The following is a 144,179-nucleotide window of genomic DNA, read 5'->3' as shown; positions in this document are numbered from 1 at the left end:
TCGGTCAGGATGGGGTGTATTAGGACTCATCATATGACCTAAAACCTTAGAATTTATGGTAAGGAATTGTCTTGTACATTTTTCTCAGTTATATCCCCAACAGTTTTAGTTAACAGACTTTATCTTGTCAAAATTATTAAGATAATGTCTTGGAATGTTAATGGTCTACGAAATAGAGTGACAGATGTACAGTACATTACTTTACCCTTAAAAAATAATATTGACTAATTACCCTTCAAGAGACTGGGGACAGGAAAGGTGACCTGCTTAAACTGTCTGGATATAAGGGATTTCATCTCTATTCGGGTGAAGGTATAAGAGGGGTCTCAACATACATAAAGAATTCCATACCAGCAGAACTTGTTGGAAGCCCGAGTAGAGTACAAGGAATAGAAAGTGTCTGTATGAAGTTATATTTGAAGGAAGGAGAATTGAACATAGGAAATTTTTATATTTCTGGAGGCTGTTTTGACCTCAACTTCTTACCAGATTGCATGTTTTTGGACTCAACTTTGGCTGTAGGAGATTTTAATGCTCGACATCCAAGTTTCGAAACAATGGGGAGAATTAACAGTAATGGTATAAAATTTTGGCAATTTTTACATGATCACCCAGATGCTTACTTGTTAGGAGATGAGGAAGTGACTCATATTAAAGGAGTTAGGTTAGACTAAGCTTGCATGATAAGCAGTCAGGGAGTCCAGGGAGAATGTGAGATAATAAGGGAGCTAGTCAGTGACTATTTTGTTGTGTATGTTCAATTACCATTAGGGAAGAGACAGGCGAGATGTAGGAGGAAGAGATTGAAACTAAACAAGGATGACACAGAAGTGTTTACCCAAAATATAGAGAAATGGTACATAAATTATACACCAGTCTGTATGGATAGCTTTTATAATGACTTAGTTGGGGAGATAGAAAGATATTTAACTAAGTCAACACAGAAAAAGATAAATGATAAGACACATGGGGCTAGGAAACACTGCTATACCAATGACAAAATGTTGAAGGGATGGACACAAATGTTAAGGGCAGCACATAAAGATTGGGTAAAGAATGGAAGAAGAGAAGAAGATAGGGAAATCTTCATGGACATAGCCAAAATATGTGGGCAGGCTAGGAAGGAGGCAAGGGAGAAATATTGGCAAGATTTTGCACAGCACATTGGGGAGAGTAAAAATCTCAAAGAAATATGGCAGGATATTAACAAAATTAGAGGAAAAATTAGTAATTTTATTAGTCATCCTCATCCAGAGGAAGAAGCTAATAAACTGGTTGACAAATGGCCTAAAGCAGCTAGTGTTGCCTCCCTGCCTAACAGGACAATAGAAGCATTAGATGACTGGCAAAATGAAAGAAGAAGATTTATTTCATCAGCTCTAAATATTTGTGAAGTAACATGTGTAGATATTACTCAAGATGAGTTATTAAATGCTGTTAAAAAGGAAAATCTACAGCACCAGGTGAAGATGGTGTGACTTATGAAATTTTGAACTGCTTAGTTGGTATGGAAAATAGTCCATTACAGTACAGTACTGTACTATTATGTAAAAAAAAAAAGTCCTACTTAGGAAAATTAATAATAAAAATTTACTTTGATAAAAGAATGAGCTCTCTCTCTCTCAAAAAAAGTCCTACTTAGGAAAATTAAAAATAAAAATTTACTGATAAAAGAATGAGCTCTCAGAAAAAAAAGAACATAGACCTGTAAAAGAAATTTCCATTTATGGTTTCATTTCACCGCAAACAATAAAATGACACAAAACTACCCATCACATAAAAAATAATAATACAGTAATCTACCACCCAATACTGGGATAAAATTTTTATGATTACACCAAATCCCCCAATCTTGCAAACTGCAGTGAATTTCTGTAGTTCATAAACACTTAAAACTTGAGTGCAGCGGCACACTTGGCATTTTCTTGTTAGCTGAGGGAAGCCCCAGCCCTCTAAAGGGTTTATACCATTAGCAGAAATCCAACCAAATGGGCTATGCTCTTCATATCTTTTATATCTAATTTTGTTGTACTGTATTAGCTTAACAAATCCACAGAAATGTGCCTATATACAGTACTGTACTGCCTTTTGTGGCACCACTGGAAATTGAACATGGTATTTCTTCAATTTACACATTTTTCTGTGTCAACATTATAATAGTGTAATATGGTCTAATATAGAGCTGATACATAGTAACTGTGGAAGACTTTTATCTTTCCACCAATAAACACAAAATGTGTAATTCTCAACTAAATATTGGTTGAAACTGGATGAAAACTAGATAGTTTAGAACACATAAAAAAGACAAATCCAATCAAGAAATTCATGGACAAAACTTTGTTTTTATCATACATGGAGAAAGCAAAAAATTGAAGCATATTTACAAGTTGAGACCTGAGTTGACTCCAAGAACTGGACAAGGTAAAGATTGTTATTTCTTATGATCACTTTTTTTTAAACCCTGAACCATGCTTATTTTATCCATGAATGAAGTTTGCAGGATATTTGGAATCATGTGCTCCACCACATTCACATCCTTGGTCTATCCTTCACATGTATGAGATACTGTAATTGTAATGTAATAGGGATGCAGATTTTTTGTTTGTTTTTTATCTTGGTAGAGGCAATGGCCTCCCCAAGAACTCTAGACAATTTTGACTACTGTATAGGCACGATGCAATCAAAACTGGTGGTTTGGCAACCATTTCCTTTCATGAAATTTCAATAATCAGCTTCAGCATGGTGTACTGTACTACGGTATGTCTTCTGAACTAAAAAGGATGCTCAGACACCCAATACATGTTCAATTTTAGCTGTGGACACAGTGTTTAGTTCTTTCCTAGAATACCACAGAATTACAAAATAAAGAAACAAGACAATTTGCACACCAAAAAAATCAACTGTACTGTATACTGTAATCCATAAATCCACTTCCACAAAAAAAAATATGAAATTTAAACCAAGCAAGTGAAATAAAACATTCATATACAGTACAGTTGTCAAACATGAAAAAACAATATCATAATATTCTAGTCCATCAATCTTCACTTAAAATCAAGTTACTGTGACTGCCTTCCCATTTGCTCATTCCCATTTAATGATGCTCAGCACTTGACTGAATCCTTCATGTTATCATTTACCAACGCAATAATTCCTCAACTCATTCTTTTACAATCCAGTTCCTATACATTCTACCCCAACTGCCTATACTGTACCTTTAACTATAATGTCATAATCCTTCACCATCTTTTGTACACAATATTTAATATTCTCAAACAAGCTCAATCAATACATTCTTTTCCAATATTTTATACCCATCTGCCCTCTTAATACAGGGTATGCTACAATAATCTACATTCTATCTACTAAATAAAACTTTTTGAGCTCCTAAAACTCCCCATCAATACTCTGGAAACATTACTCCCAAATACCTTGTTCATGTACAATAAATACAGTATACAGTATAAATGACTCCTACTCATAAGGTAATCAAACATCTGCTGTATACCCATGCACTGAACACGTCTATCTACTCAACACCTATACTCGAACCCCCGATCATGTACAGATCACATATTTTGCTACAGTATTCCTATAGTATTCATGTACAGTACTGTACTTAAATAACTCTACTTGAGTGCAACTTCCACTCTACCTCTGACGCATATTAAAAAATTGCTCTTACATGCACTCTCATTCAGCATTCTCTTCCCACACAATACAACCATTTGCCATTCAAATTTTTTTTTTACTTTCCATCACCTTGATTTAGCCATGCCACGCTAATAACCAATCTCCCATACTGCCTCACTTGTATAAGCATTAAAGCATGACAACATTACATTAGTAATAATTTCCCATATTTGTCAAATAAATGAGTCATACCACAACTTATTCCTAAACTGGCACAAGTGTCAGGATAAAAGACCACATCATTTTACTTTTCCATCTATACCATGTGCAGCCCACGATTCCAAATACCTGTACCATTTCATATGCAAAGTTAGTATTTTCCAAACCCTTAGACAGTGCACCTTTTTTTTTTTATAACATAGAAATACTGTACAACCTGTATAGGGACAAACTGCTTCTTTACATACCCTCTTCCCTCCCTTCAGCCTCCAAGGCATTTGAAAAAATAAAGCTATAACACTTGCACATCATGACTATACCAAAATATATATACAGTATACTATCTCTTGCTCCTGTGAAAAAACTTACTCCAATGAGAGGAACAGTCAGTTTTATGTAGTTCTAATGGTTAGTAAGAGCTGATACAGCCAAGCTTAGAGAAAGTATACTCCACTGAGGCCATTTCTTAAGTCATATCAACAAAATTTATTCTCTGTAAAACACTTCTACTAACACCCTGTGGTATCCTGAAATCAAATCAAAGCATCACGGATTATGTGGACACCATTACCCCATGTAAATACTATATAATGTGTATGGAAACTGAAGAAGTTGGGACTTTTTTTTCATGCTTGCAAGCCATTTCTTGGTATGGTGCAGGAAATTTCTACTTACTTGTTCAGTCTGTGTGTGTCATTTTCTACACATGCTTTGCACCATCCTCCCCTAACATTCCCCCCCCCCCCTTCTTGTTTATGTATCCCTTGATCCATCCCATACAAAAGGTGTAAGAGGTGTTAAAATAACAATTAGATAGATGAATGGAAAATTAAATGGCAACTGCCTAAATATTAGACTTGTTAAAACATACCTAAATTGCACTACTTTCATAATGGGAATCTAGGGGGGAAAATATAACTTAATTATCCCTCGCCATGCCATTCTGATGAGAATAATAACAACACACTAACAGTACTGTACTGACAAAGCATTTCTCTTCAAAGGCTTTATTGTATACCCATACACCACTGAACAATTTTTAAGTTTCATCCCCTATCTCAATTCACTTAAATGAAAACAAACAAAAAACACCCTCAGTTTAAAGCCTGTAGTGAACACAAACGTCTTTGCAACCATATTGTAAAAATAACTCCAATTACATTCTGAATATCAATTATAAAGTTTTTCTACATATACAGGGTATATTTGGAAAGGAGCTCTACTAACATACCAGTACAGGGCTCACACTGCAAGCTTTATGTATGTAAAGATAATCATAAAAAAAAGTGAAAAATGTCACTTAACCCCTAAACTGTGATCAACGTATATAGACATTTACATGGGTGTTTGCGGCCAATGTATATAAACATGGCAAATTTACGATGGCGTAATCAAATGTTTGCACAGTAAAGAGCACTCTGCTTCCATTTACTGGCCACAAAATGCAACTAAACAGACATTACTCTCTACAGTACACTGTAAGGTAGAGTAGGAATGCTTTTTTTTTTTTTTGTAAATGGTTAGAAATATGCAGTGTACCAGTAATTTTATGTCAGTAAGAAGGTTTGTATACTGTATAAGTAAGTAAATAACTAAGTTACTTTGTGGTAGGCATTTGATAAATCACCTCACCAAGCCAGCTATCGCTACAAATGCCTCTGGTAAGTATAATTTTTGTCACATTCTACAGTACAGTACTCTTCTGTATGTCACTACTACTGTATTTCACACTATTGAAAAAACGATGTTTTTATTTTTGTTTTTGTTTGGGGTGATTGATGAGATATCTGCAGCCACACAGTAGGGGTTAAACAATTTATTCATGTGATTCACTGGTAGCATTCACATATGAGTATACGTAGAACACAAAAACCAGCAAAATATTATAGAATTAATGTCATAAGGGTTGATTCCATTTTAGCTAGTTTATTGGTGTGTGTGTGTGTGTGTGTGTGGAGGGAGGGAGATGGGTCAAATGTGTATCTAAAAATATAGACCAATGACAAAATTTGCAAGTAGCAGCATGAGCCCTATATTATTTATACCGTATGTGCCCTTAAATATTTAACAGGAATGATATTGCATCACACAGTTGAACCAGACAACAGGAGACTGGCTTACAATATGTAATATTTAGTTTAATTGTCCAAAATACAACAATTAACTTCCCTACAAGGGAAGGGGATTTACAACAACAAAGGCAAGACTTTTGCTCTTTCAAGAACATTATTGTTAATAGTCTATCTTGCTACACAGTTCAGCTTAATCACTAAGTATAGATGAATTTCCATTACACCATCTAGGTTCATTTTAAAAACACAACTAAAGACTTGTTATTACACTCAAGAATCAAATCAGTAACACTTCCTTAATGAGCTACTGATAACAACAATCTAGTCACAGTACATATATCTCGATGACTAAGTCTGCATAACTGTTGATAACAATATTATGTTCATACTAAACAATAACAAGTTGTAAGACTTACAATTTCTACATTAATATTAATAACTATCCAAGATATCTTATTATAATTCAAATAAACAGCACTGATTCATTACAGGGCTATTTTCACATATATTAGCTAACTAAAGTCACAACTTGCAAGTAAACTCAATTATACTGCATTCTGCACCTATGAAAAAATCCAACACTCTCTCTCGGAACAATAATAATGAATAACATTGACTATTTTGCTTCAATATGTTGCAGACATCTTGAGTGAATATTCCATGAATTAAATTATAAAGGCAGAAATATTAAAGAGCAAAAGGCTTATGTTACTGTGTCAATATCAATTGATACCATCAACACTAAGATTACCCACAACTCTACATGTGAAAGTGCAATCACTAAGGACCAGTTAACAAGTCTCTGCTGTATCCATTAAAGTGTGTGTGTGTTTTGTCATACAGTACACCTTCAAAATAAATTAACTTGAAAATAAGGTTTTATATACTGTATTATATACAGTATACAAATTCTGTTCAAAACACATATCTGATGAAATGGGTGTAATCCAAGTCTATTATTCAAGTACAGTATATTGATGAAAAACAAAGGGAAATAGCACTAAGAGGATATGACATATTCTAATCTAAGTGTCCTTTCCTGGTTCTAATGTAAGGATGATGCTGGCAATTTCTATACTATCTGTCTCTTCAAAAATGATGTCACACACATACAGTACCTGATAATTTTATTGTCCACATTTCAAAAAGTAATTATTCATATACAGTACAGTATTTTCTACACATGTCTATTGGTTTCAAATGGCAGGTTAATTTTCTTAATTTATGTACCACACAAAAACCTGACTCCATATACTAATGCATTTCTTACACAGTGTTTTACTGTTCAAAATACAATGTACAGTAAACATTACTATTCAACCACAATACTTTAAGCATTTTATTAAGGTTATATATGAAGCTGTTAATGATATCAGAAATGCTAACCAAATTCTTCATATTTTCAGGCTTATTAAAAAGATCATATACTGTACATTTCATTACAGTGAATATCAGTACTCTATTTTTTTAAGTCATACAGCAACAAAATGTGTTTGATCTTCATGCTAAGATAGATGCTCAAGACATTAGCCAAATACATGCCTACATGTAAGGAGGAAAATAATGTGATACAGAGGGGGTATATTTATAATCCCCAAATAACTACTGTACAATACAGTACAAATTAAGAAGATAATGCTTCTGTGTTTAAGTACACTGTATTATGCAAACTGTAACTTGCTATTCAAACAGCAAATATTAACTAATAATCAACTTAGGGTAGGTGAGTTTTGCATACTTGGTTCTGATGCAGTTTCATACATCAGTAAATCAAGAAATGAACCCATTCACTTCATTTGCTCAAAAATTACATACTTCCAGCATTCAAGCTGATTAATTGAAATAAATTTCTATGTTAACACCTATTTCATTAAATATAATCTGACTGACAGGCAGCTTTTTAGTTTCAATAAATCTATGAACAATGCCTCAGGTCTGAGCCTAGTTCATAACCAAGTTCACATCTAAGCAAAAATATATCATTAAGATCTTTTTAAGTTACCTAACATGAACACAAGATGGACCAGATCCCCCTCCCCCCCCAAAAAAAAATATATAAACTTCATAAAGTTCTCTTAAACCCACCAAACAATAACATATTTTACCTTGATAAAATATAACTTTTGAACCCAATAATGATTTAAATCCATTTGTAACTGAATTTAAAAGTACACATATATGTGAAAGTATTTAAACAATGAAATTTATACAAAACTTATTTTTGAATCTGCCAAATCTGAGTAACTTTAAATTCAATTAAATGTTTCCACACACACACTGTTCATTGCATTAAAAATTTATTCAATGCATACTGAATTTTTTTAAATGTTTTGTCTAAATAGATCAATATAACAAACTTATGTCCTATGTACATGGCAAGTATCTGCAATCACTGACACATTCATTTCAAGTACCTAAGAATACTATCTACAGCTGAAAAATCATTCTTCATGTACTGTTTTCCTATGGTACAGTAATTGCAACATAACTTGTCCACGCATACCAGGAGCTTAGAAGGTCACCCAGCCACTTCCGGATCCTCCACTTGGTGGATTACTGCACAGGAAAGTTTAAGAAAAATATTAATTCCTATTACAATAATTCAACAAGCCCCTATATGTAACTGGTGACAGTTCAACATCAATTTTATAGCAGATAAACTTCAGCATTATGCTACTGTACTTATTGTCAGCCACCTACCCTAAGAAGTGGTGTTTATATGTGTACATCAATGTGCAAGATATGTAAACTAACCTAGATGGTGGTGGTGGTTTAACAGCTGCACTGGCAAAATCCCCCCATGATTCACCAGTACCACCTGCAGCTCCTGGTTGAGCTACAGGATTGCCTGATACACCAGATAAATCTTCCAGTATATCTCCACTTGATGAAGATGGGGATGTTGTTGCACCTGGAGGTGGTGCTAGTTTTACTCCACCTGGGGGTGGTGGTAGGAGTCCTAGACCACCAGGTCCTGCTTTGGGCTTCGGTCGGCTAGTGCCTTCTTGGCCCTCCTTCTTCTGGTGGTTGAAGTATTTTATGAATAACATTATTGTAAGATGGTTGATTAGGTTTCTATTTTCCTGTGTCCAAATACAAGAAACTAAATCTCATGATACTTATCTTTCCATTTCTTGAAACCTCTGCAGTATTCTTTCTTAATTATTATGATACCTACTGTCCCTCTCAGCTTTTTATCTCAAATAATGCAATCATATACTCTATCTTCAATAGAAGTCTATTAATGATCCCCATAAATGCATTCTTGAATTTCTTTTAAAATTACTAGCACGTTATGTAAACCTTTATTATATTTTTCCACACTTGTGAGCCTTTTCTACAAGTAAACTAGATGACCAGACAAGTGCTGATCCTGATTCTTCTTATTCGGCAGCTAGTGAGTTCCCACACCTACTTGGTAGGATGCCAATCTACCAAGGGGTTGCTTCATCATCAGCAAGTGCATCCAAATGTGCACTAATTTTTTATTTATACTATTGAGTGTAGAGGGGTTGGTGTTCAAGGAAGGAACCCAATCCTTCTCTTTGACCAAGGAATTGAACACAGCACCATTTGCTTGCAAGCCAAAGGTTCTACCAATGAGATAAGAGTCATATTAGTTTTATAGGTAGTAGGCAGCTACCAAACAGGGAGGTACTACCGCCTGGGAAGATATTGGAAGCATAATGTGTTGTCTAAAGGTAGACCCTGCTGCCATATGGCATCACAAAAATTGTGACCAAGTCCCAGGTTGCTGATCTGACTTTCTGCCTCATTTACACACAATTGCAGGGTCTCAATTGTTTCTCTTACATTGACAACACAACATACATATATCATTTCTCACTACTGATATATACAGTATATATATATATATATATATATATATATATATATATATATATATATATATATATATATATATATATATATATATATATATATATATATATATATATATATATATATATATATACTTCATTTTTAGTCCATATAACACGCGGACATTGGGCTAGCTGGTAAGCGTTCCCTAGTCCCACCCAGTAGGTCGAGGGTTCGATTCCTTGCTGGTGAGGTCGTTGATTTTATATATATATATATACAGTCAACCCTCACTTTACGCGGTCCCACAATCCGCGTTTCCACGTTTACGCGGTGCCCTGCCGGAACCCAGGATGCTCACATTCCGCGGTGCGTGTACCCCTTTACGCGGAGAGCGGCTGGCGAGCCGCGCTATTTTTGGATCCAAACCTCCCGCCATCCGCCATGTTGTGTAAGCGGCGCGAACATGGTGCGCACAACGTCACCCAGTCATCAAAACATTACCAGTTCTTCACCCGCCACCCACCACAGCCGGCCCAAGTCAGTGATAGTGATAATTATGGTGAGGATATGGACTTATATGGACTTTGGGGAGTTTGACAAAGAGGCCCTGCAAGCCTCTGTGGTGGATAGTGATACAATTGATACAAGTGATACAGGTGAGGGCCAATAATCTGCCCTCTGCCTCGGAACCAACCGCCCATCCCCGTGTGCCCAGCCATTTTTTCTACTAATGTAAGTGTTAAAAAACCTAATATTATTGATATTTCTCTTAATTATTAATTGTGTGTGCATACCATCATAAAGTTAAGATAATATTTTTACTACAACATAGTTGTGTGTCGTCAAAAAGTGGAGTTTGGGGATCGGCCCGGACTCCATTTCAATTAATCCCATATGTTATGTAATTCACTTTACGCGTTTCTCACTTTACGCGGGACCCTCCGGGTTACATTAACCGCGTAAAGTGAGGGTTAACTTATATATATATATATATATATATATATATATATATATATATATATATATATATATATATATATATATATATATATATATATATATATATATATATATAAATAAATATAAAGTTATTTATTTATTTTTTATTTATGGCTCTTTATTATTACTATTATTGTTGTTAGTATTATTATTATTATTATTATTATTATTATTATTATTTTATTAAATTTTTGCCCACCAGGCCATGATGTGGGTCATAAAATGACCTGTGCCCGGGTGGGCTAATGCCAGTAAAAACAAAAATTTTAAGTTTTAAATAACTTAGGCTTCACTTACTGTAATTTTCATGTTGATTTTAATAGTCTCACCATCCTTAAAACCCAGATCTAGGCTAGGTTTACCCTCTTCCTTCTCCTTCTCTGCTTCTTCTTCCTTCTTTACCCATTTGAAGTGATCTTGAAGTGCTACATTCAAATCAAAGCTGTCAGACCTATCACCAAACCCTATTCCAATGAATGCTGCTCTTCCTGAGGAAAGAACAATTAAAGGGAATTAAAAAATGCAGCAAAATTACAGATGAACAAATTTAGAGGCACTAGAAATTTTCAACTATTGAACATATAGAAGAAATGCCATGCAACTAACCCTCTCTCTTTAAATCAGGGATGTGTAAACAAAAACACATTTCACCTCTCCTCCAGGTCAACAAGAGTACCAATACAAAAGCTAAACAAAACCATTTATGCAGGTAGTTAATGTCTTGAACACTATTTTATAGACATTCAGGTACTGTTTATTTAATTGGCCTGTGTTAGGTGTTGTTGGACGTTGTTAACTCAAGTGTTGACAGCATAGAGTATTGAAGAGGTACTGTAGCTATTGGAGAAATTTACCAAATGGAAGGATGGAAACGAGTTAAAGGATAAGAGATTGAATGTGGCATGGGTGGATAACCTGTGGTAGAAAATGGCCAAGTGTTGCCTGTAAGAAAGGTTTTTGGCAATAATTCAATAATGGGCAGTGACTGTTGAAAGTCGGTACTGAACACATGAGTTGCAGTGGTGTAAATGGCAGACTGTAGGATGTTGCTGACTTTATGTGCCTCAAGATGGAAAAGCTCATTATTAGGGATATATCCTAGGAATACATCAATTACTTCTGCTACCCAAGTGACATGATCAGTGCTGGAGATGGTGCAGAAGCTACCTCAGTTGCAAGAGTCAGAAGTGGCTGGAAGTTTAGGGAGCTGTTGCTTTTATAGATAGCAAGAGGACTTTCTCTTCACTTGAAAGGAAAGTTGTATGAAGCTTGTATAAATGTATGTTGTTGCATATGGTTAGATGGATATGTAATGTAATGTTGAATGATGGGGAAACATGTGCAATCAAGACTGGGCATTGAGAATATTGACAGGGTAGGCTGATGCGGTTTAGGCATGTGGAGATACTAAGGAAAACAACTACGTCAAGAGATACTGGAGTTTAAATGTGGAGGGGAGGAGAGCTAGGGGCAGACCAAGAGTGATATGTGGAGAGGTTGTGAGAAATTATCTCAGGGATAAGCACCTGAATAGTGAAGGCACAAGAGATCATGCGGCCTGAAGAGCTGCCATCAGGTAATCACAGCTAACCCATACAAAAGTGAAAAATTGCCATAAAAAAAACGTTGATGGTGATGATGATGAGAAAGAGACCACCCCATCCAGTGTTCAAGCCTGAGAATGAATCTCCTCATGCCTGAAACTAGGAGTGGAGTTATTGAAAAGAACCTTAGACTTAACCCTGTATGGGATTGATCCTTAACAGTTAAGGATCAAACAAAATAATCCCATTCAACCCTTAAGATTGTTGTCTGTACCTGGGATGCCTGAGATGTGCATAGTTATGTCATATATATCTTCATCAATACAATTTTGACCTGTAGGTGGAAAAGTTGGGAATATAAAAACCATAAGGTACTAAAACACAGGTTAAGGCAAAAAGGTACAGTACCATAACTCTAAGATAAAGAATAACACAATACTTTTAAATAAAAAACATTACGGTACCTCCTTCATCCTGTATTCTCAGTACAAAATAACGAGAAGAATCTGTCACAGATTCTATGGCCACTCCAGGATATTTGTCAATGGGACACTTAGCAAACAGCTCGCCTGATGATTTGTCTTCTAATTTTATCAGACATTCATTTTTCCTGTTAACAAGTCGCATTCGTCCAGTCCAGTCGGGGGTTCCAAGATTCCAGTCTGCTGCTCTGAAAGGCAATTTTCCTTAGGGTAGAAACACAAGAATATCTATAACAATCGAAGCACTGTTCTTTCAATCCATTTTTTTTCTAGCAGAGCCCTTAACAAGTCTGTTCTTGTAACACACTAACTGTCATTTGGGATATTCACTACTCTCAGACAAACCCCAATTAATCAGCCAATTACTGACCATTTACCCATCACACCCACCCTGTTAGGGGGACAACAGGTGCAACATTAACCCACTAGACTCACAGTATAGTAGTCACATCTCACAAATCAGCACAGTAAGGTTCTGTTATGGTGAAGAGAGGGTATCCAAGCTGCCTGGCTATAAGCATTGCTTGAAAGGGGATGTGATGTTCAATCTCACTGTTTCTTGATTACAACTCTCACCTGGTGAATCCTGTAATCAAAACACAGCTAGGCATGTAAAGGTGCTACAAAAATGCTCCAGGGTCAGTCAGACAGGAAGAATCAGGAATGTCACTTTACCTTACAGTCTCTTGTCCCCATCCTTGCACCTCTAGTCAATGAGAACAGTCAAGTGAAGTTGCTTCTGATGCATTTACCATTCATGAACTATGAAGGGCAGCAAGAAAGGGATAAATCCACCCAGAGCATACTGTGTTCCAATACTGTACCATAAATGAAGTTCTGTACCACTATTACAGTATATCCATACATGAACACTATACAGCTGAGGATGAAGAGAGAATAATGTCTCCCAACACACAAAATACAGAGGCTTTGGACAATGCTCCGGAAAGAGAGAAAACCAATTCTTCATGGGCCAAAATGGACCTTGTGTATTTACCGTTAATGCTTTTTTTTATCTTTACTAGTAGGTTACCGAGATAAAAATTTACACAGTAATGCAAAATACACAATACAGTACTGATACATTGGATATACAGTACAGTACTGTATAAAAATAAGGCAAGTTTCAAAAGCATCATTTGAGTCTCAGGTCACATAAGGTCTGATTATGGTCACATGACCAATACACATTTGACCTGATCTCACCTGAAATATACCCTTCTTGGCACTACCTGGGTGGAGATTCTGACCTGAATGACCTGTGACAATATGTTTTCATGTCGACACTGGTCAGTTATTTCGGTGTCGAAACGACAAACCACGTCACTTGTCATGTCAGGTAGGAAATTGTGCTGCCTTGGATCTGCCACTACAGCATTATGATATACAGTGTCTACAGTATTCAATACGATCTAAATACAATTATAAAAGGTGAAACACAACACCTTAACAAAAATCCTCCCCAGTGTCCACCAGCATCAGAAATGAACCTGAACACTTACTGAACTCTAGAGTGTCGAACCAGCCACAATTTAGATATTGGCTTTCATGTGTTAAAATGAGATTACTAATTTACTATAAAAAGAAAACCAAATGATTTGTCAAATTTTCCTAATTTGATAATCATGCCAAAAACAAAGCAAAACTAAGTGATATCCCCATTAGCCGGAACATTTGGTGCAGAGCTCTTGCAGGAATTTTCCTAGAGATTTCCGGGTACAGAGACGAATTTTTCTCCTTACTGGAATTTTTTCCAAGTACTGTACTGGGGAAGTTTTCAATGTTTAAACCACGCATCACGCACAGACAGACACAGAGCTGTATTTATTTATACAAACACCATTGTACAATGAAAAACAAAAGTCATGTCGTGAAATTTGGTGAAAACATATGCCAAAGGGCTAAACTTTTGGTGCGCTCTGCCTTGTGGTAGGGCTCTCGTAATGTTTCACAAGTTATATTTAATCTTCAGGCAAAACCGCGACACGACTTTCGTCTTTGATTGTACATGTACAATATGTTGTAAATAAACAAAACACAGTATACTACTGAACCATATATGTACTATACTGTACTCACCAGCAGATACTGTTGTCTTGGGCTTGTGATGCAGGCAGACTAAATGGTGATATGATGATACAGGTTGGCTGATGGCCTGCTACTGTCCTGTACCATCTACTGTAGCAGGTGTTACTAACTGTCAACCTTCTCTCCCTCCATGAAAGAGGGGTTGTACACATACTGTACAGTATACTATACATACACCCCTACACACTATTCTACAATAGGCATACACTGTCCACTCTGCTATACACAGTACTATATAGTATGTACAGTACTTTCACACTTACTGAATGTACAGTAAAGCACAATATATGTAACGGTAATCACTTTATACATTTTAACACTGCCTTAACATTGTATTGTTGGCTGATTGTGTCCTGGTACAGTAATGTACAGTACGCTGTACTGCACAACACAAATTGTATGCATAAAACAGCAGCGAGCGAGGGAACAACTTTGTACAATGGCAGCAGATTATGAACTAAGTGTACGAGCCTACAACCTAAGTTCCCCAACCAGCTAGCCCACCCACACACCCGGCACATGGGGATGCATTGGAGCATGATGCAATGCCCCGGAACTCCCAGAAAAATTTTTCCTATGCCCAGAATGGAGAGAGTTTATCCAAAATTTCCTGGAAGGTTCAAAATTCATTCCGGCCATTGGAAAGTTCTGGAGAGGGGACCGGAGATTTCGGCTATCAGAGAGAGTACTGTACTGTACTGTATTGTATTGTAAAAAAAGTTGGTGCCAATTTTTCTTGTATAATTTATCCTACATCCATTTGCTTTAACCCATACAGCGTCAACGGCGTAACAGTTACGCCAATATACTTTCGAGATAAATGAATAAGTATTGTAAAATCTATACAGTACTTATAATGCAAAAGTGAAACCAAATAAAAAATAAATAATTATAAAATCATACAAAAAAAATTAAGTATTGGTGAAAATTATTATGAAAATAAGTGTAAATAATACGAAAAAGGATAAATATATTGATGTTCTGAAATCGAGATAGATGATAAATAAAGAAAAAAAAACAGCAAAAGACAGTGAAAACTTATGGTAATTAGCATAATTCCACTCTCACTCGATGAAAAATGTCAACACCCGTAAGACTCTACGGGTTCTACGCGTAAACTTTCAACGCCGCGACACGTTCACCCATGGGCGTAACTACACCTTCCATGGTCCAGTGAGTTGCTAAATAATGTTTTTCCATCATTATACGATAGTATAAGTCCATTTTAGCCAAAATCTAAAAGTAAAAAAATTGCCGACACCAGCAGAACATAATTATATTAACTTAGTTGACGCCGCACGGGTTAATGCTTATAATACAGGTATGGTGAGGGAAGATGAATAAAATGTTACCTAAAGAAAAAATCATACGTTGAATAGACATGTAAAGTATACAGTCTTGTTGATGATCATTCATTCAAAGAACTGTTAATTAACACCTTTGGCTACTACACTCAATTCAGTGCCCAGTGGTACATACCCATTGAAGACACATTTTTATGATGCATTTCATTTAAATTATTAGAGCACCAAATATAAATAGTCTGTGACACAATAGGAAAACAGGATAGTTAGAGTATCGGTGCATGTGTTTATTAATTAACCTAAATCAATGAAGTATATTTAAAATGTTCCGTTCCTTTAGTAGAATCGGTAATACTAGAGGAGATGGCTAACACCAGGAGGAGTTGATCGATTTAATTCATTTTTCCAAAGATGTTTTTATCATTACAGTAAAGATTTTAAGAGGAGACAACTTTTTATTTTAATAAAAATAATTTTCTTCTCTATCTATGATCATAAATAACCTGTAGTGGGCAGGACATGAAGGATGTCTCTACGTGATTTGTTTACAACTGACTTGCTCGGTCTGATTGTACTCTCACATCCACAAAAACGTAAAATATTACACCATGACGCCCCAACAAAGTTACATTCATTACGGTAGTACCAGATATCACATAATATACTTTCTGGTTAATATGGCGGGGGGTCTGGGAGGCGGAAGTTAGGTAGGTTTCTTTGATTGGTTAGGTCAGGTTCTATTAGGTTCTAATAAATGTTGCCTCTTTTAAAATACTTTCTATAATGATAAAAACATCTGGAAAAAATGAAAAAAATTTTACGCCTTCTGGTGTTAGCCATCTCTTCTAGGATTACCATAGAATCTATTTCACGATGCAGTTTACAAATCCCATCATTCTGAATTTGCTTCATTGAGAAGTGAATTATCTGTGGCGCCCCTATCTTGCAAAGATTGACAAAATCAATCACTGGACTACCGGGTAGGTCTCATTTTAGTGTGAATGAAGTTCTACCGACCATTGTCAAAGTAGAGTTTTTTACCACTCAGTGGTACTCAGTGGTTCATTTCTAATAAAATAAGATTTTGTTCCATTTTGTTCATCAATTAAACAGAGTGAAAAGTCATGGAGGTCACAGCCTACTTGCTACTTCATGAATAAAATAAAATTAAAGGACATATTTATATTGCACCTTTAAATGAAATTCTAATAAGTCATGGAAATATTTTGGTACAAGTTATAATGTTGTAAATGATTATTTATTATCATCATTTCGGTCATCCAGGGAATCTTAGGAATTTAGGTTAGATATATTTCCTGGGTTCTGTGGCTAGGTTAGGTTATGATGGTTAGGTTAGGTTTGGTAAGATCAAAATCATTCAGAACACGTAATAAAAAAGTTTGGAATACATAGGTATGACCGAAACAATAACATTACCAATGACTGAATAAGTGTGCAGTTAAATTTCAAATTAAGAAATAAATTATTACTGTACTGTACTTGTTTGACCCAAATTTATCTTTGCTAACATAATTTGACCCCTAATACAACTCTCAATAATTTCCTTTATGTAAAGTTTCTTATATATATTTGTTAATAAACTGACAGAGCGCTTCTGGGATTTCACCACATAATCTTTGCCTTGGTTGCACGTACACCAAGTTATTTTCATTATTATCAAACACCTGTGTAAAATTTCCTGGATCTATCACTAAGTAGTACCACTATGGTGAAATGAAATCCTGGACAATAAATTACAAGAGTGAGAAAACAGCCACGTACACACTCTTGTTTAGAGTAGATGAGAAACGCCCCCAAGAGGTCAAAACTCTCCGTGTACAACAGTTGGCTATTATGTATTGCTTCACATAACACCCTCATTACCTCCCAACAATATCCTTTAGCTGATGATAGGTGTAATGAATGCGTATTTATTACCTATAGCCTCTGTTAGTAGTTCGGGGAGGTATTCTGTACACGAACACCTCAGACTTGACAAGCAATACACTCTCGTAGTCATCCATTGCTGACACTCACACTGCAGGGCCGCCTATCACATCCAGTTTGTGTATTAACGATCTCCTCAATTGCAATAACCAACCAGAAGCCTAATCAAAATCTTATATCAATATATTTAAAAGTTTTAAATGTAATTCCTATACGTTCTGTAGGAATTTATTAAAATAAAACTGTTTGTAATTATAATCACATCACCAGAAATTTATAAAAGTACCCGGAACTACTGGGGTAAACACGATACAGAATACAACCGGTAAATTCAATTGCCTCAAAGATTTAACGACACTTAAATTCACACAAAGTTTACAGAACAGTTATAAATACGTCTGAGATCATATAAAGATATTTTAAGTGCTATAAATGTATGAAGCCAGGTCTATATTTAGCAGGGCCGGATCCAGCTCGATGCAACCAAAGCACTTGCATCGCTCAAAAAGTCTGACCGATGCAAAGAATCATTATACTGTACATTGGTCAAATAATAACCTATCGGTATTGACCTGCATGGCCACCAACTTCTGACCGTGGCTGTCACTTTCTGTACCCGAGTGGCAAGTTTTCTGATCTTCAACTCCTGATATCTCGGTTATGGGTAAATGCGTCAAAAGAGTAAATTTTTTATCATATTCGCCACTTATCAGCTTACTAGCTTACTTACCATTAGAAAAATAAAATTATCGAATCATGCCCTCTCCAATAAAGTGATCAAAGTAGTGACACTACGGGCCAGAACAGACATACAGTTGCTAGCTGGATACAGTAGTGATACAGTGGGCCAGAACAGGCATACATTATCATTTATGTTAGTTAAACAATAGTTATATATAAAATATATATTTTGCAATGAATTTAGTTAAGAATTATGTTACGTTGGGTTAGATTAATTTAGTGTGGGTTAAAGAGATATAATATTGTATGTATTCTTTTCCAAAACAGTTTATTTAAGTTGTAGTACATTTGTCTTTGTTAGTTTAATCGTATCACTTGAAGATTGGACACCCCAGCTTATTTCATCTGAAGAATAGACGCCCCAGCTTATTTCATCTGATTTTATATTAAACACCCCCACGTGACCTGCGGGGTTAGGTTATATTAGTTTAGATTATATTAGGTTAGGTTAGGTTAGCTTGTTTACTCACCAGGTGAAATAAGCTAGGGTGCCTAATTTTCAGCTGAAATAAGTTGGGTTGTTAATCTTCAGGTGAAATATGCTGAGGTAGCTAGACGGGACGAAGAGCATAACAGACCGAATGTGAAAAGGACCTGGTGTGTATATTGACAAATGAACTGAAGTTCTTGGGCCATTGTGAGCAGATGGTGAATCAAGCAACTAAACTAGTAGGTCTTATAAGAAGATCGTTCAGATATTTAGACAGTCCCTCGTAACGACCTGCGAGAGTGAAGTGGTTCCCCGTCTGGGGTACTGTCACCCCGTCTGGTCCCCGAGATATGCCAGGGACTGTCAGTTGATTAAAAATGTTCAGAGGGCCACCAGATTGGTGCCTGCACTAAGGCACCTCACTACCCAGAGCTTAGAACGCCTGCAACTGCCTAGCTTATAATATAGGCGGGTAAGGGGTGACTTAATTGAAGTTTACAAACATCTCAGAGGACACACCCAGTTGAGTGTCCATACCTGGAGCTGGCGGGCGCCCGCCCCACTAGGGGTCACAGCTCAAGGTTGAAGAAGCCACAAGTCCAGAAAATTGTGAGGGCAAACTTTTTTGGAGTGAGGATTGTGAACTCTTGGAACAATCTGCCAGAGTGTGAGCTGTTTCAAAACCAGACTTGACCAACATTGGTGCAAGTACAGATACATCCTGGAGCCGGTGCATGCCCAGTACTTGCCAACAGTGCATAACAGAGACGTGACCGACCGCTCAAGCCGCTAACGAGTGGCGAAGAGGATAAAAGTAAAAGATAAAAAGTGTAAAAAAGAACTAAGAATACGGCGTTGTGGTATGGTGTGTAAAACGTCCATAGACCTTTTGAAAAAAAATCTACAAAAACTGAAAGATTGCACATACAAAGTTGAGGTCTGGGTCCGGCCCTGTTTAGTGTAATGCAACAATTTTGTCTATGGTTATATAAACAGGTGTTTTCGCTGAATACTGAAAATGAAGTAAAGTTAAATGAATAAATAATTGAAGCAACATTATACGTCAAACAGAACACAAACTGTTATCGTTTATCGTGCTTAAGATAATTACCCAGTTTTCTTTTCATTTATGTGACCCATAATTGCGATATCGGTTAAATTAAAAGAAATAGAAAATAGATTCTCCTGAAAATCAATGCGGCCGACAGCGAACATATCTCGGCCAGATATAGGGAATGTATCGGTACAGAGCTGTGTGGACTGTGGAGCACAAGGTAATGTTGTGGCGCCAGGCTGGAAGTTGCTAAGGGATCTGTGCCGCCACCTACAGTACGATACTTATTCGTGATTTTACTGATAAATAAAACTAGACCATCAGCTTCTCAGTACGTCCTTGTAAGTCACGTATCTTCAGAATATGAGGCAATTTTTGTGCTTCGCAGATATATAAGGAAAATACCTGTGATTCTCTGTATACAAGTAATTAACGGGATGGACATTTTGCATTGGTATGACACATTCCCCGGTCGTCTCTACTTGGCCGCCATAAACTCACCAGTAGGCTACTTGTGAAGGGGAACTTGTTTCTCCGTCTCCGACAGTGAAGGATACTAACTCAGGGTTAATTCTGGACCAAAGCCTCTATACCTTATCAATTATCTTCACCTCTGTACGATACATTAATCAGCACCATTATATGACATCTTTTTGACAGCTTCTAACACCTGGTTTATATTAAAAATGGTCATCATCTAATATATATAAACAAAAGTGTTAATTCTTTAACTAGATCAACTATTCACACTCTTCTACCAGACTTGAAGCAGCAAGCGTGCCCCAAGCAGAAAATACCAGGCTTACGAGCTGCCGAACACCTTCCAGCAGATATCTTCATACAAAGCCCAATCTTACACAACGATCACCTTCCTAGAATGACCAGCTAGCTTCCTATAGTGTTTACATTGTGTTAATATTTGAGGGATGTTAAGTGAGGCGGTGGTGGTGTGTGAGAGTGATGGGGTACAGCCCTAAGAAGGAGAGGAAGCAAGGAGTACTCATGGCGCTCTGGACCAAAGTGTGTCGCCTCATTAACCTCGCCGTAGCCTGCATCATGGGCTTCACCGCCCTCCTCCAGGTGAGTCAGTGACCACACACAGTGTATAGAGAGCCCCCTGGTTAATCTTGGGAGAGAGATATTGAAGAACTACTGGTTAATCTAGGGTGAGAGAGAGATATTGAAGAACTACTGGTTAATCTAGGGGGTGAGGGCCATGAAATAAAGGACTTAACTCTTTAAAACTGCTGAAAAATTTACACTTGGTTCATAGTAATACCCAGACACAGGCAAATATGATCGTGTGCAAATAAACTACTTGATAATAATAATAACAATAATAAAAACAACAACAATAATAATAATAAAAAAATATAATAATAATAATAATAAAGAAAATAATAATAACGACAACAACAATGATAATAATAATAATAATAATAATAATAATAATAATAATAATAATAATAATAAATTTAGGTATCTTCGTCTGTGATCTTCTAGGTCTTAATTCACAGTTAAAACTCACTATTAGGAAACAATTTCATGTATTTCATGTTTTCTGCCTGTTTGTGGGTCTGTCTGTCTGTGAGTCTGTCTTCTTTCATAGCAGTACGGACCCAGATTATCGCCTGAGGTCAATATAATATAATTCTGGCATATTGTTTTGACCCCCCTCAGCTATATAAGAGTGGTTAATGCCATGTTGTACGTTACAGATGGAGAGACCTGACGCCCTCATCTGGGTGGTGAGTATTATAACACAGTTTACTATGATCAACACACACACACACACACACCTGGGGAAACCTAACCAAGATGGCGACTGACGACTTAGCAATAATAAAAATAATAATAATAATAATAATAATAATAATAATAATACTAATACTAATACTAATAATAACAACAACTAATGATACAAGTGTCTTCCCTCAGCCACTCTTCCTGGTTCCTGCCTTTCTGACATTCATTATCTCCGTCCACCTGAGATCTGCAGGTAAGTGATGGTGAGGTGATAGTGAGGTGGTGATAGTGTGGGTGTGAGGTGATAGTGAGAGGTGTTAGTGAGGGTGTGAGGTGATAGTGTGGTGTGGGGTGATAGTGAGAGGTGTGTGGTGATAGTGAGGGTGTGAGATGTTAGTGGGGTGTGGGGTGATAGTGAGAGGTGTTGGCGAGGGTGTGTGGTGATAGTGAGGGTGTGAGGTGATAGTGTGGTGTGGGGTGATAGTGAGAGGTGTTGGCGAGGGTGTGTGGTGATAGTGAGGGTGTAAGGTGATGTGATAGTAAGGTATTAGTGAGAGTGTGAGGTGATTGTGAGGTGATAGTGAGGGTGTGAAGGTGTGATGGTGAGTGTGAGGGAGGTGTGAGGGTGACGGTGTGTGTGAGGGTGAATGAGGGAGGTGTGAGGTGTGTGGTGAGGTGGTGGGAGGGGAGGTGTGAGGGTGTGTGTGATGTGTGGGGAGGGGAGGTGTGGGAGGTGTGTGAGTGTGAGGGAGGGGAGAGGTGAGTGTGTGTGAGGGTGGTGTGAGGGGAGGTGTGAGGGTGTGTGAGGGGTGTGGAGGGAGGTGTGGGTGTGAGGGTGTGAGGTGTGGGAGGGTGGTGTGAGGGAGGTGTGGGTGTGAGGGGTGTGAGGTGTGTGAGGGGGGTGAGGTGTGTGAGGGTGAATGGGGAGGTGTGAGGGAGGTGTGGGTGTGGGGGTGTGAGGGTGGTGTGAGGGTGTGTGGGTGTGGGAAGAGCTAATCAATAGTCTTGGAAGTTTAACTCACCACCACCTAGCGTGTACGAGTGCCCTCACACACACACACACACACACACACACACACACACACACACACACACACACACACACACACACACACACACACACACACACACACATGCACACACACACACACACACACACACACACACACACACACACACACACACACACACACACACTCCATGTTTGCATATCGTTTATTTTTATTTATTCATTTCCAGTTTAGAGTCATCATATTTATTGAGGCAGTTACACACGATCGTTGTTAGGGGCTTTGTTGTGTTGTATGACCATGGTGTGTGTGTGTGTGTGTGTGTGTGTGTGTGTGTGTGTGTGTGTGTGTGTGTGTGTGTGTGTGTGTGTGTGTGTGTGTGTGTTTTATAGAGTGTGTGTGTGTGTGTGCGTGTGTGTGTGTTATAGAGTGTGTACTGTACAGGTGGTAGACCCCTCACTATGTGTTACAGAGAAAGTGGAGGTGCGGGCCGTGACGTCAGTACACATCGGGTGCTGCCTGTGTTACCTGGTGTACTTAGCCACCAGCCTCCTGCGTGCCCTCACCTTCGAGTCGATTAACTTCAGCATGGTGGACCCTCAGGCCGGCAGAGAAACCGGAAGAATTACTAACTTCTTCTCTCACCACGAAACTTGGTGAGTACTCTACCAGGTCCTTGTTGCCTTGTTTCTCCTGTAGGTAATAATGACTCCTTCTGTGTCTCCTACAGGCAACTCTGACCCCTTGTGTGTTCTCCTGCAGGGAATGTATAGCAGTGGGCATGATCGTAGCCTGGCTAAAGTTCCTATCCATCACCTCCAAGGACCACTTAAGGTTAGTACTGCCTCTTAAGTGCCTCTGAATTCCCCATAAATGCATCTGATTTCCTTTTAAGTTCCTCTGATTTCATCTTAAGTGCCTCTAACTTCCTCATAAGTGCCTCTGAATTCTTAAGCGCTTGTAATTTTCTCTTAAGTGCCTCTGACTTCCTCTTTAGTGGCCCTGATTTGCTCTGAAGTGCCTCTGACTTCCTCTTAAGTGCCTCTGACTTCCTCTTTAGTGGCCCTGATTTGCTCTGAAGTGCCTCTGACTTCCTCTTAAGTGCCTCTGATTTCCTCTTAGGGAGATGAGACGAGAGAAGGGAGGAAGGGGAAGGGATGGAGGCAAGAACAAGGAGACGAAGCGAGTAAAATGGTTTGAGGGAAGGAAGAGGAGAGGAAAGGAGAAAATGAGGGAGGGAGGGAGGGAGGGAGGGGAGGAGGAGGAGGGAGGGAGGGAGGGAGGAGAGGGAGGCAGGGAGGGGAAGAGGAAGGTAGTCAGGAAGGGAGGGAGGGAGGCCAGAGGGAGGGAAGGAAGGGGGCCAGAGAGGGAGGGAGGGAGGGAAGTAACCATATTCTATCACTGTCTTTCTCATCTAATAGGGAATAGAATCTTTCTTAAAGGGATTCAGTCCTAAGAAGTCCATTCCTAAGGGGATCCAATCCTAATGGTCAGGTTAGATTGGGGTCCAGAGGAATTAGGACCCTGGAGGATTGGGGGCTTGGAGCCTTGCAGAATGGAGACCTAGGAAGATTGGGAGCTTAGGGCCTAGCACGGATTGGGGGAGGGGGGGCGTAGGACCTAACAGCATTGGAGCCCAGGAGGTTTGGGGGTTTAGGGCCTAGCAAGGATTAGGGCCCAGGAAGATTAGGGACTTGGGGCCTAACAGGAGCGGCACTTGAGAACAACGATACAAAGAGAACATGAAAGTCTTAGGCCAGGAGGAGGAGGTCGAGATTATAACCTGTAAGAGGGGTCCCGTGAGGCGAGTGTTTGAACAGCGTCTCTCTCTCACTCTGTCTCTGTCTTTCTTTCTCTCTCTCACTGTCTTTCTTTCTCTCTCTCACTGTCAGTCTGTCTCTGTCTTTCTTTCTCTCTCTCACTGTCTTTCTTTCTCTCTCTCACTGTCAGTCTGTCTCTGTCTTTCTTTCTCTCTCTCTCACTCAGTCTCTCTCTCTCTATCTCTTTTTCTCCCTTTTACCACTCACTTCTGTATCTCTCTGTTTCCCTCTCTTTCTTTCTTTCTCTTTTTGTTTCTCTTTTTTTCTCATTTTCAACGACAGATAGAATCAATGACTGACACAAGACCGAACACACACAATCAAAGACTGACACAGGACCGAACACACACAATTAATGGGTGAGAGGAGAGGTGGATCCCCGGGGAAGAAAGACACTATCAGCACAATGTCAACTCTGGACACTTACGATCACACAATCAATCGTCGCCTCTTCAACCCGCTGGTCCACACTTGTCACCCCAGACCTTTGTAACACAGGACTCATATTCTCAAAGGTTATTGTGTTGTATTACTCACCCCCCAAGTGGTAATGTGAGGATGTATCTAGGTAGTAGGCAGCTACCAAACAGGGAGGTACTACCGCCTGGGAACATATTGGAAGCATAATATGTTGTCTAATGGTAGACCCTGCTGCCATATGGCATCACGAAAATTGTGACCAAGTCCCAGGTTGCTAATCTGACTTTCTGCCTCATTTACACACAATTGTAGGGTCTCAATTGTTTCTCACTTTTTATTATATATTTTTTTAATTATTATCATTATTATTATTATTATTATTATTATTATTATTATTATTATTATTATTATTATTATTATTATTATTATTACTACTACAGAGTTTTTTATTATTATTATCATTATTATTTTTATTTGTTATTATAAATTTTATTTACTATGAATTATTATTATTATTTATTATTACTATTACATTTTCGCCCCCCAGGCTCCAATGTGGGTCAGTGACCTGTGCCCGGGTGGGCTGATCCCTGTAAAAAAAAAAAAAAAGCTACGACATATTCGAAGCACCAAAATGACATCAAAATTGTACAATGATTTATCATGACTAGATGGCGTTCTTTTATACTGTGGAGTGACAGAAATTATCGTATGGATCTTGGTGTGGGGTTCCTCCTGGGGACGATGGTGCGTGGTGATAGGTGGGTGACGACCACACTTGATGGGCGTCAGCGTTCCTCCACCAAAGTACTGTATGGTGAGGTCGTCTGGGCGTCCAGCTGGCCAGGGGAAATATCGTAGTTATAGCATTAACCAGCAGTACAGTGAGCTGGCTACCGGCTGAGATTGAACACACAATATTCACAGCTTTCTAATCCTCCCTTCAGCAGCTCCTAGTTATTAAGAAAACGTATCAAATTTACCAAAGGATTCTAGTCCTCGGAACAAGACAACGATAGATCCTCCCACCAAACTCGCCCTCGCGCTGTGTGTCAGTGTGTGACAAATCTGAGTTTGTGACGATTAGTTCAGTTGTCAACAGTTCTTATATATCTTGTTCTATAATCCTACTAGTTCAAAAACACAAGAGATCCTGTAAACTTACACTTTTAGCAACACTATTCCATAGACTACAATCTCAGTTCTTAAAAAAAATTATGTTACCATCAGATTCACAACTCTCTCAACAATAGGAATCTGATTTTCAATAGAGGTGTCAAGGAGATATTTGTCAGCGACGGCCGGAGTCTGGAGGTTAAGATCTGGTACCGTACAAGTGACACAATCTGGCGGGTAAAAGAACCAGTTATCAGTCGACTTTGACAACTGCACTAAACAGACGCTCTCTCCTCCACCACCAGGGACTCTGGGGCGGCCAAGACGGAGGTGTCGCCTATCAGGATGTTGTGGACAATCTGTGTGGTGCTGATCGTGCCATTCTGCCTCCTCTCCTTCTGCTACATCGACGGCCTCCTGCCCTTCATATCCAGTGCCGCTAAAGACGCCGTCCACACCGCCCAGGACGCTCTCCAGATCATAGTGAACGTCAATTCGCAACCCAACAAACTAACTGGCCCAGCCTAGCCACAGCAAGGCAGTGATGTAGCTGGTGTATGTGTGTGTGTGTGTGTGTGTGTGTGTTTCTGATGAGGAAGAGAGCTGCTGTTATATGTGTACATGATGAGAAGTAGCTTGTACGTATGTATGTATGTATGTATGTATGTATGTATGTATGTATGTATGTTTATCTGTGTATCTGTGTGTGTGTCTGTCGGGTCAGGATGAGTCATATTCACAGCCGTTGTGAAACACCTGGTGACGTCAATTATGGATTAATTGTAGGACACATGCAACCACCTACTCCCTTCACCTCCCCTTTCCCCTCGTCCTCCTCCTCTCTTCCCTTTACCCCTTCCTCCTTTCATCGTGTTCCTCCTCGTCTCCCTTCCCCCACTGCTCCCTTTTCTACCTTCACCCTCCACTCCCTCTTCTCCCCCTCACACAATGCTCCATCTTTTCCCCTAACCCTCACCCTCTCCTCCCCTCTCACTCTCCCGTCTTCTCCTCCCTTCACACTCGTCCTCCTTTTGGTGATTTACGACCTATGAGACACCCTGTACATCTTTCCGGCACACGACCTATGAGACACCCTGTACATCTTTCCGGCACACGACCTATGAGACACCCTGTACATCTTTCCGGCACACGACCTATGAGACACCCTGTACATCTTTCCGGCACACGACCTATGAGACACCCTGTACATCTTTCCGGCACACGACCTATGAGACACCCTGTACATCTTTCCGGCACACGACCTATGAGACACCCTGTACATCGGCACACGACCTATGAGACACCCTGTACATCTTTCCGGCACACGACCTATGAGACACCCTGTACATCTTTCCGGCACACGACCTATGAGACACCCTGTACATCTTTCCGGCACACGACCTATGAGACACCCTGTACATCTTTCCGGCACACGACCTATGAGACACCCTGTACATCTTTCCAGCACACGACCTATGAAACACCCTGTATTATGTTTAGGTTAGGTCAGGTTAGTTCAGGTCAGGTTAGGTTAGGTCAGGTTAGGTCAGGTCAGGTCAGGGTTAGGTGAGGTTAGGACACACCCGCTGACCCTTAACGCACCATGGGTCACGCCTGGGTATAGGAGGACGGCTACACGACAAAGATGAACTATATTCCCGCGTTGCCTCGACTGTCTCTTGTGATTGAATATTGCCACGGGAGATCACTGTGAGAGTTGATGATGAATACACAGAAAAAGAGGCCAATAAATACCACAAATCCCCCCGGATACTTGGCAATATCTATCATGTATCGACTTGAGGTTTATTAAGCAAAAGGTTGGAATTTTAATAGGTAGGTACTCATTTACAGCTGGGTCGACTAGGAGTACCTCAGGATAGAACCACCGACCCATATGCCAGGAGGTGAGCATTGTATCCACTCAACCACCGCACTTAATACATTTTCTCATATTGTTCTTTGTATTAAGGAGTGTTTTTACCATTCTGTGATACCGACATAATTGCATCGTTAGGTGATGTAAACACAATCATACTGTATATACGACCCAGAAGAGCCAAGTGTTTCGGGAAATATGTTAACAACTGTACATCTTTCTTAGTTTGCGGCGGTACTTGGTGAGAGACTAGACAAGTACTGGGCAGACTAAAATATATATTCCTATTGCATAATCCTGATAAAATGTACTTGAAGCAGTCTATGACCCTTGCTTGTGGTGTGTGTGTGAGTGTGTGAGTGTGTGTGTGTGTGTGTGTGTGTGTGTGTGTGTGTGTGTGTGTGTGTGTGTGTGTGTGTGTGTGTGTGTGTGTGTGTGTGTGTGAGTTTGTGTGTTAAACTGAGTGTTATATTGATTACTATTTACTGTATATAGACTTCAGAATTACAGATGAAATGAACCTAACCTAACCCGACCAACCTTAACTTAACCTAACCTAACCTAACCCGACCAACCTTAACTTAACCTAACCAAACCCGACCAACCTTAACCTAACCTAACCTAACCTAACCTAATCTAGACATATCAGTTCTTGTGGAGTGTATACAAATTAATCTATTTTGACCTAATTTTCTTTACTCTGTTTTGTTGGTTAAAAAATAGATGTTTACTATTACTCAAAGTTAAAATAAAAGTATATACATATTTAATAGTTTCTGCTGTGTCATGTTATAGTGAAAGTAGTATACTTTCAGATGACACTAAACCACTTTTGTCTTATAACTGTGAAACAAAGTTGTGTGGAAAATGTTCTTTATTGTCCCTCATAACCAATAATAATAATAATAATAATAATAATAATAATAATAATAATAATAATAATAATATTTAATAATAATAATAATGGTTTGATGGAGATATTTTAAGGAAGAGCTACTTTAGGTGGTAGTACTTTAAGGGAGTGATACGTTAGGTGGGAGATACTTCAAGGGAGATTAAGGTTTAAGGGAGAGAGAGGCGGGTTAACACTACTGTACACGGCGCCACATGACCATAAACACAGACCTGAGCAGTGTAATGGTTGGTGGTCAAAACTGTGTGTGAGAGAGCGAGAGAGAGAGAGAGAGAGAGAGAGAGAGAGAGAGAGAGAGAGAGAGAGAGAGAGAGAGAGAGAGAACGTCCGGTGGATCAATGACTGCTAGAGCACCACACCCACCACCCACCAGAAGGTTGCTCAATGGTGGTGCTCACTTTGGGGTGGACCATTAGAGCACCACACACCACCACCACCACCACCACCACCCACCACGCGTCCTTAATCATGCGTCTCTTTCATGCGTCAGTAAATCGTGCGTATGTATGCCAGGCGTGTGTGTCATGGGTCCGTTTGTGTATCCATCCGTCCGTCCGTATCGTCAAAGAATCACGAACGCAATAACAGGGAAGAGACAAGGACAAACAAAGACAAAAATCCGGTGCGTGAATTTAATCAAAACAAGATCTAGGACGTGAGGTAATCAGTACATTCTGTCAATACCAGCCGTGAGAGCTACGGCCTCTTGTGGTGTGGCGGGGAGTGACTCACCTGGTCCTGGTAACTTTCCATTTCAGTAGATGTCTGTTAGGTGGTACTTCAGTCTGTTGTCGTTTTTAAGTGTCTGTTAGGTGGTACTTCAGTCTGTTGTCGTTTTTAAGTGTCTGTTAGGTGGTACTTCAGTCTGTTGTCGTTTTTAAGTGTCTGTTAGGTGGTACTTCAGTCTGTTGTCGTTTTTAAGTGTCTGTTAGGTGGTACTTCAGTCTGTTGTCGTTTTTTAAGTGTCTGTTAGGTGGTACTTCAGTCTGTTGTCGTTTTTAAGTGTCTGTTAGGTGGTAGTCTGTTGTCGTTTTTAAGTGTCTGTTAGGTGGTACTTCAGTCTGTTGTCGTTTTTAAGTGTCTGTTAGGTGGTACTTCAGTCTGTTGTCGTCTGGTACTTCAGTCTGTTGTTTTTAAGTGTCTGTTAGGTGGTACTTCAGTCTGTTGTCGTTTTTAAGTGTCTGTTAGGTGGTACTTCAGTCTGTTGTCGTTTTTTAAGTGTCTGTTAGGTGGTACTTCAGTCTGTTGTCGTTTTTAGGTGTCTGCTAAAATTATTATATACAATATATATTTTTTTTACAAGCATAAACAATAACATTCTTCCTACCATGCACTGAGGAGCTCTATTATATGACATATTATCATCACTGTGTTTATGACGGAGACCTCAGCTGACTTCACCCCTCAATCCCCCCTCACCCCTCACCCCATCCCCTCTCACCTCCCAATCCCCAATCCCCCCCCATCCCCCATCACCCATCCCCTCACCCATCCCCTCACCCCCCATGCAGTGGATGTGACGTGAAAGTGGTGGGATGATGAATTAAAGCAACATTCACATTCTCAAGAGATTCCTGCTGTAATCTTCCCCTCTAACGTTAATGTTTAAGCCCTCCAACGTTTTTCTTTCCCTCTAACGTTAATGTTTAAGCCCCCCAACGTTTTTCTTCCCCTCTAACGTTAAATTTTAAGCCTTCCAACGTTCCTCTTCCCCTCTAACGTTAAATTCTAAGCCTCCAACGTTTAACTTCCCCTCTAACGTTTTTATTCTAATTACAGAAGAGTCTCAAGAGTGACTCGATGTCATTGTGGATGGTGTACTGTAGCTTGAGTCAGTGAGCTTCAGACGTTTATACAGGTGGTAATTTACGGTTGTATTAATTAAATGACTGCAGATCCCCGTGAGCTAAAGGACTGAATACCGCCGCCTACCGAACATATGTCTAATTAAACTGTACAGTAAAACCTCTATTTAACGGACTATAATGAAGAGGAAAATCCGTTATATCGAGTGTCTGTTAGTTGTGAAACCTCCATCTAACGAACTATGTAGATATGGAAGTCCGTTATATCGAGGGTATATTAGTTGTGAAACCTCCATCTAACGAACTATGTAGATATGGAAGTCCGTTATATCGAGGGTATATTAGTTGTGAAACCCCTCATAACGAATTTTATATCGAGAGAAGTCCGTTATATCGAGGATCTGTTAGTTGTGAAACCTCCATCTAACGAATTATATAGAATGTCCATTATATCCAAAAGTCCATTATGTAGAGGTTTCACTGTATATACCACCATAATATACCCCAAGAACGTGTACAGTATGTTTAGTGGATGAATTAAACCAAATTAAACCAAGTATTATTATGATGAGTTTTGGTCGTTTATATAAATCATCTACACTACATTACCGCGATACATCAACAAGAAGAAATAACTTGATAAAAACACACGAAGAATCAGTAGAGTGGCGCAGTGCAGACGTGACCAACAGTAAAACTCCCTCTGGCTCTCAATGATTCCTTCAGTACGTTAAGTCAGCTATAAAAAAATACATCTTGGTGTCTAGAAATTGGACTAATGGTTAGGTTAGGTTAGGTTTTATGTCTAATCTTATTTACGTAACAACAATGAGGTAGAAAATATAAGAACGCAAATATTTATTAATTTTTCAAGGTTCTGACAACTGAAGCGACTACATAAATCAACACTGTGTAAAAAAAATTATTCTACATTTTTTCTATTATTTTTTGTTGAGAATTTGTATTAAAAGTCTAAAAGTTTCCTGTTATGAAGAACTAAGACTTGCGTTTACAGTTTATTTTGAAAGTTTTATTTTTTCTCATCAAATTAAGTTATGTTCTGTGACCCTGGAGAGTGAAGCATCTGAACCCAAAACAACGAGACCTGGTTGTGGCTTAAGACTCCATATTACACCAACACTTGATAAACAAAAACTCCAGAAATTATAAATATGATGAATAAAATTCCCTCAACCTTAATGGCATTTTTTGTAGGGCAGATCCTTATAACTAGAGATACTGTTAAATACCAAAGTGTACAAGATAAGACTGAGTGTTACTGTGGAGGAATTTTAATGTATTCAGTGGCTCGGCAGCGTCTCTCCCTCGCCTCCCCATTCGTCGCTGATTGGAACGAACAAGACCTTAAGTATATGCGACCCAATCTTCATTACGGGTCCCACATCCTGCACAACTGCGCCACCCACCCGAGTCTCGCTCTAACCTACACTGACACCCAAGAGCTCTTTACACACTCGAGGGAGAGAGGCGAGGAAGAGGGTATTGTTTCCAAGGCTGTGATAGGCCGATGGACCTGACGAATGGCGACCTTCGACTGAGCGGCCATGTTGAATTAATCAGTCTGACATTATGTTGTCCAAAACTGTCATACTTTACGATGTTACGTAAGGACGAAACTCCCTAAATAAATAAGAGAATTTAGATCATATGAAGATTATCACTTCTACCGTATCTCACCTAACGATCATACACCCTGACGCTACCTGGGTTAGGTTAGCTTAGGTTAGGCTAGCATGTTTAACCATCAAGTGAAATAAGTGAAATAAGTTTCTTTCAGAGTGTATGATATCCCCAACCCAACCTAACCTAACCCAAACAGTGAAATATTCTAAATCTCCACTATCACTTGTCTGAATCTACAACAGTAAGCAGAACGAGATCAATCTATAGTCAAGATGTGTATAGGAACAAGTATATGATGCTTCAATAATACATTCACCGGTGAATAGTCTCGACTCACCTCACTATACGCCGCCACGAGGTGTAATATTACATGCAAATGAGAGAGTAATTCACACGGAGAGGGGAGATATGCGGTGTGTGTGTTATGGCTAAAGTAATGAGAATAATCCGGAGTGGACTATTATATGTAAATTAGGTCACATTTAATTAGACGCTTTTTGCCCCAGTAATTACGTAACCGTGAGGGACGATAACTGTAGTTGTGTTTTAGTTTGTGTGTGTGTGTGTGTGTGTGTCACATGGTAAAGGAGAGTGAAGCCCGAATTCATAAGGTTTTTCCAATGAGTCAGGGAAATAGCCATGGCGCCCCGCATAGCGACAAGGCGGCTCCTGACGGCCGGGGAGGGAGTTAACACCCACTATATGCCCTGAGGGTGTACTAACTGCCTCCCTCTTTGTAAACTGTGAAGGTCAAGTGTTTGTAAGTGCCCGCACACACTCCACGACTAAGGGCAGTTCACTAGTTTCTGCTGCCACTGTTGACTCCCTCCATCCCCTCTGGTGACGCAAGCTACACTCCTCCCGGGTGTACTTATTCTGTTATGTATATGTATATCTTTGTAATAGCATGTAGTCTCCCATACATGCATTTAAGCAAATATGTAAATGTAAGTGTTTTCACAGTATAGGGTCAGGAGCAGGAGCAGGACGGGCCCAGGTAGGTGTTTGTACCGTCTAGGAGTCACCTGTGGCAAGTCCTCCACCTGTTGAGCTCACAGCCACCTGCAGCTTGCCTTCCTACCCACATTTGTCTTATATAATCTCTACAAGCACCACAAACCACAGGGGCCAGTCACGCCTCCCGTCAGTAAACCCAACTATAACTACAAACTACAGCAGCCACTCACACCTGCGTCATATTAAAACTAAAACTAAAACTAATACAAACCCACACCTCCTTATACAGCCTCCACAACTACTGTAAACCACAGGGGTTGCTCACACCTCCCTGCTGGGGCCTCTACAATCGTTTACAAACCAAAGTCATTGTTTACATTCACTTGATCCGGTTTGGTGCGTTTATTCTACCTTTCAATTTCAAGGCCACAAATGCATTCAGTGCACATAATACGACTATAATCGAATCATTGGTCGCCGTGTTGATAATGTGTGTTTCCTTGTGTCTAATTGGCCAATGACTTACCACCGTCCACAGTATACAAATAAACAGACCATTACTTAACATGTATAAATACCCTTTACTGTGAATGTAAGATTAATGAATTGAATTGAATTGACTTGAATTGAAACAGTTTATTTAGCCAGAAAAATACAGATAGAGTGGATAATAATAATAATATTAAAGAGGAAGCATAAAGTGTGTGGAGTGACCATAAAGCTCAGCTCCCAGTGATAAACTCCCCAGAGAGTGTTCACCACATTTCATGCATTAAGTCAGCAGCTCTACGCCTCGTGAACACCCTCTAGTGGCGCCTCCAAGACACAGTTGTTCCTCCTCCTCCAAGACACAGCTGCTCCTCCAAGACACAGCTGCTCCTCCAAGACACAGTTACTCCTCCAAGACACAGCTACTCCTCCAAGACACAGCTGCTCCTCCAAGACACAGCTGCTCCTCCAAGACACAGCTGCTCCTCCAAGACACAGCTACTCATCCAAGACATAGCTGCTCCTCCAAGACACAGCTGCTCCTCCAAGACACAGCTACTCCTCCAAGACACAGCTACTCATCCAAGACATAGCTGCTCCTCCAAGACACAGCTACTCCTCCAAGACACAGCTGCTCCTCCAAGACACAGCTGCTCCGAATACCAGGTTGTCTTTATATTATATAATGCATCAAAATTAAGACTTGTAGTTTATCCGGCGAGCATGATGAATTTAATACACACCAATAATACTCCGCGTGAGTCAGATTAATATACGATAATACTATACAGGTGATTTGTGTTATATAAGTGAGACTAATATACCGAGGGTTGGGTATCATGATTCATCTATGACTCGATTTATTACGTATTAGTTCACTTACACGAAAAAAAACAAGAACTTAATAATACAATATTACATTTAAAGATTACAGTTTCAAATTTACATAAGAATACAGTTAATACAGTTTCAGAAGATAACTAGTATCATAAAAGTACCGAAACACTGACGGAGTGTTACCAATGCGGTGACCAACCCTATGATGCTGAGGTAAACAGAGGTGAGATACAGTACATTTTACTCGCAATGACAAGTGGGTCTGGCAACACTGGCATTGAATACGGAGAAAGAGATAGGCATGAATTACACACTTGTAGACACATACTGAACTATTCATCCATATAGGGTGTCACAGAAAAATGTCCCTGCCTCCCTCCTTCCCTACCCTCTCCCTGCCGCCCTACTTGCTCCCTATCTTCCTCCCTCCAACTCACAGTGTCTTAGGGAGCAAGCAGGGAGGGAGGGAGGAAGACAGGGATAGTTTCTGGGACACCCTGTACAAATTACGTATATAAAAATTATTATTTAGAACATAAACTCAATAACTTACGTAAAATAACCACAGGTAATTTTATCAGTTACAACTAACGCTTTTTTCCTCGTGTCCAGCAGGTGACGAGCGTAGCAACAATGTAAACACCTGAATTATAGAGTAACACAGGTTCACTCCCACCATAAATAATGCAACAGTCCCCGGTGTAACGCCTGATCCCTTATCAATAAACATATATGCCGCTACACACATACATACAATGGTTTTCTACTCATATATGTACAGTAGAAATATATGTACACACACACACACACAACTACATATAAGCATTCACACGTATACATATTCAATAACACGAACACGCACACATATACAGTATGTACAATGCCCTTCACTAGTGCGTTTACAGGGGCTCGTTAGGCTTGGTGCAGTGTGGCAGCCCTGTGTTTGTTTACTTTGGACAGAAGGTAAACTCGCAATAGTAAATATACTATGGAATCAAAGTAAAACAACTCTCTCAATGATAATGATTTGTGGAATGTTTATATGACGAGCCCCCTTTAAACGCACTATTGAAGGGCACTGTACACACACACACACACACACACACACACACACACACACACACACACACACACACACACACAATTCCTCCTGCAAGGTAGACTCAACTATTTCTATTCAGGTAAGTATCGATTCTCTCCTCTCCCTCCTCTCTTCCTCTTCTTTCACCTTCCTTACCCTTCCTCTTCTCTCGCTCTCCATCACCCTCCGTTCTTCTTCCCTCACCCTCCCTCACGTTTCCTCTCATCCTCTTCCCTCACCTTCCCCCCTTCCTCTTCCCTCACCTTCCTTACCCTTCCTCTTCTCTCACGTTCCCTTTCTTTCTCTTCCCTCCCTTCCTCTTCCCTCACCCACTCCCTCTCTTACTCTTTCCTCACCTTCCCTCTCTCCCTTTTCCCTCACCTACTCCTTCCCTTACCCTCCCTCTCCTTTCCTCTTCCCTCACCCACCCTCCCTCCCTCATCCCAAGCACTTTCCCTAAGTCCAAGGAAAGTGTCCTCTAACTCTATCACTCACCTAAATCCTGAGAAAGTACTTGTCTAATTTTATCTCTCATTTACTTAATCTCGGTCACTTTCCTTGGTAGAGAGAGAGAGAGAGAGAGAGAGAGAGAGAGAGAGAGACTAATATAAACAGGAAGAGAAACTTGATAAAAAAAATATATATATAAATTCCTTTTTGCAACATTAAGAATATAACAACAAATACAAAAACAAACAAATAAACAAATAAACAAATCTCCCAAATACATCAACACCAACGACGACAATGGTAAGACAAGTCAGCTCACCTCCTCAACTAAACATTATGAAAAGATCCACTACACTAAGGAACATCACCCAATACCTCAGTGACTGGTTCCTCCGGCTCCTTCTGGGACCCTAAAACCTGCAACAATTTTCTTTAACTTTCGCTCAAGTTGAATCACCGTCATCATCGTTTATCCATTATTCATGGTTATTAAATGCCAAATAATTACCCCAAACACTAAACATTTTATGAGTATTGGGGATATTTTGTGTTTATTTGAGCTGATATTTGTTTTAGGTGTTAATTTTGTGTTTAGGATTAAATTTCTCTTAATAAAACACCTCATGGGTAAAAAAAAATCACCGGAAAAAACATAGGTGGAAAATCTTGCAGGCCCCTGGTGACGGCTGCAGAGGTTGGCAGTCTGCCCCCCCCATCACCACCATGAATCGATTCAGGGCGTGACCGCAATGCTTTCACGATACTGGTAGTATAGGATCCAACACTATAGACGACGCTGGTGAAGAATCCAACACTACGGTACCAGAAAAGGATGGAATTTACTACAGCAATAGTCATGATACTCCCTCATCTCGTTAAAGGATCCACCACTACAAAAGGGGACGTGGATGATGTTTTAAGACCTTAATAAAGAAGCCAACACCCCCAGGAGAATTAATAAGGTGATCCAACACTACAAAAATGAATATGCGTGATACTTCTTCATCTCAGTAAAGGTTCCAAGACCACAAGAAAGCGTGAATGATAAACCCTAATTTGAAGAAGGAATCCAACGGCTTAAGAAGAATATGAACGATGTGTCATGATATGTAATAAGCTGATCCAACACTACAAGAGGAGTGAGTGGATAAACACCCATGATCCTAATAAGGTTTTCAACACCCTGAGAAAAATATATACGGTGTCTCAATATCTTTTATAAGGGATTTAACACTACAAAACGAGTATGGATGTTCCTTCTAAATCCTAACACGGAATCCAACACCCTATGTAGACTGCAAACGATGGTTCATGATCTTAATAAGGGATTCAACACCATCCAAGCCGAGTAAGGATGTCACTTCAAGATTTTAACATAGGATTCAACACTACAAGTTTGGTTAGTTAAGCGTTAAGTTGGTTAGTGTTCTCGTGAAATAATCTATGTGGATAGCAAGGGTAAAGGTAAAGAAATAGAGAGAGGAGAGATAGGAAGGAGTGGGGGACAGAGAGGGAAGAGAAGATGGGGAGGAGAGGAGACGAAAGAGGAAGAGAATGAAGAGGGAAGTGGAGAGGAGAAGGAATAGCAAGGAAGGGGAAGAGAAAAAGAGGAAAACAGGGGAAGGGAGTAAAGATGGAAGAGGGGAAGGAAATAAAGAGAGGAGAGGAGAGGGCAAGGAAATAAAGAGAGGAGAGGGCAAGAAAATAAAAAGAGAAGATGGGAATAAAGAGGGAGGAGGGGAGAGGGAAAAGAAACAAAGAGGGAAGAGGGGAGAGGGGAGGAGAAGAGGGGAATAAAGAGGGGAATGAAGAGGGGAGGGAGACAGATTGATACAGGCCACTGCCGTCTTGAGGGTAAAATAGGAATCCGATGATCAAGGAAAGAAATAGGACACGGTAATTGGACGAGAAAATTAGGCCTTCAAATGGGGAGGAAATAATTTAGTAATAATGGAAAAGGTTTTGTAATAGAGCACGTGACTTACGTATTTCCTCACAGCCAATCAGGAGAGAGCCCGGGACCACGTATTTCCTCACAGCCAATCAGGAGAGAGCCCGGGGCTGCGTATTTCCTCTCAACAGCCAATAAGGAAAAAGTGTGGAGCTGCGTATTTCTTGATAGCCAATCAGGAGAGAACGCGGGATTGAATATTTCCTCTCATCAGCCAATAAGGAAAAAGTGTGGAGCTGCGTATCCCTTACAGCCAATGAGGAGAGAGCGACGAGCTAGGTATTTCATCTCAGCAACCAATAAGAAGACAGTGCTAGGTTAATATTCACTCCCAACAGCCAATAAGGAAAGAGCTCGTGGTGACGTATTTCCTCACATTATCCATCAACTCAAAAATCGTAAATAATCGTAAGTAATGAAGGTAAGTGTAATAAAAGTTAACCAATGAAGAGAAAGAATTAGAAACATTTAATTATCCGCCATTTTAATAATAAAGTGTTCAGATAATAAGGGTTTTTACGGGTGATTCTTCTGTACACTTTTAGTACTCATCAAATAGAGTTAATTTCTTACATGGTTGAAATATTTTACACATTCAAACTGTAAACAATGAAACTCAAGGGTAATTTCAATGGCTGTGGGTATTGGTAGTGAAACGAGAAGATAATAACCATAGACTTTACTTCCCTGTTAGTTTATACACCTCGTCAACACAACGGAAGTATCGCCAGTAGACGGTGTTCATAAGAGTTCACACTACTTACCACACATCACCACATACACTGTTCTTTACTACACCAACACATCACAGGCGATAACTCTAAGGAAAACGGAGGAGGGGGAGTGGGGGGGTGGACCCCCCAGGACCAGGTATGTTCATATCAAAATTGATTCTATTACTCCACCTCACATATATATTTATGTCATGTGATGGTGTTTGGTGCCTCCCAACCCCCAACCCCCCCCCCCAGTATTGTCTAAGTCCGGTGCTGTATACACATTCACATACATATACACATACATATACACCATCCTTCACATTTCTCCACGTTAAAGGGGTCAACATACATTGAAAAGGTCTCTTTACAGCTAATTGACCGTAACTGTACCATACTAACTGCACCATAGTAACTGTACAATCACTCACTCAACACTCATACTGTTTAGTAAGTAAAAACATTCAGTAATGAGTTTGGAGAAATTTCACCTGCCACCATCACTAATAAGTTACATCCCTCCATCCAGTGGCGTTAGTATTGACTGGTCGTGGCTGTGCTAAATGACTCACCACTGGCTGTCTCCCACGTTACCTCACAAGGCGCAGCTGCTTCTACAGGCGCTGATGAACACACACACACTTGTATATATCTCATCAGTCCATATAGCACGCGGACTTCCATATACTGTATATGTAGCCTCGTGTTTCTTAGCTGGACTCGGTAAAATGCTACTACGGCCACATAATTGGCACGGGCAATCCCCGATAGAAGTACACGTTGCTTAAACAAGACGAATGAACAGTCTGCGTGTCAAATAAAACAAAGCCTACATAACGTTTATTCTTCTTGTGGCGCGGTGGTAGCGATCCCTATTGACAAGCAGGAGTCCAGGGTTCGATTCCTTCCCGACAAGTGAGGTATTGTATGTATGTATGTATATATATATATATATATATATATATATATATATATATATATATATATATATATATATATATATATATATATATATATATATATATATATATATAGTAGAACAGAGTAGTGTTGTCCCCACACTAATAACATTAGAGAGCCTTGTGTGTCTGGGAGCTGTGATATGTAGTGTCATTCTTCACTTTATGTGCCGCATCACCATCAACTACAAGTGCTACTGTTGTGAGCGCCTTTTATGCTTAACGGACACTGAATCATTCTCAAACTGAGCGGGTTGTGTTTGCATTCCATTAACACAGCAGGCCTTTCCGTTTATCGTTTTTACCTGTGATGTTATTTTGTTATATAAAAGTAGGTATGATGCAAGATATAGTGAAACATGTAACGCAAATACATAATGTAATAGAGAGAGTTTACAAAAGTTACATAGAGCTGTGTAGAGGCAGACAGCTGGGCGGGGTATGAGGCGCCAGCCGGCAGTCTGACGTGACGGCACTGGCACTCGGCAGTGCGACGTCGACAGTGGTGGTGGTCGGACGTGGAGGCTCCTTTATTACATTCGCTGTGTCCTACACCTTCACGCCCTCCGTCACACCCAGCACAATAGCTGGTTCATCTTGTTAGTGTGTTTGCTGCACTAGTCTGTGTCGTGTTGATATTCTCGTCCCAGGTAATGGCATAGAATTATAGCTGTAAATACGCTTTGAAGAGCTAACATACAGTAGTAATGGTGGAGAAACCAAGTGTTCGTGAATAAGAATATAAGCTAACGGCACCACGGTTGACAGGTACCATAATTATAAGAGCTGTACAAAGTGAGTCTAGTGAGATTTAGTATACTGTGATGTATCATTTACAAATACCAGCGATTACTCTTAGTGGGAGTCGACTGCGGATTCCGTATCGGCCTTTTCTCGCGTGTCATAGAAAACTTGAGTTTGTCTCACAAGTCCGTGTAATGCGCCGCTCGGGAGATATCTCAAGAGAAACTCCAATTTTCCCCAACATACCTTTACACTGTTCGGTTGCTTTAATATTACGCTCGTAGTATGTTGCCATTGCCACGCCCACCCGTGTTTGTGTTGGCTGAGGTACCCAACTGCGTCCCCCTCTACAGCAGATCCACCTTACTACGCCCTCCCACCCAGGGATTAGTACACTATTCCAGTGATCGTGAGACCTCCCTCGCTTCTAGAATGTTTGGGCTCACAAGGATAGTAATAGAAGAGTGCAACACTAAATAATTAAAGCGGCATGCTCCTTAGGTTGATTATAACCTCCATGAATTATTGTTTGTATATAAAAAACAGTAATCGTAAAGGCTAAATAAAAACTTAGGCCACATTTTGTGTGTAAAGACTAAACCACGAGAAATGAGTGATGAAAATTATTAAGCATATAAAAAGGGAAGTATTTCACCTGTCAACATTACTGAATATTTACTCGAATCTGAATAAATTGTTAAGTATAGTATGGTAGTAACCCATTGAGTGGTAGGAGTTACAGCTGAATAAAATCGTCTGACGTTGGCCATAATAATAAACCCAAGTGACACTGTTCCTTAAAGAGTTAACATTTCCGAACCAGCTTACTTTCCTTGGCGATGAAAGCATAAATAAAAGAAATAAACATTATTCCTTCTCTCAGCGTTAGAACACACACACGAATGGAGCACAGATAACTTACGTGGTCTGCCTGAAGATGTAAATTAATCACACATTAGCTACAGTAGTTATTTTTTGCATTTTACGGTACAATATATTCCCTGGCCTCGTCTCTCCTCTCATCAGTCAGTAGTCAGCGGTATAATTATCTTTACCTGTATAACATTACCAGTAGCAGGTTAAGAATGTTGCGCTACGCTACTTTAAAAATATCCCTCATACGGAATGACATTATCAGTCAGATCGGGAAACTGGACTCACTAAAAAAAACAGAGGCAATATTGATTATTTTTTAACTTTATTCCCTTTTATATTGCAACATTGTACCATTTTTTTTTCCGGACAAAATTACCACCGAAAATGATTATATAATGTCAGTAAGAAGAATAATTACATTTTAATATCTTCGCGGACATTATATGACGTCACTCGAACAAGAAATTACCTACGAAATTGAGAAACGTTTTTTTTTATTAGTTTTCCATTCAAGGAAATTGCATAAAGTTGAAAGTATTTATGATCGAAGAGCCAAACTAAATATTTCCACATCCAATGCGTCGCGTCGCTTCGTCTTCTGTGTGAGTGTGCATGGGTGCGTTTCGTTGCGCGTGGGTCGTGGGTGCGTCAATTTACCGTGCATGTAAGTTAATATTTTTGTAGGTATGTACGCCTTTTATTTGTAGCTGGGTGTGCTTTTATGTGCGTGGACAGGTTTAGTTTTGTGCACGGGTGCTCTGTACACTGCCTATGGGTGCATCTTTTTACTTCTAGGCGGGCGGTGCATTTTGTTGCGGGTGTTGTACTGCATGTGCCATTTACTGATACACTTCACTACACTAAATATAACATTATTTATAGTAAACGACTAATACCAATTAAACTGACATTCAACCACGTGAATCAAATTTTCATTGATAGAACAAATTCTATTGTTAAAATGATACATAAATAATGTTATGTTTTTAGTGAGTTTGGTTTAGTAATTTTGTGCATGATCAATAATATAGCAATTAATTATGATATCACTATTTCGTTTTGCATAGTATATGATAACATGTTTTTTGAGGAATATATTTTCACTGACCAATACTCGATCTGTCATTAAATCGTGATGAAACAAACAGCAACATCTGACACATCGTATTCCACACTTATAATTTATAGCCTGGGGGTAACTTCATTTTCCTCACCACATTAAACGGAATCAGTCAGCTCGGTTACACATGCAAACCAACCTTACTCACTCCACCCTTAAGTCTTCCTTCTTGTAAAACCAGATTAGAAACGACGTAACCTGATCACTCTATAATTAGTTGCTTGTCTCTCCTATTTTCTCTCCTCCGTTTTCTTTAATGGTATTCGTGTGTCTCTTCTTTTCTTTCTCTAGCGCTCTTCTTCTTTTTCCCTCTGCCTCTTATTTCTTCTCGCTCTCTCTCTCACTCCTCTTTAACCATTCATATAATATTGACCTTCTTTCTCTTTCTCTCATTCGTTTCTTCTCTTTCCCCCTCTTCCCTCTCTCTCACTCGTTCCCCCTCTAACCTCTTTTCTCACTCGTTTCCCCTCTCACTCGTTCTTCCTCTCCCTTCTCTCTAACTCGTTCCCCCCTCTCACTCGTTCTTCCTCTCCCCTCTCTTTCGCTCGTTCCTCCTCTCTCTCCCTCACTCGTTCCTCCTCTTTACCCTGTCATATAATACTTTATCCTCTCTTTCACCTCTTCTCTTTCCTGATTCCTCCTCTTCCCTCTCTCTCCCACTCTTCTCCTCCTCTTCTCTCTCTCTCCCACTCTTTCCTCCTCTTCCCTCTCTCTCCACTCTTTCCTCCTCTTCCTTCTGCTTCATCTGTCACTTCTCTTCCCTCTCTCTCACTTCTCTTTACCCCGGCATTTAATATCCCCCCTCTCTCTCTCTCCCCTTTCCTCCCCCACTTGATGCTTCTCCTCATGCCTCTCACCCGTGCCCATTAGCCTCTACTTCTTCCCCCATCTCTCGCTCTCCTCCCGTATTATCCTCTCTCTCCCCTCCTCTTCCTGTCCCGTCTCCCTCCCTCCTTAAACAAACTCATAACAGTTCGAGCAGAATAATGAACCTCGGTAACTCACAGGACACCACCGCCAGTATTTACACGTATCTTGCCTTGTATTGCCGTCGTTATGGAATGCTAATGGGGTATTGATAGGTGATACGGTTAACATTGCGGTAAGAATATCTAAAATGTATTAAAGGTGATTGTAAATATCTTAATTATATTGTTTACCTGAAGGATATTATTTGTGTGTTTTATAGATACGGGTTTATCTTGTAGTGATGATCCAGGCGGAATGCTAAAGCTGGTGGCTAATCTTCACCTGAATCTTTTCGTAATGTTAGAACAGCAGGACTCGCCGTCAACAACACTGCCTCAGTCTTTGGAAATTTTCATACCATTCAATTGAAATTAATATCATATCGTATTGGTAATTATTGATTTAAAAACGACAATTATTATTTTTTTTTTTTGGGGGGGGTTAAAGTTTTTGGAGCCAGTCAAGTAATTTCTATGCCTCAAAATGTTAATAAATCATTGTTATTCTACTTATTTTTCACCGATCAAAACGACAACTAAATGCTGAAATAAAGAGAAAGGTGCCGAAATAAAGAGGAGATATCCGGTAAAGAGGAACCCCGTGCTTGGCTACAGAGAGGAATGTAGGAAACGCATCCTAGTCCCAGCGGGATCATTATGGGCCAAGGATCCACAAGGGATATCTTCCTAAAAAAACGTTGCCCATCTAATACAAGTCTGGAAAATTACAGAAATGTTATCTTGAGTTTTAATGATTAATTTGTTTACTAAAAGAGAACTACAGTGTTAATATTATTTCCTGTTGAAACTTTGAATTGCTGTACAAAGTTTAATTATATGGTTACAATAAGCCCACAGCTTCAGTTTACTCTTAAGCTTAACACTGGACCCAGGGGAACGAACCTCTCTGCGATATAGACGAAGATCTGGATATACGTAACAGAAGCTTCCGTTCAGATTATACCGAATTAACATAATTAGTTTTAATACTGATTAAAGTTATGAAAGAATTTGTTAACTCGGGCAACGCAAGACAATTCTACATTCCTCTTCAGTTTGCTTTGTTGTCTTTCTTAGTTTTTTATCACGTGTTGATTATTACCGAGCAGCCCGCCGTGTGTCACTTAGGAACAATACCCAGTCGACCATCGTCACGTATAAACCTCCAACACTCACGACCAGCCTCCCGTCAGTGTATAACCCCTCACACACACACACACACACACACACACACACACACACACACACACACACACACACACACACACGAGTTTTGTTCTCTTGTCATGGCTTCAAAACTGAATCTACTTAATTTCAGGTTCACTTTTCGAAGTTGGTGATAACGAAAGCAACTGTGATCCTGAGAAAGTTATATTAGGCTAAGTTTTATAATTTACGTTTATTTACGTGATTTTTCGTTTGCTATAGAAGTCCTACGCCGTCGACAAATATTGATTCCAGCGTTTATACCTTTACTTAAGTCTGCCAAGGCACAACAAACCTAATCTACCTCAACCAAATGACTTACTAGAGTATGCTCCAGCGTACAGAGAGGCACCCTGTAGGTATTATTTCCCGAAGGCCCCTTTACCCGAAACGTCCACCCGGGCCATCGCCAATAGCTATCTGCTCTAGGTCGATAACAAACGTCTATTGGCCCATTATAGGGGACGCCACTTCCGTACTTAGCCGCGGTTTGTCCATCTCAGATCAATATGGTCATTGCTCAGTGTATCCTGGTAAAAGTTTTGTACAAGTCACTTTACTCCTTGGAATTTATACCCCTAACATGTAAAATGTATTCTTTCCTAAGTTGTTTTAATGGCCGATATCCTTATTTATATCGATTTGATTTGATAAAAACCCATACATGTATACATATATAAACATTTATCGATGATAGCACGTCAAATATCATCAACACTAACTTCCAATGTGGTCACCCATGAAAAACAACAACTAACAAGTAGACGTTTTGGCTTAGCTCCACCTCACTTACTCATATGGTTTTACGAAATGTTAATGTTTGAAGTGGTAAGAGGATTTGAAGGAAGTGGAAATTATGGGGGTCCGTGACATACCTCCCGTGAATCATTCCATAACGAGACGTGATATATAGCGACTCTGGGACACGGCAGGATATAGACATGTTTGGATGGGGTTATAATGTTAATACTGTACTGCGCTACAACACCTGAGGTCTTTAAGCGCGTAGCTATTAGTTTTAAACGTTAACTAAGGTCGAGTTGATGATTTTTCAGTGAACAATGATGATTTGGTTTTAGGAATTCATTAAACTGAACCAGTCAGGTGAATCAGTGAGTTTTCCTTGCTGGCCGATTAGTTGTAAAATTATCCCTCTCACCCGGAAATATTATTCAGTTCTTTCACGCGGTCCAACCTTAGTATGCAATAATTAGTGTGTGGGAGCGTGAGGGACCACTCGTAGGAGGGCTGGTGGGTGACGAAAGAATTCCTTATTGATTATGTCTGTGTTGAAAGGCGGGGCAGCATTCAGCAGGGGCAGTGTTCAACAGGGGCAGGGCTCATGAGTGACAGTGTTCAACAGGGGCAGGGCTCATGAGTGACAGTGCTCAACAGGGGCAGGGTTCATGAGTGACAGTGTTCAACAGGGGCAGGGCTCATGAGTGACAGTGTTCAACAGGGGCAGGGCTCATCAGTAACAGTGTTCAACAGGGGCAGGACTCATGAGTGAGTGTTCAACAGGGGCAGGGCTGTGACAGTGTTTCAGTGACACAGGGGCAGGGCTCATCAGTAACAGTGTTCAACAGGGGCAGGACTCATGAGTGACAGTGTTCAACAGGGGGCAGGACTCATCAGTAACAGTGTTCAACAGGGGCAGGGCTCATGAGTAACAGTGTTCAACAGGGGCAGGGCTCATGAGTAACAGTGTTCAACAGGGGCAGGACTCATGAGTGAGTGTTCAACAGGGGCAGGGCTCATAACAGTGTTCAACAGGGGCAGGGCTCATGAGTGAGTGTTCAACAGGGGCAGGGCTCATGAGTGACAGTGTTCAACAGGGGCAGGGCTCATGAGTGACAGTGTTCAACAGGGGCAGGGCTCATGAGTGAGTGTTCAACAGGGGCAGGGCTCATGAGTGACAGTGTTCAACAGGGGCAGGGCTCATGAGTGACAGTGTTCAACAGGGGCAGGGGGAAGACTTCTTTTTTCCTCTTTACCAAATAATCTACTGTAGGTAAATAAATAACGCAGTAGCACCACCTGACTCATGTACAACTACGTCGGGTATGGTACTTGTTGTGTTGGTTTTGTGTGTTTTAAATGACGTTCGATCTGTGTTAGGTGGTGGTTAAGTTAGGAGTAAGTCTATGTTCTAATAACCTTTCTCACTATAATGTCGGGTATCAGGTTCCTAAATGGAGACAAGATAATACTGATGTAGTTATTACAGTAAACTCTCACTGGAGTTGTGATGACATTTTGGCCCCTAACTTAAATAGATCAGTTGTTGGCGTCCTCTCATGCACTGTACTACACGTGCCCGGGCCGGGATGAGACAGGCAGACAATTATACTTTTCTATGTAGCACCTCATAGGGCAAGTGACTCTTGTTTTTACAGTTTATTTTTCTTTAAAATTTAAACTTAACAGATATTCAAATTTTAATTAAAAAATATCAAAGTTAATTGTGTTGACACTTGGTGGTAGAGACCGTCTTTACTGGCGTAGGTACCATATATTACTGCAAGCCTTCCACATTAGATTTAGGCCTTTTAAGAAACAGCACAATACTCTTAGATCAAAGTGACAAAACCAGAGTTATTTTCCATACACTTCTTCTAGTTTGTACTTGTCTTACTGGGACTGCACAAAGATGCCGAGTGATTTTCAGAAGAACAAGATTGTCACTAAAGGTGGATACACCAACCACCGCCGCACCACAAAAGTCCAAGGGGCCCAAACTTTGAATAGAAATAACAAAAGTTTTCTGACTATTGTATAAAAATGTGTAGAGAGAGAGAGAGAGAGAGAGAGAGAGAGAGAGAGAGAGAGAGAGAGAGAGAGAGAGAGAGAGAGAGAGAGAGAGAGAGAGAGAGAGAGAGAGAGAGAGAGAGAGAGTTACATTAGGGGAGATTATCTAACATTACTCTAAATTTGAACTATAGGCTACAGAAATATACAATGCAACAGTCCCCAGACTACAGCAATCATACGTGGAATCCGCGAGCTTCGTTTTGACAGAAATTCAGGGTCAACCAAATATTACATGCACGGAGTTTTTTTTGCATTCCTTGCTAATATTCCTCTCTCCAGAATTGTCTCCTGTGTGTGTGTGTGTGTGTGTGTGTGTGTGTGTGTGTGTGTGTGTGTGTGTGCAACTTTGGGTAAATATCCGTACTTGGTATAAAGTTAAAAAAAAAACAATAGGAACGTCAGTACAGTCCACTGAAAACCTTATAAAGTTAGAGTCAAGTGCAGAGAGATAAAAGTGTGAGAAGAATAAAGGACTACCGCCCGGGGTGGGTCAGGACGCGAGCGTCTTTGTTTTGCTGCTGCTGGCAAAGTTTAGGGCAGCGGTCGATGAAAACTCATTTCTTTTAGGAGGACGGGTAGGAAAACTGCGGCTGGGGAGCTGAAGACGTGTGTTTCTCGTATATTAGTTTAAAATAATATAAGGGCAGGGGGATTCTCAAAACAAACGTTAGAATATGTTAGGCTGCAACAGACCCTAGTTGGTTGTGATATTGACGGCCAGGCTGTGCTGTTAAAGATGTAGGCCACGTACGTAGGCTACCAGAGAGGAAATTTACTCCCTAAGTTATGGAATATTGGAGATGACCGTCGCCTGCACGAGTAATGGTGTGCTTCCAGGATATTTACATAAGATATTGTGTGTATCAATGTTTACCGAACTAAACTAATGTAACCGAATTTAAGTACAGCACAGTATTGTTATTTTATGATAGGAAATGGCGTCTTAAATAAAAAAGAGCACATTTTACCTTATGTGGACTACAATACTTTCTACTGAGTTATTAAAAATATCTATTTGGCGAGAGCGTCGGACTTTTACTCATTTCAGAAATAATCCTCAACTGGAAACAGGAACACACCTTACAACTACGCCACAATGATAAGAGACAAAAGAGGCATCGAAATTACAATCTACCATAATTAGAGTCTCGTGTTCCCAGCAAAGGGAAAATAAACTTAGGAATCTTGCTGAATCTGGGCCCAGAAACTTTTTCCGTACATCTGAACTCACGCATTACGTCACCACAAAGGTCTCACCTTATGTAAATGCTTAATGTAATTAGTTAGTGTAATGTGGCTTCCTGGACGACGGCGAGGCACCGCATGTAACTTTATTCTGGTTCACCGGGTGTTGAGTCACAGAGCTGCCTTTGTTGTACATTTTGACCTGTTGTAATTAAGTTCGATCTTTAAAGAGTATTTCTTATATTTTTCTCTTATTAAATCCCTATTGCTTGTTTAATATTTAGGTGGACTTTAATGAAGATGAATCCAGTAGAGTAGACTTGTATTTTCATGTTCATTCTTCCTTTTCATGACTCTACAACATATATATTTCATTTACTCGAATCTACAGCAGAGATTACAATTAGACATGCAATTGCACGTGCATAATTACCACATTAACACAATTATAGTCTTTCTCTAGAAAACTTAATGACAAAAACATTTTCTTGGGAATTTCATAAAGTCGTTCTTGGAATAATAACTCGGGATACGCATTCGTGTCTGGGTTAATTAACACAAATCTGCTTTGGATCTACTGTAGACATGCTCCTGGCTCAATTACATTTTTAGATATAACCGATTTACATGTAAACTTACACAACCTCCACCTTCCTGAGCTCTGCATATGAACTAGGAAAGGAATTTACCGAATTTTATTTATGTCTGGCTTTCAGGAAGGCGAGGCGAGCGTATCGTAGGTGTATTGATGAGTGGGGGTCAAGACTCACTTGGCCTGGGGCATCATCGCCAATCCCAACAGGCCAAAACGTCCACAGGGGGATTTGAGGACCCTTGGGTGCTCCGGAGGACGCAGGCTGGGGCCCCCATCCCTTTGCAGTCTACGGCCAGTTACTCCCTCAGTCCGCATCAACCCACGGCCTCACAGCCTCCATCTCCTCGACCTCCACCGGCTTCTCAGTCGTTGTCAGTCCGCCCTGGAGGGACTTCTCACTCACTCTCACCCCATCCTACAGGAACCTCTCGCTCCCCCTCACCCGACCCTAAAGGGACATCTCGTTCCCCTTCACCTCGCCCTAAAGGGACATCTCGCTCCCCTTCACCTCGTCCTGAAGGGATTTCTCGCTCCCTTTTGCCACAGCCCCCTTCGAAAGGGCCGAAGGGGAGCGTCTTCTTCAATACAATCCAGGAGTCGAGAAATAGGCAGAGACTGCTGAAAGAAAGCACCACAGGCAAGACTGACATAGGGAATGTGGTGTTGTACCTACAAGGTGCCGTGAGCGCCGAGGACAGCAGCTTAGACCCGCAAGCAACACAGCAACACTGGCGCCAGCAGCAACAGCTCCAGCAGCGCCAGCAGCAACAGGAGCAGTTTCAACAACGCCACCAGCAGATAAAACAAGAAACACAGAGCTTACTGCAGCAGCAGCAGTATGTACAGAATCAGCAACAAGTACTAACACAACACCAGAGGGCACACTGGGATAGTCTTCAGGGACAGCAGCGTGCACAATATAAAGATCTACTGAAGCAACATAAAACTTTTATGATATCACAACCATCCGCTGTACGTAAACAGTTAGGCTTTCAGCAGCGTGCAGTGCAACAGAAATTAATGCAACAACATAAAACACAACAGCAACAGCTAAAGAGCCATCAGGAGCAGCAGCAAAACGCATTTCAACAACACTTGTACGAAATTCAGCGGAAACTCGGTATACTACAACAACAGCAGCAGTTTTTACTTCATGAAGAACAACAATTCAATCAACAAATACAGGAGCAACATCAACTGGAAGAACAACGAAAGAGAGAACAAGAACTCGAACATCAAAAGCAACAGCAGCAAATAACCGAACTACAAAAGCAACGACAGCAACAAATCAAACAACAAGAACAACACCAACAAAGAACCAAAGCTGAATCTACTGAGGGCAGCAACAACAACAACGAATCCTTCAAGAACATCAACAAACTCCTTCAGAATGTCTTGAATCCCACTGAAGAGACAGAAGAGGAGGAAGAAATACGAGAGAAACAAGAAGTTGTCTCCGATACTGTGCTTTCAGCTGCGCCGTCAGATAGCAGTACACGGAGTCCGGCGGAGGAAGAACAGGTTCAGTTTATTCAGAGTCTCGGCGAGTGTGTCGACAGGGTTCGATCCTTCAGCTTCAGTTGTGCAGCCACAGAGGACAATACACGTCACCAGGTTTATCCACAACCTCGACGTCGATCCTTAGGACTCAGTAAAGGGCCGTCTGGACTAAATGTGGGACCATCACTTCTCAACCTTGGCCCTTCAGGACAACAGAAAGGTCCTGGAAACTTAAATAAGGGTCCAGCCTGGTTAAATAAAGGTCCAAGCAAAATAAATAAGGGCCCTAGCGATTTAACTCGGGGACCAAGTTGCTTAAGCAAAGGCCCAGCTGATATAAATTTAGGTCCTTCTGATAGGAGGACGGGGCCCTCTGGAATCAACAAGGGGCCTAGTCATATCAACAAAGGCCCCGTGACTGAACACACGGGCCAGGCCACTACCTATAAGGGGCCCTCGTCACTAGCCAAAGGACCTGCTAACAAAATACTTGGACCTGCAAGCATGAGGCTGACCGTGGAGCAAACACACTGAGCACCACCACAAGTTCCTCTCAACTTGTACACATGAGCGACTTCTCGTGGTTTACACCTGGGATATCTTCAGAGCAGTTGTCACCATTTACACTTAACAGTTGCTCTGCTTGTTCTTTTGTGACTTGTATCTACTCACCGTGAGCATCTTACCACGCTAATGTACTGTACGTTGTTTATTTAACCATCTATGTAAAATGCATTTAACTCAATATATCCAATGTGTTTAGCAGTGTGCACTCTACCTTAATACGAAGTCTTCTTGAGGTGGATATGACAATACAGTACCAAATATAACGATAAGTAATGCAGAATAACGAACTGAACATCGAAACTGAGTAAAGTTTCCAAGTAAAGTTTCCAAAGTGTTCACAGAGCTTCGTCATTATGCTTATGTCTACTCATGGAAAATTACATCAACCTGTGAAGTGAAACCCAAGAGAGAAAGTCACCCACACTGTCAACGGATGATCTTGTTTCGTATTTAAGTTGTCTGAAACGGGAGCTTCATCTCTTCGTAATGAAGTCGTTGGCCCAGAAACAGAAGATAAGAGGTGTTTTGTACTGAAGGGATCAACTTTCAGTCTTTTTTATCCAGTTCACTGGAGTAAAGACTTCAATAATCTATTCATCCAAGTGGTTCAAAATCACAAGAGCGCTGTGTTTCTTGTTTACATATTCTAAACCTGAAGACTCCAGCGCCATCGTGCATAAATTCACGCCACGTCACTCACACACTATTGGAGAGTTGCCCAACTTCACAGCATACAAAATGAGGTAAGTCTTAGGTGTATAACTCATGTGATTCTATTTTATTTTCATTTTCAAATCTCTCTCTGCACGGAAAGCGACCGAGAATATATAACTTATTAACAATAGAACGAAAAAACTTCAGTTGGTAGTCTTCAAACTATACAGTATATTAAAGAGACAAACTTCATAAGACTGATTCTGTAAAAGGCATAAGTTTTGTAACATCTTATTTACACGTACATAATCATAGATCAGTTCACTTTGGCAGTGCGAATAACTTTAGAATGGGAACGAGCACAAAATACTCAAACCAAACTTAACCTAAATACAGTAGTGGAGGAGTCTACTAAAACAAGCCTAGGATAACGCTCAAAGAACCACAAGGTAACTTAAGGATAGGCTTTTTTATACTGTTAGGATGCGTGTGGCCTGAGGTTCCTGTAATGGCTTTGTGCTGTCCCAGGCGGAGTGGCTTGTCCTCGCGGCGATGGCGAGCTGGTGTGTGGTGTGGGCTGTGTGTCCTGTGTCTGGCCACACTCGCCCTCAGAGACACGCTACATTACCTTCTGCCAGAATACGATACTCATAGGTAAGCTGAATTGGCCTATCACTGTTCCTTATATATAATTTAACTAATTGGTACTACATTGATGAACGTAAGGCAGCCACGGTCTTCTCTCACTCTCTCGTTTGTCTACATTAGAAATTAAACTATTTTCTGGTCATATTTATCTTTATAATTATTTTTAAATGTATTATTTGTAATTTGATCTTGCATTCGTAAGGAAAGGAATAGATTAATTTACTATTTTATCCGTGATTTATGCTTAAGACTTTTACTGTGGCCTTTGCTTACAACATATTTCACACCCCGCGTCATATTTTTCAAGATAATCTTAAATTCTTACCATCAATAACTCATTATCTTACCATCAATACCGCATGTCTTAAATACAGTACAAGGATGATCTCGCGTCATTTTACATCAGGACGGAGATATCAACAGGTAAACACTCAAAAATAATAATTAAACCCCCCAAAAAGTCATTTTTTTTACCATTTTTTATATCTACTTTAAAATTTATCCAGGCAAATAAAGGAAATAATTATGTGTATAAATGCAAATGCAACAAATTAAACAAAATTAACCTGTAAATGCAGCCACCTCTACGTCTATTTACAACACGCTACATCAAAGATCAACCAAAGAAGATTAAAAAAACATGACAAACAATTTTTTCTCAGCCGATAAGGAAAACACATATACAGGTATGTACACCTCTCTATATGGTGCTCCATTAAAATAAAACCTTGACTAAATATACTTCACTCTGGGAGCTATAGAGGCGTAAGTCTACTAATACTAAAATCCCACTAGAAGATAAAACACGGACAGAAACGAATTATATTTTACTTACTTTTATCCTCTCCACCACTGATCGGCTCGTTAGCCGCTTGGGCGATCGGTCACGTCTCTGTTACGCACTATTGGCAAGTACTGGGCATGCACCGGCTCCTGAATGTACCTGAACCTGCTCCAGTGTTTGTCAAGTCTGGTCTTGAATGAGCTCACACTCGGTGCCGTCACAACACTTTCTGATAGATTGTTCCAAGAGTTCACAACTCTCACTCCGAAAAGGTTTGTCCTCACAATTTGCTGGACCTGCGGCTTCTTCAATCTTGAGCTGTGACCCCTTGTGGGACGAGCGTCTGCCAGCTCCAAGTAAGGACGCTTGACTGAGTAGTGCCCCTTGAGATGCTTATACACCCGTCTGTAGTATAAGCTAGGCAAGTTCAGGCGCTCCAATTACCACGTGTTACTGGTTTACCATCAGGGTTAGGTTACCGGGGAGACTAAATGTAAATAAGTGGGAAAATAATTAATCAATGTTAGAATGTTTAAAGGCCAAATCCCCTCGGTTAAGCAATACTGTACTTTGTTTCGTATTTTTCATAACTTAGTGAACAGCGTAAACTCAGGCCGTTATAACGCCTAAATACGTTGTTATCTAATGAAGAAATTAAAGATTTAGTGAACGATACATGATAAACCTGGTAATTAAAGCGCCTATGTAATGATAAAACAACAGCAGTGAGGCTCGTCATATTATATTCAGTATACAGTATATTAAACTAAGCAGATGATATAGTACAGGTATTAAATTCGTTATTGTAAAGTGTAGATTTAACACAAGAATATTTTGATCAGTTTTATTTGTCGCTTATTTATCTAACTTCATACATTTACCCACCCATTATTTCAGTATGTGTTTGTATTAAGTTAGTCACACTTTATTTATCTATTTTATTCTTTATTCAGTTCATTAAATATTTTTTTCTGTAGAAACCATAAGAAGTCTTCGTAATATACACAGCGGCTCTCCTACACGTAATTACACTAATGCAGTAAACGTGTGGCCCCGCCCAGTGCGTGATCCCTCTGTATTCTAGGGCGGCCCTTTACTGTGTCGTGGGGTGTTAAGTGGTGTTGACTGCCCCAGGGGCCATATTAATCCTCCCACTGCTCTGCTCTGAGGCTCCAGCACAGAATCCTCTGATTCTTGTTCATCGTCTCCTAGTCTCGGATCCTCAATGAGTCAATCATACGCTGACTTCTCGTAACTGGAAACATAAAGATGCACTAAACGGCTAATATAAGTTGCACGACATTTGTAGGGAACAAAAACACTCATAATCTTTGTGAATCCGGACCTTGCTACTTATAATTAAGTTTTGTGAGCTTGTCACTGAAAAGTATTTATTTTTGTATTGTCTATTTGAAGGGATGAGACATGTCAATAAATGACATATCCATTTATTTTAAATACCATCAGTTTCCGAATCTAAGATGGAACAAGTCGATTTTTGTTCGTTGTGTATATTTCCATACAGTAAATGTACTTCAGCGTGTTGAGCTTCGGGCAAATATATTTTTCTGTCCAAGAATTCTGGAAAACTTCGAAATGAAACACTTTTAAATATACAATAGGGTCAAATAACACGGAAATGAGGTTAATCCGTTAATGGATATCTAAAACTAAGGTCGCTGAAAGTGTCATGCCACGGCCACGGTAATGTCAATTACCTCCCAGCAAGATTAAAAGATGGAAATTATTTCCTAGAGCAAATATTGGGGTAACATATTAAGTTGATTCTAATGGGCATGACTACCAGTGTAATAAAAATATGAATGTCATACACCACTGCAGTTAATGGAGTACTTGTACTTATTAGACAACTTATTAGGCTCGCACAATGGTCAAACTGGAACTGACATCTCATTGAGTGGACACTATCAAACTTGGGCTGATGTATCAAGAAATCAAAGTAACAGTGGACAGACCAACCGCCCGAAAGGCAAAAGCCAAGTAGTGAAATGATAAACTAAAAATTAAATCTTATCAAACCTGGACATCTTGACTTGTTACCCACGAATCGGTCAAACTCGCATGGGCATCTTTTAGAGAACAGTAAAGCCATAATCTGATAATACTAGATCAGAGTTGAACCCGGTCATGTTGCTGTTATAGGGACCTACCGAGTCACTAATAACCAGACCTGGAACTGAGCTTAATCTAACCATCACCTTACATTACCAACCCTAGTTTAACTTACCCTTAACGAAATCAATTCCTAACCAGCGCATATGTAGTTTACCAACTGCTGTAATTTAGCCAAAATGTGTACTGACCTCATTCTGTTTCATCGTCTTGTAGAAAAGCAATAAAAAAAATTATCACAACACAGGAGAAAGCGAGAGAGATAGAGGTTCCATGTTCAACCAGGGGGGTAAAATATACAACTGATGTACATTTCATCGTTAAGATTAATATGGATATACTTCAGTAATTCAAATAAATTAGCTATGGTACTTACTCTAAGGAAAATTTATCCGGCAGAAAGCGTTGGTGTCTGCCGCCCCTTGTGGAGGTGGATGGTTGTACGTCATGGCGACCACTGCTCCTCCACCACCCCACTTGCCCTTGCACCAGGAAGGTTCTCGTTCTTCACGACACGTATGTACTCCATATAATGCACATGCACTACACGTTTACACACATGCAACACCATTGAAACATCCCTTTGAAATTACACTAAAACTCGAATGAGACACTAGTGTCATCTACGGGTAGAATTATAATTCGAAAATGTTTACATTCTACCACACGTATATGTACACCATATCACATGTTCATATACCACATCTCATATATCTGCACACGCTTAGTTCCAATGAGGAAGTTAACTCCCTTCCTACAAGTTCCAGATAGTGATCGCCCTCCTTGCTACTCCCATACAGGTGCTCAGACATCGTCGCTCTCGACGCAGAGGGTTACTTGTCATTCACACAAGAAAACTTTGGCGACTCAACGTGTTCAGACCAGGCAACACTAAGAGGACCACGTCAGCATGTCATCTCCATCTCCAGCAAAGCAATGACCAATGCTGACCTCACTGCCCTTAACAGTACCATCACACAGGTTAATGTAAGTCCAGCTGAGGAGTTTAGAGGAAATTGCAGGTGGTGCGACACACGCATTATTTATTTTTTTATTACCGATACAATTCCATTCCTACGAGTACTGTATACATTAGGTACTCCTCCACTCGGATTAGGCCCCGCAAAATATTTTATAAACTCAACCACTAATTATGAAATTAAAGGTCAAAGCTACTTAATATTGGATGAATATTCGCTTTTATCCCAATAGGTATTTCAGATTTGTTTTACCAATATCACTTTTTTAGATTAGGTCAATTAAAACACCAAAATACACTTAAAACAAAAATACACCAATTAGGAAAAAAACGAATTTTTATCTATTTTGTGCCAGAATTGCTTATTTTAGTTGTATAATTTCCCCTTACCTTGTAGTAGAAACTTGTCAACAAGATGCATAGTCCTTGTTATCTCTCTCAGTAACTCAAATGCTTACTCAACACAATTAACACAAGCCCTGGTGCATCAGAACAAAGTCACTGAACTGTCTGGAGCCATCGAGTGTTGCTATCCGTTTTATTTTTTCGTGCCGGAGTACTGATATCACTGATGGGAAAATTGCGTTTGTAAAGGTCTTATTAACTAAAGATGCCCACAGTCAGTCTGTAGTCAAAATGACAACCTATATCACGATAGTTCACGGAAAAAGGTATAGGCGTACCGTTTATCACATACGCGGCACCGAGACTGACTGAAAACGCGGGAATTTTGGTTCCAATATTTTTTTCCAGAATATATCAGTAGTGTTTTATAGTGCAACTAAAAATGAACAAAACCCCGCCGTTTTCTGCCAGTTTATTTTTTTCAAATAATTAAAAGATGTCAATAAGAAGTTACTGAAATGTCTCGAGAGAAAACTGTCGGTCATGATTTTTAGGACATGATAAGTCGGAATATGGCGGGGTTTTTAGGGTATTGAATGAGATGAGCAAGAACCAAATTTCTTTCCTACTAATTATGGAAATTGGGATATTGCAGCAGAAATAACAAATACAGTATCACATCTCACTGATTGGAATAAGTTTTCTTCGAAAAGGCATAGAAAGGGATAAGTAACCACACTGTATAGCCAACTTCTTTGTAGTATGAGCTTTAATGATGTTAAATTATTCCAAAAGGAACAGTTTACCATTTCAACATAGCGACAGCTTTATAGGTGCGATATTACAATTTTACTAGTTCCTTTTAAGGCTTTCATCAGTCAGATATTTTTTTATAAAATGTTAACAGAACCCGTAAATTAAAGTAATTTCTTTTTGTCTATTGTCTCATTGGTTAGTCCAGTTTTGACTCGTATGTATTTAAATTTGTACAGAAGAGAACATACACAGGTAATTTGTTCCAAGTATTTAGAACATATACAATGTACTGTACGAACATAAAATTCCATACCCTTTTCAGTCTTCGTGTGCTGTACAGCACTTTCATTCATTGTGATAATAAATACTACATCAATTAAGCCAGTCAGCTTTTCTCTTCCACTGTTGTCAAACCCAGGGCTTTCATAAACTCATTATACATCTCAGTGAAAATTCTATAATTATTTTAGTAGCACATCTCCGAGCAATTTCAGGTATCTCAGTACCCTTTGTAAAGTACTGTAGACCAAATTTTAGTGTCAAATCCAAATCAATTAATTAATGTGCTTTTTTTCGGGTAAAAGTCAGTCCGAGCCCAAGTCATTGACCCACAACCCTAGGGGGCGAAAAAATAAAGAGTAAAACGCCAAAAAATATAAGATTATATTAATCTGGCTTTAAGCAACAATTTTGTTAATATCAATCAACAGCTTAAGCTTACGAGACATAACATGCAGTCCCCCGTGATCGTCCTCCTCCTGAGGAAGCAAGTGCGGTTATTCAAAAGAATATTTTTTTCTTGTCAATGATTCAGTCAAGGTACAGCGGTAATGCGCATCTCTCTCACCAATATGTCAAGGGTTCGAGCCTCGGCCTGGACACACGTGAGAAGGGTGTTATCCAGTGTGACCCTACTAAACGCCACAGGTTTCCTGGTCTCTAGTTTCCTCTTGTACTAACATTGGATAAACTGCCCAAACGGCTAGTAAGCCGATAAGTGGCAAACATGAAAAAAAAAAAAAAAGTAAAAGTTAACTTCACATATGTAAATTCCAATAACCACTTAACTGTTCCACTCTTCCAGCATTTATTATTTTGAAGCAGTACTCTATCTCTTTCTCCTTAACTGATGTGCATACTATGGCATCATCCACAGTTTGATTGTTACACGTGTTCAGTACAATATCGGCCTAAACACGTTTTGTATGTTGCACCTGAAGTCCTCACTTACCATTGCATAGTCTGGTAATCCTTACCCCGTCATCTAGCCTGATGGCAACCAAGACACAATGCCATCAAGTATTCACAAGTACCTCATGCACGTTTAGGAAATAACTAAAATAACATTACAGTGGTCCCTCAGTTAACGAGCACAATCCGTTCCAGCAGGTTGCTCATTAACCGAAACCATTGTTTCAATGGGTTTTTAGGTAATTGGTTCTAGCTCACCGAAAATTGTCTAAATTCAACAAAAAATGTAGAAAAGTACACTTACTTTGAGGTGTGTATGTAGAAGGCTCCTGGGTGTTGATGATGATGATAGGAATTAGAATGGGGGTGGAGGAGAAGGGAGAAGAGAAGGCATTGGGGTGGAAGAGAAGTCACCCCATGGCACCATTTCACCCATAAAATTTTAGTTCTCTTGGAGTAATTCAAGATTATTTTCTTTAAATCAACACTGCACTGCATTACATATTGTCAATATGTAAAATAAATTTCAAAATGACCAATAATTTGCTTGGAAACACAAAAAAAAGTATTTAGTTGAAGAGAGTCTCAAGCAAGATGTTACCTCCACTGAAAACAGAGAGAGACTAACGCCTGTCTGGTGTGTTAACAGGCTGGATGGCACGCCAGAAACTAGTTTCTTTACCTTCAATTATGTTCAATAATTGTTAAAATGACTAAAAAAGTTAATATTAAACTTTTAAAATTATTGAATTGTATAAACTTCTTGATATTTACTAAAATAGTAAGGAATTTAAGCCCTAAAACCGATTACTGTATTAGCGGACTATTACTACAGCTGGTGGACCACCAAATGCAAGCGAAAACATGTTGAAGTCGGCTCGTAAAAAACTCGTTAATTGAGGGATTGCTCACTAACCGAAGTTAAGAATCTTAAGGAAGGTAAATCGTTAACCGAAATCTAGTTAACCGAGGCGCTCGTTAACCAAGGGATCACTGTACTGCACTTGCCTCCTGGTTCAGATAGGCCATGGGTTATCAGATACCTGTACTGTACTGTAATTCCATCTCAAACTCTTACAAAATAAAATACTGTACTACCCTGTATACACTTTTTTGAATACAGTACAGTATATGATTTCCAAACAACTCTACTATTTCACCTTTCCAAATAAAAGACCTTGGGTTTGAAACTGTTAATACAGCATGTAATTTCTTGGGCATCAACCCTTTCCATAACCATGCCAATGGCATTTAAGGCTTGGGTACAACTAGTTATATTCTACTTGTGAGAACACCAACTTTATTACACTTACACAACTTTATTATACTTCTTACATTGACCACTGAAACAAATATTCTTATTTGTTTAAAATTTCTTTACCACTCACATCACATGTGCATTTGCCTCCAGCCTTGACATGATACCCTAGCCTTCTTTTGAGTAACATCATACTATACAGTGTAACCAATATAACTTGAATCCAGTTTTATATACAGTATACCCTGTACTTATACTTTGTCCACTCCCTAGTACAGGACCCTGTTAATCTGCTGTAAAATCCTATAAAATATGGAGCAACAATCTCAAAAACCTGATCTGGCAACAAACCTTCCCTACTACAGTATATTACAGGAATTAAGAAAATTGCTATACAGGGTCTACAAAAATACACTCTTGGTAATATTTAATACAGTAATAATGACAATTTAGTGATGAGATAAACCATAACAATGAGTATAACCGTGCAATTCCTCATTTTCCCTCAGGAGGTGTACAAGGGGTGGGTGCTACGTCTTTATACAGAAGTGACACCACAAAGTCTCCCTGGACTATGTTCGTTGGTTTGTTCCAATCACAATCTAGATCTATGTGATGTCAATAACATGTCCAATCCAGTAAAAAAGGCAGATAAATCAGGTAATATAAATAACTTTGATGTGTGGTTTAAAATGTTAACTTTACTATTATGCTTTAAGCAGTGATTTAGATTGTAAATTATGGAACCTACATAGTAAAACCTTGAAGAAATGTAGATTAATTATGAGTACTGACATTTGAAGGTTGCATCAAATTTTAGACAAAGACATGCACGCGCGCACACACACACACGATATATGTCCATAAATTCTTAATCGGATATTAAACAGTATGATAATTGTCAATAATAAGATTTATTAACTGATATGTAAATGATCATGCTACCGACATGGATTGGGGTGGTACTAATGAGACTTAAAAATTAGGGTGCTGTTACATAAGCACTTGGGAGCTTTTGGTGCCTCCTACCTCCTCTTTCTCACAAACTTAGAGTTTCCCTAAATCAGCAATAAGCTAGAAATGAGAAATTGCTCGTGAAATCACGTTTTCTCGTAGCATGAATAGCGTGACTCGGGTTTCCCCCCTTCTTTGTATTAGGAAAAATCTAATATTCTGGTAATCAACTTGATCAGGCTGTCCAGATTTTCTGAGTCAAACATAGAGATTGATGAGTGCACATGCTCATGTGGCACAGAAAACTCTTCAAGTCATGTGCTATTTCTGGGTACCTCCATACCAAGTACTGTATCTCCTTTGTTAGAACCTGGTGTGAAGGTGAGGGATATGCTGATTTCCTACTACAGTATGTTTGATTTCTAAATTTTGGTTACAAGTTTGAGTCCCAGGAAACTTAGTGTAAGCCAGTACATGTGTTGACATACAGTTCAGTATAAAACTGGGGCTTTAGCATAAATAAATTTTTCTATCCCACCAGTTACCTTCATAAACCAGGGTAGATTTTAGTAGTTTTAAGCATACCTTATTGGGTGTGGCAGCCGAGCAGACATTGCTTCATCATGTAATGTACTGAAGGATTAATACAGTACTGTATACAGCATGCTATATCCGTATGTCCCTGTTGGGTCATTAATGCCTGAGACCCAATTTCACTTTTGCCAATTCAAATGTGATACAAAATTATATTTCCTTTAAAACACTTTATTGCTTAGGTAGCCCACAACTGCAATACATGTGTTTTCAGACTAAATACTTGACCTTACTACTCTATTGCACATGTCTTCATGTTTGGATTTTAATATTTCCAGATCTATAATACTGCACTCAGTTACTCATCATACACATACAATAAACATTAATTTTAACAAAAGTTTGCAAACTCATCCTCAAATCCCATAATCTTAATTTCTAACTAATATAACCTCAATAAACCTAAATCTTAATCTTCCTTAACAGAGAACAAAACATGTACTTAATTATTGTCATACTTGACCATTGATTCTACTTTCATGTGTGATGTGTACCTGTGCATGGTGGTGGCCAGGGAGAGTTGGGTGGCGGTGGGCAATATTGGGAGACCCACTTGTATCAGCATGGGTGGTGAGGCACCTGTATCAGGCTCTATTACCCCGTGAGGCTCATGCCATCACACAGTTCATCAACTCAGACAAGGTAAAAAAAAAATATATATCTTGGAATGGGACATGAAGTTTCTTACTGAATTTGCAGAAGTATTCAAATACTGTACAGCACTAAGTGAAATAATTTAATAATAAAAATAACAGTAATGTCCCTCTAAGAGCATTAAAATTTTACTTTTCATCAATAGCATAAGAAAACATCCATGGTAAAATATGCTGGTCTTCTACAGTACAGTATATCAGAAAATTACTTAAATTCAACAATACTTCTTTTTAACAACTCGTCAATCTGTCCTCAGTGTTGGCACCTTATGTGGGACCATATCACACATACTAAAAGTCCCCTTGGCTCTGGTTTAGTGGGGGGAAAGACATCTTGGGGTGCAAAGGAACTGATTAATATTCGACGTCACCTTCTGCAAGAAATCTCAAACTTTGATGATGAGGAACTCCTTTTGAAGGTATGTAGCCATAAAGTTGTGGGTTGTGACCAAAATTATTATAAACATTTGTGATGATTAGAGTCCAGATGTTTAAGCACATAAAACCTTAAAAATTAAAAAACATCTTTCATGATAACCAAAAATAAGCAAACTTAAATATAAAAAATGAACCATAAAAGCATAATGCATATTACTACTCTATATCACAATTAGTGCACAAAACAGTAGGTATTAATTGGTTGCACAAATTGGGAATCCATGTTAATTTTCTAAACTGAAACTTTCCTACCTCTCAGATATGATTACAAAACAGTAGATAAGACAAGTACCGTACAGTAATGATAGCCCATGACATTTTAATTACCAGACACTTTGCCTCCTTTTAGAGAAAATGTGAATAAAACAATAAGAATATTCATAAGTTGTACACACAGTAAAAAAGGTACCAGGATTATGTGCGAAACAATATGATATAACGGACGAGGGATAGTGAAATGTGCATGAGCTTGGTACTGTATATAGTGCCTTGTAAGATAATTAATGTAATGGCATTGATATTATGCCGGTCCTGTGGGCGTAACTAATATGGCCCTACCATAGGTAGGTGCTCCTTTGCCATACAGGCACATATACCAACCCTCCCGGCACATCAGGTGATGTATGTTTTGTAAATCCTCAAAACTGAAGCCTTGTTTGCCGACACAGAAAAAGTGTAGAAAAAATTAGGTAGTTCAGTATATTGGATACAACAAAACTATTTTAAATTCTCATGAATAAATATTTCTTATCAGAGAGAAGGTTCTGCAGGCAACTAAACATTCTTTCCATAAACCCTTTTGGCTCCCCTGAAAGCAATTTGATATTATAAAGTATTGGAAAGACAAAGAGCATTAATTTTGGCCATCACAGAAAAGGCTTTTATGGTACTGCCTGAACATGTGGGCTTTAGTGATGATGATAGAATGTTAAAGGGTTTCACAATGAAGGTTTGTTGATAAGCAGTTATGTTAATACATGCTTTTATGTTAAAGATATGCCAATACAGGCACTCCTGTTTAGGGTGGATCAAAACACACTCATGTTGAAGGAGGAGTCAACAGTTACTCATATTGAAGGCGAATCAATAAACACTCAAGAGAAAGGTGGGTTGATACACACACACATTAAGAGTGCAGCATTCATGCTTGTTCAATGTAGGTATACATATTGAGTGTAGGTTTTGCAGCCTCTTAATGTTGGAAGTAGACTGATGCAGTAAGGCCCATATACTGTAATATAAATCAATACATAAGAGGGAGCACCATAAATATTTTTATATCTAACTATAAACAGAATCCTGTAAACATCTCACTTCTTCAGGAGTTACTGCTGCCACTGATGGGAGCTGATATCATGGCACATGATAGTGTGACCTGCCGACACACTCCTGGTGCTGTTCCCTTCCCAAGCAGGCGCCAGCCTGGACATTGGGTTGGTATGCCATCCTCAGAATCCCTATTTCATTTGGGGAAGACCTCCAACATGCCCACCACTACACACAAACATGAGAAAAAAACCCTCAAACACCCCACACAGGGACATTCATCAGTAAGAGATTACCCTGAACAGGACAAAAGTGGAATTAGATTGGTAGACATAAAGGATGGTACTAGTATTAAGGTAAGCCAGGGAACAGGCCAACAAAGTCAGTTTACCACACACACCAGTCCCAAGGTTCAAAAGTCTAACCATGCAAGTCACAAGAAGAAGGTCAATCTTATGAGTCACAAAATGCAAAGACTTGACCCAGCATGGGAAGCAGAGGTGAACAAAGAGTTTGGCATCCCCGTTTGTCCATCTGCCTGTCGACCTCTGTTACACCCAGACTGGGATTACTGTTGAAGTACTTGACACTTTACCTTTCATACTTCCCACTACAGTTCAGTTGAACATGGAATTATGATAGGGCTCCTTATTTGTCCTTCATTGTAAGATGTCTACTGCCAAATGGGTTATCCATGCCTACATCAAATATTTTTTTACACTACATCATATTTAGTATTAATCTCATTCCTAATAATGAAGTATTAATATTTATTTATTTAAATGCCTAACCAATAAAATTTACTAGTTTTATGAATATTTTACAAGTCTACTACCTAGACACTGAAATAAAAGTTCAATTAAATTGAAAAGTTATTTTCATGACTTACGCTACAGAAATGAACATACGTATATGCGAGTCATGAAAATAACACGCTAAACGTAGTAAATAATACAGTCAAGTCCGAGCAAACCACACCAGTGCAATTACCGGTAGGATTCAATAAAGTACAAGTTTTATGGTAGCAGAACAATGTCATTCACAGAGAAAATCGCTTACAACACTGTTCATGTAGATGCAAGAGGCAACTAAATGCATAATCACTATACAGTAGGTCTTCGCTTAACGTTGTGGTTCCGTTCCTGAAAACCGCGACGTTAACAGAATAAATTTTCCCCATAAGAAATAGATAAAATACAGGAGTTACATTTTCCAGCCTCCCTTTGCCCCATAAAATGCATTACATATACATAAATTCAACGGATTTTTTTTAAGAAAATAGTATATATTATGAAAATAGTATATATTATACATCAAAAAATATAAACAAACTAAATCATTTTGTATTGTACTAACTGATGGGCGGAGGTGGAGCAAGTGTGTGGTGGGTAGTGGAGAGGAGGGCACGAGAGTCACTGAAACCCGGAGGGTGGCTCCTCCTCCCGCTCTGACTGGGCGAGAAAGGGTGATGCACTGTACAAAGTAAGCCGTGATGACGGAATACCGAATCGGCGGGACGTCCGAATCATGGGTATCTAAAGAGTAGCGAAGTTATAACGAAACAAATTTGTCAGGGGCAACGTTAAATGAGGACTTACTGTATAAGCAAAGGTAACAGTTGTCATACCCCCCTCCAAAAAAAGATGCAGAAATGCATTTTGAAGTGAGGCAGCAGTATATTTTAATGACAGTCAGATGGAGCAGCAGATAGCCAGTTAGATGGAGAGATAAAGGTGCAAGGTAAAGCAGCATAAGTGAAATGAGTCGATTGGAGCAGTAAGAGTGAGGTACAGTATACCGGTATACAGCAGGAGACATTAAAGACAAATGGCAACTTGGGCCAGTTACGCGAGATCTAAAGGAAGAGATGGGAGACCCAACAGCTGGAAAACAAGTGATGTAACAAAGTAAAATATGTAAGACAAAAGTTGCAAAATTTACAATAAACTCATTTGCTAGTTATAAAGCAATAGTGACCTTAAACTTTGATTCCTTAAAAAGCATGTACAGGTACACAGCAGTGGGTAGTACTAATGGTGCTTGTCAACTTTTCAATATGTTTCTCTACAACTAAGACTAACACCATTGAGCCATTCAAGTAGGAACCACAGACAGACACATAGTATGGATGACAATATCCCTGGAACCAAATTAATCTAGAGAAACAATGGAGAGAGACTTACAAACAATAGGTATAGAAATTATTAGATGTAAAATCTGCCATGAATGAAATAAAATAAGTCATCGGGAAAGTGCTGTAGTTATAGATGTTGAACAATACTTAATAGAAACGAAAATGAAGCCAGATCTATTCACTGTACTACAATACAGTATCTGCAAGACATAACAGTAATACCTCCTGGTATGTCTTTCCACATCACTGTACAATAAAGGCTCAGTAACCTAGTTCTCACAATTACATCAGCTAATAATTAATATTTTAAAAATTTTTCTACAAAGTACAATGGAACCAGGACAAAATTTAAGTTCACTGATTGTTTTCTACAAAGTACAATGGAATCAGGACAAAATTTAAGTTCACTGATTGCTTAAGAAATTTTGAAATATTACTTGATTATACAAAGTGCACTGGAACCAAAACTAGTAAAGTATGTTCACTTGAGTAATACCCAATAAGGTTATCAGCTGTGACAAATGTTAGGATAAAACAAGAAAGGCCTTACATGTAATAAAAATTTTGTCAAATTAAGTCTATACATATATAAATTTGCAGAATTTGATTACAAGTCATTCGAACTATGGTACCAAGTTGCTAAACATTAAAAATTATGTCCATCCATTTATAATGGAAAACATAGTAAGAGGGTGTAGGTAATAATTTCAAACTACTGTACAATATATGTTATAAAAATATTATAAGGTATTGCTGCATGATGTTATAAAATATTGGCCCCAGCCATAAACCTACACAGCACAAGATACATTTCAGGGAGGCAGTACTGTAATTGAAAGGACCAGAAAACTTTAGAAATATTTATTCTCCCTTGTGAAAATGGAATAAAAATTCTCGGCTAATTTATTGTGAAAAATTATCTAATGTTTAGTTCATGATGAGGAAATTAGCTTCGGATGTTTCTTAATGACTGGTCACAATTTTGTAGAAGCTAGTTACAGTGTTTAGCACTGGAGGATGTGGTGAAAAACTGCTAGTTCTTAAATAAACCATAAGCATGCAGGATTCTTACCCATGTATACATAATGAGAACTAAAAGAACTAAATGGGATATGGAAGTTTTGACACCTTAGATTGAAATGAATTTAAAAAGGATTTAAGAAGCTAGATTAAAATTTGAGATTGTTTTAACATAAATCAGTGAACCTAAACAAGCCATGTTTGTATTACATGACTAATACCACTACAGTATATAAATATTTGTAGCTTCCACTGCTATACATGTGGAATGCTATCTGGTTTACGTGAAATTTTTAATCTAATTCTGTGACGATGGTATGTCTTGGTATACTATATTGTACTGTTTATAATGAACCGCTTTTCCATGCTTAATAAATCCATCATTGTTATAACTTTGTTTCAATTTACCCCAAGACAAGTTAGTATGGAATGACCAAAAATGAAGGTTCACGACTTGTTCCCATATAATGTTAATCTGGATGGAGTAATAGCACTCTTCCTATTCAAGTTGTTTCTAAAGATAAAGGTAAAGATGCCACAGCTGGTGCCAGCACTGCTGCCATCCTTGTTTACATGAGCATCAGTATGTCGTTATAATCCAAACACTTCAGAGACAATATTAACACTACACTGGAATAAAACACACACACTGGTTCCCAGACAACTCCAGAATGAAATCAGTACAGTATACAGTATTGTATATCATAAATAACCGAAGAAAGAAAACTGTTAACATTCAGGGTCGGGTTAACGAGGCAGCTAACTATTTCTCACGTGTTTATATAGTACTATGCTTTTATTGATAAAATGCTCTCTAAATAAGATAGTCATTAACTTGTTATACTGTACCAAATTGAAGAATGCATATTTTATTATCATACAAGATGAAGAAATAATGATTTCCTGAGAAGCATTGTCTTCAACTGACCACCACAACACACAGCCACCACCATGCATCAACTAGCTAGCACATCCACCTGTCTACTGTACATCTACAGTATTTATTAATCTTATGACAGACTCCTTCACTATGGGGACAACACTTTTAATATTTTATTTGGTTTATGCCAGACAATTTCATTCTAGCAGAAGGGGGGCCCTTACACAAGTGGTGAGAACAATAAATAGGTATCCCTTATTATCCGGATGGGTTAGGTTCCTTGGAAGCCATTCGGATAGTGAATAAGACATAAAAACCCCAGTACTGTATCATACCCCAAAAAATTCAGTTGTTTAATAAACCAAAAAATTTTCAATCGACCAATTTTCAGAGTGAGAATCACTTTAAAAGTGAACAATGAAGAGGAATACAGGTACCTGTAGCATATAATTATAAAAATGTACATATGATTTATATAATATGTGGCAATTAAAAATTTACTGAGAAGTGTATACACCATATTCTCCTTATAAATGTAAAATAATGTGTAATTTTACATATAAAATTACACAGTTTCTTGATAAAAGGTGTACTTGTTGAAGCACTTGGTGGGTCTCTTTATATACAGTACAGTACTCATTATGAATGTATTAAAGTGACTTCTTTGACAATGCAAATTCAAAACCCAAATACCCAGTGTAATTATGAACTGTTTGGCACATCTCCAGTTACAGTAACTAAAAATTAGTGTAGTCACACTAGATTAAAGTAAACCTTAGTCTGTTCTTCAGTGACCAGTTCTTTCCCCTCCTAGAAATGGTGATGCAACCAAATGATATAGAATCCCTTCTGCACCAAGTTACTAGATCTTGTTCCATGGCCAGCCAAGTGGGACACCAAGGTCTTGGGGCCCAATATTCACACCTTGCAAAATGTTATACCGTGTATGGTGTAACAAATAGCCCCAAATAATCCTGCATTCATTATACCATTTCCCATGTAAAGCCATAAAAATAAAGTGAATCTGCATAGTAAGACCATCTGCTAAGCCCTTGCATTAAAACAATTGACATTAATATATTAAGTCTGGTTGTAGAGTACAAGCACTACCTACTCTACAGACCAAAAATCCATCCCCAAGTTAATTTACTACTGTATACGATCTACCTCAACAATTCCAGGAAGCCAATGCTCACCTGGTGTTGTGCACTGTTCCAGAAGGTAAGTTCACAAACACCTGTCAGTGGAAGAGTTGCATTGTCACAAGGTGCTAGAGGATCCAGGAAGGGTGTTGCTCATGGAATGCCCCTGCATACTCTCACATGGTTAAGCTGTAAAGTTTTGACAGACTGGCAATGAATACAGTACTTTGACAGAAATCACAAATTTAATTGTAATAATAAATCAGTCTTAGTGAGAAACAAATGTCTCCCATTCGTGGCAGCGCAATCCCACTTGTAGTTATTAGTGACCTTCGCCCAAATCAACAGCCCTAACACAGGGTGGTAAATGTTGTATCCAATCAGATGCCACACCCCTTAAATGCACTATTGTATTTCAAGAACTGTACAAGTAGGACTCAGTATGAATAAGTTTAACTAATTTTAATTTCATTTAATACACTATTCTAGTTCATGTATTAAGTTTAGTGTGTCATTGCAGTTTTGTCCCGATACCATTTGGCTCTTTCACTTAATGGTCTGACTACCCAGGTTTCACTTTCCTTTCAAACTTCATTCAAGCAGGTTTTAAATTGAAACCTATTTGGGCAAGTTGGGGGGGGGGAATGAAAATAATTTTAAGTAAAATTTGTTTTATTGAAAATTGTAAACCATACATTGCTATGATTTTAATTTAGGTTGGAATGTACCCAACTTAATGACCAATAGAAACTTGGGATCCCATTCTATAAGTGTAATAAATCTTTATCCACTTATTTAGCAGTTTAAATACTGCTACTCACATAAGGCATATGACAATAACAAGACTGACCATACATCAATCTAACACCAATGAGAGTACAAAACTGAAAAAATGTGTTACAAAGCTTAAGAAAGCTGCTTAATTCACTCATCATTCAAGTCTTCACCCTTCATCTTTGGGCTACCGTTCTGAACTGGAGTCCTTGATCGACTTCGGTCCCTGGAACAAAAGCACATGGGTCAACATTTAGTATTTGTTGCCAAATCTGGTGCAAAATATGAACAGAAAAGTTGGAGTAAGAATGGAGAATGGGTAATTATATACAGCTGTAATAAAATAAAGGCTTAGTGTTAAGTGATGCCCTCTACTAAAAATTTTTTTACTATTACACAAATAAATTTTTTAACACATTCTGGTGTCACACCCCAATTAGGTGAAAGAATGATTGTATGACAAGCAATGAAAAATTATACATTAACCTTAGTATTCAACATTCAATTTATAAACTTGACTAAAAAAGCATTCTATACGATATATTCGCCACTTGTTTCTTGCCGGACACCCTTAGTGCAGCTGGCCATGTAAAAATCTTCCCAGGACAGAGGGAATGCTTATCCTATGACAAGATTAGTGATCAAAATATTAGCTGAAGTACTCTGTATACTAGATTTTTGCTATCAGTAAAGTAAAATAGCCATCACTTTATCTCATGGAGAACATGTGAATGTTAACACAATAAGTATACATACAGTGGAAGACAAGATACACCTAAGGGAAACAAATTTAATAAACTAAAGGACTCCAGACTTTTAAGAAAGTATTCTACATTGCTATCCTTGCAGGATGTAGCTAAAGAAACCATTAATAGGAGTCTTCCCCATTCTTCCACCAGCAACAATAGCACTTAATTATACTGTACAACTGATACCAACCAATCTACTACGATAAGACAAAATGCCAAACATCTTTCAAGCAAGAGACCAATAAATCCCGTTTTCAGTATGCTAGCGCCATTTTCTTTAAGTAAAATTCAATTACAAGTGGATGTCCCATGGAAAAAATTAATCATGAGAAGCTGATCTGAACCCTCCCAACTAGTCTGACATATTGAAAAGTTGATTGTACCTGCCAATAACCATGGTAGTCACAACCCACATGCATTTTGTATGTGAATTATCAAGCTTAATAAAATCCCAATGAAATTAGCTGGAAGAATAGAATTTACCAAACTATTTATTACAACCAAATGACTCAACAACTCACAAGAAACATCATCCAATGGCATTAACTACAGTACATGGGCTTGGCATACCAGTATGTATTGCAGAGAGGACAATGGTGGTGTACAACATTTAGAACAGGTCAACTGAAACTTTCAAATGCAATGGTCAGGCAGCGTATATACCCTAAGACATGCCAGAGGCCACCATCTAAGATTATGCGGTACTGCAGCATAACACCGAAGAATAGTCTTTAGTTTACTGCAACCTCCTATTTAGAAGTAACATTACAGATGCACAACAATCCCCTTGTAAGCTTTGTGCTTGAGGATGTCATCCCAGGTTGGAATCGATAGTAACATGTGCACAGTTTAGAAAATCCGGTAAGGTTACGTCCACAGAAATAAAAGTTTTATATGCACAGCTACCCCATGGCAGAGGCAACATTGGAAATGCACATCACCCAGTTCCAGCTCTACAGCTGAAGCAGCACTTATAAGTAGGTATGTACAAGTTTGCTGATACATGAGACATTACAATCAAGCTGATGTCAAGTGCACAAAAGGTATTTGGGGAAAAAAAGTGGGGTCTGGATGTACATCTACCAAGTGGTTAGATGTCTTGATGCCGAATAACTTCTCTTCCCACGTTAAACATCAAAGACTGCATAAATTATCTAAGTTGGCAAAAACCATATTTTCACTGAAAGAGGCAGATGAATAATTAATATGAAAGGAGTACTTATTAGCCAACTGCCACACAAATAACTAAAGCTCACTTCTAAAACTATAAATGCATTAGTATGGGATATTATATATTTTAATAACAGGAATAAACACCAGTTGCATTTACACTCAGATCATATTACAATAAAGTGCAGTTTTAGGCAGGATAAATACACATTTGTGGATGAGCAAATACATTTAAACATATAATACAGGATGACTAAGCAATGCATGGGTAAAGCAACAAATCGGGATGAGAGTTCAACAGTTTAATGCAAGGAATAAACCAAGCAATAATTTGGATACCATTGTCAAGGAGTGATGCTGTAGGTTAACACTCAGAAGAAGGGGTAGATCTGTGCAAAAGAAAGTAAAACATATGTGGCAGACCAAGATGAACAATAAAATTAGTGACAGGTAAAATGAAAATAAGAAGGAACAAGTCTTAATTTTTCTAGTGTTCTTATGCTGTCTGCGGAGAAATAATTTTCCCTTATTTCAGTTCCATTCTAAATGAGCTAAGCATGCCCAAAGAAAATTGTGTGCAAAGCTGCTTTCAAAGAAAGATTTAGTCATAATTTAAAACCGTATATTTTCTGCTGATACTAATTAGGATAAGAGAAAAAAGCTAAGTTTCGATTAACTACAGTACTGTATTAAGAATAATATTTTTCAAGAAGTTAATTTCTTCTTAATGAGCACCTTAAAAGGCACTTAACCAACCTAATACAATGGTGAACCACCTGCAAATTTCCCTCCCCTCATCTTTACAAATTTTCAATAAATATTCCTACATTCCCTCAATGACAATCAAAATAGGAGTTCCGTGCCTCAACATAAGCATACACCTTGCAATCTAACATTAACCCTTTCACTGTAGGCCAAAAATTTATTACCTCCATGCACGGCAGATAATCAAGCACAGTTCTGTTCCTCTGAAGCATGTTACCAAGCATGCATTAGTCAAACCTGAGATTGTAGATCAAATGTGTATTGATGTGGCAAGAGCCTGCATTAATTCCCATGTCCTTGTTTCTCCCACACCACTGTGTACTGATGTGGTAAGCGCAATGATTCCCATGCCCAATTTCCTTCCGAACTCCTACACTTGCTTCGGTCAAGCTCACCGCCACAAGAATATAAAATCACCTTTTGTTCTTAAGAGCTTCTTGCACATTTCCCTACATATCAACACACTATATTCATCATCATTGCCCTCTAAGTTATTAGAATCAGTTGCACCCTTCAACATAATTTCTTGTCCTGGATGTGAGTGTAGTTGGTGTACTCTCCATGAAATATTGATTGGACACTGGGCACCATAGTTAAAAATATACCCCCACATTCATATGACAAACGCAAATGGTGAGAACACTAAATCTAAAACCACCAGCTGTATGAAAGTGCACATGCAATACATTTTAAAAATGCCTGACCTGTATGCATTACACCCACAATGTACAGTACACAATAATAAATGCCTTGTATACACGACACACAGTGAGAGGGTTAATCAATAAAGAAGTTCCAACCACCTGAAGGTACTCTCTCAAACCCTACACCCATTTACCTTTGGCATTCTCAACCATTCCAGTTCCAATTCAATTATTTTTTTTATCCCATCAGTGGAATGAATTATACAAAATTTTAACTCCCATGCTCCATATTTTACCCCAAAGGACCAGGGAGAAAAGCAAGTCTGCCATCTCAGTCCTATCATTACATGTGATATTTTCCCTTTACACTCATCCACCAGCTAAAATTTCTCCACAATTCTAATCACTAATTTATCCTCAAGTTCATTACATTTACCCAGTCCAACCAAAATTGGTACTTGTATTTCTTAAGCTCCTTCAATACTTTACCAATTATTCTATTTTTCATGTTCATCAAATAAGTACATAATTATAATTATGTAACCTGATGGAGCAATGTATCCACCTGCAACAAGTCCCCTTGTTCATGGTTTACTCTTAAATCTACATTGCAAAAGCTTTCATTATATACATTGCACAAACAGGACAAGCACTGTATTAACTTAGGTATGAGTCAAAATGCCAAATCCCCCAAAAGCATAAGTTTCACTGCCAAATCCCCCAAAAGCAGAGATAATGCCACATTACAATGTTTGGATACCAACAACAATTATAACCCTGACTAAACACTTACACTCAGCAACTTACCCTTTGTCATCTCGTGAACGAGATCTATCCCTGTCCCTTGATGGTGATCTGGACCTCTCACGTGTACGACTGCGGCTGCGATCCCTGGTACGTGAGCGAGACCTAGATCTCTCCCTGGACCTACTGCGGTCACGTGAATGAGAGCGATCCCTGGTCCTACTCCTTGAACGGGATCTGGAGCGTGTATATGACCTTCTCCGGCGTGGTGAACGACTTCGACTCCGAGACCTTGAGTACCTGACACGCAGGAAGTACATTAGAGTTTGCAAATGACTATGCTTAAGGTGTGCAAATCTGATTTCGTCTGAGCCTCCAGGGTGCCTGTGTTGGACTGCTAGCATCCACACACACACTGACAATGATACATTCTGCCATGCACAGAACTACGGCCTGGATGTTGGAAACCGCTTCAGTTCAACCAGGTGTGCTCAAGAGTATAGGCATGATAAGCACTGCAAGATCACCTCGATCATCCCAGATTATGGTCAACCTGACAAAATGCCACAAATCCCTAATATCAAACGAGTTTCAAGCTGTCCAACAATATTTGTTTGCCCTCAACAGCTGCAACACTACCCAAACTTGAAGACGTATTCTTCCAATATTTATATTGGAAGATTGTGACAGTATAGATTGGTTGACCATAAATCAGATTTGCACAGAAACACCTTTTGGTAGATGAATATTTCCTAAATTACTTACATGAACTGCCTCTGGCTGAAAACGGTTGATAAACATTATGTAAGGGGACTAAATAGCTGAAAAGTGATAACTACATGTACCTAAATTAAATAACAACCATTAATTAAATTTTACACCAGTAAGCTTACTGTGCCTGTCAAGAGTCATGAATCTCGGAAGAGAGTTGTCTGAAGGTCTGACGTTCGATCACGTAGGTAGGATCATGTAACTGCGTTGTTTAACCAGCGCTGAACGCTCATGTAACTGCGATGTTCGAGTAGAGCACGAGAGAAGTCTACGGTGAATGACTGGCAGGCAGTAAGCTTTACAAATGAGGCCATGAAGTTCAAGGTGTGGCCAGAAGGTCAAATTCAAGTTGTAGTGCGACGATCAATCGACAGAGAGCCGATCTTTGACTACTCGAGGTTTGGGAATGGGGATCTCAGCCGTTTTGCCTACAAAATATGAGTGTTCTGTCAATAGCAGTTCCACCAGTTGATAATCCCTTAGCTTTATTTGATAAGTTTAAGTAGACCACACAAGACAAGTCCACATGACATGGCTAGTGCAGAGATTAAGCATCACATAAAAAACAAAGACATTTCTTTCATAAAAAGAAAAATATGAAAGTTTCACTTTAATCATGACCTACAGAAACCAGGTGAACTTGATCTGATACTGGCCTCCAATGAGAATAGTGCTTATTGACCAAAGCTCAGGACCTGAGGATTTGTGCAATAACCACCAGATGCAGAGCCACGCCTCCCCCTTCCCCCCAAATACACAATACATACCTTGATCCATGTCGACGGCTGTACCTATAGCAATCTCTAGCATAGTGCCCGCGCTCTCCACACTCATAGCAACGATCCTCTGGGTGGAATGGCCTGCCTCGACGAGGAGGAGGGCCACGAAATCGACTTCGAGATTTACCGGTTGAAAGCTCTACGCGAACTCTGCGGCCACATATTGTCCTGGAATAAAATAAATCGATTTTAACAATTATTCTATAAGAAAACCAACAATGGCAAATGTTACTGTTGGTGCAGTAGATTGCCAGCATCCATGCTCAGAGAAAAATAGAAAGACAGGCAGACTAATACCAGCTAGTAGAAATAACATGACATCAGCTTCTCCACGAAGGCACTGTTGACACAAGATGCTTCGGAAATGGAAATACACGCAGTAAATTCCCTGTACTTTTAAGCCCTATCTCCTCCCAGTAAAACAAATGTAAGGAAAAAAATATTGATCCAGTTTTACTGTTTACAGCATCTAATGTAAATATTATGCTCACCTGCCATCAAGTCCCCGAACAGCATCCTCAGCATCACGTACATCTTCAAATTCAACAAAAGCAAAGCCTGGGGGGTTGCGGGCTACCCAAACATTTCTTAAGGGTCCATAGTACGAGAAAGCTTCTTCAAGCTCTTGCTTTGATGCTCCTGAGCCCAAATCACCAACATACACTTTGCAATCAAGTGATGCTGGCATCTTGGCAATGATTATCTGTGAAAGAAAGTATAAAAATTAGTTATTCAGTCAATTAAAAATCTCGCCAAATTCGCTCCAGTGAGTCAAAAACACACAATTTAAATTATCCTATATCACCAGAAATGGATTCTAGCTTAAAAATAAATTTCGGTTAGTTTACTTGTAGCTACAGTATTTAGCAGGAAGAAAAAAAATCTAAATTTCAAAATCCATTAGCAACTATATCAAAGCTTAATTTATTCTGCAGTAATATTTCATTCCTAAACAAACTTCATCATACAGACGCTACTATCGACTCGTTTATGGGAAGAAAATAACGGTAAAAACACTGACATGTCAGTAATTTCACATCTCTACATGCTTTGTAGGCAAAGAAATAAATTATTTACCATAATTATGGCATCATCGGATCTACCATGGCAACCCTGTTTTGGTTCACATCATAATTATGCTATACAGGAGCATCGGCAGTATTTGTTTACGTGCCAAAAACCAAAACGACGATCTGGTCAAGCGTGTTTCATACGATTTATATTGGAAGTTGTTTGGATGATAGTAAGAACATTGAAACGGCATTGCACAGGTTAGGAAATGGTAATGTACGAGAACAGCATTACCACCAGAAGTTGTTCAATTTCGCTAATTTTTCTCCACTGTTCTTATTATAGTACTTAAGGGAAAAATTACAAGACCATGACCTTACCAACCAGAGAAACTTACCTAACCTTACCCAACTTCCTAGCTAGAGGGTGGACCCACCCTCAATATTAAACAAACTCATTTTGATATCTGGTAACAATGAAAAAATTTATTGAAGCATAATGGTGTACTTTTAATTTTAGGGGGGGACTGAGCGGGTCGGTTGTAAACAGACACACAAGAGGTGACCAGGTACATTTTCCAGGATTATCATTTTCACTGGTTTACCCCACAATTTCCCCATTCTTCATGTCCTGCTCAATACAGTTAATAGATCGAGTGCATGTACCTAACCTAACCTAGACTAGTATTTGGTGTCACGAAGTCACAAAAAATTGGTAAACTTAATTTAATCTGAGTTAATAGATCAAGTGAAATGTACTTAACCTGATCTGATCTAATCTAACCTAACCCAACTCAGATTAAATTAAGTTTACCAATTTTTTGTGACTTCGTGACCCCAAATACTAGTCGAGGTTAGGTTAGGTACATGCACTCGATATTAACTCAAATTAAATTACGTTTTCCAATTTTTTTTTCTTTGTGTCACCAAATACTAGCCGAGAAGTGATTGGCAGTCCGATTTATTCATGTAGGACCATTATTTGACTTAATTGCGGGTACATTTGGATAAATCCGAGCAGGATAGGACTCGGAGCAACGGATTCAAGTTGGATAAGTTTAGGTTTAGGAGGAAGATAGGAAGAAACTGGTTCATAAATAGGGTGGTGGACGAGTGGAACAAGCTTAACAACTTTGTAGTAAGTGCAGGAACTCTGGAAAGTTTCAAAAGGAGGCTAGATAAAGTCATGGATGATAGAAAGTGGTAGTAACTCTCGACAGGAGCTGCCATGCACAAGCCAACCGGCCTATTGCAGATTCCTTATTTTCTTATGTTCTTATGTAATTAGTCGGACCCCAAATTTAATATTTTACTCCACCAGACTTGTATTAAATGGAGCATTATTTCGAAACTCTTTAAAATACAAATACAGTGTTCGGTAAATTTATAGTTACGGTCATGCCAGTATTTAAATCTTCAAACTAATCTAACTTAACCTAACTTTAAACTACCTAACCGGGGACTCCACCCCGCCGATGAACGAAATTAAAATGCCCAGTATTTTACTCCAGTCATTTAGCAATTTACCAAACAACTTTCTTTGAATAACAGCGACGGATACACGTGGTGTCTGATGCAAATATCTGTAAAACTAAAACAAAACACCAATAACAGAAAGAACGTTTGTCTGGTGTTAACTCAAATGACCTAGTTCTCAATATATGAATTAAGAAACTACAAAGGTAACCCGTAATCACTCCAATTTATATCGATGAAAATGACCCTACACTCAAATTAAACCAGTAACATCAAACCACCTCCTACGTAACGGTAACTATCCAAGGTGGGTTGAACTGGGAATCCTAACAATATTGTGATGGAAATACATAATCAACATCTTTCGAACATACAAAATATAGAGGAATGAGAGCACCTTCGGCAAATGTCATATCCGCATGACATAATGTATTCCCATAATGTTCGCTAGACCCGGGGGGAGGCATAACCCTCTTCCAATATGGCGTCACATCCACATGTTCGAGCGGGAAAACACACCATCATCTAGAACGTTTTTCCTCCTTGACCCTCAAAATATTAATGACCTAACGTACTAAATAACGTTATTAACTATAAATCCCTATTATCACCTACCTTATTCCAGAATCCCACGAAATATGTGCTTGTTCTCGGGGTATATATGCAGGACTATGAGCGCCCCGTCACAGGTGGCAGGAGACGCTCGGCACAACGCGCAGTACTGACCGGGATGAATCGATCACAGCCGACTGACAATTTGGTTCTTTTCTTCGTTATTTTATTCCAGTATATAATAAAAATATACATTACAATGATTCATATTTATTTTATTATTTCTAATGCAAAAAGTAAACGACTAAAAACAACTGTCTACTCCTAAATATTGACATTCAATGATCATTAGTTCAACCCTCTAAATTGCGTAATGTTATGAATTTGCACGTAAGGAAATACTATACTCCCCATTTTCTGATTTGTCGAATGCTTTGTATCATATTCCTGAATTATTCATACCTATTACTATTAAAAAGCAATACGTTTGGTGCTATAATATTTATACTGTATATATTTGTGACACTTGCCAGATGCTTCTAGTGTTATTGTACAGGGGTACCTAGTGAGTAGTGACAGCACTAGGATCCCGCTTCCTCTATCAAGGAATAAATAATTGAAATTTAAATTGAATACGTTTGGTCTCTTGAAAATCAAACATTCAGTAAATTATTCTGCCTTTCTAATCGTGTTTCAGTAGGTTATTCCGGGGCTTCTGAATTCCCTACTCTCCACCTACTGCCCCTACCAGCTCGTTGAAATTACGATTTTGATTTCAATTTCGTATGATTATTTTGAAAAATCATATATATTTTTGGTCGTACATTTCCTATATTAAAAGTCTTTCTACAACTACATACATTTAGACCATAAAGAATACTTAAATGTTAAAATGCTATTAGAAACAATGTTTAATATTTATATTCAATATTAAGTCTGATTTTCAAACACTCGTAGCCCACTTCCGCTCTAAAGTGCGATACGCTCTTCAAATTTTTTAGTTTAACAAATTTATTGACAAAGCTTGGAGTACAGTTTGCCTATTCTGAGTAATTCAGTCAGGTCTTGACACTGAGGGTGGTATCACTTCTCACTGCCACGCAGGACAGAGGTTCATACACAAAGAAATATATCATATTCATTAACAGTACACTGTATATAGGTCAGATTCATGTGGGTGATGTCACTGTTCACTGCCATGCAGTGTAATCTGCAATAATGTATAACATCGCCAATCCAAGTGATTTTCCTGTTTGTTCTCAGGCACCAATTAATCGTCCCTGGAGCAATTTCAGTGTTGCATCTCACAACAATTCTTGAGATTTAGCTCCTGTATATTCAGTATCCCTAGAATTTATATTGTTTGTGTTTTAATCCAAATTCGATTTTCATTGCTTCCATCGACAATTTTAGTATTTTTGTAGGATCTTTTCGGTTTGATGAACTGCATTTTTTTATTAAAACACATTAATCTGAGAAGCTAGTCGAAAATAATGAAAATTAAAAAAATATATATATAAGGCTCTGAACAGGGGAGAGAGGCCAGCCTGTTAAACGTAAACAAACATGGAGCAGTGGTTATATATCTTAGCTTCGGTCAGTATCGCTGGACTTTCTTTAAAGTGATTAAATCAGAAATGAGTGAGAAATGATTTTGTAATGGCTTTGCAAAACCTACAGTACAGTCCTAAGAAGAGGTAGTACATTTTTTTCAAGCATACAAGATTATTCCAGAAAACAGGATGTGCCGCAAGAAACACCAAATGAACTTGGCATTTTTACCTGACAACACCATAGCGATGCAAAAAAAAAAAAAAAACTTCTGTACGGGATCAACTTCCATTTATAAAGAAACATAGAAGGATCAACACTCTAAAAACAATAATAATATTCATTTATTGTTGGTCCAAGTACACAAGCATCAAGTTCTGCGAAGATGAACTTGGCATGACTGATTCTACTGTGGTGAACTATAACAATTATTTGAAGGAGGTAAGTTATCTAGATCTGAACTCATCAAGATGCAAGTTAGCTTATTTTTTTATTTTTTTATTTTCCTAACGGAGTGGTCCCCAACATGTAGCTCGCGGGCGCCACCATATTATGGATCCCGCAAGGGTTCATTAGATAATTGTGAATTATTTGGGATTCTTTGTAAGGGTGAAGTTAATGAAAATACGTAATAACTTGATACAAACGTCCTGTATAGGACGTGTGTATTTATCCCAGACCGGGCTAAGAGAGGGCCAGCCTTCTCACTAAAAGGAAATACTATATATATATATATATGTAACTAGTAACAAACGTGTAAAACTGCAAATAACTGTGCGGTATATAAGATGTTTTTTTCTTGAATGTACAGTAGATCCAAAGTTTTGGCGCCCTCCACTATATTGTTTGCAATGATAAATGTGACCCAGAGCCTACAAAATGTTGGGGACCGCTGTCTTAAGGTAATGAAACCTAACCTAACTTAACCAGCTTAATAATCAGCAACTTAACCTAATCTAATCTGGCCTATCTTATATATTTTCTGCAACGTACCCTAGTGTATAGTGTAGCATAACCTAACGGGGGAGAACGAAGCCATCAGGACTGAACTCCTTCAGGTAGGTGATCTGCCTAGCAGGACACCTACCTGAAGGAGTGGTGGACGAGTGGAACAAGCTTAGCAACTTTGTAGTAAGTGCTGGAATGCTGGAAAGTTTTAAAAGGAGGCTAGATAGATTCATGGATGATAGAGAGTGGCAGTAACTCTCGACAGGAGCTGCCATGCACAGGCCAACCGGCCTATTGCAGACTCCTTATTTTCTTATGTTCTTAAGTACTATTTTCTTCAAGAAAAAAAAATATTAATTAGAATGTAAAACTACGTCAGATTAATGTTTTTTATTAAGCAATTTTGTAGTTCATCAAACCGAAAAGACCCTTTGTATTTTTCTCCAAGCAATAAGCACCCACTCTCATCTGACTGCTTTTCAGTATTATCACATAAACACTACCACTGAAACTACCAACCTGTGGTTTTCCAACTAAAGTTAGTCTCGGTATCAAACACCGCCCCTCAACTTCCCCTTAACTTGTAAACGAATGCAGAATTTTTGAATTCAGACACACATGTGGAAGAAATAAAAGAATGAAAAGCAGGTGATGCACCTGTTAAATGAAAAGTATGTTTCAAAGCACAGGTCTTCCACAATAGTTTACCAACATCAAATTACTTATGATCTTTACCACGTCATTCTCGCCGTGGTCTTTCAGTACTCTGCAACCCAGAACCCAGTTAGCACCAACCACCCCCGAGCTCAGTGTCTGCTATTACAGATCTTGAGCAAGAGATGCTGTACTACAGCATCTCTTGCTCAAGATCTGCACCATCAGATCGCAAGTGACTTGCGGACAGACTGAACCGATATTTAATTATTCTTCACACTTATATTCCAAAACAACATTAATCTGTCATATTGTGTTATTGTTTTTTTTAATATAAATGCAGTAGTTCAATGACCGAGGTATTTTAAGCAGCATTCGACTTACTATGACTATACCGGCACTGTCTATGTACAGTACTGTATATTGTTTTATTGCATTGTCTATGTGCAAGTATCTGCCAAGACGGGTTCGATGACTTCCGAAATGCTACATACAACTCGTGATGTCCAGGGAGTGTTGGTATGCGTGGTTGTGACATACTGATCCTACTACTGTATGAAACTATTTTAAGATACTGTACACTGTATACCTGCACTATGTACAGTACATTGTATACCTGCAGTATGTAGTGTTTATACGCTTTTACTGAATCTATGTACAGTGCCTGTTCACCTACACTATATGTACAGTGTTATATATTTGTGCTATGTATATACATTGTATACTTGCACTAAGCACATAATTTGTATACCTGTAGTCAATACACACTGCTTGTATACCTGCACTGCCTATGCACATTGTTTGTATATTAACATTGTCTACTGTACATACTGAATCATTGCGAGTTTGCCGGACGATTTTACTGAGTAACTATCTAGTAACAGCTACATCTGATCAATGGCTCCTTGACTGACGTGCCACAAATACACACGAGACGTTCGCGGATTTCAGTTCTTTTCACGAACTCTTTCGCCAGACATTGATGATTGATCCACAAAGCACCTTACAGCACAGTATATGTGCCTTGTGACTGGTGCTTCCTGTGTAGCCTGGAGGGGTCGTCTGCAGGCCACGAGCACAGCGCGTGATGGTGAGTCAACGGCCTTATTATGTGAGCAGTATTTATTGATTTTCTCGTGACGTAAACAATAGTCTGGTGATGGTCCAATGAGCCATAATTCTTGTACAACTCTCTGATGGGCGGTGAAGGATTGGTTGGTTGTGTAAAACCCATCTGGCTTCGTAACAGCTAACTCGTATGCCACAGTCTTTTAGTTCGTCCATACTTAAATTAGCGCTGAACAACATAAGCTTTCGACAAGTATTTTTTTTCAGTGAAGTATTAACTCGAAGACCAGGATAAATTTTCCGGTAATGCTTTATAGTTTTTTTCTCACCAGTTTATCGTGTTGAAAAAAAAATAACTTCGAGAAAGGCCCTTTTCACTCAGAAACTATAATTTCAGGTATTTCTTAATATTCAATAAGAATTTAAGTGCGTGTTAATTGTTAATCTAAGGAATCCGCTTTTTCAATTACTTTTTTCACCATATTACTATCAAATATATGATAAAAATATAAAGAGAAGTTTGTGTTCTATACCAGTTGCTTTTATGCATATGGCCTCCGTCAGTGCGACGTTAAGCCAGTTATTAAATATAGGAACCAATGAAACCCAACCTAAACTAACAGTCTTAGCGTGTCTTTTATCTACATTAGGTAATGTTAGGTTGGGTTGGTGGTTCATTCTCTAGAAAGAAAAAATGCGTAAAATACAATTCCTGGCGGCGGGGGTACTACATGAGCCATTCTTGAGGAACACCTTTTTTTCTCGACCAAAAGTTTTAAGATATTTAGTTTAGAATATTAAAATATTGCCTTCTGTCTTTTCGTTAGCTTATCCAGTTGTAAGACTCTCCGAAGTACAGTAATTTTATCATACATAGGTTCTCTAAAATGTTATCCCTTATAATGAGGCCAGCAGAGAGAATGAGTAAAACTACTATTAACAAAGTTGGCTAAGTGAATGTGACGTGAAATAAACTTAGAGTATGCGTGTACTAAAGTGAGCTATGTACAGTAGAATATATCACAAAAAATAACTTTAGCTAGAAAAACAAACGGCAATTAATAACTACCACAACAAACAATAGTATTGTGTTAGGGTGTAGTTTAACATGTCATAAAATATGCCCAATTTTATTTCCGGTCATCACATAATAAACAAAGGGGTCTGCATTTGCCCCGTGTATTTACCCTTGTCGCACATATCCTTCAAAGCTTGTCGAAGGTGGATATTTGGAATCGTTTCATTTTATGCTTATCATTATTGGATCATCCCAGCACAGAAAATATATGTAGCGAACAATAAGTTGTGTGTGGCTCCAACAGGGCAACATCACCAGAGGAAAACTAATAGCAAATAGTGTACGTCAGTTGACCCTGTGGTGTAACTGATTTAAAGACACGCCACCTTGAATAAGTGAAAGATATTTGTAATAGTAATATATCATGAACATGTACATCTTCCTCTTTTCTTAATATGGTCAAAGGGATTATGTCTGGCAACTGCTGTACATCCTGTCTTGCCTTATCTCAGCAGCTGCGCACACCAACAAACTGGACGTTGGGACAGTGGCCACACTACTTGCTTGTTGGAGTTGCGTTTCATCATTATACTACCGCATTCACCATGATGTTGCAGAAGCTCTAAATGATAAGGGTAATGAGCACGTTCCACCATGACCATCCCTGTTGTGCGACACTTAGCTAACTCTATCAAGCAATCATGGAAGAAGTGGCGCGGAATCTTTCAGAGAAAATCCCAAGGGCGGAGCAGTAACTTCTGTGAGGAGATGGAGACGGTATGTGTGACTAGACATTTTCCTCTACACAGGTTATATGGGAGGCAGTAAAAACACGTCTGTAACATACAGTAGAACAAGGTTAGTCCGTACCTCTGGTGTTAGTCAGGCTTCAGAAACTACCTTCTCTTGCTTGCAATTTTAAGATCAGGATGATTCCTAAATTCGTGGATGGAAAGCAATGTTTACACTGTTTATGGGAATTGTGGGTGATGGTTTTAACTTCACATTCTGTCAGTCTGCTGTGTTCTTCACTCCACATACAGTATCAAAATACTATCGGCGGCTCTTTGTTAACCACAACGAAACAGGACCAACTGCTCTAGGAGCCATAAAACTTGAGATATACTGTACTTCTCTGAAGGTGAATAAATTAGAGGTCAGCAGCTAATAGTACAGCTGGTGCCGACACATTGTGGTGGTGTGGAGCTTCCCACTGCTACTGTACAACTCTGGATATTATTCTCTGGTGATTAACACCCTCCACGCTACGTAAGTTACTGTCCAAGAGAGACAGTGTTTACTGGTGAAGATATCTTGGGATGGTTTTTCCAGAAATTATTGCGATGGTTATCTAACCTCGACACGATAGTACCTGAGAGAGAGGATGAATTTTTTTCAGGATCGCCTTCTGCTACCAAGCTGTCCTCCCACCCGCTCTGCCTTAATTACGTTTAATTCACACCTTGCAATGTGTGTGTTATGATTAAATATACTTCTTTTTTTACGGGAATTAGCCCACCCAGGCACAGGTCAAACGACCCACATCGGGGCCTGGGGAAAGAACAGAAAGAAGTTGAAAATACAGAAGAAAAAGGTTATACTGTGTTAATCTACACCACGAAGATTTTTTTTTACGGGGCTTAGCCCACCCAGGCACAGGTCACTGACCCACATCGGAGCCTAGGGGGCGAAAATGTAATAATAATAATAATAATAATAATAATAATAACAATAATAATAATGATAATAATAAAGAACCATAAAGAAATACAAATTTAAAAAAATTTAGTGAGAAACAATATACAGTATATATGTTGTGTTGTCAATAGTAAGAGAAACAATTGAGACCCTGCAATTGTGTGTAAATGAGGCAAAAAGTCAGCTCAGCAACTTGGAACTTGGTCACAATTTTCGTGATGCCATATGACAGCAGGGTCTACCATTAGACAACACATTATGCTTCCAAGATGCCGGAAAACCAGCTTTTTAAAGTGAGTCGGATTGTATAAGTATGGAAACACAGAAGAAGGTAGAGCATTCCACAGTTTGGCTGTGTGAGGAAGGAAGGAGGTACTGTAACGGGTTATTCTAGTGTGACCGACAACCACAGAGAAACGGTGGGCATCGCGGGCAAGACGTGTGTTACGAGCCCACGGCCTTGCCGGCGGCACACTGGATGCCAAATCCACCGAACATTGCCCGTTAAAGTACCTGTAAAAGAGAGAGAGTGAAGCAACATTGCGGCGAAGAGAAAGGGAAGAGAGATTGTTGACTAAAGGATGAGAGTTAATAAGACGAAATGCCATTGATTTCACGCTATCTAATAGTTGGACAGACGAAGAGCCACCCCAGATATGAGAGCAGTACTCCAAGTTAGGACGAATGAATCCCTTATATACTTGGAGCAACTGCTCAGGAGTGAAGTAGCTACGGCATCTGTACAGCATTCCCAACTTTCGGGAGGCAGCTTTAGCTATATTAACGATGTGTGATTTCCAGGACATATTGGAGGAAATGGTGAGGCCTAACATATTTATTTCAGAATTTGGGGGGATGCTAGCGTCCTGAATTGTAATTGGTGGGAGATCGTCTAATTTACAAAGTGTAATTGGTAAATATTGAGTTTTATTACTATTGAACTTAACCAAGTTTGTACCTCCCCATTCAGAGATGCTGCACAGATCCGCATTGATAGAAGTAATGATATCAGTTCTAGAAACAGATCTAGTTTGAGAGTTAGGAGGAAGGGGAAAATGTGAAGAGTGAAGAGAATCATCAGCGTAAGAATGGATAGAAATAGTTGTAGTGTGAAGTAAATCATTGATAAAAAAAAGAAAGAGAGTAGGTGAAAGAACAGAACCCAATGGGACACCACTATATGAGGGCCAGAGCTGCCACCATTTATGAGGGCCTGAACTGCCACCATTTATGAGGGCCTGAGCTGCCACCATTTATGAGGGACACTACTGCCATCTTTTGTGAGGGCCTCTGTGTGCCAGTAACAATTCCTTTTACTCTCATACTTATTACCATTGGTAGCGTGACGAGAGGAGGCTCGTGGGTAGATGTAATGATAGTATCAAGCAATAGGGAAGAAATAACGGTAAACACTGTAGGTAAATAATAGACACAATTATACAACTACAAAATTTATTTAAACATGAATATGAAATTAGGAGAAAGAATTTATTTGTACCAACAGACGAAATCTAGTACTAGGCCCTCAGGCTCAACATACTCACACCATTACTGGGTGGACATATTCAATAACACTTCCAACCCTACTGGGTGGACATATTCAATAACACTTCCAACCCTACTGGGTGGACATACTCAATAACACAACTATTATAGTCACTTAGCACCATAAATACTAGGGCAACTGCCACTACAACACTCAGTCGTCAGGTGTGATACTCAAGCAACAGCCATGGGGTCCAGCCACCATGGAGTACTATCCGACGAACTCTGGAGATCCCAGTGGATTAATTCCACCACACAAATAGCCCTACTGAGTTAGACACTCATCCACCAATGATGGGGGCTGGTAGTGGTGTGTGGCTTGGTGATCCGGGGTCACCTCGCAGGCCGAGCGTTAGGGCCAGACGAGCCAGCTATGGGGGCAATAGGTAGTCTGAAGTGTCTGACGGCCGGGTCTCACGAAGGTAACTGATCCTACTGGTACCTCGGACATCTCCCCAGACATAGTGGATACAACATCCACGCTACAGACACGGCCTAGGCTGCGTTAGGGACATGTATGGATGAAGGGACGGGCACTCACTAACGGTAGAAATGCCCGCGGCGCCTTCACTCAAAATAGGCCAGGGAGTCCACCTACTTCTATTCCGATGAATTAATTCACTGTACACTCTGACGTTGAAACTGAGACTATGAACTCAGTTTCATTCCCTACTATTATCTTCACTAACAATGCTCTGACTCAGCTATCAAAAGCAAAATTAAATTGATTACAAAGGGTTGGATGGCAACAGATCCCAACATACAGCGTCTGCTACTAAATCCGTGGATTATATTCAAAGTTCCCTCTAAACAAAGGTGGGGAAACAGAGAAAACGGGGGACGTTTCCACTGGGGGACTCAGAAGGTTTTGTGGACGTTTGAGCGTAATATGAATCCTTAAGGTTTTCAGGTTAGCCGTTATCACGATCATGACAACTACTGGTAGAGAAAGAGCGAGAGATCGATCCCTCGACAACAACTGCCATGGATCGGTTCTCAAGGAAGCTAGAGATGAGAAAACAAAGTGGGGGAGAGAAACCAAAAGAGGGAAGTTTAGATAGCAAAGACTTGTGCCATACCCTGTCAAATACTTTGGAGAGGTCGAGAGCCACGACAAAAGTTTCCCCATAATCCCTATGAGAGGATGACCAAAGATGGGTGCAGTTGGAGAGCAGATCACCAGTAGATCTCACCTGGCGAAAGCCATACTGGTGATCCGACAAAAGAGAAAGGCGTTCAAGGTGACGGAGAAAATGGGAGTTCAAGATAGTTTCGATAATCTTAGAGAGGGATGAAGTTAGGGCAATGGGGCGATAGTTAGAGGTAATAGAATGGTCACCCTTCTTCGGGATGGGCTGGACCAAGGCATGCTTCCAAGAAGAAGGAAAAGTTTGGGTTTTGAGGCAGAGGCGAAAGAGGCGAGCAAGCACAGGGGCCAGAGCTTCAGCACACTCCCCCAGAACACGAGGGGGTATTCCGTCCGGTCCATGCGCCTTACTCACATCTAACCTGGATAACACACCGGCAACCCTGCGAGTGGAGATTATAGGAAAGTGCATAGGTTCAGTAGGAGGTGCAGGGCTAGGAGGGATAGAGTAGGAATCGTCTAAGGTGGTATGTCATTATTTTGTCGTAATTTTAGACAGAAGGGGCGTACTGTCTCAAACTAGAGAAAACTGGTATACTTGATGACCTCCCCTGCATGATACAGTACAGTACTTACATTAGCACTACCTACAGTGAATTGCGCTGATTCTTAGATACGGTCGATCACCAGCAGACTTAACTGGGTGAGTGTGTTGTTACCTATCTGACCTCTCCTCCCCCAAGCTTTAGCGTTTCCTTTTATTCCAACATAGGTACACAGTGAAACCTCTATTTAACGGAATTTATGGAGATGAAAGTTCGTTATATTTAGGTTCTGTTAGATGTGAAACCTCCATCTAACGAACTTTATAATGAAAGTCCGTTATATCGAGGATCCTTCAGATGTAAAACCTCCATCTAACGGATTATATGGAGAGAAGTCCGTTAAATGGAAGTGTTACCGTATATGTGTTTTACTCGTAAGAACTGTTGCCATAATTTGATGTACAGTACCTCTGGTATGCTGGTTTGGTGTAGGTGTATTTGATTAAAGAAAATAAAAAGGAATCGGTAGAAATGTGCACAAGATTTTACTAACCACTGGACCTGCAGTGACCATCATGACGCTCTTTTGTAAACCACTTGCGAACAGGTTGACGTAATACTCCTATGTTATTATAAAGACGCTGGGCGGTTGCATTTCCGTTCGGATTTAATATCAGGATTATTATTACATATACAACAAACATTATTATTATTTTATTTACTTTTTTTTTACTTTACTTTTATGATATACAGTATGTAATAATATCTACAGTCTGATATTATTACAACTCATATTTTGAACTTATATGCTGAACATAATCTTGTTCATTAAATTTTCAAGTTTTTGGTGAATAAATTTCAGAAACACTTGTTCAAACGGAAAACGAAACACACACACACACACACACACACACACACACACACACACACACACACACACACACACACACACACACACACACACACACACACACACACACACACACACACATGATCAACGCCAGATAATAATAATTTGTTGGTTCCTGTGTACATTTTATCGTCTGGTTGATAATGGTTCGGGCAGTAAGGACCCATCTATCTAGGAGCCTTCCCAGTCCTCCTAGCTCTCCCAGTATCCCAGCTCATAGTCTCCTAGCACTCCCAGCATCCCAGCTCATAATCTCCTAGCTCTCCCAATATCCCAACCCATAATCTCCTAGCTCTCCCAGTATCCCAGCTCATAGTCTCCTAGCACTCCCAGCATCCCAGCTCATAGTCTCCTAGCTCTCCCAGTATCCCAGCTCATAGTCTCCTAGCTCTCCCAGCATCCCAGCTCATAGTCTCCTAGCACTCCCAGCATCCCAGCTCATAGTCTCCTAGCACTCCCAGCATCCCAGCTCATAGTCTCCTAGCTCTCCCAGTATCCCAGCTCATAGTCTCCTAGCACTCCCAGCATCCCAGCTCATAATCTCCTAGCTCTCCCAGTATCCCAGCTCATAATCTAATCATCCTAGCCTCCCAATATCTCTCTCCCAGTATCCCAAGCCATAATCTCCTAGCTCTCCCAGTATCCCAACCCATAATCTCCTAGCTCTCCCAGTATCCCAACCCATAATCTCCTAGCTCTCCCAGCATCCCAGCTCACTCCCAGTATCCTCCCATAATCTCCTAGCTCTCCCAGTATCCCAGCCCATAGTCTCCTAGCTCTCCCAGTATCCCAACCCATAATCTCCTAGCTCTCCCAGTATCCCAACCCATAATCTCCTAGCTCTCCCAGTATCCCAACCCATAATCTCCTAGCTCTCCCAGTATCCCAACCCATAATCTCCTAGCACTCCCAGCATCCCAGCTCATAGTCTCCTAGCTCTCCCAGTATCCAAGCGGATGATGGCGGTCAACTCCGACTGACGCTGTAACCACGAATATTATAATAATTTGAGTGAATCATTAGTTGTTTAGTAAAGGGAGACTCTGTTTACATAGGAGGGAAACGAACATAATAATAATACTATCATTTTGGAGACTGTTTACATATGAGGGAAACGAACCTAATAATAATACTATCATTTTATATCCTATCTTCGTGTAGTAGAGTTCCAGGGGGTTAGTTGGGTGTTGGTGCCGTCACTTATACCGAGTGTTTGAGGGTCTGGGTCTGGTGTAAGTTGTATATATACACCTTCACTCTTTATGCTGAATCACTGTGAACATGTTGGGTGATTTTATTGAATATTTGTCTGTTGGTATATTAAGCTATTTTTCCGTCTATCATTCCTCGTTTACCGTGTACCATTCCTCGTCTCTTGTCTATTGTTCCTCGTCTCCCGTCTATTGTTCCTCGTTTTCCGTCTATCATTCCTCGTTTCCCGTCTACCACTCCTCGTACCTCGTCTATAATTCCTCGTTTTCCGTCTATCATTCCTCGTCTACCGTGTACCATTCCTCGTCTCCTGTCTATTGTTCCTCGTCTCCCGTCTATTGTTCCTCGTTTTCCGTCTACCATTCCTCGTCTCCTGCAGGACAATGAGGATGACATGCCCCACAACCGCCGCGGGAGGTCACTCCTACACAGGATATGGCGGGCCATCGTGAGCATCTTGCAGCGCCTTCAGATATTCGATTTTTGGAGGAATCGTGAGGACTTCTATCAGCGCACCTTCACCAAAGTGAGTCATTGGCCAGTGGTCCCAAGAGTGGCCATTATTTTATCTTGTTGACGATTCCCTCTTGAGTGTTACAGAACCATCACTCGTATGTGTGTGTGTGTGTGTGTGTGTGTGTGTGTGTGTGTTTGTAGTTGTGTATAGGTGTGTGTGTGTGTAAGTGTGTTTGTACGTAAGTGTGTGTGTGTGTAAGTGTTAGTATGAATTGAGTGCGTGCAAGTGGCAGGGTGAAACTGTGGGCAAGTTTCTTTACGCCAATTGCCTCTGTCTCCCCAGCAGTAATTGGGGACCTGGATGTTAATTGATTTGCGGATAGTATTCCGGGGTAATGGTTAGCCAGTGCAGTTAACGAGTTGTCCGGTCTTCTCGGACTATTCCTTGACACTGGGTCATGCAGCTCGTTAACTCAGGGTGTGGTTGTTGTGTTGGCGACAGCTTCTACACCTTAAACAAATTCACGCCTAGGTGGCCCTTGGGCCGGCCAACCTCTTTACACGAGGGGCAACCATTATTGAAGTGTTTGTATGTATTTGTATATTGTATAATTGTGTGTAGGTGTGTGTGTGTGTAAGTGTTTGTAGGTGTGTGTGTGTGTAAGTGTTTGTAGGTGTGTGTGTGTGTGTGTGTAAATTCTGGTATACAATATCGTGTTAGTTTTCATCCCCTCAAGGTTTCCTCACACCAAAACACTGGACAACACTCACCTGAGATATACTTTATGCTGTGTTACATGTCCCCCCCCCACCTGCATTGAACGATTTGGTTGTACAATTAAGTTCTGGTAAATTACTAACTCCATTTCTCCACGTTTGTTATTCTCTCTATCTTTTTATTTTTTTTATTTATCTTTCCCAAACCTTATTCCGTGTTCTGGTGTGATTCGCCTCTCTCATTCGTTGTTCGGTTAGGTTAAAACATTTGTGTGTGTGGGTGTTTGCTTTCATTTTGTCTCCTTTCGTGTTTGTTTGTCTTCCCTGTTATTGTCTTCTTCTATATTCTCTTTTCATATTCACTACTGTGTCTCTGTCTGATCATGTCTCTGTGTCTACCTATTTATATTTTTTGTCTACATCGGTTTCCTCCCCCTGCGGCCTCTCCATGATGTTTCTCCTGACATGGCGGTGTTCCTGTACTAGCCTGCAGTACCCGAAGCGCGGTTACTGGTGCTTGGGGCCTCTGACACGGGCAAGTCCACCTTCATGAAGCAGATGAGATTGGTGTTCGGCGACGAGTATCCTGTGCCCGACCGTAGAAGGTAGAGAGAGGGAAACAGCCTGACCAATTTTTTTTTTCCGGGGATCAGCCCACCCGGGCACAGGTCACTGACCCACATCGGGGCCTGGGGGGCGAAAATGTAATAATAATAATAACAATAATAATAATAATAATAATAATAATAATAATAATAATAATAATAATAATAATAATAATAATAATAATAATAATAATAATAATAATTAATAATAATAATAATAATAATAATAATAATAATAATAATAATAATAATAATAATAATAATAATAATAATAATAATAATAATAATAATAATAAACCATAAAAAATACAAAAATTAAAAAAGATCAGAAGTGAGAAACAATATACAGTATATATGTTGTGTTGTCATAGTAAGAGAAACAATTGAGACCCTGCAATTGTGTGTAAATGAGGCAGAAAGTCAGATCAGCAACCTGGGACTTGGTCACAATTTTTGTGGTGCCATATGGCAGCAGGGTCTACCATTAGACAACACATTATGTTTTGGAGGAATTTTTTTTTCTAGTTGGAGGTGTTTTATTGTTGCTAATTTTACACCGCCAGGCACCAGCCCCACATCCGTCGCAACCTGCTGGAGAGTGTTCACAGGATTATTCAAGCTATGGACACCTTCGGCATTACTCAGGCTACACAAGAGGCTCAGGACGCTGCTCGGAGGTTCACTGACTTGGAGCCCTTGGAACAGTTTCTTGAAGATGACGCCATAATAGACCATCAGCTGGTGGAGCAGACGCAGCTGCTGTGGGCCGACCCCATGGTGCAGGAAGTGTACATAAGAGGTAACGAATACCACCTCATGACTAATGCTGACTACTTCATCACAAACGCAGAGAGGATTCTTGATGACAACTACATTCCCAATGTGGATGATATCCTGCGCATGCGCTACCCGACGCGGACCTCTGTTACATCCACCTACGACCTCGGGGAGATGCGCATGACGATGCATGACATGGGTGGACAGAGATCTGAACGTGAACAGTGGATCAAACATGACAACAACCCCACCGCCATACTCTTCCTCGCCTCCCTCTCCGAGTATGACCAAAACGTCGAGGAGATACCCGAGGTAAGTGTCCGCCTCATACGTCCCTCCAGAAGTAGCGTTTTAGGACGAACTCACCTGTGGTGTACAGTACAGTACATCCGTGTTGAGGGACGTCTCAAAATGAAGTTTTCTTTGTCTGGATGTACTTTAGATGTCAAATTGCACCTCGCTCATGTTGAACTTGCACCTTCAGTACATGGGCTCCAACACTTATTAACCCACGAATTTTGTCTTTCTTGATACAGGACGCACTAGGTATAGGCCCTTAATTGTGTCAGTAAAGACCCTCACCCATGCCCCACTTCATTGTGTGGTGTTGTTCACTTGCTTCCTATAACACAGTCCTGGATGTTCTCCCATACATGTTCCCAGTGTCTACTCGTACGTCACCACTTACCAAAAAACTCATCTGGGTAGTCATGACCACAAAAGTCTTCACGTTAGTTGCCAAGATACAGTCAGTGTAAAAAGACGGATACTATCTGTACTGAGAACTGACACTTCCGGCGCTGATTACGTGTGTCATTCTTCCCTCCCTTGGTCAGATTCCATGACTATAGGCTATACGGGTCTGCCTGTACTGTATTATAAGCGAGCCACCACTCACCTAAAAGGTACACGAACTATAGGTAAGAGGTGTTTGGGAGTGAACAAAAACTACTGAACCTTCTCCCCCTCCTCCTCCTCCCTACTTTTCATCCTCTGCCTCCCTCTACGTTATCCTCCTCCTTCTTTCCCTCTCTCCATCCTTCCCTCCCCCTCCTCCCTCTCCCCCCTCCCTCCCTCCTCCTCCCCTCCTTTCCCCCTCTTCTCACTCTCACTCCCTCGGCAGCAGAAGAACCGGGTGCAGGAGAGCTTGGACATCTTCGAAGACCTGCTGGGGTATCCGCCCTTCGAGACCACCCCAGTTATTCTTCTCCTCAACAAGTCGGATATATTTCGCTCTAAGATCCAGTATCACGCCCTCAGAGACTACTTTCCTGAGTATGACGGTAAGTATGACCTGGTATACTGCACAGGGAGATCTAGGGTGACTGAGTGTGACCTGGTATACTGCAAAGGGAGATCTAGGGTGACTGAGTGTGACCTGGTATACTGTACAGGGAGATGTAGGGTGACTGAGTGTGACCTGGTATACTGTACAGGGAGATCTAGGGTGACTGAGTGTGACCTGGTATGCTGCACAGGGAGATGTAGGGTGACTGAGTGTGACCTGGTATGCTGCACAGGGAGATCCAGTATGATGAGTATGAGCTGGTTTAGGGATAATATGACCTAGGATACTACTCTGAAAGGTCAAGTAGTATGAGGAGTATGATCTGCTATAATGTAAGTATGAAGGTACTATGAACTAATCTAAGACGTATGCAAATAGTATGAAATAAGTATGATGAAGCATACTACACCACATACCATCCAGTATGAATGAGAATATGATATAGTATGTGGTATGAACTGGTATGATATGATATATTTAGCAGGAAAATGTGTTATGGTGAGTATGATTGAGCACGATATATTCCCGTGTATGATCAGGTATACTATACAGGAAAGTCAAGTATGATTGAGTATACTTGTTATGTAAGGTGAGTATAATTTTCATTGGGTCTGAGAATAAAGAGAGAAAGAGAGAGAGAGAGGAGTAAGAAGAGAGAGAAATGGAGGAGTAAGAAGAGAAAGGGGAATAAGAAGACAGAGAGAGAGAGAGATAAAAGAAGAGGGAGAGATGAGTAAGAAGAGGGAGAGAGAAAGAGAGGAGTAAGAAGAGAGGGAGAGAGGAGTGAGAAGAGAGGAGAGAGAGAGGGAGAGAGGAAGAGGGGGAGAGAGGAGTGAAGAAGAGAGGGAGAGAGGAGTGAGAGAGGGAGAGAGGAGTAAGAAGAGGGGGGGGGCAGGCTAGGCTTCTTAGGGTGTAAGCAGTGAGGTGTTGGTTTGCCTTCTACATTAAAGCAGATCCACTGATATATCTCTCAGGACAATACGAGTCTGCATGCATCTTTTAACACAGCATGAAACACACGAAACACAGTATGCAACACCTTAACACAGCATGAAGCACACGAAACACAGTATGCAACACCTTAACACAGCATGAAGCACACAAAACACAGTATGCAACACCTTAACACAGCATGAAGCACACAAAACACAGTATGCAACACCTTAACACAGCATGAAGCACACAAAACACAGTATGCAACACCTTAACACAGCATGAAACACACACAGCACAGCATGCAACACCTTAACACAGCATGAAGCACACGAAACACAGTATGCAACACCTTAACACAGCATGAAGCACACAAAACACAGTATGCAACACCTTAACACAGCATGAAGCACACGAAACACAGTATGCAACACCTTAACACAGCATGAAGCACACAAAACACAGTATGCAACACCTTAACACAGCATGAAGCACACAAAACACAGTATGCAACACCTTAACACAGCATGAAGCACACAAAACACAGTATGCTACACCTTAACACAGCATGAAGCACACTAAACACAGTATGCAACACCTTAACACAGCATGAAACACACTAAACACAGTATGCAACACCTTAACACAGCATGAAGCACACGAAACACAGTATGCAACACCTTAACACAGCATGAAACACACTAAACACAGTATGCAACACCTTAACACAGCATGAAACACACGAAACACAGTATGCAACACCTTAACACAGCATGAAGCACACAAAACACAGTATGCTACACCTTAACACAGCATGAAGCACACTAAACACAGTATGCAACACCTTAACACAGCATGAAACACACTAAACACAGTATGCAACACCTTAACACAGCATGAAGCACACGAAACACAGTATGCAACACCTTAACACAGCATGAAACACACGAAACACAGTATGCAACACCTTAACACAGCATGAAACACACGAAACACAGTATGCAACACCTTAACACAGCATGAAGCACACGAAACACAGTATGCAACACCTTAACACAGCATGAAGCACACGAAACACAGTATGCAACACCTTTAGACAACATGCAACACCTTAACACAACATACACCACATAACCCAACATACACCACATATACCCAACATACACCACTTAACACAACATACACCACATAACACAACATACACCACATAACCCATCATACACCACATAGCCCAACATACACCACATAACACAACATACACCACATAACCCAACATACACCACTTAACACAACATACACCACATAACACAACATACACCACATAACCCATCATACACCACATAGCCCAACATACACCACATAACACAACATACACCACATAACACAACATACACCACATACATACACCACATAGCCCAACATACACCACATAACACATACACCACAATAACACAACATACACCACATAACCCAACATACACCACATATACCCAACATACACCACTTAACACAACATACACCACATAACACAACATACACCACATAACCCATCATACACCACATAGCCCAACATACACCACATAACACAACATACACCACATAACCCATCATACACCACATAACCCAACATACACCACATAACACAACATACACCACATAGCCCAACATACACCACATAGCCCAACATACACCCCATAACCCAGCACACGGCCCTTATAATACACCACGCAATAGAGCTTTGGACTTTCCTGATAGAATCCAGGTGTCGCTAAACCAGTGATAAGAGCCAAGATATGACAGAGATAAGGACGTGGGGAGCAGACCGGAGGTGTAGTGAATCCCTACCTTGTGTACACCCACCTTGATATAACAGTGGGTTGGTTTACAGTACATGGTCTCTCTCTTTCTATGGCATTGATAAGCAGTGGAATTGTGTTGTTATATTAATAATAATAATAATATCCAATAGAGATGGGGTCAATTCATTTTGTCAGTTCAATTCAATTCCAATTCAGAATAAAATTTGAATTAATCAATTCCAATTCAATTCAATTCATTCGTAAAAAAGAAATCTTCAATTCTGATTCAATTCAATTTACAAGCTTTTCAATTCCAATTCAATTCAATTCATTATGGTCGATATTTCATTCAATTCAATTCAAATGCTTTTCAATTCAAAATCAATTCTAATCTACCATTAATCTAATGGAAAGAAATAAAAGTTCGAGGTTTCAAATTAACTTCTTTATTTTTTTATAAAAAATGCTCTACCACATAAACCAATCACATTCTTTACCAACCAAAAGTTCAAATGGTTTACTTCTTTGTATTAGTAAACAAAATATGAATGAGTCCAAGTTACTGAGGATTGCATCTGATCATCATAAGTTCCTCAAATCTTTTATCACTTGCACCTCTCTGGCCTGAAGAGCTTGCCAGCAATGGAGAACAGTCGTTCCACAGGAGCCGATGTAGCAGGAATGGTCAGGTACTTTGCTGCAAGTCTGGTGAGGACAGGAAACTCAGGCTGCTTGGCCTTCCAGTAGCCAAGGGGATCACCATCTTCCTGTAGACATGACTGGTTGAGGTAGAGTGAGACCTCAGTGATGGAGTTGGTCTTGGTGTAGAAGACCGGTTGGCCAGGGCAAAGAACTTGTTCCTCTTCATCGGTGGTGGTTCAGCTGGGGAAGTGTCTGTTGTTGTAGGATCAACACTGCCTGCCATATTGTATTTCACAGTCAGACGGTCACGAATGTCTTGCACCTCATTTTCATAGTCATGACAGTGTAATATATTATTTTATCAATCCATTACATCAATTCATATCAATTCACATCAATTCATATCAATTCATTGATCTCAATTCCAATTCAATTGAATTAATTTTAATTTTGTATTTTTTCAATTCCAATTCACGATTTTTTTAATAAATTCCAATTCAATTCATAATTTACCCCATGTGTGGGAATGGGTTTTTTTCTTTTAGCAGTCAGTATGTGGTTGTGTTGATCTGAATGTGGTTGTGTTGAGAGGCCAATTTGTGCTCGGGAGATCTCAAGTGGCAGCAGGTGGCGGTGGCGAGGACGGTGTAGTAACTTGGTCTCAAACTGTCTAAGAAGGCGTGAAAATTGTCTTGTACGCCCTCTTCTGAACTCTCGTGTGTGTGTGTGTGTGTGTGTGTGTGTGTGTGTTGTGGGTGTGTGTATTTAATCAAAGGCATAGGAAACGGGGGATTAGGGGGTCCACCTTTAATGTGATCAAGATTGTTAGTAATAATCTTCCCCAGGTTTAGAGAGATGAATATAGATATCCTCTACTTTCCATTTTCCTTTTACAGTTCATCATCCTATTTGGAGTCAGTTTGCTGTGTTATTTTTTTTTGTTATATTACTTTGCCCTTCTGTTGATCCTAACTCCACAGTGTTCACTTCCCAGACCAGTTCTTCCTTCCCAATTCTCCCTAACCAAACTCCATTTGACATTCTGTTCCTCTGCAGGCCCTGACGGAGACGAAATCGAGGGTCGTGATTTCATCTCCAGGCTGTACGAGAAGTTGGCCGTCCGTCACCGTCGTCACTTCGTGGCCCGCTTCACCGAGGCCACCAACACCGAGAACTTCAGGGCCATCTTCACCTTCATCAGGAGCACCGTCAGCAGAAACATGATGGGTAGAGGGGGGCTCTGCTAACGCCAACATAATAATATTATAGTAGGGAGATTCTGAGACCACAGTCAATAATCTTAAGCGTCGTGAGATATGACAGACTGAATGTAATGTAGTGACATTGTTGTAAAAGAGTCTGCCAAAAAAAGTGAAGCTGAAAAATTTTGGGCAACGAGAAGGTGAATGTGTAAGAGAAACAAAAGATTACTGAATGGGAGTGTGCACAAAGGTGACCGCAGGGAGAACTGCCAAAATTTGTGATACAAGGTAGACACGGACGACATTGTATCCATTGAGAATATCGAAAAGCTTACACAAAACCCCCTGAGTCCATGATATGAAAAGAACATTTGTAGTGTTGTATCGCTGAATACGAACAACATTGCATTAAATTCTTGATGGGGTTGGCGTCATGTGCTTCCCGATATGTTTGTTCTCTGCTTGACGGAACCACGAATCTTCAAGACATCATGGAATCAGAGAAAAAACATTTCCCCCACAAGGTCCCCGCCCCTGACTGGGGATGTAGGTAGTACAGTAAACGTATTTTGTCTTGATCATTTTTCGAAGCAAATTGGACGCCTGTGTTGGTTTGATAGAGGCTCCTTACTCTCAGCAAAATACAGATTTTAAAAAACTCAATGATCAATATGAAAGATTTAATATTTCGTTTGGTCACCAAGATACAGTTGTCGATGTATCTATGGTTAACACCTGTTGAATTTCCTCTTTGTAAAACACATTTACCTGGTGGTTATTAAATGACTTGTCCATAATACCTCACATAGGATGTCTTACAGTGTTGTTTGTATTTTAATGATATGTTGGAGATAGATTCACTAAAGTTCGCACGATGAATGTTACTTGTAATTGAAGTTGTTAGAACACAACAAACTGGTTGACGTAAGTTAAAACACAAAAACATCACCCAAAAATAGCTTTAAAAATTAACCAGAAGTTCTACTTTAATTACAGGATGTTTTTTGAAAATCTAGAACCTTAATTTTGGCCATAATAATGTCTCTTACTTATGTAAATATAACCTATCTTATCTTTAATGTTATTTTTACATGGCAATATTACGTGGCAGCTTATGTCAACCACCTAGGTACATTCTTATAAATATCTTCACTTTCGAGTTACATTTATCCTTAGAAGGTATATTTCGTTAGAACTTTTGTGAATCCAAAACCTGGTTGGTAATACTGAAGGATATTACTTTTCGTGGGGGTTGATATTCATGATCAGTATCTCGGTAGGTATGGTACTACTGATGAATGTTTTGGGATACCTTGCATGTGAGGGTTAGTATTGGTATATAAGTGTAGGAAATTTGCTTTGATAGTGTTTTTTGTGGACTTGTCTGAGAGTGTCAAGATAAGATGAGAACAGCTAGTCCAACCGTCCAAGATTCAAGTATATGACTGTCTCTCTTTAGTAACAAAGATGGAGGCCTGATTGACGTCGAAATCGCAGACATTCCTGTGATCAGAATTGTTTTAATTTTTTATTATTATTCCAAGTTAAGAGATAATGAACCATAGAGGCCAGATGCCACCACCAAAATCTGAGATATACATTGTTATATTTTGAGCTTTTATCTCGTGTCCAGTCTAATGTAACGTGGCATAAGGTACAGTACTTTAATTTCGTCTATTAATTTTCTGCAATTGACCAACCGCCCGATCTATATAAATAAGCTGACAATTAGCTAAGAAAGTGTAACAGATATCTTAGCCTTTAAAAAATCATCCAGTGTTTTAAGTTTGATTCGTTGTACTATTCTCACACTCAAGAACGAATACAGTTATTAAACTTAAAAGAAGAAAAATGATTATTAGAGTGGCGATAAGAAGATGGCCTGGGAAGTTGGTCGCTTATATGACAAAAATCAAGGTACACTTCTCTTACCTTTATCTTATCCTAACCTCGGCCACGCCTGACCTTCCTCTGTCTTGACATTTGAGTCATATTTTAAGAAATTTAGAGACTGTTATGTTGAATTTTCTTTTAACTTAAGGTGTGAAAACGACTCTACCTGGCTCACCTAAGCAACGCCACGAAGAGGACAACCAAAATTGCGTCAACGTTGCACTGAGACTACCGTAACTAAACACGTTCTCTCGTCCTTATTGTCAGTGGAATATAATTAACGCACGAAATTATAAGGTAAACTTTGGACAAAGATTCTCAAAAGGTTGAGTTTTCCCTCTGAAACGAAGATGTAAGACGGTACTAAACCACTTAACTGGCTGACTTAAACTAAAACATACACGTAACCTATACTGTACAAACTCTACCTTAACTAGATACGTTTACTTAGTAGTATTTATGTGACAAATTTAATGTGCAGATTCATGCAAGCTGTCAAGAGACAATTTGTTGCTATTTTTTAAAAGTTGGGGACATATTGATATTTGTTATGATTTGCATTGTGGATCTTTTCTGTTATGGCGGCTAATGGTATCATGTTCCCTTTTTAAAGAATCATAACTAACCTAACTCAATCTGCTATCAAACCTAACCAAACCAAACCCGATATGCTATCAAACCTAACCTAATATGCTATCAAACCATACCTAACTAACCTGAATTATATTGGACAATTGTTAGGTCTGATTGGTTCGTTTTGCCTGTTTAAAAAGAGGGTTTCTAAGATTTTCAACACATATGCAACTTAGAAATTGCAGAGCTTAAGACAGATATGAATATTTCTTGAATGCTCTTGTAGAGTGAAGGTAGCCTAGTTGTCTAAAAATCGATTGTAATGTTTATTTTAATTCCCAAATGTTCATACATCATCATTTACGGGAATAATTATTTTACAACCTCTTGGAGATATACAAAGCCTGTGCAGGTTATGTTCAGTCAAAGTAGTGGTATTCAGTTTCTATGTTCGACCAGCTTTTGCATTACTAAATGATTTAGAAGCTGACGAGAGGAAGACATAATAGTGATAATTTTTTTTCAGAAAAAATCAAACGAGAATTCACTATACTTATGACATTTTATTGAGGTATAAATTTGATTTTCTTTTTAATTTTATGCAGCAACCAAAAAGATTAAAATAAATATCTTAGAGATGCAGTATGTTTGTGTGTGGAGTTTAGAGGTTGGCTTAAAGGTCAATTCTAGCTTCTTTAGTTTTTCAGTAATTTATTGGTGATTGCCATAATGGTGGGTAAAAAAATAGGTAACTATTTTAAAATTAACTTGCATGACTGGAGTTTGACATTATGAAATATGGTTAATTTGTACGGTGAAGTAAAAATGGCCGTTGTCTCTTCCGGTGACGTCACACTTGGCAGCCCAAAAAGATGGCGATGTTTCTGTCACTATTACTTCCACATATTTTCTAGATTTATTTCATATAAAAATACGCTATTAATAACAAGCCTGACACCTATTGACTTATGTCAGCTAAGTAATTTTCTTCTGGAGTTGCCCTTTAAGTTACTTTACACAGACCACACTTTAAATTTTAAGAAAGATTTTATAAATTCATTGTTGTTACGTATTTAGGGCCTACAACGGCCTTAGAACATCGTTCAGCTATAGGTCAGTTTCTACACTAAATAACTTCGACAAAAAATAATAATAATGATTACTATTTTAACCTCAAACTTAATATACCGAGGAAACCAATGTACCGATGTGTCCTTCAAGTGAATTATAATATAAATTGAAGGACTTTATATCAAATACTGTTAATTTTTTTTCAGATTGTACAGTATACTTGATAATTTTGTACAGTATATAGCTTGTTCTATGTAGGTGAAGCTATGACTTCTGATTACTTTTTTAAAAGTTTTTATTAGATAATGAAAAGTAGTTGTTTTATTTCCATAACATCTGTTTTAGATGTGTATATAATTCATTCATTTAGTTCAATAGACCAAAAATTCTTTGTCCATTTTTTAACAAAACCAACCAAGCTTTTATTCTGGTCTTCGTTTCTTTCAGCATTTTCAGTATACGTATGTAATTTTTGTCAGGTTGAAAATTTTCTGTCACTACTCAACGCCAACCACTCTCCATTCATCTGTTTTTATTCCTGGTTCAGTATAAGATTTTCAGATTCATGAGACAGTTTTTTCTTCCATGACAAAATTGTGTAGAGCTTCAATAATACGAGCTATCTCGCTTCAATTCCCTTGACTATTTTTTTTGTCTCCTGGTCGCTGGTGGGGAGGTAAACGCACTAGCTTCCCGACCTTAACACTAATTTTTGCTCGAGTCTCGACAACAGAACCAAAGTCAAATTAAACTAGCGTTTTAGTCTTTGATTAGTGATGATACATATTTATGGGAAGTTTCGTTAATAATTATATATATCCATGACAAAAATAGCAACCAAAATTACCATAGAAACTTGATTGAGACTAAATAAATACCCTCCTCACCTAGTATCAGTTAGAAGAAAATTTAGGCACAGTATTTTCCAAAAGATTCTTCATATATATTGTATATACACACACGAAACTGATCACCATCCATTACAAGAACGTCCTGGAGACAGCATTGTCGTCTGGTTGGCAAAATTGGTGATGATGACAGTGGCCACTCGTCAGGTCATTAAGGGATAGTATATTAAAGGAGATGCCGCCACCTACTGTCAATGAGACACCACCGCTGATGTGGGGCCCTATTTTTTATGTGAAGGCAACAGGTATCTATAAAAAAAGAAAAATACAGGTTCAGTGCTTCATACGATAGAGAAAACGGTGGTATTAATTAACTGGTTACTTTTGGTCATATACATAAACAACAGGAACAAATGGAACTGGCACTATTTGGTTAATTAGCCCGCAATGAATTGGGTATTGTGAGTTCGCTTCAGTTTTTTGGACCACGCTGATTGGAACAATTTTCCTACAGAGTGAATCAATGGCTGCGGTTAAAGTTACAATGAAAGTATCATGAAATATTTATAACTGGTGATTGAAGAGGAGCATCCACAGTGCGTAGGTTCTGTCGACCTCTGGCCGTGTCTGTCACCTGGCGCACACAGAGTCTCATAATTCTTCTGAGTCCATTGAATGTCTCGGTCAATAAAAGAAAGATTTGGAGTTGTTTTTGTGAAGTATGTGTTCTATATTGGATCAAAACTCAAAGGGTTTCTAAATCTAGTAAGATAAGCAACACAAACTCAACCTACGTCATATTCACCACAGTAATTGTTGTACACCTACAATTGTAGTGTATGATGTGTACTGTGTATGCATGTGTACAAATAAGTATATTTGCACATTTATGTATGAATAGAGACTATTTACCTACGCTCATTTAAACACGTTTTAATTTTTCTATTGAATAATTTATTAACATCAAAATAGAGTATTATTTAGGTTTAGGGTCCAAGAAAGTGATTCAGCCACGAAGAGCACTTAACAATAGTGGGGCAAATTACGATGTGCCCGACAAACTTACGTTCACCCTCAAATTGCTAGACGAATAATGTTCTACCTTTAAACAAACATTCTCTCCTTCGGGACGTCATATATACTTAAATATCTTGGACAGAATCAGAAATAATTAATCGCTATGAAATCTGATGAACGTGTTTGTGTAGCTTATCCATGCTGCCGACCATTTTTGCCTTAAAGTGGGGATGGAAGGACCACAGATGAAGAGTGGTACAGCGATAAAGTTCGTAATTTATTGTGGTATTATAGATAATGATAGAGCTTGAGGAAGAATGCTGTAATATGATTAAAAACTATCATCTATGGAGAGGAAAGGAAACAGCTAAGGAAAACAAAGGGTAAAAGGAGAGACAATTGTAATATGAAGACGTCCAACGTTCCCCGAGACGTATGTCATGTAAATTAAAATTGTTTCTGCACAGGGGCAATGTGCAGAAACAATTTTAGTTCAAATAGGAAATGTATCCGCCAGAAGTTATCAGTTTGCAGACGCCAGTTTGTTATATTTACTGGTAACTTTGTACAGTATGATTTTTTTTTTATACACGTAAATTTTATTTATATTATTTTTTTAATATTAATGGATGATGGATGTTACAAGTATAATTTTGTAAAAGTATGAAAATTGGCATTCAGGACCTCATGTGAATCGCGAATAAACAGCTGATTTGCACCGCGAGTTGAGGGAAAACTATTTTACCTGCTATTTCCAAAATTAATATTTCACAATTTCTTTTGAAGCACGGTTATAGTATTATTTTTAAAGGCAATGATAAGAAAGGTTAAAATTAACTGATATTTTGGACTGAATATAATGATTGATTTGACCTCTTCGTTATTTCCAACTTGTGGTCTAAATTTTGATACTGAATGCCGTTTTCCCTTCTTGCTAAACATTCCTTTCTACATAATGTAATTGCTTTCGCTCTCGTCTCGCTACTTCTTCAAGAACAATAACAGATAACTAGCATGCCCAGTGCTAGAATAGCCCTCTCCCTGTTGTACGCCATGTTTGTTTTATGTTGTCTTCTGGGCACGGCAAAGTTCAGTGCTCCACCAAATAAGGACACTGCTATGAACTTAAGTGTTTCAAGACGTTTACTCCGCGAACGGCATTTTGCCCGAGCATATGGATAAGTGGAATACGACCTATATTCTGTGTTGTTCTTCATACTCTACGTATTACCGTGTTTAGTGAGAACCTTTAACGTGTTCATAGTGCTGTGCTGTTGTCAAGTCATCATCCAGTGGGCACTTGGAGTGTATAAGGTAAGTAAAATAATTTAATTTTATCAAATTCAGGTTATCAAATAGGTATGTTTAAGAAGTTTGTACACTTCTGATGTGACATGTTTAACATTGACAAAAATAATAGAAAATAGGCATAAAACGAGATGGTACCAGCGATCAATGTGCACTATCGTAGCAGAGCCATACTGTAGGTATAGGTCGATACGGCTCATCGCTTAGGCAGTGGCCTAGTATTACCAAATCTGCCGTTATGCTGCAAACAGACTATGGCGTATACGGGTCTTGCAAATATTAAATGATCCTGGTCTTTAATCACTTGAAAATATTCTGGTTATACTCTAGAACAGATCGCACATTAACCAGAAACTTAGGGAATTTCTCTATAAAAAGATTAATTGTTTTTACGTCATGAAAATCATTACTTAAATTACTGGTTAACTTGCGATAATATTCCAGAGTATTACCAGTGTTTATTTAGCATTACACGAGAGCCTCGTGTTTAACCCAACATATACAGTTTATTTCTTCTTAGTCATTAATAAACAACTAGGTTTGTCAGGGCGGCGTTCAGTTGGGCAATACGCGCGTTACGTAGTACGCTAAACGTGGCAGTATTGGCAAGGTCTATCGAAGACTTTTAGTATTGCAATACCGTATTTTCCCCACGCCGTGCGAAGCAAGCGATAGCTGATAGCTCGATGTGGATTGCTTTGTAGCGAGGTTTATTTCCAAATAAAAAAGATGGCGGCGGCCACAAGCGTCTTCTCTTTTTAGTTCTGTAAATCACTTTTTACATACGATTATGTCGTAAATTGAGGTAATTTATGTAGAAACATAACTAACTAACTGTAGGTGTTGGTAACCGATATAAAAATACCAGGATGGTGGTGGTGGTGATTGTACAGCGGTAACGATTGTTTCAAACGAATCTGACGTTCAATTGTGTCGCAAATGAGCCGTTATAAAGATACGATCCCCTAATTACCGACAATTGGTGAGTCATACCTATTTAGCACTAAAAATGGTAGGATTATATAAGTAAAGAATGAGTATGAACAACAATGGCACCAATAAATAAGGAAATAATTAATAAAGGAAATGTACAAATATTTCACCCACGTGTATATATATATATATATATATATATATATATATATATATATATATATATATATATATATATATATATATATATATATATATATGTGTGTGTGTGTGATAAATCTGAATCTCTACCCGCCAGGCTTCATGACACATACCTACAGTAAGTCACACATTTAGTTAGGTGAATATTATACAGTACTGATGTGGGTGGATTATCTCGTCCGTTTTCTATGGTTACCGACAAAAGGAGGTTTTGGAAGTGGCATATTGTTTATTTCTCTTTATTTCTACGTAACAACCTCTTTGGGTACAGTGGGGAAATGTTATCACATATCACAAAACATCTTTCTATAGAACTGCACATTTTATTTGGTTATCTTTACAGTACAGTAGTGTATTAAAGAACAGAGAAAACAGCCCAAATTTCTCTTTCTCAAGTACACTCGGGGTCAAAAGTTCACCCTCTCCCAAGCTGAAGCAGTATTGCTGACAAAATCCATGACCCTTCAGGCCTTTACCCCTTAATGCATGAGTCATAAAGGCAAGCATGAACTCCGCATGCTTCCCAGTTGGGCACTGTAAACGCTTCTGCGCTTCACCTTGCACAGGATGTAAGGGGGTGCCCAATAAACCAGCCCCCTCTTGGGCAATCTGTAATCTGTAAATCGCGGACTAGATGAAATAAAACTGCACACCCGGACCAGATGAGAGTCAGGGTAAGCTCAGAGACTCATTCCTATGACTCAGTTTCACCACGGGGAGCGAACTTTTGACCGTGACTATACCCTCCTCTTTTATATGGGTGCACCTGTCTAATGTGTCATATTTAATGTTTTACCTCACTTAAAACTACAGTCGTGATCCAAAGTTCGTATCCAGAAGGGCCGGGTGACCCAACTCCGTCAAGTCCAAAATAAATGAAGTGCGTTACTCAAGACCTAAAGTGAGGTAAATATAAAGCTACTCGTATACCCATGATTCAGTATTATGTTAATTATGTTTATTTGTACTAGAGGCAATGACGTGTTTTCACAAAGAAACTCGTACACTTAGGTTATGAATGGTTAGGCCATGTACTGTATGTATGGTAAGAGGCGTAATTATATATACAGTGTTGTTATATTTACTGTGACTCAGTAGACAGTGAGGGTGACCTGATCGCAGCTGCGTTAAGTGACTGAATTCTGTTATTTCTCCGGAAACGCTCCATGGTGTGTAACAACCTCGGGATGTAAGACAAATGTAGTGAGAACCCATGTATATATAAATTAATGAATATAAAATATTTACATTTATGGAGTTAGATACATTGGCATATATTCCCACATGAATGCGTGCACACTTCAACACGCGTGCGCAAACTTACATATTAACTTATGTACAGTATGTATAAAGGTACAATATGTGGGTATATAGACACACACAGTGACCTGCACTACTCCGTGTTGTCTGGGCATCACTCTGAAGGTTCTCTTCTTTGTAAATGTCACCAAGTCAAGCCAGAGTATTGCGCCATCACCTTGTTGTTATTTTTGACGCCCACTATTGAGATAACAGAAGCTACAGCAGTTAAAGATTCTCTTAACATTTATACTTTCCGAGTATAACTGAACACTAAACATACATTGCCAGGGTGATACGTTCTATGAGACTAATCAATAAAATAGGAGTCATATAAAAAATGGATATATTTCCCAGGTGAACTGTAGTGAGGAAGGCGCAATGTTTGTGTTCAGTCTTTACAGTGGAGGAGGTGTACAGCAGTGACACTCAGTGTTCCAGATCCGAGTTGCTGTCAATAATGCCATGCATCTCTACATAGCTACTCTCGGGCGCCAGTCCATCCCGGTTCTTCTCCCACATCTTCTGCTTCTCTTCCAGGAGGGAGAGTTTCGTCTGGGCCTGGTAGCGAGGTTCAGGAAACTCACCATTAGCGTCCATATTCGTCTTGGCATCATTGCGTCGACACTTGGCGGCGGCATCCGAGGTGGCGTTGTAGCAGCTAAAAGTCTTGGGGTCGAGCTTCTGGCGTAGGCGAGTCAGGGCGTCCTCCTCGAAACTCTCATAGTTGGGACCTGGGTCACTCTTCACCTGGCCTCGCCTCTGTAGCGGGAGGTGACTGTTAATTATGAAAGGAACCTGGCCACAGAGGGTTAGTGAATTATAATTATCTGCAGCAAATAAAACCCATCTTATACAGAAAAACACTAACACCTCACTCGACCCCAAACACTACTCCTACAACAACACGATAAGCTCCACACACACACACACACTTATGATATTGGAATTAGGAGGAGTCGTCTTTAACGGCCACTAGATGGTTGTAGTGTGATTCTGGACCGGTCTGGTAGTTAAACAAAAACATGGGAAGTGACGTGACGTGACCGATGACTCAAGCTACGAAGACAAAGAATTTATGTATTTAAGCAACATCACTAACTTACGTGGGAAATTCATATGGGAAAATTTTACGGCAGTCTCCCTTACGATAGATATTCTTGAACACCTGAAGATTTGCCCCGAGCTTATTTCACTGAAGATTAATTACTCTAGCGCTAACCTAACCTAACCTAAACAACTCGTGTGGGAGGGAGGAGGAACGGGGTGAAGTTATAGCGCAGGGAGGAGAGGTCACGATAGGGAGGAGTGAATGAATGAAGGTTGTTAGATTCTACTTGTAAACACTCAACAAAAAGCTACGTCGCTGATGACAGGCAGATAGATACAGTCGGTATTTATTGAGCAAAGTCATCATAAACACATTGGTTTAACATATACAGTTCCCCAAAACGTATCGTTATCCATAGAGTCGACGTGGTTCGTGGTTTTATGAGCATTGTTATTGCCATTATCTACTATGTGGATCAAAATTTCTGGTAACACTGTTGTACAGGCAACTGCCAGAATGTTAAAAACAATCAATGCTACCTAATCTAACCTAACCTAACCTAACCTAACTTAACCTAATCTAACCTAACTCCCCCGCCAAGGTAGCGTTAGGGTGTTTTAATCGTGAGGTGAAATAATTTGGAGACTAATCTTTAAGTAAACCCAGTTAAGATATACAAACAATGGTAAAGAGTAAGTCGATGTGAGTCTGAAGTCTGAACAGAATATAAGAGGCTGTTGACAAGAGGGATGGAATAACTCGGGTATACAGACGACTGAGATAAACGTTAGTAAATTATGAGTGTGTGATTTAGACTTAGTGGCTGCCACCGAGAGCGTAAGTTCAGGGAGGTGAAGACTGTAGTAGAGAGTGACTGAAATTTATTGACAATTAGTTTGAAAGGTATTTTGGTGAGACTAATCTGTACAGAAGTAGATCTGGTAATTGTTATAGTGTTTCCTTTGCCAATAAGAGAAGACTAGAGAAGGTTCCAGCTTACTAGGGCCTTAGGTAGTGGAGGCACTGGTGGTGGGTGGTCAGGGTGTTGGTTGTGTCGGTGGCGTCTAATCACGATGACGTAAACCCAGATGGTCACCACCAATAACACTAGGAAGACGCCACCCAGGACACCCAGCAGCAGCAGCGGGTTGGACACCGTTGCGATGGCCTCATATTTGACAATATCCAGAGGGGAGCAGTCGAAGAGTAGCTTTGAGGACCCGTCCACGAAGATCACAAAGCCCTTATAGCTGTGTGTTATTTGCCACTTAGATTCCATCGTTCGGGTTAACTTCCCTATTATAACTCTCAGCCCGTTCTTATCTGGCTTTAACCAGATTCGATGTTTGAAGTATTCTACCTCAACTTCTATCCAGGAACCGTTTGTGATGTCCATCAGTTCCCAGCTGTTGAAGACAATGTTCTTCGCGGTGGTGTATGGATCCTTTTGGTTTAGTTCATTATCTACCTTCATGTGAAACATTATTTTACGAAATCCTGGTTTTGGCTGAATGAAGAATTTGTACTTCTTCATATTTATTTCCTTCAGGAATACAACCTGGTCACTGGGAGACTCCACCTCAGAGCACTTTGGTGTTACAGTTTCTCTCTTTGTTATGACTTTAGGTTTAAACACGTGGCTGGTGTCCAGTGCCGTGTCTTGGTGTGAGCCTCCTGGAGACCCGTCACCAGTGTGGAGGGATTCATCTTGATGATTTTGTGACTGGATCGTGTGATTTTCTTGAGATATTTGACTGTTTGCAAAAGAAGCACTGAGCATTACACTGCACAAGACAGCCCGCAAGTAAGACATCGTTGATGTTCAGATGTATGGTTTACTCTGGCATGGGAGAAGAACACCGCCCTACGTTGTTGTTAAAACACCTACAATGTATCACTGGAAAACAGCCTTTGGTACCACTTTGCATTCAATAGCGGGAGCCTCTGTACCCTACCGTGTGGGTGAGTAGGACTCTACTGCCTGCGTCGCGGCAGGAGTGTTGGGTCGCTGTAGCCAGCTGCAGGACGTGAGTCACACTCCCAGGCAGGAGCCGCACCTCAGGAAGACCATTGACGTAAACAAGATGAACCAAGGCCTGATTGTTTCCCGTTGTTACCTTCACCTAAGAACCTGAAATCCTCGTAAAAGTTCCCATATGGCGGTAAACTTATGACAACTTGGATCCATTATTGAACACGAGTCACACAAAAGAATTATTAGATAAAGTTTGTTTATATCTTGCCTATACTCATCGTCGGTCAGTTTTTATCGAATAAAGCTATTGGTCTTCTAGTTTAAGGGTTACACACAAATATTTTCTTGAAAAATAGCACTATATCGTACACAGACCCAGCTGCTTATACCCACAAGACACAGGGTGTGAGATAAGACACGACTCTTTATGGCTCACCTTGCTGGGCTGACCATCCATCAGTCCGTGAATGGGTGTATGTCGTGGAGGACTTGAATATATACTGTACTGCCCTGAGTCGGAAGTCTGAGAGTCCCTGACAAAGGTTTAACTAAGACAGGAAAGGATCTATTAAGCAATTAGGTACTCTAAGACAGAAATGGTTCCAGAAATCTTTAACAGGTGTGTGTGTGTGTGTAATAATAATAATAATAATAATAAACGGTTTATTAATAGAGTTGCAGCCGGTGGCTGAAAATATACGGACTTACATTTGATTTAGACATAATGATATAATATGCATTGAATACATTTACACGGCTGTACAGTACATAAACCAGGAGTTGTTTATTATTTTAACAATAGATGGGATGGTGCTGTTCTTATATCTATCGGTGCTGGCTTTTATGGGCTGAATTTTGTTGTAGTGGCGGACTGCGGGAGTTGGGTGGGGGGCTGCAGGTGGCAGGAGGTGGCGATGACGAGGGTGGTGCAGTAGTCCACTGCCAAACCTTTCCAGTGCTTGGTGGTGGAGGTCACTGAGGGATGGCATTTCCAGGGTGGAGAGAGCATTGGTGTAGCCGGAGTATTCTGCGCCGAGCATGATTCTGCAGGCCCTTTTCTGTACCTTCTCTAGCTGACGTTGTTGGGTGGAGTTGAGAGATGACCAGGCTGGTGACGCATACGTTAGTTTGAGGAGAATAAAGGCGTTGTAGATGGTCCTCAGCTCTGGCGTGGGTGTCCCAAGTGACCGAAGTCGTCGTAGCATGTAGAGACGGTACGAGGCTGCCTTCACTGTGTTATTTACATGGGCCTTCCAGTCAAGTTTGTTGTCTATAGTTACACCCAGGAGTTTGTGTGTGTGTGTGTGTGTGTGTGTAATAATAATAATAATAATTAACGGTTTATTGAAAGAGCATGGCAGCCCGATGACTGAAATTATACAGTTACATAATTGGGGAATGGGTCACTTGATTGACAAATAATATACAAGTAACATATGTGATGCAAATATGATGTATAATAACTAGGTGGGGAGAAGGTCATGCTACAGGGCATTTCAACATAGTGACAGTGCAAAAATGTAAGACTGGCTGGGAGTGAATACACTGGTTGATTACAAGTTATTTATAATTGTTACATTGGTTGGGACCGGGCTGTACTTATAGCGATCAGTACGTGCTTGAAAGGGATCTCGGGTGGAAGTAGGAGCCGGTGTCGAGGATGGTGCAGAAGCTTCTCATCAAATTTGCAGATGAGGTCGTGGTGATGATCAGAGATAACCAAGAGGGTCAGTGTGTTGAGCGCTTCTTGATATGTGGAGTAGGAAGGGGAGAGAATAATCTTGCATGCCCTCTTTTGCACTTTTTCTAGGTGTTTATGTTGTGTGGCATTTAGGGAGGAAGACCAGACAGGGGAGGCATAGGTGAGGTTGGGAAGTATGAATGTTGAATAAACACTGAGGAGCTCGGGCTTAGGAACTCCGAGGGACTTGAGTCGGCGGAGGAGGTGGAGACGAAAATTGCGTCTGTGTGGCAGGGACTTTTTACTTTTATCCTCTTCTGACAGGTTGTTCTAAGAGTTCACAAGTCTCACTACGAGAAAGTTCGCCCTCAGTTTTCTGGACTAATGACTTCTTCAGCCTTGAGCTGTGATCCCTTGTATGGGCGAGCGTTCGCCAGCTCCAGGTAAGGGCATTCGACTGAGTAGTGCCCTCTGAGATGTTTATACACCCCAATTAGGTTACCCCTTGCGGCCTTGCCTAGATTATACTACAGCTAGGCAATTGCAGACGCTCTAATCTCTCTGGATAGCTTAGGTGCCGTAGTGCAGGCACCTTTCGGGTGGCCCTCCTTTGGATATTTTCAATCAACTGACAGTACTCTCATGTCCACAAAAAAACGTAAAACTACACCGTGACGCTTCGACAATGTTACTTTCATTGGTACCAGATATCAAAATAAGTACGTTCTGTTTAATATGGCGGGAGTCCGCCCCCAGGCTAGGAAGTAAGTATGTTTCTTTGGTTGCTTAGGTCAGGTTCTCGTAAATGTCGTTTCCTTTAAAATACTTTTAGAGTATAGTGCCAGGAACTCTCACCTGTAAATACTCATAATGTTAGAGGAATTAGAGAGGGAGATAGAGAGATGGTGAGAATCAGGGTAAAAAGTCTTATTTCTATAATTACTTTATGTTATAGACAGAGAGTAAACCAGGGGTGAAAAGTCTCATTCCTCTCCTCATCTCACCATTCAGTTTTGTGGTGTAGTGGAAAGGAAGCAGGCATCCTAAGTACAGTACATCATTACACCATATTGTCTTATCACAGTATGACTCAAACCTCACATCCTTATTTCTCTTGTTCTTTTTTTTTCTTTTTTTTTTTGGGGGAACTGTCAACACGCTATTTAATCTTGATGCAACACTTGAGATTTTCACCCCCAAAAAAAATATATATATTCTTATTCAGATTTATTTATAATATATATATATATATATATATATATATATATATATATATATATATATATATATATATATATATATATATATATATATATATATATATATATATATATATATATATATATATATATATATATATATATATATATATAATTGTTCTCAGTAGTTAGGTCACTGAAGATTGCATGAAGTCACTTAGAAATATCATGTATTTCAGGCCACAACAGGAAACAGCTGTATTGTGTTGTATAAGAAATGTATCATTGTATGTTACTAAAAGTCCGGCCTGTGAACAGTGTGGTGAAGAAATACGAGTGATTGCGTCAAGCAGCTGAATAAACTTTGATCATTACGCAAACAATAAGGAATAGTGATGGTGTATGGGAAAAATAAGTACGTTTGTTTATTGTTGGGATCTCCTGAGGTTTAGACACCCCAACTTAAACACCTTCATGCTGCCTATCTATCGTTACCTCATCATCGACGCCATTGGTTAGCTTACTAGCCAATCAGGTGGTGAGTCAGTCTCTCTACTACACACTATTGACAGGTTCTGGCACTTGTATTTTTGTATAGTCGCTGGTAATGTCGTCATGAAACACGATAAGAGAACGTTTCGTCAGTCGTCCCAAGACCAAGTACCGTACTCTATATACACGACATGAAAGGTTCAAGTCCCTGTGTCAAAGGTCAAGGTTTACATTTGACGAGTGGGTTTGGTTACTGGAGCACTGCTACACCGACTCCAACAATTACCACCACACCCGACACCGAAACCGACCCCTGACACCGACCCTGGCATCGACCCTGACACCGACCCTGGCATCGACCCTGACACCGAAACCTGACATCGTCCCAGACACCGACCCTGATACCGACACTACCCACCACGACAACCTCGACACCAACCACTAATGAGCGCCCGACCGGATGTGACGTCATTGAGCTAAACATGTGATGAAAAGTTGAAAACAAAGAGAGAGACGGTGGAGCACAGAATGCCAGTTTTTACTGTGTTTAAGTTCTTCCCATCTGTCTCTCACGAAACTCAACATCCAGTACAGCAAATGTTTAACTTGAGCTGAATCTTTATTGTAATACCCCTGAAGATGTTTGTATTACGGCTATTAACATTTGAACTCTAAAGAAATATTATTGTGGTATATTTAATTGGTTCTTAGTTTAACACCTGAAAGGAAAATGGAAAGAATGAATAGCGAGTAGTAGGGAAGAGATGTAGTTCTTGATGACAGTATATATGTTAACTTTTATCCTCTCCACCACTGATCGGCTCGTTAGCCACTTGGGCGATCGGTCACGTCTCTGTTACGCACTGTTGGCAAGCACTGGGCATGCACCGGCTCCTGAATGTACCTGAACCTGCTCCAGTGTTGGTCAAGTCTGGTCTTGAAAGAGCTCACACTCGGTGCCGTCACAACACTTTCTGGTAGATTGTTCCAAGAGTTCACAACTCTCACTCCGAAAAAGTTTGCTCTCACAGTTTTCTGGACCTGCGGCTTCTTCAATCTTGAGCTGTGACCCCTTGTGGAGTAAGCATCCACCAGCTCCAAGTAAGGACACTCCCTGAATATAACCCATGTACACCCGTCCCCGTTCCTCCTCGACTCTTCCCTTCTCTGCTGCAAGTCCTGCAGGAGCTTCTTGTGCTGTTCCCTCTGCATTACCGTGCGATCTGGGTGAATGAAATACTCCGAGATGCCTCGCTCCTTGCTAAGTTTTTTGCCTGCCGAATAACCTCCCATTTCTCCTCCTCATTCACTAGTGTGATCCTGGGGGGGGGGGGGAAACTTATTCCCCTGCTTTTGTCCCAGCCTCCCACATCCTGAGGGGTTGATCAGGTAAACAACTATCAATGGTAACTCTGAAGCAGTGTGAATATAGCCCACTGTAGGTTAAGACTATCCGGCAGTGTGACCGGCACTGGACTCGACTGCCCATATTTCTCCCAACTGTAAAGTCACGTTATGTACCCCAGGCGCGAACCAGGATTGGAAATGAACGCTGCATCCACTTGAAAATTGCATTCCTCCTATGGGTACAATTCGTCAATAAAAATCAATTACTGTAAAAGAGACATTGTGGATTTTGTAGTTGAATTCTAGGATATTTTTCCTTAAATATTATGAGTGTTTCTTAAGACTCACTACATGTCTAGCAATGAATACGAAAAGAATAAAGTGCGGTGAGCTGACGAATGGTAGTGACATTTACGTATATCATTAGGGAAACCTTAGAATCAAGGAGCGGGAGGCAGGGGAACTGTACGACTCATACATCATTATCGCCGTCACATTCGGGACAAACGCTTCATGAATTTAGATATAACAACACCTACGTTTTAAAGTGATGATAAAAAGTAGCCACTAGTGCCTCATAGATATAGATATAACAACACCTACGTTTTGAAGTGGTGAAAAAACTGTACCCTTTATGTTAGACCATGAAAAATAGGTGGAGTGAAAGTAGTCGTGACAGATGAGAAAAACTTCACGGAAACTGATAAAGGTATCATGACTAAACATTATTAAAAAATAAATTATTCCACATGTAGTTGCCCAAGATATTTCGTCATGTTTACTGACAAGATTAACATATAGCGTGACTGAAGCATGGGTGGTGTGACTGAAGCATGGGTGGTGTACCTGAAGCATGGGTGGTGTGACTGAAGCATGGGTGATGTACCTGAAACATGGGTGGTGTGACTGAAGCATGGGTGGGGACTGAAGCATGGGTGGTGTGACTGAAGCATGGGTGATGTACCTGAAGCATGGGTGGTGTGACTGAAGCATGGGTGTGGTGTGACTGAAGCATGGTGGTGAAACTGAAAGCATGGGTGGTGTGACTGAAGCATGGGTGATGTACCTGAAGCATGCGTTGAAGTGAAGCATGGGTGGGGACTGGAAGCATGGATGGTGTGACTGAAGCATGGGTGATGCCTGAAACATGGGTGGGACAGGCATGGATGGGCAACTGAAGCATGGGTGATGTACCTGAAGCATGGTGGTGACTGAAGCATGGGTGGTGTAACTGAAGCATGGTGGTGTAACTGAAGCATGGGTGTGTATTGATTGAAGCATGGGTGGTGACTGAAGCATGGGACTGGTGTGATTGTTGGATTAGCACATGGGTGGTGACTGAAGCATGGGTGGTGTGGCTGAAGCATGGGGTGGGTGTACCTGAAGCAGCATGGTGGTGAATGAAACATGGGTGGTGTGACTGAAGCATGGGTGGTGTACCTGAAGCATAGGTGGTGACTGAAGCATGGGTGGTGTGACTGAAGCATGGATGTGATTGAAGCTAAGCACGGTGCAATCTACCTGACTATGGGTGTGACTGAACATGGTGGTGTGACTGGGCATGTGGGTGGTGGTGACTGAAGCATGGGTGGTGTGACTGAAACATGGGTGGTGTGACTGAAGCTTATGGGTGGTGTGACTGAAGCATGGGTGGTGTGACTGAAACATGGGTGGTGTGACTGAAGCATGGGTGGTGTGACTGAAGCGCCGTGGTGTGACTGAAGCATGGGTGGTGTGACTGAAGAACGGGTGGTGTGCTGGGGGTGTGACTGAAACATGGGTGGTGTGATTGAAGCTGGGTGGTGTGACTGGCAGGGTGGTGACTGAAGTATGGGTGGTTTGACTGAAGCGTGGGTGATGTGACTGAAGTATGGGTGGTGTGACTGAAACATGGGTGGTTTGACTGAAGCGTGGGTGATGTGACTGAAGTATGGGTGGTGTGACTGAAACATGGGTGGTGTGACTGAAGCATGGGTGGTGTGACTGAAGCATGGGTGGTGTGACTGAAGCATGGGTGGTGTGACTAGGAGGAGGGACAAAGATCTAGACAGAGGGGAGGGCAAATGAGGAGAGAGGGGGACACATTGACTTGGGAGGGGAACATAGAGTACCTCGTCCCTCCCCTGGGAGTGCCATACACCACAAAGTGGAACCCTTTCATAACCTGAGGGATGCCTGTACAGGTATATAAAAAGTTATATCACTAAATAAAAACCAATACAAATGAAAGTTCAGGAACTCACTTCATATGAATATGGATTATATTATTTGATGAATACATACACATGCATACAGTATCAATTTCTTCTAGGTGAAGGTAAATTACTGGTAAGCTATCATTTTTAAAGCCATTTCCTATTTAAAGATGAAGGCATCCTCATAAACAAGAATGGTTTCCTTATTTAAAGCACCTCAGCTATCCAGAGAGATTAGAGCACCTATACTACAGATGGGCAAGGGGTGACCTAATTGAGGTGTATAAACATCTCAGTTGAGTGTCCATACCCGGAGCTGGCAGATGCCCGCCCCACAGCTCAAGGTTGAAGAAGCCACATGTCCAGAAAACTGTGAGGGTAAACTTTCTTGGAATGAAAATTGTGAATTCTTGGAACAACTTGTCAGAGAGTGTTGTGACGGTGCTGAGTGTGAGCTGTTTTAAGACCAGACTTGACCAACACTGGAGCAGGTTCAGATACATTCAGGAGCCAGTGCAGGCCCAGTATAGTACTTGCCAACAATGTGTAACAAAAATGTGACCGACTGCCCAAGCAGCTAGTGAACTGATCAGTGGCAAAAAGGATAAAAATAAAAGTAAAAGTAATGAAGACACAAACTTTACTCATATGAAGCAGAAAAATACAACCTCCTGTCCCAGCTCTGGAACAAAACCTGGTTTCATGCAATACCAATGTTGAGCACTACACATTTCAAGGCAATGCTCATTATATTGGTGAGATCACAACAAATCTGGTAAGACACTGGCTACAAATAACAGTTAATGCATGGGAAGCAAAGGTAATTGATAATGAATAAAAGTTTCAATGTAAAAAGTATAAGAATTCTTTCTAATTTGAAATTCCTCAAAGATTTTCAGTGCCCTCTGGAGGACTGAACAAAAAAAAAAGATAAACAATATCAAGAAAGTTTGCCAATTATTTTCTTTCCAAGCATTTTGTTTTAGTTCAAACTTTATATAAATTACTGACATACTTAACTCAGTTAGAGAGTACAGTACACTTGTTTATCTAAACTATATACTGTACCATTCCTAACTAAAGGTATGGTATGTAATTCCACAAAGTTTCATGTAACATGTTACAGTGTACTTACGATAAGAAAAAAAATTATAATTGCAGTCATCCTAAGGCGATGTTATGTTAAACATCATGGATGTGGTTTGCAACACAGCCTATGGGTTACACATGTAGCACGTTGCTCAGTACTGTACATGGATTTACCTGTGAAATTTTCATCTCCATTTTCATATGAGATCCTTATCTGCAGTGGCAAATTCCCAAGACATTTCGACTACAGACTCAAACTATTTTTTCACAGTACTGTATCCATTCCCCGCCGTTATCGACTATACTCTACTACTGCACTAATCTATCAATATCACATATCCATTTAGGATAATGTCTCAATGTCTCTTTACAAAGGCATCTTCTCCACACATATTTCTCATCCCTTAATTCTTAACCATGTCAGTTCTCTTAACTTCTATTACATTTCTTGTTTTTATTTCTTGTAATCTCACTCTTGATGTCATCCATACTGTATTTGAAGCTTTCAGTATTATATCCACAAAGAAGGATTGGACCAAACTCTTCATGCAGGCTTCTAGCACAATCCCCACTTGGATTTTTCCCATTCACTAAACTGTACAAAGGGCCTTTTAACTTTTCTCCATGAAGTACTTAATCTTTTAAGAGTAACATAAATATTTGTTTGTACTTTAGTAACATTATCCAAAACAACAATGTTCACCTCTTCCAAATACAGTATATACAGTGCAATATACTTTATTATATATAGTACAGTATAATGTTACACTAAATCGAAAATAAGACAAGATGACAACTGTAAAAGTATTTAATCACTTTACTGAAACTAGGACAACTTGTGAATTCACAACTAACCCTTCAACATGGTGTCCTCAAAACATAAAATTACTGTTTTATAGACAGTATACAGCACCTGTATCTCCTAAAGACTGCAACATACTGTCACCTGGAAAAAATAAATTCAATACAAAAGTGCAACTTCTCATGGTACTGTAAACAACCAAACTGAAAATGAGAACTTCCAAGAAGCGCACAAAATCTTTGTGAAGAAACAAAATAATAATTTTCTCAGGTAAAAATGATTCAATAGCTACCAGACCCCAATCCTCACAAGCCACAGAACATGTAACTCAACTTTTACTGAACAGTTGTTTATACAAAGTACAATTTAACTATCAATATTCATGTTATGTATAGTACACTACAGTGGCACAGCACTTGATTCCTTTGCTTCTGTCAGCGCTCTGGGTTTGTGGTATAGTACAGCTAGCTTGACGCCCTGGGGGGAAAAGTACTATATGAGAATACATATATGAAATTTGAAGTAGCCATTCGCACACTATATTTAACGGGTGTCTCATACATAAAGCACTCATATGAGTAATGTTTATGGGTGTTTTGCAACTGATCAGTGTGGAGCATCTGGCTTTCTGTACATGAAAACTGGTATTAAGCTGACTCTTTCCTCTAGTGTTCATAGGATGTGTGACCTATGAGACACCCTGTGAGATAATAGTACATGTTACATTAAGTCAGAGTGTACTGCCCTCAGGGCACAGTCGCCAGCCAATCAGTGCTGACTCATGCAGCTAGTACATATGACCAATGGGATGATTGTCATATTCCTATGAGTCCATTTGACCAAAGGGAAGACTACTTAAGTCCCACAGTGCCCAAGCAGCTGCCCTTATAAGGACAGTCCACGCCAGGACAACGTACTCTTTTTACTGGACTTCTGCTCCACCTGGAACACCAGCGTTGCCTCGCCGATGTCTCAAGACTCCAGTGCTAACTATGGTGTCCTTCCACTACTGTAACATTTCTTCTGGAACTTCAGACAAATAAACTTGTGAACTATTCAGTCACGATTTCAAAAGTCATATTCCTATAAGGTAAATGTCCCGTACCTGTAGTTACCGGTGAGTGGACAATGTCCGATATCAAATGGGTAAATTAAGTTTAATCTGGCAAAAATACTGTACATTGTTAAATGTTATGCACTAATCATTTACCTACCTTATTAACTTTAATGGCCATCCACTAGAGGTGACCATGCCAAGGCTTATCAAAGGCAAAAATATGCAATGGTATGAAAGAAAAGATGAGAAATTTATAACTTTTGGCTGCTCCTCACATCTTCTGGATCAAGATATGCAGATCAAGGATGGCAGAGAGTAGACCACCCAAGTTATCAGATAATGTACTGTACTCCAGGAATTATCATATCCCTGGATCCTTGTATAAATCATCAGGAGGGCTGGGATACAGAGGCCGGTTCCTTTGAGTCATACCTAAAGAACTGGCATCATCATCATTGCTTTCTGGCAATTTTCTGTGCTTGTGTGGGTTAGCCTCATTTACTACAGGTTTTACTCCATATATGCATGTGTTAAGCAAAATTATTAATCCCTTCCGAAAACATGCGATAGTCCACCTATGACAAACATGTATAGAATAAAGATTTATCAAATTAACTTTTACAGTTTACTTTTGGACAAGTACAGTTTAGCTAAATTTTTTTTAAAAGGGCATATTACTGTAACGTACCTGATGCTCGGCAGATCTGACGAATCCTCCATTAGATGTAATGGTGATGGCTCTGTGAACTTGACCAGTGCCAAAGATGATCCTAGAGAGCTCACGCACTTTTCCTCCAAGTTTCACCTTTTCCTGGAAAAAAAGAACGTGATATATATTAACTTAAGAAAAGCCAACACCAGGTGAAACTGATTTTATTGAAAATTAAAATTATTAATACTGTAATGCAATTCAATAATAAAAAGACAATAGAGCATAAGACTATTAGTGTAGTTTTACCTTCAAATAGTCTTCTCCCTCGACAATTGTTAATCTGGAAACCAACTCCTCAGCTCGAACCTTCTCACTCTCACCTCCAATGGTTTTAACAATGTCCAGGAAATGAATGACAGCCTCTCGACATGCTAACAGTTCTTTACCTGAGTCACACAAGAATAATGAATTACTATATTTTTTTGTTTTTATATTCCAAAGAAAGTGATATGTGCAAGTCCATTTACAAACTTGACTAAAGTGTTGCCATTAACATCATGTGGAGTGACCTACTGGGCACTGGTAGTAATGTTGGTGATGGTGGTAGTGTTGTTGGTGGTGATGTTGGTAGTGATGATGGTGATGCTGGTAGTGGTGGTGTTGATAGTAATGGTGGTGGTGATGTTGATAGTATTGGGTGGAGGTGATGTTGGTAGTACTGCACAGTATTGGTGGTTGTAGCTAAAGCCCAATCTTACTGTCATGATATATAGCTATTGCACAGTATATAAATTATGGAAATTAGAATAAAGAAGGCAGATTGATAGGCCAAGTACAATACAGTCTCGCTTTATGTTATTAACTATGTAATTATGTTTAGTAAGTATGGTGCAATGGTGTAGAGTAAATTTAAAAATGTTTGTATTTTGTACATAACTTTTATTTTTAGGGGGAGAGGGAAGGAAATGTTCATGAGATTTAGAAACACATTCCAAAATTTCCCTAAAGTCATTAAGTTTCATTTTTAGTGAATATGATATATTGTAATCCCCACAAAAACCAAAGGCATATTGTACTGAAGGGACATAAAACAGAATTAATAAAAGTAAATTCATCTCCAGCATTACATTCAGGTTGTGGAAATTCACACATACAGAATTTATAAATAATGACCACTAAATCTGAGATACGGAATGAAAGTTCACCGTTACGGAAATGATTTGTTTCCCCCAAAACTTCAACACTGAGAAAATAGGAAAAAAAGCATTAAAATAAATTAGATTTCATGAGGCCTTTGTTTACCAGCAAGTGTGTCAGTTTTGTTTACTTTTACAAGTGTTCACAAACCTACTTTTTTTTAATGCAGTATAATCCTAAGGTTCCTATCATTACCCGTATATCAGTTTGTGGAGTTTCTGGTTGATGTGTCATATTGCTTATGTTGGCAGTATGTAGAGCATCACATGTGTTTAACAGAGATTCTCTCCATCTTTTCTTCTGACCATTTGCTGCCATGATTTCCAGTTAGATAATTTTAAGACTAATATTATGTATCAAAATATAAAATTCTCCATTTACTATGTGCTTAAAGAGGTTTATTTTCATGTCACTTGTTTTTAGCAGCCCCCCCAACCCCACCCTCCCCCCAAAAAATCATAGGAATGCATCCACAAATCCGTATGCACTACAGCAGTGTTTAATGGGTTTCATGGGAAATTTTTTTTTTTGCATTATGGAATATCACGTAACGGACAATTTCTCAAGAACGCAAACCTTCTATAACGTGGAGATGCCTGTATAAAACTTTACTAACCTTTAAAGTAACCATTAAGAGTTTCTTTAACTGGATTCTTTCTTTCACACACGGCTTGTTCAGCAAGGAATTTATCCTTAAATACAAAATTGGCTCGACCATTTGCTGTTGCTGACACATAAGCAATCATGGCTGTAACATCAAGGTTGACTTTATCTATTGTCTCTTCCTTATCAGCATGACTCTGGCTTTTTGTATATTGTCCAGAAAAATATTCTTTCTCACTTTCCAAAACTTCACTAGAAATTATTTTTTGGGTATGATCTGGTTTTGACTTGAGATCTGCCTCTTCTAGTGAAAAGATGTCGAGTGTGTTATTTTCTTGTCCAACATAACCCATACTAACAATGTTCATAATTTCATTTGTAATGTTCTTTTCAATTACAGTTTTGTCTACTCTGTTTCTGGCCATCACCTTGACTTTGTTTTCCTCTTCACTGTCACTTGAGTATTCATAACCAGAAGAAGAGTCCTCATTCTCTGTCTCGGAGTCCTCCTCACTCTCTACCTCAGAGTCCTCCTCACTCTCTACCTCAGAGTCCTCCTCACTCTCTAATTCAGAGTCCTCACTATCTACCTCAGAGTCCTCCTCACTCTCTACCTCCGAGTCCTCCTCACTCTCTACCTCAGAGTCCTCACTTTCTGCCTCAGAGTCTTCTCCAAAATAGTCTGGCAGCCCTAATTCATGGTCAGGTATTTTCTTCCCCTTTACTTCCACACCTTTTTCTTCAAGATCGTTTGCCAAACTCTCACTCACTCCACCACAGAACCAAAACACCACCTGAAATATAAAAATACAGTAAAATTAGTGCAATATCTAAAATAAAGCATTTAAATTGTGCTGAACATACTGATGGAATTTGACTTGAATAACATCATTTTCAGTAGCTTGTGCACACCCTCATCTAGATACTGTGGTCAGTGTATATGTTGTCCACTACTGTCTAGTTAAGCACACTGAGAGTCCCTTAACCCTTAAACAGCAGCAAACATCAGTGGAAATTAGCTGTAGAGATGACAGCCATCAACAGTGGAAGTTTTATGTTCCATGCATTCCATTTTTGAGCTCATGCAGAGAGTTGGGAGTAGGGAATCCTTAGCCATGGGTTAAAGGCCAATTTCAAAATTATTTTTGTGTATCACAAGTACAGTACCATGTTAAATAGTCCTACTGATATACCTCAAATGATAAAATGGAAAATTTGTTTCCCTTTACTGAGTTTCAAGCTTGATAATTTTTCAAGAAAGCATCCCTTATGTAAGGCGGGGAATTCCTGCAAGTGTATATGTTCTTCGTTTCATTCTTCAGCAGTTAGTCTAAATTGGAAAATTCAGGCAAATTCAGTATACCTGTATGAGCAAAGCCAAAGCCCCAACTGTAGTATGCTAAATTATCAAGAGTTTAAGGTACAGTAATTCCCACATAGTCAAAGCATGATAAACTGGCATCTTAACCTTGATATGAACACCTAAGTAATTTACAGTAATTAGCACAGGGATTCTGTGAAGAAGAGATTCCTGTCAAGTTTTAAGACACACAGTATTAGCAGTGAGAAGTACATCCTTGTTAACAATTTTACCTGAAGCAAATAATGAACCTTCGATACAGTATTGTAATAATAGTAATTATTACAAACACAATGTATTACTTTACTAAATATATTGCATCTTACAGAACATACAGTACAGTACTTCATTGCACATTTCCGTGTCACTACATCATGTACATTAAATATTTACCACAAGAGAGGCTGTGCACATTGAAATTTATGAGAATAATTTCTGCTTAACGGGATATTATCCCTGATCTTATTATCTGTGGATTACCCCGTTACATAGAAATTCTATTAACTAACAAGTTTCTCTATATTTCACATATTGTACTATTTTGTACTTAAATAATATCTTTGTTTCGGTACTACTTACCTGTGGGTTTGAATAAAAAACAGGGTGTTTCTGTGCACATATTATGAAGTCCTCTGCAACTTCATCTAGGGGTTTAACACCATTTCTGCCACCCAAGATAAACAGCAGATGGAGAGCTTTAGGGTTCCTCAAAATTACCTGTTAAAAGAGGATAAATGTAAGGTACATTCTAAGCTATGCTGACAATTTCTATGATTATTCCATTGATCCCATATATTACAAGGTATCATGCAGGAATGGCCCTTATAACCACAGACTTTTTTCTGAACTATTCACTTGTAGATTAATTTATTTGTAGTCTGAGTACAATATAGGGACACTGAGGCTTCACTTGCCAGGCTCTGCACGAGTACAGTATAGGGCCATGTTAGCAGACATCTTGTGCCTCTACCCTCATTAATTTCAAATCTTGCCTCCTGAACTCTAACAATATATGGTAAAATATACGGTACATGCAATGAAAATTAGACAAAATTGTTTTACATTCAGCATGGTTGGTTCAAATGCTGTAATGGAAATGAGGTTGACAGTCTTTAGTGTTAGCAAATAATGAATCCGACTGAGAATTCAAAACAGTATTATATTGTAAAGGTATGCGTTAATAGACTATGAAAGAGAAAGAAACTAGATCAATTACAAGTTAAAGAAAGTATAAATATATTTCAGAGCAAACATCCTAAAATGAAAGTGGTTGACCAAATAAGTGAACAGTGGATTATCAGTAAAATTCCAGCAAGCACCAAACATACAACCAAAACCCTACCATCACAAGCTAGGCACAACCAACACCAATTTAAACCATAACCTTCCTTGGGTATGTACAGTCAACAACAAAAATTTCTACACCTTAACAGTGTTATACAATATGAAACACTGGACCAAGAATTCTGAACACTCATTTACTAAAAATTTATCTGTATTAACACTATATGTGATAATTATAAAGAATACATTGTATTGGTTACACAATGAATCACAAAATCTGAAGTACCAACCTTACCAAATGAACATGGCCCGTCAGTGATTGTTGTGAAGGACGTAAGACCCAGGAGTGCAGAAATATTTAAAATTTTGTCGACTGTATACACATGCCAGAGTATAATCAAAATTTTTACAATATACAGTACCTTTATCCACTGTTTCCCCCCATCCCCCACCACATCAACTACTATTTTTTCAGAGCCACCAACACAAAATGTCTGTAGTAGTCCAGTGACCTGAAAAAAAAAGACAAACAGCAGTTTAATATTTACTGTGGAATACAAGATACCTACCATATACTACATAATATAAATAATACTGTATAACAGGTAACATGATTTGTAAAACATCATCATTCTGAGATCAGTAACAACTGGGTACTTTATGATACTAGTGATATGCAGGCTATAAGGACAATGAACAATCTTAAACAATTCACTACAAATATCTAAGGAATTTTGCAAGATTTAAATATTTGCTATTCACAGTTCTAAGTGCAGTCCATTTTTGCAACCCTTCCATTCTTATTACATTTCCAAGACACATGCCCAATGATTGGCAGTTCTTCAGTAAAATAAGAAAATTGTAACTGGTCCTTCTTTACAACAATACAGTATAGTCTGGATTTACGCGGTTTTTGTTTACGCGTTTGGTCATTTACGCGGTGCCTTGCCAGAATGAAATGTTTTAATTACGCGGTAAATTTGATCATTTATGCGGCGAGGTCCAGACGTGCCGTGCCATTTTTTACTCACGTGGTCCATTCTTGACCATACGCGGGAAGCGGCACGGTGAGGGGTGTGCATTAAGCCACTCTTACGTTATCGCTGACGTCATATGACGTATCGGACTGTGATTGGGCCACACATCCTTACCACCCACGCATTCCCTCCGCCGCTAGCTGTGATTGGTCTAATGTAACATGACGTGCCCTGCCACCAGAGGGTAAAAGTCGCTGACCTAGTCGGGCCAGTCTCATTGTTCTCAGTCTGCGTATACAGTTCTCTCTTGTGCCCGCTATTCCCCTCACAATGGCTTCCGCTGGACCCCCACCACCCGAGAAAAACCTTGAATTACCTGGACCAAGCCATAATTGTATGAAGGAAATCATCGAGTTGGGGGAGAAAATTAAGCTCATCCTTGACAACAACCCAGACGAGAATCGGTATGAAGAGTCTAATAACCATCTGACGAAATTTATGGAGCCGTATATCCAGATCTATCTCGACAACATCAATGCTAGTCGTCAACGTAGTACTAAGGACTTCTTCGCCCACAACCCACCACAACCACAGCCAGCCCAAGTCACTGATAGTGACAGTGAGGATATGGACTTTGAGGGGTTAGTCTGGGAGGCCCTGCAAACCTCTGCGAGTAGTGAAAGGTATTTACCGGAGGGCAACTAATCTGCTCTCTGCCTTGGAACCAGCCGCCATCCATGTGTGACGACCCATCTTTTCTACTGACGTAAGTGTTAAAAAACCTAATATTATTGACATTTCTCTTAAATATTAATTGTATGTGCATACTATCATAAAATTAAGATGTTATTTTTACTACAAGGTACGTATTGTGTCGGAAAAAGTGGAGTTTGGGGGTCGGCCCAGTCTCTATTTCAATTAATCCCATATGTTCTGTTATTTCGTTTACGCGTTTCTCGTTTTACGCGGATCTCCACGGGTTCAATTGACCGCGTAAATGCAGACTATACTGTACTTTCTTATCACGATAAAACCGTAAAGTTTCATTATCTGGCATCAATATTCTCTTAGAAACACCTGGCAACTGGGGGGAAAAGATATGGAGAAAAATGAAATATTTATGGATTCCTTATTTTATGTCCTAAAGATTGATGAACACTAATGTGTATCAAATTTTATAAAAAAAATTCTTTGAAATAAAATCTGGTATTAGAAGCAAAATTTGTCTTAATATACTTCAAAAATATATTATTTTACAGCCAACTTTAGGTAATTTTTTTTTAATATTTTACGTCCTTTAATTTCAGGTAAACCAAATTAAACAGTGCAATTACTTAATTTATATTTGTATTATGAAGTTGAAAAATATTGGGAGGTACGTACTGGTACAATAATTTAAGGAGAAAAAATTACATGTCCAGATGCAAATATAAAAAATGCTGTATGTTATCATAATACTGTACAGTACTGCATACTGAATCTTACTTTATGCATTATAATCAATAACACACACTTATAAATCATACCTTGACATTTTAACATCCATAAAATATTTTAATGATAAAAACAATGTAACAATGAGAGAGAGAGAGAGAGAGAGTAAAACCCCCCATAATTCAAAATAATAGGGGCTCTTACCCTTATGAATTATGAGATTTTACAAAATATGAGGGACACCCCACCCCCCCCTCCGAAAGAAGAAAGGGAGAGAAAAAGATACTTTTCTATTATCTGCCGAGAACAAAATTTAGATGTTTCTTAGTATAGCACTTCTGTGCTCGGTTCATGGGTATCAGATATAAATGCTCAAACACTGAGCAATGATGGAAAAACAAGTGGAAAAAACCCTGCATGGTAGACTGTAGATGTAAACCCACTAAAAAATTATTCGGCAGCTCAAATAACACATGACTAAGTTTACAAGAGAATTAAAAATGCAAACATAAATTTCAGGAAAATTCATAAAAAAAAAGCTGGCGACAAACTAAAGATTTTTGTTTGTTGGACAAATTTATGGTGTCATAATACAGTACCTGTAGTTTCTGGTTTACTTACATCATGTGTTGCTACAGCCACTGATGACAGTGCCCCTAGTTGACCCAGGTTGGAACACAAGACATGTTCCTCCTTCAGTTCACTGCCTTTTTCCAAGCCCTGCAATGCAAAGAAATCAATTACTTATCCATATCTTTTTCAAGCCTTTTTCTATCATAATGCAGGATGGCCACACAGGCATTATCTCCCAAGATCTTAGCATTCTGCAGCTCTAAGGGAACCATTACCCCACTCCCTTAGGATACTATTTCACCAAAGGGTTATTTCACCACTGGCAAACATACAGTACTAATACTGTATATGTACTCATTTAATGCCAAGTGCAGGATGGTTACTATACAAGATGGGAGCCAAAACTCCAGTCCAACCAGGAACCAAACCTTCACTTATTCACTAGCAAGGTACAGGGTACTGTATATGTTCTACCAATGGTGGAATGATGACATGAAAAGAAATATACAGTATTGAGAGGAACACAACAGTTCCTGTAGTATAGTTGACAATAAATCACTAAAACTTAGTAAAGTATGTTGAAGGGGGAAATTTAAGGAAAGGACATTTAAGTTTTTAAAGAGGTGTAACTATGACCATGGCTACTACTGCACATGCTTCAGTTTTGGGCCAGAGTAAATAGTATAAGCCTGAATTCACATAAAGCATAAATTTTCTGTACTGAATCCTGTCGATTACTCAGGGTAATCATAAACCCCCTATCTCATTATTTACTAAGATAACACCAAATAACCTCATTAAAGAGTAAGTTAAGTATAATCCTTCATGGCAAGATGAAAATTAACTGTATTAAGGTCCTCCTGAGAGTGATCAAATATGGAATTACAATGATAAGAAATGGTCCATTCAGTACCTGGCACTTTCAATGGTATACATGAGTTTATAGTTATAAGGACTCCTGATTAATTTTCTGTTTTGTTGGGTTCTACGTGTAAAACTTTGTATTAAAAATTTTGTTTAATTACAGTGGTCCCTCAGTTAACGAGCACAATCCGTTCTAGAAGGTTGCTCGTTAACCGAAACCATTTTTTCAATGGGTTTTTGGGTAATTGGTTCCAGCTCACCGAAAATTGACTAAAGTCAACGAAAAAGGTAGAAAAGTACACTTACTTTGAGGTGTGTAAGTAGAAGGCTCCTGGATGATGATGATGGGAATTAGAATGGGGGTGGAGGAGAAGGGAGAAGTGAAGGCATTGGGGAGGAAGAGAAGTCACCCCATGGCGCCATTTCACCCATAAAATTTTAGTTCTCTTGGTGTAATTCAAGATTATTTTCTTTAAATCAACCCTACACTGCATTATATATTGTCAATATGTAAAATAAATTTCAAAATGACCAATAATTTGCTTGTAAATACAGGAAAAAAGCATTTAGTTGAAGAGAGTCTCAAGCAAGATGTTACCTCCACTGAAAAGACGCAAAGACTGACGCCTGTATGGTGTGTTGAGAGGCTGGATGGCGTGCATAAAACTAGTTTCATTACCTTCAATTATGTTCAATAATTGTTAAAATGACTAAAAAATTTTATATTCAAATTTTAAAATTATTTAATAGAATAAACTTCTTGATATTTGCTAAAATGGTAAGGAATTTAAGCCCTAGAACCGATTACTGTATTGGCGGACTAATACTACAGCTGGTGGACCGCCAAATGCAAGCGAAAACATGTTCAGGTCGGCTCGTAAGAAACTCGTTAATCGAGGGATTGCTTGTTAACCGTAGTTAAGAATCTTATGGAAGGTAACTCGTTAACCGAAATCTCGTTAACCGAGGCGCTCGTTAACCGAGGGACCACTGTACTGTACATACTTCATTTTATATAAACCTGTATACAGTATTAAAAAAAATAATAAGTCATAGATCTGTACTTAAGAAAAGGAGTTACTGTGCCAGTACTCATGCATTTTACTAATCTGTGCATGATTACAAGGCAATGTACAGTACAGTACATTGTACTGTACTGTACTGTACAATGTTTATAATACAAGTAAAAATATTATAAAATCTTATGGTAAGTTATGGGGGTACAGAATGGACCAAGTCCAACAGGTAACACAGGTGGTGGCTGTAGAACATAACCTTTAAGGATGTTGATGGAGGAGATCATGTTATTAGTATAAATTGTGAACTAAATTCTTCATGGACAAAAATATAAATAAGGTGAGATGAATGGTGATGTAAGTGGAAGTTACTTAACAAGTTAGAATACTGCAGGAGTGCAAGTGTGGGCTTGCAGTTAACCTAACCTAATTAGTATACAGAAATCATCACAACTACAGTACATATATATAAATACAATACAGTATACTGTACTATCTGGCCAGATAAAATGGACCAGATTTTTTAAAGTGTCAGGCAAATTCAATTTCCAGGCGGATAATAAATTCAATTATGCAGTGCATCCTATCACTGATTGGAACTCAGGAACTTCTATATTGTACAGAACTAGTTCAACCCTTCAGGACTGTGTGGCCATAGGAAGCTTAATGTCTGTTCTTTCCTGAATTAAATGAGAAGTGGCTTTTGGTTGTTTACTCTACAGCTACCATTGGAGGTGCAAACTGAGCATAGCACTAGGAGCCAGATTGGTACTCACCTTTTTCAGAAAATTTATTTCTGCCTGAATGCGTTTCTTCAGTTTACCTGTACCATTAACAGACTTCTTTTCCAAGTCAAAAATCTGGTCAAGTACTTGTTTGGCATCATTGATTCTGTTTAAAGCCAGTTCTGCAGTCCGCCCTCCAGTCTGTTGATAAAAGTACAGTAATATTTTTAAGTACAGTATTTCTGAAATGATGAAAAATCGATGTTGAGTTTCTCAACAAATGCATAAATTGAAAATCTGTAAATTAGACCATTTTGAGCATAAATACACGGGGATTGTGTGTTTTCCAAGTTGAAAATTTTGATTTGTTGTAATATGTTGAAATTTTTTAGGCCATACTGTATTTCCAATTTTGAACCACATTTCACAATACAGTAAAGTACTACCTGACCTATCCCAAGACATCACCCATTTGGGGTCTGACTAGCACAAGCTTCATCTCCTTAACCTGTCTCACAGGGTGTAAACTGGTTAGCTCACATAATCATTGCTTTTGTATGTTGTGTAGGATTATTCCATTGTTCTCGATAGTTTTCTCTGGGGATATTTTGATTCCACAACTTGAGCTGGTAGACTGTTCTAAAGATCTACCACCCTCTGTATGAAGAAGTATTTCTTAATGTTTGTTCTGCATGATAGCTAGGTGAGCTTACAGGTGTCCTCTCATGTTGGTGGTGCATGACATCACAAAATAAAATGGCCTGGGTTCATATTTTCCATTACTTTCAGGTTTAATACTGTGTGTCGATGAGAACTGAGCTATCGTGTCTTAAGGGTTATTAGTTGTAAAGCCCTCAGTATATACATGGATAATCGAGATGACTTGGTTATGAAATCATCTTAGTTGCTCTGTGTTGTAACTTTTCTAGGAATGTTAGATCTTTCTGGAGGTAGGGTTTCCATGCCTGTATACAGTAATCCAGACTGAGATGTTGAAGAAGCATTTTCCTATCTTTGTATTCTTTTTTGGAGAAATGGTTTTTGAAAAAAGATTAGGTTAGGTCTTTTTCTAAAACCATTTCTCAAAAAAAAAATAATAATAAAAAATACAGTACAGTATACTGTATATATATATTTGAATTGGCATGAAAATATACATTCAAAAAACACATTTTTATATTTTTGGGGATACAGTACATGAAAACAAAAGGATCCTTAATATTATTTACAGGAACCCTTTCAAAAACTTAAACAGTAGTGCACCCAATAATGCTAAATTTTTATTTATTGGTGATGTAGTGGCAGCTGGTAAGTCATTCCTGTGTATGGAAGAAACCGAAATGTCCTGAATGTAAATATTAGAGATTTGGTATTGTAGCATATGGCTGTGTAAAAGAACACATCTACATCAAAAACAAGTTTACAGATTATTTTAATTTTTTTTACAATTTTCTTATACTTTTACTTTTTTACTTTTATTGTTGTATTTTAAAAGAGGTGGCATTTACTAAAACCTAATCTGACTTGACCTAACTAACCAAAGAAACCTTCCTAGATTTTCCTAACCTCCTAGCTGGGGGTTTCTACCCCTCGGAACCCCCCACCATATTAAGCAGAAATTACTTATTTTAATATCTGGTACCAATGAAAGCAACTTTGTTGAAACATCATGATTGTAATTTTACGTTTTTTGTGGACTTGATAATACATTAGGGCCGAGTGTGTCAAGTTCTAAACAGGGCAGAGGACAACATGCACGACTTTTGGAGTATTTATGGTATATAAATTTCTTCATGTACAGAACATGTAGACATCATTCAGGAGCCAGTACATTCCCAGTACTTGCTCACAGTGCATAAGAGAGATGTGACCGACTGCCCAAGCGGCTAATGAGCTGATCAGTGAAGAGGATATAAGTAAAAAGCAAAAAGTATATGAAAAAATTTTCACCTTGTTTTATCTTGTTATTTCCATCATCCTTCATGCCCTGCCCACTAAAGGTGATTTATGATCATAGAGAGACACACTAAAAAATAAAAATAAAACAAATATAGTACAGTGCTTATAATTAAAATAAAGGGTTAATATTAATGACTGACCTGCGGACGAGTTATTTGTTTTACTGCTTATTTTCTTACTTTACTTTCATCACTGACTTCTGATATGATAATCATTTCTTGTGCAAATGCTTCGTTTGATAGATAATTAGGCGCCTAGGTGTGCACTAATTTGTCTTCTCGGCGGTAATGTGGCAGTGACGCCTCATGCCCCCATCCCATGATATAAACAGCCAATCATATTGATGTAATTCAAAACATTCTGCCGCCCGGGCTTGATCAGCGGCGATGCTCAGTGGACTCTTAAGAACTTTTCAGTTTGGACGATTGCTCTCACGTCTACAAAAAAATATAAATTAGACCATATAGCAACTTTGTTTTGTTAAATATACCGGGGGTCCAGGGGGCAGAGCCGGGGGGCTAGGAAGTAGGTTTGTTTAGTTAGGATGATGAGGTCTTCTAACAACACTTTTGCTGCTTGTTTTATATATCAATTAAGGTTACGTTACATTTAATTTAGAAATAACCACTTTTTTAACACATTCACACAAACTAATCGCTTTCTCTGAAAAATCGGCCGCGGGTCAGTCATCAATAATTACCAAATAAAAAGTTGTCACCTATTTTAAAACACTTACATTTACTATAATAAGAACATTTGCAGGAAAAAAGAAAGTAACAAAATCGAAAAACTCCTTTCTGGTGATAGCCATTTGCTTCAGTATTACCCCCAAATTTTTTTAAATATTTTTAAGTTACTGGTCACTGCACTACTGTCCTCTAGTATTACATATACAGTAATTGTCGAATATTAATATACACAACTGTTATGCTTCAATTTGAGTAGATTATCTTTGTTTTGTGAATTATTAAGAACGAGGAGCCAAATTGAATCACTGCCACACCTTGTTCCAGGTCTTAACATGACGGATACACCCCATATTATCACCAATCCACTTCGTCACCGACCCGGTTCGTCACCAAAACCCCATTTCGTTACCAATATCAAATCCGTTTCGTCACCACTAACAGTCGCTGGTGTTAGTGACAAATTGTAAGTTATTATTTTACATGAATAGAAATTACACATGTATACAGACAACTCCAGAAGTACATATTGTTATTATTATAGTACAATACATGAATACTAATTATTTAATAAAGAAAACGATTAAAACATTGGTAAATAAACAAAATACAGAACAAATAAAGAATGATTGTGTTATTACTATACATGAATATTAATTGTTTAAAGAAAACGATTCAACATTTGTAAATAAACAAAATACAGAACAAATGAAGGTGATTTGGCACCAGCGCAAAAAGCACTGAGCAGTGAGATGATTGCAGGCGTATTAACAATGTTTTTATTATTTGTTTTTCTTTAATAATTTGTCACCGTGTTTTTACTATTTTCTATCACAAGTAACAGTTATTTTCGTGTATATATTCATGGGGATGAGCACAATGACGAAACGGGTTAAAAATAGTGGTGACGAAACATGTTGGTGACGATATGGTCAGACCCCAAAATGACACATTCAGAATACCGTATTACCCAGATGTACCCAAATATAGCCGCAATGAAGTCAAATAATGGTCCTACAAGCGTAAATCGGGCTGTGAATCACTTCTCGATTATTATTTGGTGTCATAGTCACAAAAAATTGGTAAACTTAATTTAATCTGAGTTGTGTTGTGTTAGGTTAGGTTAGGTACATGCACTCGATCTATTAACTCAGATTAAATTAAGTTTTCCAATTTTTTGTGACTTTATGACACCAAATAATAATCGAGAAGTGATTCACAGCCCGATTTACGCTTGTAGGACCATTATTTGACTTCATTGCGGCTATATTTGGGTACATCTGGGTAATTAGTCTGACCCCAAATATAGTTTACTCACGACATACCATCATAAAATAGAGCATTTTTTTTAAATGCATACGGGTAATAATAGTATTTGAAAGCAACCTTAAGGCTAAAGACCATCACGGCATGCAATATTCCGGAAATATGTCATGTTACTGCGACACAAGTTAGCTTGCAGAACTTTGTACTTCATAAAGACCTACACTTGTCATAAACTTATATCTACGAATGATAAGTGAACACCAAATGGTACTTGAAAGTATATAATACATACCATTTTGTTAAGCATGCATATAAGAAATCACGCCACATAACAGTACGAGTCACTCAGTTCAGTATAAGAGACGTCACTTGTCCCAACAATAACACAAAGAGAACACTTGGTTATGAGAGGGTTCACATTTCATTAAAGGACTTAAATTTAAATATTGTAATAAAATCGGTATAGATAAATTTGAAATAGTGTATCGTAATTACTGATTTGTTTATTTTTAAGTTTATTAACCAACTTTACCGCAGGGCATAAAATGGCTTTGACTTAAGCTTATGCTGTACAATGCATAGATTTATTTCCTGCTGTGATGTCAGGTCCGTTCCCAGTTTCACCCGTTTCTCAGTTACTAACCTCTATTAAAGTGAGTGGACTGGTGGTTTTACATGTAGTATTTTATGTTTGTGGCCCAAAACTTTGAGGCCCTGCGCAGTAACGAACGGGATCGAGACATTCTGAGAGCGCTGTTATCTCGACATCCTTAGCTGACTTCATCTCTCAAAGGTTATAAAGTTCCTCTAGCCACCTTTTTACCTAAGCTGTTCCATTTTTTCTAAGCGCTGTTTTTATGCGTTTTGGTGAGCTTAAATCTGACCTCGAACTCAGACATACTTCGTAGTTCTATTATTTTTGTACGATCTTGACTCTTTTTTTTACTTTTATCCTCTTCGCCACTGATCGGCTCGCTAGCCGTCCGTGCGATCGGTCACGTCTGTCACGCACTGTTGGCAAATACTGAGAGCCTTTTCCTCTGGCTGTATACTTTAAAGAAACACAATTTCCTATATATTGCCATCACCTCAACTCTGATATGAATTTAACATTTATTTAATGGCATATGTTATGATTGTCAACTTACGACAAATACCGTATACTGCATAAAAATTTCCTGTTAACCTTGCATTTTATAATTTCACACAGTATAGGTTACTAGCCGTGCGGGCAGTTGGTATGTATTACCGGAATACCCGAAGAAAGCTAGGACGGGAAGAATGCACGCGTATATTAATTTCTATGAAGGTAAATCAGTTGAAGGGAGATTCTAGGTAAGTTTATGATGAAAATAGGTAATAATAATAATGGTTGCCCCTCGTGTAACGAGGTTGGCCGGCCCAAAGGCTACCTAGACGTGAATTTGTTTAAGGTGTAGAAGCTGTCGCCAACGCAACAACCACACCCTAAGGTAACGAGTTGCATGTCCCAGTGTCAAGGAATAGTCCGAGAAGACCGGACAACTCGCCAACTGCACTGGCTAACCATTACCCCGGAATACGAATCGCAAATCGATTAACATCCAGGTTCTCAATTACTGCTGGGGAGACAGAGGCAATTGGCGTAATTAAACTTGCCCACAGTTTCACCCTGCCCGGTGATCGAACCAGGGTCTGTGCAGACGGCTAACACCAGGAGTTGTTGGATTTCGTTCATTTTTTCCACAGTGATGGTAAATAATAAAAGCGATCCAAGTTTTTATTTTAATTGTAAGTATTTTTTGTATTCTTCTATTTACGATCATAAATCACTTATAGTGGGCAGGGTATGGAGGATGATGGAAATTGTGAGGTAAAACACGGTGAAAAACTCTTCATTTCATAGTATTGTAGGGGTATCGAGATATTAATGTTGTCTAGCACTCAGGATGGAAGGAAACTCTAATGTGGTCTTCTTGTATAATATAAGTTATATGATAGACAGTCTGGTGCTGGAGGTGCCATGTGGTGGGGAGCTGCTCAGTAGAAGAAGTTCGGTGAGTAGCGTGTTGAAGGAGGTAGATGTGCAGGAGCTTGGTTAGAGAAGATGTTGCCTGTTGCTGGCCTCCTGGTTGAAATAAATGTTAACAGCGTGGAGCTTGCTGGAGGAGGTGATGCTTGTTGTAGAAGAGAGACCAGAATGAGAAAGCTGGTGGGTGAGGAAGCTCAGAGAAGGACAGCTGGTGCGTCGCCATGCTCGCTGGCGGGAGCGAGGTCCGCCAGGCAGGCGGAGGAGAGGCGAGGGTCGCCAGGCAGCGGCAGATGAGGAGGTGTTGCTTGTTCAAGAAGAATGGTCAGAATGAATTCTCAATGGAGAGACAGAGCTTATATACCCAGCAGCCGCTATGAGTCATGTTGGGAAAACCCGAGAAGTCGCCGGTGAATAGTTTCGTTGCTAGGCAACGGCACGTTGGAATGTGGTAGCAGGTGGTGACTGCTACGCAGTTTGTAGGGGAGACGTCCACTACAGTATCATCAGGTGTGCTTTCTTGTTATTACAATTAGTATTACATCTGGGTTGCAGTCACTGCATCCCAGTCGTAATATTGTAGGAGACCTCACTGCAGTCTCTTACACTTCTCAATGTTGAATCTCAGCAACCAGTCATGTACAATACCATGCTTGGAGCCAATAGAGACCTTCCTACGAGACTTCACGATCTGTATTTTTTTTTTTTTGTGAAAGCTTGGCGTCATTGATGATATAATGGGTTAGTGAATACAGCTGGTATATCATAGTAAGGCCGTCAGATAAAACTGCCACTTATAAACAAGAAGTAGCGTGCGTCTCTTTTTACCACTGAGTTATCCAGTGCGACTACCAAACATTGCATGTTTCTCCGGGTGTTCTGGTTTCCCCCGTTCTAACACTGGACAATGAAGGCTGTAACAGAGAACAGACCGAACGCCCGAATGGCTAGCAAAATGGTAAGTGGTAGAAATTATAAATTAAAAATTTTGCAGACAAATACAGCAGCGTTGCCTTGACGTTACTTGTCAACTTGTATTTTTGGGTTGGAACCAGACAGAATATGAAATACGCGGCATATTGCACAGTGAACTACAGTACTTGAAATGCCCAGAGTATGATACATGAATGCCTCCTGATCTAACACTCCTTCCTGTACCATTAAAATAACGAAGAGTGCGGGGAGATATTATAGAAGAATTCAAGTGGGTGAAAGGAATCAATAAAGGTGATATAGATAAAGTTCTTATAATATCCGAGCAGGATAGGACTCGGAACAACGGATTCAAGTTGGATAAGTTTAGGTTTAGGAGGGAGATAGGAACTGGTTTACAAATAGGGTGGTGGACGAGTGGAACAAGCTTAGCAACCTTGTCGTAAGTGCTGGAACGCTGGAAAGTTTCAAAGGGAGGCTGGATAGATTCATGGATGATAGAGAGTGGTAGTAACTCTCGACAGGAGCTGCCATGCACAGGCCAACCGGCCTATTGCAGACTCCTTATTTTCTTATGTTCTTATGTTTACACTCTGTGCTCTATGTTAAGTATTGGTGATTAAAAAATGTGGCAAAAAAAACCCAAATGACATTAAAATGCAACGACGATAAATGTGTGGTAACTTTATTAAGAAATGTCATATAAAGTAATTTCTAGTACAAAATATAGTATATTATAGCTTAAGAAACTTGTTTGGAATCACATAGAAAACTCAAAAGTCAAAACCAATCATTAATATTACGCAAGTCAAACAAATTCGCTGCAATCATTCTTTACAATATATAAAACAACAAAGACTTAAGAAAACAACATACCTAACCCAATTCATCCAAAACGTATATTGTATTTAATTTTAGAATATGTTCATTATATTTGCCTCCAGATGTGATAAAGTGAACAAATCTAGCTGAATGCTATCTTTGAACGAAATTTGTGTGTATTCGAATTCATCCAGCTTATTTCTCCAGTTACGATATACAGTATTCATAGTGGGAATTTTTAAGAATGTCTACTCAGGGCCACACAGGTGTTGGGAATTAGGCGGCGAGGAAGGGGGGCAAAACAGAGACAAATAAGAAACAGGAAGTGATGATATGACTTATCTCTCTTCCTTGTTGGCGATAATCTCTCCCATCTCCCCCTCCCCCATCTTCCGGTGCCACATGTAGTACAGTATATGTGTTTTCTTTAGATATGTCGCTTTGGTGACAGGAAGTGTGATGGCGGTGGTGAGGAATATATCATGGTACTGATTTTGTTGGATATTGGTAACGAATGTAAGGGTGGAGGTAATGGTAACTTATATGATAGTGTAGTGGACGTCTCCCCTACAACTGCGTAGCTGCAGGCCACCTGCGACGTCTTCCCAAGCAACCAAACTAGCGGCCCGGGGGGCGTCACCAGATGCCACAGTATCCTAGCAACTGAGTCAAAAGACCGGCTACTTCCTGGGTTTTCCCTACATGACTCACGGCTGACTCACGGCTGCTGTGTATATAAGCTCTGTCTCTCCATTGAGATTCATTCTGGCCTCTCTACTTGAACACGCAACACCTCCTCCTCCGCCGCTGCCTGGTGGCCCTCGCTTCTCCTCTGCCTGCCTAGCGGTCCTCGCTCCCGCCAGCGAGCATGGCGACCCACCAGCTGTCCTTCTCTGAGCTTCCTCACCAACCAGCTCTCATTCTGCTCTCGGTTCCTCAACACGCAACACCTCCTCCAAGCAAGCTCCTGCTGTCCCGTTCTCATTCAACCAGGAGGCCAGCAACAGGCAACATCTTCTCTAACGAAGCTCCTGCACATCTACCTCCTTCAACACGCTACTCACCGAACGTGTCTACTGAGCAGCTCCTCACCACACGGCATCTCCAGCACCAGACTGTCTACCATATAACTTATATTATATAAGAAAACCACCTTAGAGTTTCCATCCATCCCGAGTGCTAGACAACATTATATCACGAAACCCTACAATAGCGATGACACACTTGCTGCATACGTTTTTACTTTTTACTTTTATCCTCTTCACCACTTAAGCGTTTGGGCGATTGGTTGCATGCCCAGTACTGGGCAAGTACTGGGCATGCACCGGCTCCTCCATGTATCTGAACCTGCTCCACTGTTGGTCAAGTCTGATCTTGAAAGGGCTCACACTCGGTGCCGTCACAACACTCTCTGGTAGATTGTTCCAAGAGTTCACAACTCTCACTCCGAAAAAGTTACCCCTCACAGTTATCCGGACTTGCGGCTTCTTTAACCTTGAGCTGTGTCCCCTTGTGGGGCGAGCGTCCGCCAGCTCCAGGTAAGGACACTCGACTTAGTTGTGCCCTCGGAGATGCTTGTACACCTCAATCATGTTTCCCCTTGCCTGTCTATTGTATACGCGAGGCAAGTTTAGGCGCTCCAATCTCTCCGGGTAGCTGAGGTGCCGCGTGCAGGCACCAGTCTGGTGGCCCTCCTTTGGACATTTTCAATCAGCTGATAGTCCCTGGCATATCTCGGGGACCAGATGGGATGACAGTACTCCAGGCGGGGAAACACTTCACTCTTGAAGATCGTGATCGTTACGGCCTTATATGACCTAATAACTTCATGTCATTGTCAATATACACACCAGGTTCTTTCACATTCCGTCTCATTTAATGCAGTCTCTTCGTCCCGTTGGGACATATACGCCTCCTTACCGTTGGTACGTCCCAGGTCCATCCTCTTACACTTCGTGTCATTGAATCTTAGCAACCATTTCTTCGCCAGCACAGTCTGGTACAGTGTTTCTCAAACCTTTCACTCCATTCCCCCTATTAGGAACATTCAACGTCCTCGTGACCCCCCTTCAGTTTTTCCTAAGCCCCTCACAAATAATTTGTTACAGTTCAATGGGATGGATGATTATTTCGTTTCAGTTAGTCGACTGATTCGAGGTTGAGTCACTGAAAAAGCACATCTCATGTCTGGGTCCACATGTAACCGGTTTCGGCTTTAATTCTTTATTTGAAGAAGGTGGAGAAACCAGTTTCACATAAATAAGTAGTAGACAATGGCAAGAGGACTCGAAGAGCGATCTCACTAACTTTTGGATATGACTGATACATTGATTACCAGAATATAGTCAGAGATTTTTCTTCATAGAGGTCTCTGGCAGCAGATTCGTTCCTGAGATCAAGGAATTCGTCCAGGCCATCGTCGGGAATGACAACAATATCAAGAGTGCCAGAGAAAGGATTCCTCACCAATTTCCCTTCTTCCTCCTCGAATTCTGGGAAGTACCTTTTGAGCTCACTTTCCAAGGATTTCAAGTGCTGAACTATTTCATTTTTGAGTGATGGGTCAAGTAGATGATCCTCTTCAATCTCGTCAAGAACAATGAAGATATTCTCAAACATGGCAATATTTCCTGTACTGACTTTCCTTTGCCAGTTCTGGAGTTTGTCAAGAAATGCACGAATACAATCCATGTGGTGAAACACATTTCTTTCCTTGCCTTGTAGCTTGAGATTCAGCCTGTTTAGCTGCTCAAATATGTCTGCCAGGTACACAAGACGTGGCTCCCACAACACCTCGTTGAAGTGACTTAATAGATCATCCTCCCCTTTCATTTCCAGGAACATCTTAAATTCTCCCCGAAGTTCGAACCCTCGATTCACAACATTACCCGTGGGAAGCCATCACACTTTGGAGTAAAAGAGGAGGGTTTCATGCTCTGAATCCGTGCCTCTACAGAGGCTCTGGAAAAGGCGATACTTTAAATCTCCTGCTTTCACAAAGTTGACGCATTTTACCACTGCCTCCAGGATCTTGCAAAGGGCATCAGGGAGGGTTTTCAACGCTAGTGCAAAACGATGGATCATACAATGAACCCCTTTGGCATTCAGAGCTACTTCCTTGACGTGCTTCTGTAACCCTGGTTTCGATCCCAGCATCGTCGGGGCCCCATCAGTACAGCCTCCACAACAATTTTTCCTGGTGATCCCGTTAGTTGTGAAGAAAGAAGTCAACTTTTCCATCACATCTAAAGCTGTTGTGGCAGTTTCAAGCTGTGTACAGAACAAATATTCATCCTTGATGTCAGGCAAGAGAACATACCTAACAAACACGAGTAGCTGTGCACAAGAACTCACATCCGTTGACTCATTCAACTATATTGCAAACATACCAGTTGGAGACGATTTAATCTCCTGTATCACTTGTTCCATGATATCATCTGACATTTTACTAATTCTCCGTGTCGTTTGACAAGGAAATCTGTTGAATCTTACGCTCACTTCCCTCTCCAAGAACCCGCTTGACCATTTTAAAGCACACGGCTTAAAGTTTCACCAATCGTGTGGGCCTTCTTCTTTGCTATTTCAATGGAAACCTCATATGATGCTTCAACTACACTTAAGTTCTGTTGTTGGAAGGCACCACTCTCATCCAGGCTCTGTTTTCCCAAACTCCGTTCATGGCGCTTGAAGAAATCGGGTGTCTCTCCGCATACTGGCGGTGGATTGTTGTCAGATGATGCTTCAGCTTACTAGGCCTAATGGAATCGTTCCCCAGCACTTTGAAACACAACACACACCGAGGTTTCTCGATGCCATCAGCGAGGATTGATGTAAATCCGTAGTTAATGTATTCATCATTGTACTTCCGCTTCTTAGCAACACTGGCAGCCATCGCAATTCTCAAGAAAAACAAAAACAAAAAAACAATGCCAAACAGACAGAAACAGACGAATGATAAAGACTAAAAACTATAATAAAAAACAGAAATACAAGAAAATCATGAATATCTTGGTTTTACTAAACATTTGTAATCTTTCTCTCTCTCTACAAGTAAATGTTGACTAGTTCTTAAAAAAAAACAAAAAAAACAGAATGTCGCAGAAACAGACGAATGATAAGACTAAAACTTATAATAAAATAACAAAAATGAGAAAATAATCGGAATGGC

General features: G+C 39.4%; 11 protein-coding genes across 16 annotated transcripts in view; 5 read left to right on the top strand and 6 right to left on the bottom strand.

Moving 5' to 3' along the window:
- Window positions 1-171, top strand: part of LOC121873840 (Y+L amino acid transporter 2-like) — a 7,141-nt gene extending 6,970 nt beyond the window's left edge. Inside the window, exon 6 of the mRNA XM_042377594.1 lies at window positions 1-171. This exon is cut by the window's left edge and continues 288 nt beyond it. The gene's annotated coding sequence lies outside the window, so the exon portion shown is untranslated.
- Window positions 172-4,843: 4,672 nt separating this feature from the next.
- Window positions 4,844-18,225, bottom strand: LOC121873838 (NECAP-like protein CG9132). The gene is made up of 5 exons (XM_042377588.1): window positions 18,105-18,225; window positions 12,757-12,962; window positions 11,046-11,236; window positions 8,679-8,944; window positions 4,844-8,480 (listed from the first exon to the last, which is right to left on the bottom strand). Exons 1-5 carry the CDS (start codon window positions 18,188-18,190, stop codon window positions 8,435-8,437), a joined length of 795 nt encoding a protein of 264 aa, XP_042233522.1. The 5' UTR covers window positions 18,191-18,225; the 3' UTR covers window positions 4,844-8,434.
- Window positions 18,226-20,540: 2,315 nt separating this feature from the next.
- LOC121874020 lies at window positions 20,541-27,567 on the top strand. Its single transcript, XM_042377897.1, has 7 exons — window positions 20,541-20,904; window positions 21,100-21,418; window positions 22,057-22,086; window positions 22,277-22,337; window positions 23,567-23,750; window positions 23,857-23,928; window positions 26,756-27,567. Exons 2-7 carry the CDS (start codon window positions 21,299-21,301, stop codon window positions 26,976-26,978), a joined length of 690 nt encoding a protein of 229 aa, XP_042233831.1. The 5' UTR covers window positions 20,541-20,904; window positions 21,100-21,298; the 3' UTR covers window positions 26,979-27,567.
- Window positions 27,568-40,607: 13,040 nt separating this feature from the next.
- LOC121873835 (mediator of RNA polymerase II transcription subunit 15-like) lies at window positions 40,608-51,670 on the top strand. 2 transcript variants are annotated; one of them, XM_042377581.1, is made up of 2 exons: window positions 40,608-40,730; window positions 49,758-51,670. In XM_042377581.1, exon 2 carries the CDS (start codon window positions 49,790-49,792, stop codon window positions 51,668-51,670), a length of 1,881 nt encoding a protein of 626 aa, XP_042233515.1. In that variant the 5' UTR covers window positions 40,608-40,730; window positions 49,758-49,789. The 2 variants fall into 2 exon arrangements, with proteins under 2 accessions (XP_042233515.1, XP_042233516.1); XM_042377582.1 differs by having other exon boundaries at window positions 40,608-40,781.
- A 651-nt stretch (window positions 51,671-52,321) lies between these two features.
- LOC121873836 lies at window positions 52,322-65,166 on the top strand. The gene is made up of 8 exons (XM_042377583.1): window positions 52,322-52,446; window positions 52,886-53,011; window positions 56,322-56,438; window positions 56,723-56,909; window positions 60,961-61,111; window positions 62,514-62,641; window positions 62,910-63,071; window positions 64,413-65,166. Exons 1-8 carry the CDS (start codon window positions 52,442-52,444, stop codon window positions 64,932-64,934), a joined length of 1,398 nt encoding a protein of 465 aa, XP_042233517.1. The 5' UTR covers window positions 52,322-52,441; the 3' UTR covers window positions 64,935-65,166.
- A 5,020-nt stretch (window positions 65,167-70,186) lies between these two features.
- LOC121873837 (serine/arginine-rich splicing factor 7-like) lies at window positions 70,187-79,174 on the bottom strand. 3 transcript variants are annotated; one of them, XM_042377587.1, is made up of 6 exons: window positions 79,030-79,174; window positions 76,420-76,631; window positions 75,917-76,096; window positions 74,442-74,678; window positions 72,565-72,614; window positions 70,187-70,532 (listed from the first exon to the last, which is right to left on the bottom strand). In XM_042377587.1, exons 2-5 carry the CDS (start codon window positions 76,614-76,616, stop codon window positions 72,590-72,592), a joined length of 639 nt encoding a protein of 212 aa, XP_042233521.1. In that variant the 5' UTR covers window positions 76,617-76,631; window positions 79,030-79,174; the 3' UTR covers window positions 70,187-70,532; window positions 72,565-72,589. The 3 variants fall into 3 exon arrangements, with proteins under 3 accessions (XP_042233521.1, XP_042233518.1, XP_042233520.1); XM_042377584.1 differs by lacking the exon at window positions 72,565-72,614; XM_042377586.1 differs by lacking the exon at window positions 72,565-72,614 and having other exon boundaries at window positions 74,442-74,669.
- Window positions 79,175-84,721: 5,547 nt separating this feature from the next.
- LOC121873834 (guanine nucleotide-binding protein G(q) subunit alpha-like) lies at window positions 84,722-103,795 on the top strand. Of its 2 annotated transcripts, none has more exons than XM_042377580.1 (6): window positions 84,722-84,982; window positions 91,582-91,728; window positions 92,862-92,980; window positions 93,544-94,069; window positions 94,884-95,040; window positions 99,476-103,795. In XM_042377580.1, exons 1-6 carry the CDS (start codon window positions 84,860-84,862, stop codon window positions 99,664-99,666), a joined length of 1,263 nt encoding a protein of 420 aa, XP_042233514.1. In that variant the 5' UTR covers window positions 84,722-84,859; the 3' UTR covers window positions 99,667-103,795. The 2 variants fall into 2 exon arrangements, with proteins under 2 accessions (XP_042233514.1, XP_042233513.1); XM_042377579.1 differs by having other exon boundaries at window positions 94,881-95,040.
- A 3,895-nt stretch (window positions 103,796-107,690) lies between these two features.
- LOC121873833 lies at window positions 107,691-111,795 on the bottom strand. Its single transcript, XM_042377578.1, has 2 exons — window positions 110,816-111,795; window positions 107,691-109,526 (listed from the first exon to the last, which is right to left on the bottom strand). Exons 1-2 carry the CDS (start codon window positions 111,626-111,628, stop codon window positions 109,194-109,196), a joined length of 1,146 nt encoding a protein of 381 aa, XP_042233512.1. The 5' UTR covers window positions 111,629-111,795; the 3' UTR covers window positions 107,691-109,193.
- Window positions 111,796-119,327: 7,532 nt separating this feature from the next.
- Window positions 119,328-136,681, bottom strand: LOC121873832 (UPF0415 protein C7orf25 homolog). 2 transcript variants are annotated; one of them, XM_042377575.1, is made up of 9 exons: window positions 136,541-136,681; window positions 132,389-132,538; window positions 129,781-129,879; window positions 127,039-127,260; window positions 126,044-126,181; window positions 124,118-124,898; window positions 122,611-122,750; window positions 122,341-122,463; window positions 119,328-121,072 (listed from the first exon to the last, which is right to left on the bottom strand). In XM_042377575.1, exons 1-9 carry the CDS (start codon window positions 136,553-136,555, stop codon window positions 120,995-120,997), a joined length of 1,746 nt encoding a protein of 581 aa, XP_042233509.1. In that variant the 5' UTR covers window positions 136,556-136,681; the 3' UTR covers window positions 119,328-120,994. The 2 variants fall into 2 exon arrangements, with proteins under 2 accessions (XP_042233509.1, XP_042233510.1); XM_042377576.1 differs by having other exon boundaries at window positions 127,171-127,260.
- Window positions 136,682-142,342: 5,661 nt separating this feature from the next.
- Window positions 142,343-142,855, bottom strand: LOC121873974 (zinc finger BED domain-containing protein 5-like). The gene has a single exon (XM_042377853.1). The coding sequence runs from the start codon at window positions 142,853-142,855 to the stop codon at window positions 142,343-142,345; it is 513 nt and encodes a 170-aa protein (XP_042233787.1).
- A 57-nt stretch (window positions 142,856-142,912) lies between these two features.
- Window positions 142,913-143,903, bottom strand: LOC121873973 (SCAN domain-containing protein 3-like). Its single transcript, XM_042377852.1, has 2 exons — window positions 143,809-143,903; window positions 142,913-143,330 (listed from the first exon to the last, which is right to left on the bottom strand). The coding sequence occupies exons 1-2, from the start codon at window positions 143,901-143,903 to the stop codon at window positions 142,913-142,915; spliced, it is 513 nt and encodes a 170-aa protein (XP_042233786.1).
- Between the last annotated feature and the right edge of the window lie 276 nt (window positions 143,904-144,179).

The sequence above is a fragment of the Homarus americanus genome, unplaced genomic scaffold (assembly GCF_018991925.1).
Source record: "Homarus americanus isolate GMGI-L3 unplaced genomic scaffold, GMGI_Hamer_2.0 scaffold25827, whole genome shotgun sequence".
Classification (NCBI taxonomy): Eukaryota; Metazoa; Arthropoda; class Malacostraca; order Decapoda; family Nephropidae; genus Homarus; species Homarus americanus.
The sequence above is the reverse complement of the archived record's forward strand: the minus strand, read 5'-3'. Positions and strand labels throughout refer to the sequence as shown.

Excerpts from the sequence above, each read along its gene's own strand:
- LOC121873974 (XM_042377853.1), bottom strand. The coding sequence starts at position 142,855 with ATGTTCCTGGAAATGAAAGGGGAGGATGATCTATTAAGTCACTTCAAC.
- LOC121873833 (XM_042377578.1), bottom strand. The coding sequence starts at position 111,628 with ATGTCTTACTTGCGGGCTGTCTTGTGCAGTGTAATGCTCAGTGCTTCT. Across the intron at positions 109,527-110,815 it reads CTCCACTACCTAAGGCCCTA|AGGCGAGGCCAGGTGAAGAG; the intron begins GTAAGCTGGAAC and ends CTCCCGCTACAG.
- LOC121873973 (XM_042377852.1), bottom strand. The coding sequence starts at position 143,903 with ATGGCTGCCAGTGTTGCTAAGAAGCGGAAGTACAATGATGAATACATT. Across the intron at positions 143,331-143,808 it reads GATGGCATCGAGAAACCTCG|GTATGTTCTCTTGCCTGACA; the intron begins GTGTGTGTTGTG and ends CGTGTTTGTTAG.
- LOC121873837 (XM_042377584.1), bottom strand. The coding sequence starts at position 76,616 with ATGCCAGCATCACTTGATTGCAAAGTGTATGTTGGTGATTTGGGCTCA. Across the intron at positions 76,097-76,419 it reads GTTCGGGGACTTGATGGCAG|GACAATATGTGGCCGCAGAG; the intron begins GTGAGCATAATA and ends ATTTTATTCCAG. Across the intron at positions 70,533-74,441 it reads CGTTCACGAGATGACAAAGG|GGACCGAAGTCGATCAAGGA; the intron begins GTAAGTTGCTGA and ends CTTTTGTTCCAG.
- LOC121873834 (XM_042377579.1), top strand. The coding sequence starts at position 84,860 with ATGACCATCCCTGTTGTGCGACACTTAGCTAACTCTATCAAGCAATCA. Across the intron at positions 84,983-91,581 it reads TCTGTGAGGAGATGGAGACG|GACAATGAGGATGACATGCC; the intron begins GTATGTGTGACT and ends CGTCTCCTGCAG. Across the intron at positions 91,729-92,861 it reads ATCAGCGCACCTTCACCAAA|CCTGCAGTACCCGAAGCGCG; the intron begins GTGAGTCATTGG and ends TTCCTGTACTAG.
- LOC121873836 (XM_042377583.1), top strand. Across the intron at positions 53,012-56,321 it reads CCAGAATACGATACTCATAG|AAAGCGTTGGTGTCTGCCGC; the intron begins GTAAGCTGAATT and ends TTTATCCGGCAG. Across the intron at positions 61,112-62,513 it reads AAAAAAGGCAGATAAATCAG|GGAGAGTTGGGTGGCGGTGG; the intron begins GTAATATAAATA and ends GGTGGTGGCCAG.
- LOC121874020 (XM_042377897.1), top strand. The coding sequence starts at position 21,299 with ATGGGGTACAGCCCTAAGAAGGAGAGGAAGCAAGGAGTACTCATGGCG. Across the intron at positions 21,419-22,056 it reads GCTTCACCGCCCTCCTCCAG|ATGGAGAGACCTGACGCCCT; the intron begins GTGAGTCAGTGA and ends TGTACGTTACAG. Across the intron at positions 23,751-23,856 it reads TTCTCTCACCACGAAACTTG|GGAATGTATAGCAGTGGGCA; the intron begins GTGAGTACTCTA and ends GTTCTCCTGCAG.
- LOC121873835 (XM_042377581.1), top strand. The coding sequence starts at position 49,790 with ATGAGTGGGGGTCAAGACTCACTTGGCCTGGGGCATCATCGCCAATCC.
- LOC121873832 (XM_042377575.1), bottom strand. Across the intron at positions 126,182-127,038 it reads GGCCATGTTCATTTGGTAAG|GTAATTTTGAGGAACCCTAA; the intron begins GTTGGTACTTCA and ends CTCTTTTAACAG. Across the intron at positions 122,751-124,117 it reads TCTTAATGGTTACTTTAAAG|GTAAAGAACTGTTAGCATGT; the intron begins GTTAGTAAAGTT and ends TGTGTGACTCAG.
- LOC121873838 (XM_042377588.1), bottom strand. The coding sequence starts at position 18,190 with ATGGATGACTACGAGAGTGTATTGCTTGTCAAGTCTGAGGTGTTCGTG. Across the intron at positions 12,963-18,104 it reads ACTACTAACAGAGGCTATAG|AGCAGCAGACTGGAATCTTG; the intron begins GTAATAAATACG and ends ATTGCCTTTCAG. Across the intron at positions 8,481-8,678 it reads AAACCACCACCACCATCTAG|TAATCCACCAAGTGGAGGAT; the intron begins GTTAGTTTACAT and ends TTTCCTGTGCAG.